Genomic DNA, 144179 nt, shown 5'->3' with positions numbered 1-144179 from the left:
AAACAGCTTCCGGAAACAAGCTCTTATTATTAATTTAAAAATGTTTTCTGCATTTCAAATTTGATTATTACACTGTATATATATTTTTTACTTTTAGTTTTATTTAAAATATTTTGCCTGCTTTATTTTATATCATGCTTTTAGTTATGAAGAGAGAAAAAATATTTAGTTACTCACCATAGATTCTTGCATGGAAGTTTATTTTCTCCACTTTTCTTCACTACTTTATCTCTTTATTTTTTTGATATTCATCATACTTACTATCATATAATATTGTGTGTTTAGGGATGAGAAAAAGGCTTTTTTTTTTTTTTTGTAGTACTGTACAAGTGTAACAGACAAACAGCTTCCGGAAACAAGCCGTTTGTTCTTCTGGCTGGGTGTCTGACATCGGATGCTCTGGAGCCTCCTGCCTGATGTTGATGATGACAATGACGATGGCAGGTATTCATCACTGTATCGGCGCGATACCCGCTGCCGTGATGATGATGAGCCGAATAGAAAAAGACCATCTTGTGAGGAATTAGTCACGCCCCCCCCCCACTAATGCGGTCGGTCATCTGCTCGGCTAATTAGCCGAGCGCAATGGCGACCGATCACGGGGTCGACCCCGTGACCCAATGCTCACGTCTCAATCTCGTCACCGCGCTCACTGAGTTTGGACATTTTTTTTTTTTTTTTAAATAATACTGCAAATAGCAAAGCGACATATAGAACAGGCAGAGAGGCCCGCTGTCAGACGGGCGTCGTGTTACTCATGCGCTACGGCGCCGGTCGGGGGCTGCAGGGATCCTCGTTAGTGACAAAAAGCAGAATGACACTCATTTGTCTGCACGGCCGCCGTGTTTCAGACACGCATCACTGACGGGGGCAGTCTCGGGGAGAGGGATGTATAACCCCCCCACCCCCACCCAACCCACACACACTAACAACAAACCACTGATTTCAGTATTATAATAAGAATTCTGCAGTTTCATTTTTTTATATGAGCACTGTATCCATGCTGTATTGTATACATATTTCATCGCATATTGATTGCATGTTGGCTGTCTGGCCCAATTGAACCAATAATTAAGGTGAGTGAAGATCAAATAAATAATATTCTTCTTTCAATCAGTTTTTTTTTTTACAACAACGAATACATGCATTTGTTATTGTATCCATTTTCTTTTTGGCTGTATTGATAAATCTTGTGAAGCCAGAAGACTTATCTTTTTAGTTGTAGTCTGGCGCCCCCTGTAGACTCAAAGGAGCAACATATTGTGTACTGTATTTATGTATTTTTCTTCATTGACTGAAAAAATATTTTCTTTTACATCAGAAATTGTCAATTTTGATTAACTTCATACATTTTGTTTACCCATTTATGTTTATTTTTTTCCTTAGCTTATCCATTTATCATTAGTAGTATATTAGATTTTTTTGGTAAAAAAATATTTACTTAATGTTTATTTTTCTATATAATAGTTTGTAATAATTAAAGTATTATTTTATTTCCTTAAGATAAAGACATTACATTCCTTTTTATATGTTCGACTTTATTTTTAACTTTTAAATTAATTACTTGAACACATACAAGTAGTTCCCTTTTTCCTGTCTTTAGATTTTATTTTGTTGTTGTTTCATGATATTTTATCCACTTTGAATATTTTTCCGTATTGTTTGAATTCACAAATATTGACACTTAATTTCTTGTCATTGGATACTTTTTATTTAAAGTAATGTGTATTTTATTTTTTGTTTTCTTTCAGTTTATTTTAATTGATTTACTTAGTTTTATTTATTTATTCATCTTTTATCTTATTTTCTTTTAAATTATTTTTGGTCGAAATATTTTATATTGGGTGAATGCATTTGCTCTAATTTTATTTGACTTGAAATTGATTTGATTTACAGTATTTTCTTTCCCACGCAAATTTTTCTTTTACTGAAAATATATTTTTACTAACAAAGATGAATCAGATTGAATTTAAACTTGAAAAATATTTTACATACTCACATACAAATGTTTTATTCCTTCATCTTTTATCTTTTTCTTTGATCCTACTTAAAATATTTTTCTTCTCATGAAAATATTTGACTTGGAATACTAAACTTTTTAGTCTTCAAACGATTTTGTTGCATTCATTTTTCTTCAACTATCGCTCACCTACCTAAAATATTGCATTCATTTTATTTTATTTGCTTTTCTTTTGGTGGATTTGTTTACTCGCTTAACATTACATATATATATTTTTTAATATATTTAAACTATTGTTTCGCTATCATTGTTTTATTTATCGAAAAAAAAAAATCTTCAAAACATTTTCCTTTCCCGATTATATTTGCTTTACTTTCAAAACTCCATCCACCCCTCTTCTGAGCCGCTCATCCTCACAAGGGTCGCGGGAGCCTCTCCACGGTTAACTTCGGTGACACAATGCAGTTTTTGTAAAACAAACTCAGCGCGTTAGATCGATGTGTTACGTGTTCGCGCGTGTTTTGTCAAATTGTCAAATATTTTGAAAATCAAGCACGCAGCATGAAGTGTCATGCGGTTCACTTTTGCACGCCGTCACATGATTACCCCCACCCCCCCCACTCTTACTCCCCCCCGCTCGTCTGGACACACGTACTTTAAAAAGCGCTCTCCGCCGCGGGCGTTCCCACACAATACCCCGCCGCCACCGCACTCCGAGGACGACCGCCATTTTGTTCTGCCGCCATGTCCGCCAAAGCCAAGTTCGCCGCTCTGGTCCTGGTTTCGGGTCTGTGCGTTTTTGCGAGCGGCGCCTCCGCCGACACCACGCGCGCCTTCTGCAAGGTGGTCTGGTAAGACCGTTTGACCTTTGGCCTCTGTCACGGAGTCTCATTTCAGAATCCGCCGAATACTTGAACGCAGATTTTTCTCTCCAGGTTGCTGGGTTTGCCGTGCAGTCAGGCCAAACTCGCCATCGTGACCCAAATCAAAGCCATGGGCTCGTACAAGGTGACAAACGCGCCATTATTGCTTCACGCGGGTGTGTTTGAAAGTCTGAAGTATTTGCCGCGCCGTGTCGTTGACCCAGCTGGGCCCGGTGACGCCGGCGCTGATCCAGGCCAACCACACCTCAGCCCTGGGTCAGGTGGAGAGCGTTAACTTCACCGTGTCGTCCACCGCCGTCAGCTTGGGGTGCCGCGTGGATGTAAGGCAGATAGATGACTTTGAAAAAATGCATTCGTTGCATTCATAATAATATCGAAAGGAAAATTTGGAAAATTTTGCCACCGAAGCCATTTATACATTTACAATCAGTAGAACCACACACACACACACGCACTCACACAGTCTTGTGGTAAACACACAATAAGTCGGCCATTTTGGTACTGGAAAAGTACTGCAACCCCGACTAGAAACTTTTTGCTATGTGTACAACCTTTTTTTCCAAATCCGGTACTTTACGGTATTCTCTAATCCATATACCGGACCGTTTTCTTTTTTTAAATTGAAAAAAAAAATGTTTTTGATGAACACCTGAGCTAATTAGTGTATTTTAATACTAGTAATTTTGGTATGTTGGCATAAAAAGTTTGCATTGGACACATGGACAAAGCGCAATTAGCGTATACTTTGCATACATTACATACATGCAATTATTTTACTTAAAATATTATTTTATGAACCCAAATCATCATCACATATGTATATAATATTCTTATTTATCAATAATTAAATGTAAGTATTACAGTATTCCGTAATCAATAGAGAGTCCATTTTTCTTTTTTTGAATTGAAAAATTTCATTTTTGATTAATACCTGAGCTAATCAGTGTATTTTAATACCTGTAATTTTGGTCGTAAGTATTGGGTTGGTGTAAAGATTTTGCAAAACACTGCGTTAGACACATGGACAAAGCGCAATTGTGAAACAATACCGTAAACTTTGCATACTTCACATTTATTTTACTGAAAATATTCATTTATGAACCAAAATCATCATCACATTTATATAATATTGTTATCCATAATTACAGCATTCCCTCATCCACGTACAGTTAATTTTTCTGTTTTGAATTTGAAAAATTTCATTTTTGATCAACATCCTGGCTAATTACTATATTTTAATTCCAGTAATTTTGGTCATAAGTAATAGCGCAATTGTGAAACATTACATTCACGTTTATTTTACTTAAAATATTCTATCATGAACCCTAATCATCATCACATATATACAACACTCTTATTTATTAATAATTAAATGTGTTTATTAAACAGTTGAAAAATATATACATACAAACGAAACTGTACTTAATTATACTACATAATTTAAAACAGTATAAGCCGCATACATATTCGACATAATACAAACTTATTTATCGTTTGGACATTCACTGTAATTTAATGATTGCGGTGGGCCACTAGACGGATGCCAGGTACCACTCGTGGTCCTCGGCCCACACGTTGCGACTCCCTGGTCCAACAGAGTTTTCCTTTCAGGGTGCGTCGGCGTCCTCCTTCTGGTCCAGCCTCTTCGACAACGGCACCAACTACTGCAATCTCCGCAACGTCATACAAGGTACATTTCCCTCGCCTCCATTTTTTATTTCCCTTTCCCCTCCTCTAAATTTCCTCACCATTTCCTGTCGGCGCAGGAAGTGGCCTCGCCAAGGCGCCGGGCTTCGCCGAGTACACCAACGAGTGGCTCTGCCTGGGATACGGACTCAACGCCTGCATGAGCAAATGAGTTGAAATATGTCGTTATTTGTTTTGCATTTGCTAATTGTAATAATCATGACAATATAAGATGCAAGCAATGTGCCAATGACGTATATTGACGGGCAAAACTATTCCACGCGCTTCCACTAGATGGCAGTAAGTACAATTAATCCGTGTATCCAGCGCTTACTTTTCACACAACTAAAAGGTCAATAGGTCATTTCTTCCCGTGTGCCGAGATTTCACACGGAATAACACCATTCGTCAGTTAATTAAGGCGGTGTCATAACTATTTTGTTACATATATGCTTCTTGTGATATTTTTGTTTGCGCTACTGTGGTATTTTTCTCATTTTAAACGCGTCTCAGTTAAATAAAGACTGAAAAGTGGCAAAGACCTTGTAAAATATGGAGTTTACGCAAGGAAAAGTTGAATTGCTTCCATTTTCTAAATCAAAGCATTGGACACGTGGCTCATTTTGTGAACGTTGCGATCATTAAAATCATCCTTTCATCATCTCTCCTTTGTCGTGTGATGATTTATGAACCGATGAAGAATATTGTTCGTTTTTATTTGCTTCAAAGCGTCGCCTGCATCTGTGATGTTGATAAAACCTGATGAATAAAAGTAATATCGGTCAAAGTTAGAGGATTATTCGCGTCACAACATCTTTGCGTCACATGATGAGCCACATGAGCAAAATCGACCAATCAAGCAATGGATCTTTCCGATGGCGATCTTAAACTCCGCCCCCTGAGCCATGTCCCGCAAGCTTCCAAAATGGCGACTAAACAGCACGTTTGAAGTCGTTTCTCTATCGCGTTTTTCAGATAATATTGGAGTATATTTTTTTCCAAATGCGTCAGACTTGTCCAAGAGAGTTCTACAGAGAGGTCTCAAATATTTCCCGCAAGGATATGTACACGGAATTAAGATTTTTGGACAGAGCGGGACGCAATGTCAGAGTCACAGCGAAATGTCGGCGATCGATGTGAAAAAGTTCGATGCCTCACAAAGTTCATATTGAAATCCAACTGGATAAAAGGGTGGAATCGTACTGCGCATGGGAAGTAGGGTGAGTGGTTTTTTACTTGGAAAGATCAGAAGTATTATTGTAGTCTTTAGAAGTCAGTGAATGTATTCATTTGACTTGGCCCGTAATCGAACCCAGTGCTCTGTGAAAGTTGTTCTCCTGCAATGTGATAATAATTCAATCAAATTCAGAGAAGATACTTCCCCCTCACTTACTTTTGAATATAAAGATATATGTGTTTATTGATATTGTTCACATTTAGTTGTACGTGCGCTCTTCCGTAAGCCATAATCCATTGTAGGCACTTCCTCAACTGTGTTTTAGGCTTTGGAAAATGAATCAAGCGGGCCCCTTGTAACCTAGCAGGATATCTTTCATCCGAATTGCACGATGAGGACCATTTTCTTCGTAACATTAACTTTTCCAAGCGCACGCTACTGGCAACCGACATTGCTTGTAGGACAACATGGCGAGAGGGGCGTGTCAAGCCAGGGGTTAAGACAATGCGGCTATCTGATTGGCTATTATCGTACAAGCTATTGACAGGTCGGAACGGTCCATATTTCTCCCGTCACAACTGTGGTGCGCAACCTACAACCCGGGGGCCACCTGCAGCCTGCAAAGGCCTTTTATCCGGACCGCCACGTGACTCTACAAACAACCAAAACCAAAAGGAAACATTTCATGCACATCATATGTCATAACACATATTTTTGCATGATATTTACACTGCTGGCGCCACGGTGGATCAGCTGGTTAAGCGTTGGCCCCGCCTGTGTGGAGTTTGCATGTTCTCCCCGTGCCTGTGTGGGTTTTCTCCGGGGACTCCGGTTTCCTCCAACATCCCAAAAACATGCAACATTAATTGGACAATCTAAATTGGCCATAGGTGTGGCTCTTTCCTGTCTCCGTGTGGCGTGTGATTGGCTGGCAAGCAGTTCCGGGTGTGCCCTGCCTCCTGGCCCGTTGACAGCTAGGATAGGCTCCAGCACTCCCTGCGACCCTCGTGAGGATAAGCGGTGAAGAAAATGGATGGATGGATTCACACTGCCTCGGTGGTGCCTTGATATGAAATTAATTTGTTCTGTGGCTGCACTCCGAACCCCAAACGCTTGTATCGGATGTTATCTTTCCCCATTTAAATCAATTCAAATTCATCAATTCCAGCACCCCCCCCAAAAAAAAAAAATAACAAAAGCAACAAATGACAAGAAAAAAAAATAACTTTCAATAAGGGAAATGATACTAAATAATGTTGCATGGGGTAATAACACAATTATACAAAAACATAACGAATTAAACAGTTTGTACATCACCATTAACTGGTTTGCTTTTTATGGCCACCAGGGAGTAGTATAATACAGTCATCCAAAGTGTGGCTCAAGAAGCTGAAGTAATATGTGCAGTTTTCCTAGAGGATGAGAAATACATCCATCCATTTTCTTAACCGCTTATCCTCACGAGGGTGGCGAGCGTGCTGGAGCCTATCCCAGCTGTCAACGGGCAGGAGGCGGGGTACACCCTGAACTGGTTGCCAGCCAATCACAGGGCACAAAGAGACAACAAACCAACTCCACACAGGCGGGTCCGGGATTGACCCCCGGGACCTCAGAACTGTGAGGCCAACACTTTCCAGCTGATCCACCGTTCCACTATGAGAAATACATACCTGCGAATATTGTACATTGTTTGTTTACAGGTCCTGCTGCATGGTTTGTGCTCAAACCAGATATCTGTTGCTTGTAGGATTATACCGCCAAATGCTATTTGTTAGCCCGTCTATGGCATTTTGTTTTAAATATAGAAAGTTTCTACATAGCCCCCAAAACACATGTGTCATTCATCTGTCATTTAATGTGTGCGTGTGTATCGTTTCAATTCCAAACACAGTGGGATATAAAATAGGCGATCATGCGAGTGGCCTTTCGCGGGTGTTGCAAATTTTCCGCCCCAAATACCGGTTAAGAAAAATAAGGCATCATCCAAACGAGATCACGCCAGTCACATGTTGCGGCCAATTTGGTGTAACCTCTGCTGTTCTCGTTCGCTCGTCATGTGCTCATTGTGTATAGTAGTGACCTTCATTAAGCCCATCGCCCCCCCCCCCACCCCTCCCCACCGCCCCCACCCCCACCAGGTCGCCCCGGTCCATCTTTTTCCGGAACGATTGGACACGCCGGGAGTCTGTCAGGTCGCCCGAGTCGGGGGGGGGGGGACGAAGGCCACATTCGACCTACTTTAGGGGCCCCCGTGTAGAGAACAGATGCAAAATGGGGAAAATCATGTTTGCCAAGATTGGGGGGGGGGGGGTCCTGAAGCTATCAATAAATTCATACAATAACAATAAGAATGTTATCAATCAAATGAAATAATATTCTCTTGCAAAATGATCCCACTAAACAAATTTCGCAGAAGGAAAAAAAAAATCTCGACAAAAAAAATGGTACTAAAATAGGTTGAGTCGAAAATTATGAATTAATACATACAACACATAATTATCTAAATATAGAATGCACCCTCAACAGAAATAATTAATATTTTCTCACAAAATTATTCTAAAGAAGCACAATGAGTTGAACCCCCCACTAAAACAAGCTTATAATGCTCATAAAATAAGCAGTAAATTAAATGTAAATTAGTACACATTATATGATTAATTATTGGACCGAAAACAGATGCATAGAGCTGTTTATTAATACAATAAATATATATTTTGTCACTTTATGTTGGTATAGAAACAGAAAAGAAAAGTTAAATAAAATCATACTTAAAACAAAAATAAAATCAACAGTAAATTATGATGATGAAATAAATACAACGTATAAAATATATGAATATGACAGAAATGCACAACAAAAAAATAATGAAATACATTTTCTCACAAAATGATTCCACAAACTTGCATCTTGTGAGGAAGAGGTCATAAAAATCACAATTAAATGTTTGTCAAATAAAAAGTAAACTCTGTACAAGCAAATAAATGTAAGAAAACTAACTATATCAAATAATATATTAATACTTATTCCACAAAATGATTCTACACATTTTTCTAAAAAAGCGTTAAATAATTGGTCTGATCAAATTTTGCTCAAAAAAATTTAAATCTGTGATCAGTAAAAGTAAAAGTGATCAGAAACTGCAAATGGTCTATGTTTTAATAAATACAATAAAAATAATCAGTAAGCACATCCTGTAACATATCATTCATGCAATGATTTCATATTTTCTTTGCAAAATAGAAAATAAAAATAAAATAAATCACCGCTCCGGACAGTTGAATGGAAGAGAGAAAAACAAACGAAAATTAAAAAAAAAAGAAATAAAATAAACATAATCAATTCGCTGAGCACTATTACGAAAAGTATGAAACTATGTGTGAAAGCCCCCATCATGTGTTCACAATTAATATGCTCATTAATGCAGCTCCACAGTCATGGCCACAAATCGTTGGCAAATTAGTAACAACAAATTAATAAATAAAATGTCTCCCAGAAACCGACCAAAACGACAACGTAAACAAACTTGCCTGTGCGCCATGTTTGTTTTTTTATTTCTTTTATTTGGTCTTTAGTGTCTTGCTCTTTGGGTACAAAATATGTCTTCAAATTAATAACAAAAAAATATATAATAGAAAATAAATAAATTTAAATGCAATAAATGAAAATAATGCAATAAATAATTATTTAAAATAATAAAATAAATATACTCTTCTAGAAATTATTGTTGATTGAAATAAAAGTCAATTGTATTATTTAAATATTATTTTCATTAATTAAGTTATTTACCGTATTTGTTGCAGTTGTTGTATATTATTTTATTCAAGGCAAATGAATAAATAAAAATTTTAAAAATAGGACTTTATCCCGAAAGACAAGAACATTGATAATATCATCAAGTCAGAGACGCACAAATGTAAGATGCAGGCATGTGGAAGCTTTATTATTTAAAAAGCCAGAATACAGTGGGGGGGGGGGGTCATTCTTCGTGATTAATATTTTGAAGCAGGTAATGAATGATATTGTTGCTTCATTTTTCTTCACGGATTTGTTCAGATGTTGCAAGTGGCGAGTCCGAATCCCAGGCAAGCCCACTCGTTGGTCATCTCCAAGAAGCCCGGACCGCTGTTCAGTCCGCTTGCTGGGTGGGAATGACACACACACATAAAAAAAAAAATATATATATATATATCAAATCAAAATATTTGCATCACATTTTCCGTCGCGCGGTGAGCTGACCTGAGAGCACATCGTAGAGGTTGCAGTAGTTGAGGCCGTTGTCCAGAAGGCTGGTGAAACCCAAAGACGTGGACTGGCCCTGGAAGTCACCCCCGACACCCCCCCCCCCCCCAAAAAAAAAAAAAAAATCAACTTTTTCCTCTTCATTTTACTTAGTCGAATGGGATTTTTACAGCATACAAAATCATTCAAAAAGATCAATTTTACAAGATATTTTTTGGGGGGGAAAATTTCCCACAGCTTTTATGACATGTAAAATTGTAATAAATCTTGATTGTGCAGAGGAGGAATTATTGTGATATTTTTTAATTTAAGAAATAAAATGACATGTAAAACTGCAATAAATCTTGATTGTACATGGGAGAAATTAATGTGATTTTTTTTAAATTTAAGAAATAAAAATCAAATAAAAAGTTGAACGTCATATTTTTTAAAAAAATGAATTTCATCAGATTTATACTAATAATTTTTGCTTTGTCGTACTCTTTTTTTTTTTTTTTTTTTTTTTTCTTCAAATACATGCCACCATTAAATTTCATAATCGTCATTTTCAAAAATATCTTAGAAAATGAGGGAAAAAAATTAAACAAAATAGAAGATTCGCGTTTCCTCGATTCAGCATCTTCCGGGTTATTGCAACCATGCCTGAAAATAATTTCAATTATGCTTTTCATCCATTGACCATGTTCTGCCCTCCTTACTGTGCGTGAGAGCCTTTTTTAAATCTGTTCCCTAAACACATTTCCATATTTGTGCGTACGTGGTAGAAAAAGATTTGATCAGCGGCGCCGTGGCGAGATTCGGCTGACTTACGGACACGCGGCAGCCGACGGTCATCACGGTGGAGCTGAAGGTCAAGGTGATGTTCTCCGCCGTCAGGCCGTCCGCCGACGTGTGGTTGGCGCTGATGCCCAGGGGAGTGCCGGCCACCAACTGGGGGAGGAAAGTGGGGGGGGGGGGGGGGGGGGCATTTGTCCGTCAGAAAACGTACCTCGATTTGAATTATTTATCCGACTGACAAAGGCCACGTTACCATGTAACGACACTTTGCGCAGCCGAACATGGGGTTGAAGGCTTGGATCTGCTGGACCAGTTTGGCGCTGACCTCGGCACAGGGCGAAGGGAAAAGCCTCGCGGAGCAAAGTTGTCAGTTGGACAAAGTCCGAAACGAGCTCTGGCATACTCGGCCTCACCTGGGCCCCCCCCCCCGGGTCTAAAAATGTCACTCACCAGAGAGTTCTGCAGAAGGCGTGATAGGTGGGCCCGGGAAAGGGCGCAGCCGACACCAACAGGATCATTCCGGCCAGGGCGACGAGAGTCTTCATGACGGCGGCCGCTGGGGATCGTCTCTGGGCCGGCTCTCGGCCGCTCGGCCTCTTATGCGGGCCGGGTCGGGTCACGCGATCGGGCGCGGAAATCGATTGACGACCCCCTGATGATACGTGAGTTCCTCGGAATGATGACGGACCGACAAAATGAAGCCACGAGTTTCCTCGGCCACGCAATTAAAAGGCTCATAGCGATATGTTGCGGGAAACGTATTAAAACAAAGAGTTGTGGGAAAATTGGATCATCAAACGTGTCTAATCGTTATAAGAGATTTGAAAAAAAGATGGAAATTTGAATTAAACAATCATTTATTATTGTTTTATTATGTATTTTTTTTCATTATTATCTATAATTTATTATTATTATTATGGTTTGATAATTCATTATGTATTATTATTTATTGTTTATTATTATGGTTTAATAACTCATTATTTATTAGTATTATTATTTATAAGTTATTGTTTATTATTATTATTATGGTTTATAAACACATGAAGATCTTATTTTCTAAATTGGGCAAAATGTGCTTTTTTATTGTGTAAATCAGGAGTAAAATATGAACGTGTATACTTAATAAGATTAAAAAATATTCATTTAAACGCATTCCACATAGACATCACAGGAAAGGAGTGGTACCATGTGATCCCCACCCGTGACCTATAACCTTTACAACTCGATTTGGGGGGGGGGGATATTTGAAAGATAAGAGAAAAAATAGACAACCAAGATCACGTGGTTGCATAAGTGTGCACACCCTCTTATAACGAGGGGATGTGGCTCCGTTGGACATTAATGTGACCTATAACCTTTGTAACTCGATTTTTGGGGGGGAGGGAATATTTGAAGGATGGCGAAAAATCAACAATCAAGATCGTTGTGGTTGCACAAGTGTGCACACCCTCTTATAACTAGGGGTGCGGCTCCATTGGACATCAACCAGTGACATTCAAACTCGTTAAATGGAAGTCAACACACACCTGAAACAATTAAAGTGCCTCTGATCGGCCCAAATAAATCCCAACATTTAGATATTCTTTTTAAAAATGAAAACTACATCAAATGAGAATTATTATTCGTTATGACATCAGGCAGTATTCATTCATTTCTTATTATTTTTTCCTCCATAGGTTTGGGTGGGCTTTAATGACACCGGTCGACAAACACCGGACAAAACTGCGTCTTCGTTAGTCCGAATGTTGATTATTTAATCAAGAATTCATCATTTCCATCCATTTGTACACATTCCGGCTGGAACCACTTCTGAAACAAGAAGGCGCCAAAGTGTTGGACGCGTCGCCAAATTTCACAACATAGGATGCAAAGGAAGGATTATTTTAATGCTTGAAAGTCAGAGTTAAAAGAAAAGTTGATCGTTTCTTTGTTTTTCTTGATTTCTTTCAGGCTTTGCAGCTGGCAAGGCCGTAGCCCAGGCAAGCCCACTCGTTAGTCATCTCCATGAAGCTGGATCCTTTTGCCAGTCCGCTTGCTGGAACGACAACAAAACACTAGTACTGTACTTCGTTGCTTAAAACGCGGGTCCTTTTGCGTGTGTGGAGCGGACCTGAGAGCAGATCGTAGAGGTTGCAGTAGTTGAGGCCGTTGTCCAGAACTTCGGTGAAACCCAAAGACATGGACACTCCCTGGGTACAATTACAGTACACCCGTTCGTATTATTTCAGCCTACACTAATTCCGCTCCATTCGCGCGGGAAATTCACGGCAAATGCTTTAGTCCGGGCGGCACGGTTTGCCTCAGCTGGTAATGCGTTGGCCTCACAGTTCTGAGGACCCTGGTTCGATCCCGTTCGATCACCTGTGTGAAGTTTGCATGTTCTCCCCGTGCCTGTGTGGGTTTCCTCCGGGCATTCTGGTTTCCTCCCACATCCCAAAAACATGCGACATTAATTGGACACTCGAAATTGCCCCGAGGTGTGATTGTGAGTGTGGCTGTTTGTCTCGATGTGCCCTGCGATTGGCCGGCGACCGGTTCCCATTGACAGCTGGCATAGGGTCCAGCACTCCCCGTGACCTTCGTGAGGATAAGCGGCAAAGAAAATTAATGGATGGATAAATACTTTAGTCCTAAAAGTGTGAAAAGCTGGGAACAAACAAGGTTACACGCAAACGAATAAACAAAAGGATTTTGACACAAGTGCGCTTGAGAGCTCCGACGCTAGATGGCGGCAGTGAACTCCACATCCATCGATTCATATTGCAGCGGAAGCCGCGATTGGATGCATGCCGGAGGTCACATGACCAACGCGGAAAAAGGGGACCGCTAACTTCCTGTTTAGCTGTTAAGTGCAAAATTTGCCGAGATTCGTTTTAGATTTGTAAACATGAACAAAGTGTAAAGATGGAATATTGTCATCTTTGGTACCTCTGTGGTGATAAAGTATTGTAAAAGTTCCTCCCGGTGCCTTCAATTTTACCTTAGTAAGTTGCGCATGTAGCGAATTGGTGGAAGTAATATACAATGATGCTAGTTTGCTAACTGCTAATAAACCCCCGACAGAAGAACAACATTTGCCAGTTTTTGGTAACTATCCTGGTATGCACTGAGAAAACTCACAAATTTATTCTTGTTTTGAGCTCAGTATAGTTTTGGCACCATTTTTTGGCATCTCGATACCAAATAAAAGTGAAGTGAGCTGTGTAATTTTATGACGCCATCTTGTGGCACCTAAAGGTTATAACAAACCCTTTTGGAGCGGTTTGAGTTCATTCTTTTTTTTTTTTTTTTTTTTTTTAAATCGCACACGATTTCCCGCAATCTTTTAAATTTGCCGGACTTACGGACACGCGGCATCCCGGGGGCATCAGGGTGGGGCTGAAGTCGAAGGTGATGTTCTCGGCTGCCAGGCCGTCGGCGGACATGTGGGTGGCGCTGATGTTCAGAGGAGTTCTGGCCACCAGCTGGAGGAACAGAAAATCACTTTCGGGTTGAGTGGATTTTGTTTGGCGTCTGATTTTCTAATGCTAAAGCTGTGGCGGACCCAAATGAGCAGTGGTATCTTGGAACGTTCAAAATGTTTTGTTTTTCAGTCAAAAAATGAAAAATTTAAAAGAACAAAACAGACAATTTGAACATTCAATATTAAATGTGTTTAAAAAAGAAGTGATAACTGCTTTTTTTAAAATTTAAAATGTTAAAAAAAAATCCCTTTTACATTTTCAAATAATATAAATAAAATAGAACGTCTTGTAGCATTCACAAGTCATCTTTTTTAATTGCTGATATCTACTAACATTTAACTTTTCAGAATTTTATTTACGTTTCCTAAAAATAGTCTTGCAACACAACTTTAAAATATTGTAAGTTAAAAAGCAGTCTTGTGACAATCCTCTCATTCATTAATCTCTTCAATTAGAAAAATGTTTTGAATGTTCTAACAATTTTTTTAAAAAGTGGAAGATCTTGGAATGTTATTTTTTTTATAGTTTGGGGGGGGGGAGTAGCCAATATTATGTAACATTAAACTCCAAAACAATATCCCAGAAACAAAACTTTTATTTTCCAATTTTAAGTCATGCTAAAAATGTCAATAATAAAATTCAATAATTTTTGACCAATCAACATTTAAACATATACCCCCCCCCCAAAAAAAAAAGTATCTTGTTTATTATAAGAATACGTAGGGGTGCAAGGAAAAACGCACGGTGGGCCGCCAATTGTACCCGGGCCACACGTTGGCCACCCATTGTGCTAATTACCATGTAGTGACACATCTCGCAACCAAACATGGGGTTGTAGGCTTGGATCTGCTGGGCCAGTTTGGCGTTCACCTCCGCGCAGGGTGAAGTAAAGAGCCTAAAGAAAAACAAACAAAAAATCGGATTCAGATAGATAGATAGATAGATAGAGAGATAAGGTCCTACCACAGAGTTCTGCAGAAGGCGTGGTAGGGTATCGGAATTGGAAAGGTGACCCCGACGGCAAGAAGTGCGGCGAGGAGAACAAGAGTCTTCATTGCGGCGGCTGGAGGTTCTGGCGGACCTTCGTCTTTGGTTTGAGCTCGGAGAATGACTGGACTTGGTCGTGGCAGCGCCTTATAAAACCCGTCGAAGCCGATCATGCGCTGGGCTGAACAGCGGCCTGACAATTGATTGAGCGGGCAGCCATTGATGGCGTTCTCATTAATAAATTACATGACACGGATGTTTTTGGCCCGCGTGACGTCTGTTCTGGGGCCTTCAATGGCACTGGACAAATGTTAACAATTAGCACTTGTGTGCGCTAAAACAGCGGTCCTTAACCACCGATCCGCAGACCGGTACCGGACTGTGAGGCATTTGTTACCGGGCCACAGATATAGAATGACCAATTTATATAATTTGTGTTGTATTTGACTGCGATTGGCTAGCAACCAGTTCATGGTGTACCCCGCCTCCTGCCCGTCGACAGATGGGATAGGCACTCCCATGACTCTTGTGAGGATAAGCGGCTAAGAAAATGAATGGATTTTGTACTCCAACTCGCGTGTCAATGTCTTTTATTTTGAAAATTGACCAGATCTTCTCTACTGCAACCACTGATCGAAAAAAAAAAAAAAAAAAAAAGACTGGCTGGCTCATTGGCCACCAAAACTGAAATCGCCATCCGCCATTTTGATACTCCCAAAACAACCATGTCCACCTGTGCAGCGACAGCAATTAACTGCGCTAATTGCCAGTTTCGTGGCTGTGAGAAAACATTCCACAGGTAAATTAGAAAGATCTACTTTGACACTGTTAAAGTTTGTTTTTAAAGGGTTTTTTTTTCTATCTACTGATGAGCTTAATTCACTTGAACAAAGTTTTGTTGACAGTTGTTGTTGTTCACCGTTCACTCTCTGGTTCACCTTTATAGGTTGACGGTTTTCACAAAAAAGCAATGTCAATATTTTCCCCAAGTTCCTCAGTGGATAAGCAAGAAAACACATTTTCTGTGAAATTTTTGATGAATTTCATAATACAGAACTCTGCAAATTAGCATGTATTTTCCCATTGCCAGTCCTTATTTCCAAAAATATATCTAACTGATTGACTTTAAATTTTACGTTTTTATGACAAAAAAAAATACTTGTTTTTTTTGCTATGTTATGATGATAGTGCTTCACAGCATATTTTGGGAAAGTTAACATATCACGGAAATTGGGCTCCAGGTAATATGCAAGGTTTCTTGGCAGTCACGGTGTTTATTTGACTTTCCTTTGCATTTAGCCTTTTTTTGGCTTACCAAGTCGAATTAAAAATCCTTCATGTTACCAGAACTGAAAAATGTCAAGGTCACACGACCAGTTTTAATTCCGCATGCCAAATTATGAGGAAAAACCCCGCCATAATCCAACCTGTAAACCATGTCCTCCGCATGTTTTGGGAGCACCAAGATGGCGGCCAACTGGCTTTAACCAATCGACATACCGCTCGATGTGTATGCGCTTTCCAATCTATTTTATTATTTTTTTTTTAGATCAGTGATCTGAATTGACACGTCATGACCGCACAGAACGCTTCCGTTTCCGGTCCCGGCCGACACGAAAGGTTCAGATTTCGTTCCCAGCGGGCTGGCTCATGGCGTCAGAGCTCAACGAACGAATCATCATCACTTCCAGCCGCAGGTGACCCGAAGGAAATCCACATCCATTTGTTTCACCCGTGCAAGGGGGACGTCCAGGTAATTTCTGTTTTGTTCTATGTTCTCTCCTCTGGCATGACTGTATCTGAAATGGATTTTATCTAATTTTATTTTGTAACTTTTGCTATTCCCCGCCCCAAAAAGTTCCCGAAATGGTTAAGTAAAGAATATCTTAATTTTAAGAACATGTTTTATAATATCTTGTAAAGGTTAAAAAAAGATTTACTACCGTTGCAAACTGTCCTCATTATTATTTTCTTGTTGTTTTTGCGAGCTTGATACAGCTCGTGGGTATTTTATCATATTCGCTGCTGTAGAAAATGCGACTTTATATGTTTATGAGACACAATGATGACATCTTCAATGAATGTATTGTACAGCTCAAGTGCCATCTCGTCCCCATAAATTTATGATACGCCTTCAATGCTTGTTAAATTTATGCTTTGCTGGATGTTGTTTGTTCATTCGAGATTAGGCACAAACCACCATAACAATGCGTGAATAAACCGATGATGGCGGGATGAAAAGCAAGCGAACATCAAAATTTGGTGGCTGTCCAGATGTTTCATTTCTGATTTTGTTTGGGATGTTGTTGATTTTTGTCTTGACCTTATTGTTTTTTTTTTATCTATCACGTAACTTGAAAGAGATGTGAATGTATTTAAATGGCATTAAATCACTGCGCAAAAATAATAAATTAGGTGAGAAAGCTAGCATTTACAATGGAGTCATACAGTAATCCCTCTTTACTACGTAATTCACTTTTGGCAAATTCAGTGTGTGTGTGTGTGTGGGGGGGGGGGTCCGACTTTGCGGGTTTTCACATTTTGTGGGGGGTTCTGGTCCCCCTTAACTGCAAAAAATGACGAATTACTGTATTGTAAAGGAGACATTTTTGCTAATTTGGAATGTAGTTATGTATTAAAGGTCTACTGACACGAAAAGCATGATTTTTAGTATGTTTTTACTTAAAAAAAAAAAAAACACCCGGAATGGACCCATCAGTATTTTCACCACACCACATGATTTTGACGTATATGGCTTTTTGTAGGCCCCGCCATGAAAATCCTCTCGAGGGATTTCTTTTGGAGAAGAAACAGGAAGTGACATTTTTAGCAGACGCCCATACAGACAGGTGCTTGTTTTTGTACCAGTTTTACCTGCGGGACGGGAGCTGTTTGTTCCTTCGTGTTAGCAAAAAATGCCGGCCCGTTGTATTGCTGGATATTGCTCAAACACTCGGGAGGATGGATTCACGTATCATACTTTTCCAAAACCCCGGTTCGTCGTGAAAAATGGATTGCAATAGTGCAAAGGACGAGAACTTTGTGGGTTCCAAATGACAGGTAGGTGTGTATGCAGCTACTAAAAAAAAAAAAAAAATAGTTTGGGGGGGGCATAATACTCTCAAAACGTAACAAAAGATCCGCGTACGTAAGTCATGGGTGGTAAATGTGTCTGTGGGTGTCTGCGCCGTGGCCGCGCCGATCACGGCTTCAGCGGTGTGGCTCATTACGGTGCCGAGCCGGGCCGCGTTACGGCGTTGTCGTCGCTAGCGGCTCAGTACGCGACATACTGCCATACTGTCTGGGAGTCTGTTGTTCGTTAGAAGTGATTTGCAAATCATCTAAATATGGCTGGAAAGGATATGGTAATATCGCCCCGGTCACTTAACTCGATTGTGAAATGTTCTCTTCTTTGAAAAGAGCTTCCGTGTCCCTTAGTAGGTGGCACAGCGTGTTTTCAATGGCGAACGTCGCAGTGTGACATAATGAACAGACGATGCAGGCAACATGGCTGCCACTTGGATGTCGAGACTTCCACAACTTTGCGCATGGATGACGCGCTTCCCGTTCATATTTATTTTTTCGTATGGCCATTGAAGTGAATAGTTATATGTATTTTTCATTGGCTATTGAAGTGAATAGTTATATGTATTTTTCATTGCAGTATCTATTTTAGAATGTTTATAGGCATGACACCTGCCCTTTAATGTCATGTACGTATGTACAATGGCACCAGAAAGTATTCATACCCCTTCACATTTTCTATATTTTGCTATGTTAGACTTGTTCTAAACTTGATTTTGTATTCATACTTTTAATGAATGCATTTGTTTTTTATTTTTTAATGTCATTATTTTGAAAATACATATTTTTATCCTTTATTTAACTCACGGTGAGCTTATTAAAGCGATAAATGAATGTATAAATAAATAATACACGACACCACAAGCGGTTAAATATACTTTTGTTTTGGCTCGGCCAATAAAGATCATAATCGGTCAAATTAGGGAATCTCACGCCGGCACAAAGACACACGAGGAGTCGTCGTGACAAAAGTTAGCGCGGTCATAAGTTAGCACGTGTGGGTCACGGTCAGCATGCGGACGGCGACTGGGGAAATTCTCTTTTTAAGTCTGGCCGTCTCGCCTCTTTGATCCATTTCCTCCCAACTTGTTTTTCGGCGGCCCAAACTTGCATCGCTCGCTCGAAAAGTTCCTTGACCCGAAACTCTGATAAAATATTAATATTGACTTTTACATGACCCCCCCCCCCCGCCTTCCCCCCACTCTTGGTTCCTCGGAAATGACCATCGAATGGGCTTGCATGGGCAAAGGTTGAAACATGTTTAAATGTTGCTTTCAAAGATTTTCATAAAAAATAAAAGTAATAAAAAAAATAATAAATATATAAAAACATAAACCTAATAAATAATGAAAACTAAATAAGTAGATACAAAATAATAAATAAATTATAGATAAATGAAAAGTAAATAAATGGATAATTTTGTTATAAAATAAATAATGAAAAATAGCTAAATTAATTAAAGATAAACAAATAGATAAAAATGTAAATAAATAGGTAAGCTGATAGATGAATAAATGAAAAGTAAATAAATGGCTAAAAAATATCTAAATAATGAAAAATAAATAAATAAATCAATAAAGAGATAAATAATAAAAATGCAATTCATGAAAGTGCCTGCTGTGGTGGATTACTTGTAATTATAGTAGTTCTCCTTCCAAAAAAATATAAATTCAAATTAGTGCTGGCAATTCCTTGCACCCTAACATGAATTGTGACACAATGAGGGGGCTCGCTCACTCGTTCATTTTGCACTTATCGTTGTTATTTTTTTTATTTATAACACACAGCATATCTTTAACCATGGAGTAGTAGATGGATTTAAAAAAAAAAATCTTTCAAGCAGACAGCATCCTCCACTTTATGTACATTATATATGCAATAGTAGAAGTTTAGTTCTATTACACGAGGCCTCAGATGTGTCGGGAGTAAAAAAAGAACATTTTTTTTTTAAACTTCCTTAGTTGCATCAGCTACTTCCTGTCTTAGCCCTAATGCTTAGCAGCACAAAGTTGAATGAAAGGCAGATCCCCCCTCCCCCCAAAAAATTAAAAAGCAAAGGTGGCGTTTAGTCCACTCGGAAAAGTCCCAGAATAGTTTGAAAAGCGGGTAACTTGGCTCTCTATTAAAAAAAAAAAAAGAAAGAAAGATGAATGCAACTGGAAGTCCAAGAGATAAAATACCAGCTTCAAATGCACTTCTCCGCCTGTCTCTAAGGATAAATTGGGTACTCGGTACGGTGCCGCCTGGCCTTATCGTAGCCACAAATCCACCGTTCATCACGCACACGTTCACTTCAGACGACTTTTAAATGTGGCAACTGACAAAAGCGAGAACCTGACCGCCGTCACGGAAGCTTGTCGTTTCCGCTTTCTTAAATAAAACGGAAAAAAAATATACAAAAACACCCTGTACAGCAATTAGGACCTTTTGACCGAAGCTGCCTCCGACTTCTTTTCCCCCAAAAATGATGATGCCAAAGCGCCGCCAAATCCAGATGAAAGATCGGAACGCTTCGGTTGAATTTCGAGTCGAACAAGCGCACACGGAAAAGCGCCGTCAAAGTTCCGCAAAGCTGCAAAATCTGCATTGATGAGAAACGTTAGTCAGAAGCTGCTCAAATGCGCTTAGATATCATTTCGTTGTTTTTTGGTTAGAGTCTAGCGCGTAAATATTTGCCTGTAGATATGGATTGGCACCGGATATATGTAATATTTGTTTGAGGCGCTTTATTTCTAGAAATATACTCATTAATTCAAGCAGCGGTAGTAGTTACATAACATTTGTTTCTTACTATTGTTAGCAATGTTTTTTTTTTTTTTTCTAAATTCATCTCAGCAGTTTTGTTTTCAATAAAACTACGTCCTAATTTGCATTTCTCGACACGCTCGCTAGACACCCTCGTCGCATCTTGAGGCGCCCGTGATATAATTTTTCACAAAAACATCCTTCTTGCGCTGGCTTTTTGTCCTCTTTTGACCCCCCCCCTCCCCACCCCCACCCCAGTTCCCGTGTAACGCATCAAAACCGAAAAAAGGACGAGCAAAGCCGCAGTAAAAAAAACAGCAATAAACGGAACCGAATTGATGGACCCAACAGAACAAAAGTCCTAAAATCATTTCAACAAATATTTATAAATGGTTAAGATTAGGCTTGGGGTCTTTTCCTCCCAAACAAACTTTGACAAAGACAGCTGCGTTTGTGTTTTGCCAAAAAGATTTTGTGATTATGATTGCAGCTGCACTGATCAACGCTGAGTCTTTTTGTTTTTTGTAATGCTAACGGTGGTTTTAAGTTGAAGAAGATGAGAGAGAAATGAAAGCTGGAGACAATTGGCGGTGATTGAATCTATAGCAGAGGTCGGACAGAGCAATCAACTAGTTATGGAAGTAAATATGTGCCACCAGGATTTGAATTTGATCACATTTTCAAGAGTTGTGTTTCAGTGTAACTTTTCTATGTTAACAATTCAACCTGCCACAATTCGCTGTCTAAAATTCAACCGTCTGTGCCACCTGGCAGGGTTACTTCAGGTCAGAACCGAAGACCCGGCAAATTGTAGTTAGGCTTTCTTAGTCACGTGACGTCCCATACTAACAAAACGTAACTGGATTGGCTGGCTGTTCGGTTCTGACCTGAAGTAACCCTGCCTGGTGGCACATACTGTGAATTTCAGGCAACGAATTGTAGCAACTATTGAAAATGTGATCACTTTACATTTCAAATTTAAATCCTGGTGTCACGTATTTACCTCCATACGAGTCGACTCCTCCGTGTCGACATTTACCACTTGACGTCGACTTTGTCCAGTGTGACGATCTGAGCGCTCCCGGTGCTGAAAAGTCTCCTTGTGATTAATGCGCATGTGTTTATATTTTGTAAACTTCCGGCCATTCTGAAACATCCCCATCCATGCTTCAACGTGTGCCATTCGACAACTTGTCGCCGAGTGGCCGTGTTCACTATGGACGTCTCAGAACGATGAACACAGCGAACGTACATATATGAGTATATCTTTTTTTTTTTTTTAAATCAACTTTTGATTTAAGGTTAGGGTTGGGATATAACATATGTTAGCTCCCTCTATGTAGAAGAAGGGGAACTACGAGACCGGGATATTTACCAGTAAGCGTCTGCTACGTGCCTGGAGTTCCCCTGTTAGTAACGCATGCGCATTCATCACAAGGAGACTTTTCAGCACGGGGGAGCGCTCAGACCGTCACACCGGTCGCCTCCTTAAAGTGAAAGAAACGCATGGCTTTTATTGGTTCCCGTGGCACTCCATTAGAATATATTTTGAAAACCCCAAAATGCTGCGCTAGACAAAAAAAAAATTTGCAATGACGTCATCGACCAGTCGACTTGGACTCGACTTTCATCGGGTTAGCGTCAACCGCTAAAAATCCCTTGTCGCGCAAGCGCAAATCTATGCCACGACGTTTGTTTGTGTCCTTGTGGAGTTATTTGACAGTTTTATGGGGAACAATTAAAAAATAAAAACCCTAAAAGAACCACACTTTTTTTTTTTTAAAACCAATTTTGCAGTCCAACAGCACGTTTAAAATTTGGTAGCAATTGGATAAAACCTCAAGAACACGAACAGCCACTTCAAAACCAAAATGGCGGACTTTTTGTGTGTTTTGGGGCACTTTTGTGTGTGTCCATTCAGGAAAAAACATGTCTACACAATACCACGTTACTTAGTGAACCGGGTTTTTGGGGGCGGAAATTTTCCAAGGACTCCACTTTGCAGCTATGAGATGATTTCTTTGAGTCTTTGCTTATGAAAAAAAAATAAGCAAAAATGTCTCAAGCTGGCTGAGTTCATGGTTGTTTTTTTTGTTTTTGTTTTTTTCGCATAAGCTTTCTTTATACACTGCCTGCTATCTTCACAAATTATGAGACAAAAAAATAAAAAAACATTGAACGTGTGACCAAAAAAAGTGAGGAAAGAAAATGAGCCGACATCCTCTTTGGAAGAAAAGGTCCACACCATTTTTGTGTGTGTGTGTGTGTGTGTGTGTGTGTGTGTTGTGTGTGTGTGTGTACCATATTGTCTGTCACACAATTTCATGTTTTTGTTTTTGTTTTTTTCGCATAAGCTTTCTTTATACACTGCCTGCTATCTTCACAAATTATGAGACAAAAAAATAAAAAAACATTGAACGTGTGACCAAAAAAAGTGAGGAAAGAAAATGAGCCGACATCCTCTTTGGAAGAAAAGGTCCACACCATTTTTGTGTGTGTGTGTGTGTGTGTACCATATTGTCTGTCACACAATTTCATGTTTTTTGTTTTTGTTTGTTTTTTGTTTTTTAAAAAAGAAAGCACAGCTCAGGGTGATTTCATTGAGAACAAAAGCTTAAATCTAATTGGTCGGTGCTCGGGGGGGGGAGGGGGGTTTCTTCAAGCAAGTGTGCAGACGAGAGGAAGGCCAAAAAAAAAAAAAAACCTCAAAAAAAACAAAACAAACAAAAAGGTCCACTTACATACAGGAGCTCGAGTCGCACTCGCTCCATTTGAGTTTGTTAGAGAAAAGAGTCCAAGTGGATAAATACACAGGACTTATGCGATATGGCCTCCGGACCGCCTCCAGTCTCCCTCTTTGAGCGCAGTTCTCGATGTCCTTCCTCACACCCACTCCTGCATGGAGCGCTTGCAGTACAGTATGTGGCGCTGCGTGCTCTTCCTGCGAAACTGGAACACGGTGTACAGCAGGACCATCATGCACAGCGCCAGCACGCAGGGGATGGCGATGGCCACCGCCTTCTCCGTGCCGCCCGCGCTGTCCAGTTTGATGACCACGTCTGCGTCGCCGCCGCCGCCCCCGCCGTCGTAGTGGCGCTCCTCGGCCGCCGGCGGGCTCCAGTCCCAATCCGGGTCCGGGGGGAGGCCGTCGCAGCCCATGAAGTCGCGCAGGATGGAGCGCGGGTAGCCCGGCTCCACGCGGAGCAGCTGGTTGTTGAACTTCCAGTACTCTTTACCCTTGTAAAAGTATGTGAAGCCTGCACGGACAGAGGGAGGGATCATTTCAAAACCATTTATCAAATTTCAGGCAGAATTTGACAGCAGCACGCAATTTCCTCGCGTTTGCTAACTGCTAACACGTGTAAAGTTGGGCCTTCTCTTGATTTTTGTGTTTTCCTCATATACAATGTTTTATTTTTTTTTTTCATTTATTATTCTAAAATGGTGAGCGCTGGTGGATCAGCTGGTAAAGCGTTGGCCTCACAGTTCTGAGGTCCCGGGTTCAATCCCGGACCCGCATGTGTGGAGTTTGCATGTTCTCCCCGTGCCTGCGTGGGTTTCTTCCCACAGCAATGTTTTTTTTAAAAAATGTAATTCCCTCTAAATTGTCCCTAGGTGTGATTGTGAGTCCGGCTGTTTGTCTCCCTGTGCCCTGTGATTGGCTGGCAACCGGTTCAGGGTGTACCCCGCCTCCTGCCCGTTGACAGCCGGGATAGGCTCCAGCACTCCCCGTGACCCTCGTGAGGATAAGCGGCAAAGATTATGGATGGATGGATGGATTATTGTAAATTGCATTCGATGCACAAGATCTGACATAAAACAGTTTTTTTTTTCACAGTTTTTTTACTAACGTCTTACTGTCAAGTCATAATGGCTACTTTAAGAAATTTGGAAAAAATAATGCAGTCTGGGTAGAAATGAAAAGATAAAAAAAATTCAAAGTAAATTGAATTCGAAATCCAATCCACTTATTAAAAATGGGACATCATATATGTTGATTTTGGCTGATTGGTTCCAGAGGATCACATTGCTGCCTCACGGTGAGACGTTCAGGGTCCATTTCAAAATGTACGTTTCCAGTACAGTTACGCCGTCGCAACTAGTTGCCGTTGACGGCACACGTCAGGTCAAAGCTCACACGACGCTCAATCACCGCGCGCCGAAACCGCGGCTTCTATGGCGGGCGGTTGCCGTCACGCTCTCAAAGCGGATTTGAAACCACGGCGGCGACCGTGCGCCACGCCGATCCCTCCCTAATGGGGTTTAGTCGAGCCGGCCACGGTACCGTTGGCTTTGTCCACGAAGGCCCCCTGGGGAGAGTCGGGGATGCCCTTCCAGATGGTGATGGGCTTGGGATAACCCGGATCCATGGTTCTCATGTCTTCATTGTACCGCCAGTACCTGGGAGACGACACACAAACGCAACGCTCAACGCGAGCAAAAAGTTTTATCTCCTGACACTCTAGGCCATATTTATCGAGATCCTGTGAATTCGGTAAATTTTAGAGGCTTTACTCGCCCAAGCGACGTGGCCTAAAACAATGGCACTGTCACGGGGGTTCGGTTAAACAGTTTTGCCACGATTTACAAAACTGGAATTTCCGGTACACGCCGTCACAACATCGCAGACGTAACAGCCGATCAAAAATGCAAACGAGCTTTCATTCAACGATATTGAACAAAACAAAGAGCAACAAAACACATTTCTGGGTTCGGAACAGAAGTGAGACCTTAGCAGTCGGTGGCCGTGGCGACAACCCTCACCCAACCACTAGAGTAGGTGAACATTTGCGTGGAAATCTACAAGAATCTTTCCTGTTTCCCATTCTTTGCAGCTATCGTCGTCTTACATTGACAAGCGTGCCATGTTTTTGCGGTTTAAAAAAAAATGCAGTATAGCAGAGGTTTGAGTCACATATCAGGAGTCGATTTTTGGCAAGCTTGGTTTTAGACTTGGTTTGGTCGAAACTCGTCAAATCAAAAAATTACATGTGATTGGAAGTAGCACCAAACACCAAGGAAAATATGATGCGATCAGATAAAGAACATTTCCACGCAACGCACCCGTTGCAACAGTAATGGTGACAAAGCAAGTCGTCGGCGCCGCTCTCCCCTCTTGTTGACCCCCGCCGGAGATGATTAACGGTGACAGCTGCACAAATATGTCACAGCGCCGCGCTGGCAAGTTGTGAGGTTTACATTTTGGGAGGCAACTGGTGCCCGTTCATGTTCGGCTGCGGGGAAGACGCGAGCTCAGAGAGAACCCCACGCACACGAGTACCGAAAATCAGCCCAAATTTGAGCATTTTCCGTCCTTTGTGATCCCATTCAGAAAAGGGCCGACTGTCCTGTTCCTGTCCTGTTCCTGTTCCTGTCCTGTCCTGTTCTGTTCTGTTGGAACGATTTTTTTATTTCTTCCTGATCGTTTGGAAAATGGTTGACAATCGTAAATGTTAAACATGTTAAGTGATTACAATGACAAGTTTTTATGTGTGTGGACGGTCAGTATCGATTTGGGCTCAGCCGTCCTGTGAAATGAATTTATGGCAATTAAGCAGGGTATATACACACGCACACACAACGATAATTGGGCCAAAACAGTTTTCCTTTCTTCCAAAGACCGCCAAGGCCTGATTAACGGATTACCAATTAACCTTTGGTGTTGGATGTGTGAAGTTTTTTTTTTTTTTTTTTTTTTTTTTTTTTTTTAACTTAATCTGCTTTGAAAATGAACAACATACTATCGTAAAAGTTAAACCCATCCAATATTCATATTGACAAATTCTTCAGCCGAGCCAGGGACTGAAGGTGACGTGAAAGGCAACAATTAAGCAGGGTGCACACGTACCGATAATCGGGCCTAATTTGATCATTTTTCATCACTCGGCTCTGGTCTTATCAGTTGTTTATCTACAGGGATTTCTGAAAAAAATATTTTCCCTCATTGATGACTTTCACAAAAAAAAAAAAAAATATCCAACAGCGCCCAACAGTCCTCACATCTGCCTTTGGAAATGTGTGAAAAATTTGATTGGATGTGTTTTGCAGACATGTGGTTTTCACGGAAAATATAGACGATAATAAATTATGCGTGACTAATTCCCGACAGTTGTGAGGGTTACGCAAGCTTAGCTTTGAATTCATTACATGCGTGGCAATCATGGGATGACATGACAAAGATGGATGAATATATATATATATTTTTTTTTTCAAGATTACACTTTTAAGTCAAATTTAAAAACTTAACTGTTATTTGTCATTTTCTTACTTCATTGCTTTTTGGAGTAAATCATACTAAAACTGTATTTTAATGTATACATATAATTTGTATATGGGCCATACGAAAAAAAATAAAATAAAAAAAATCTCCCAAATCAATTACAGTGCATTACGTTTATATATATATATATATATATTATAATTTCCGGCCTACAAGACGTGATTTTTTTTTTCCACACGCTTTCAACCCTGCGGTTTATGCGGTGATGCGGATAATTTGTGCATTTTTTTTTTCTAACGGCACTCGAGCGGTAAGGGTAAGAGTGAGACCGGTGGAATATATGTGCCGAGGAAGTGACTTTTGCCAGCCATGTTAGTGCTGCACTAGCGTTAGCACTGTGCTAGCGTCTTGCTGCTGTGTTACTGCCGTGTCTTAGTAATTTTTTTTTCTGGTACATTTTTTTTGTTTTTTTGAACCGGCACTGTCAGCATCGCGCTGGCGTTAGCGTTAGCGCCATGCTGGTGTTAGCGCCGCGCTAGCGTTAAACTCTTTCTGTGTACCGTCTTTCTTTGTAGAGAGCTCGTATGTATGTACCAAATGGTATTTCCTTTAGAAATGTACCTGGTGGGGCTTATAACCAGGTGGGCTCTGTAGGCCGGGAATTACGGTATATATATTTGTATATTTTTTTCATCGTGTCATAAATACGTGGATTGTATTTTATTTCAGAAGGAGCCAAAGCATCACTCTTGTTGTTTATTGTTTTGTCCCAAATTTAGTGGGACACGGCGTACAACAGTCGATCATGGCTTTTCGTTGGATTTTTTTTTTTTTTCCTACTTGATTTAAAGTCACTGCGTGCTTAAGCTGCAAAAATGTTATTGTTTGATACCGTTCATGAACTTTAGTGGCTCTTTTAACATAAAAATTGGACAGATAGCAAATGTTCATTCCCGCCTCCAAAAGCCAGGGGGGGGGGGGGGTTCCTGAGAATTTCCTATAAAATTGAAGAAAGGCTCAACTTTGAATTTGCAAAATGAGTCATGTCCGGCAAATGGGAGAAATGCCCCCCACCCCCTCACCTGTCTCCTTTGAAGAAGTAAGTCTTGGCCACGTCCTCCCACCACACGGCCGTCTCGATGTTCTGCGTGGGCATGCCGCTGCCGAACAGCGAGATGTCTTGAGGGTAGGACGGCTGCAGGGTGGTGTCCTTGAACACCCAGAAGCGGTTACCTGAGGGCGAGCACGGCGAGCGTGAGGCGACCCTCCCCCGTCGTCGTTGAACTCGTTCCGGCGGAGGCGAAGACGACGGAATAAAAACGCAGGCCGGCCCGAGTGGGCGACAGCTGTCATGTTAATCCGCCCGACGGATGTGCGACTGCGCGAGACGTGCAAGTCTTATGTTCGGTAAATCTTATCCATTTTTTTTTTTTTTTTTTAGCACATCTATGGAACATTAGTACGCGTTCTCAGCAATTACACATAGGTGTAAGAGTAGTGTAAAATGTCTCAAATCTGCCTCAAACTCCACCAGATGGTGCTGAGATACCAGCGAGCCGATTTGCGAGTTTCTCCAGCCGTGAGTCTTCACTGGGCCGATTACTATTATTAATATTTTTTGCTGGTACTGGTGAGCGAAAATTGAAGAATGCTGCGTGCTGGCCGTTAACTTCAATTCCACTCCCAGCGGATGTTTACTGTCAAACTATACATAAAACAAAGAGAATTGCGCAGTGTGCAGTTTAGCAAAATACTTCCCGGACAGGGTTTGCAAATTTGCAGGTTTAATATCATCCAAAATTTTTCAGTCCAGTGTATCATTTTCTGAAAGTAGCAGATTTTTCTCTCTGCAAAATTTTATTTGGTCCAGAGAGGGTTAATGCTATCCCCAAAATGCCATAGACGGACTACTTGCTCAAGACACCGCCGTAGCTAATATTTAGTTGTAGTCTTTATTGTTTTTTTTTTTATAGGTTTTGCGACTACTATTTGTCAACCGTTGCTTAAAATCAACCAGTAGTCTTTTGTTACCTTTGAAGAATACAAATTTTCCTTCGCTGTTTTCGTAGACGGCGTCGATTTTGGCAGGCAGGCCTTTCCAGAAGTAATTGATCTGCATGGGGTATCCAGGGACCACAGAGTTGTCCCGCACCCTCCAAAACCATTGGTCCTAGGGATAACACATTCGGATAATCAACATCGTCGCCATTCTGATCGCTCGTCGCTGTGCCGCTTTTACCTTGAAGACAAAAAGTTCCTGGCGCAGGATGGCCAGCGTGTTGAAGCCGCCGTCGCAGATGTTGGGCTTGGAGTTGGGGTTGGACGGCTTGGCCCCCTGCGGCGGGCGATGCGGCCTGGCGTGGCGGTCGTGCTTGCGGGGGTCCGAGGGGAGGTGGAAGCGAGGAGGCGGGGCCGTGGGCGGCGGCCTGGTCGGCTGCGGGGCTCTGTCGGGTGGACCTAAAGAAAAAAAAAACGGTCAAAAGGAATGGTTTTGCGCTCCTCTATTGGCTCTAAATACGATTGAGAAAATGAAACCTATTAAAATGTTTTGAATATTTAAAAATAATGAATACAGTCATACCTCTACTTATGAACATCTCTTGTCATGTAAAATTCACGTTATGAAACACCTCGCTGGAAAAACATTGTGTCTTGTTACAAAGGAAAATTCAGGATATGAAACGGAACCGATTGGGCTGCTTCTGCTTACGAAAAATTCACATTACAAAACAACATTAATTTTGTAAGTAGAGGTACCACTGTATAAGTGTACAAATGTAAACTTAATTTTTAACATTTCATTATAACGTTTTACAATTAGATATTTAAATATATTTTTTTATCGACTTAGTTATTGCTTCACAGATTCATCTAAGAAATTTTGTCGTACTGCTTTGTCGATAAAAATAATCATTTATAGTGTCAGAAATAAAGAAAACAACTCTAGATTAAAAACAGAAACAATTGGAAAATTAAACATTTAGATAATAATAGTTGAGAATTCAAAAAAACAAAAGGATTGAAAAACAAATCAAAATATAATAGTCTAAATTTCTTTAAAATAAATTATCTTAAATTAAATACCATTATCAATGTAAAATTACATTAATGAGAAACCATGTGGAAAAAAAGTCTTGTCATTTATTAATATGTGAAATAAAATTGAAAATAATATTTGCCACACATGAATTTATTTTCTCCCGATATGCGGACGACATCCTGCTATACATATTTTTCCCGTCCTGCAACGTTTTCACCCGAACAAAGTAGTTACCGTAGATCTTCTGGATGCCCTGCAGGTCGTCGTGAGGTAGTTTGAAGTTCTCGGTGTCCATGTACTGGTAGAACGGCGCCATGATGGCGGTGGGGTCGTTGGAGTGTTCCAGGCCCAGGGCGTGGCCCAGCTCGTGCACGGCGACCAAGAACAGGTCATTCCCTAACAAAAAACGGACCAATGATGATTAAGAAGGACGGAAAGGTTCTATTGGACGATTCGGGTCTTCCTGATTGGCCGTGCAAGCTTGCAGCGACCCGAATTGTCCTCAGGAAGCCTCAGTTGCGGTTTTCTTTGTCCCATTTAAACAATTTCATTATTATTTTTTTTCTTTTAATGACTTCCTCAGCTGTATGCTATCAAAGCCGCCCTCTATTTTATGCATTATGGAAAGGCCTCCAGCCGGCTCGCGTCCGCCCGGATAAACGCAGACGTGTTCACGGCTCGGGTCGAGCTGATTTTTTTTTTTTTTTTTTTTCCCCACAACACAGGGAGAAAAAAAAAAAGTGTGGTGGGAAGGCGCGAAAATGACGAGAGACGGAGCGACTGTGCACGCGTAATGACCCGAATTGGGTCAGTGTGTTCCTCCTGTCGCTGAGAATGACGATTTGTGATCATATTTCACACGCACACAAACGCGTGTGAATGCGCTGGAAAAACTGCACTTTGCACATAAACGCGCGGCGATTTGACGGCTCGTTCGCAGGATGACGCGAGAACGCTTGCGCTGCACCGAGCTTTTATTTTTAAGGCTAATGTTGTAAAATGGGTGAGAAATGATACAGAAAGTGTCTTTGGGGTCGTAATTTGTGCTATTTTTATGTTTTAAACTTAATATTGGGGGGGGGGGGTCAATTAGTTGCGGATGGGCCCTGTCCCTTTTTTGTGTTTTCACTCGTGGACGCAGCATCAAGTCGTCAAAATCTTGGAAAATGGCGGATCTTCACCCAGCCTATAAAGCTCGTGGAAATTTCGTCACCGTTTTCACGGCACCATTTTGCCGGTCAAAAAAGAAACTCGAAAGTGTGAGGGACATCGAACCGGAGCATTGGACTCGTTTGAGAACAACGCATATTTAAAAAAAACAAAAAATCTGTCACGGAGATGTTTAACATGTGGCCGCAACACGCTTCCGTGTACGTTGGAGACGACGCCGTCTTACTTCATTTTTTTTCCCAATCATAGGTAATGAATGCGAGTTTGTGTCATTTATTTGAATATTGGTATTTGTATTGAATACGAGCCGAAAAGATCGTTGGATTTCGGCAAACGTTAACGTGTTGCCGAGCACGCTTCCGCATTCACAAGCCGTCTCCCCGTTGAGAACAGATCCAGCAAGGAAGTATTCGTATGCGTTCAGACTTTTCTACGCTGTCAAACTCTTTCGTGTAAGTCTCGCCGACTTACTCACCAGAGCCATGTGTAGATCCAGTTGTCCAAGACAAGCGCAAGCGGTTTAACAGTCCAATTTCTTATCGGTGAAAACATCGATTTTCGGCATTAACGATGGGTCCCCTATGCCAAGTGTCTCTCATTTTTCCACGTATCTACCTTTATTATCACCTTCCAAATGTTTAACGGTATCGGACAAAATTCTGGGCGTCGTGCTGTAAGACATATTTTCGTGTCGAGCTCAATTTTCCAGGTCATGTGTGGAGAAACTCCACACATCCAACAAAATTTAGAACCATCATTTATGTTTCACTGACACGTTATTGAAAATGTAGTCCGCAAAACATTTTCAATTTTATTTTTGATGCAGGAAGTCCCAAAAATGTGATTAGAAATGTCAATTTTGCATAACATGCGCACTTGAACAACAACAAAAAAAAAATTGCTGCGTGCACGATGTGAATGGGCGGCACGGTGGTTAAGGTGTAAAGCGTTGGCCTCACAGTTCTGAGGTCCCGGGTTCAATTCCGAACCCGCCTGTGTGGCGTTTGCACGTTCTCCCCGTGCCTGCGTGAGTTTTCTCCGGTGGTTTCCTCCCACATCCCAAAAACATGCAACGTTAATTGGACACTCTAAATTGCCCGTAGGTGTGATTGTGAGTTTGATTGGCTGTCTGTCTCTATGTGCCCTGTGATTGGCTGGCGACAAGTTCAGGTTGTACCCCGCCTCCTGCCCGTTGACAGCCGGGATAGGCTCCAGCGCTCCCCGCCACCCTTGTGAGGATAAGCAGCTAAGAAAATGGATGGGTGATGTGAACGTCATGTGGAATGCAGAATGAGGGATTCCCAGCTGCTGTGTCGGGCAACAATGTGTAAGAAAAGTTATTGCAAAACATAAAGCATCTGAAATTGAAGATGATGTGAGATTTTTAAAAATTCGGTGTGTTTGATGTCGACCCGCAAGCTTGCAGCGCCAAACCCAATTTCGACAGACACGCGACATCGACATATCGCGTCTGACTGGACGCTTCCTTGGGAGATCGTTGCCCTTTTCGAACGTGTCTTCCCAGACTCGGGGGGGGGGGGGGGGGGGGGGGGGGCGTCAGCTAAAAGGTTACACCCCACCCCATTATTCATGCATGTGGTACAACTACCGGGCCCCTGCGCCACAATCCCACCAGAACTCCCGAACCAGGGGGGGTCTCCCATTAGCACTCATGTCAACATGCATTTACAATTGTGCTGCTGTTTAAAGGCCATGAAAAAGCTACGTTGGGTCCGAGGCACGTCAGCGGGAAGCGTTTCCCAAATGCGAAGCGATGGGGAGGACCCGAAATACGCCCCCACCCATGATGACGACAAACATTTCTGCATACATTTTGTTTTTATGCTCTTTTTATCCTGCTGGAACATCTCACGCTGTCATACTGTCTTTGTCTTCCCGACAAGCTCACTTTTGTTCCCTTTTTTTTTCCTTCTCGCCGCTTGTCAACGTAAAATTCTGCATCCCACACTCGGCGTTTTTTTTGCTTTTATTCAATAATGAAATCCGTTCTCTTGGTTCCGGTTGACAAAAAAAAAAGGCAGAACAGCAATTACCCTGAATGGCGGACCCGATACCGGGAAAACTGCAAGTGATGGCTGCCATCGTTTGCGTTATTTCCCATCAAATGTCAATGTTACAAAAAAAAAAGCATCTTTTGTGATTCTGCGAAAAAGAAAAGAAAACTGGACTGGTCGCCCACGCCACAGCGACATTCGAAACCCGAACCTCAGAATTGTGAGTCACAACTAACCACCTGTTCACCATGCTGTTCAGTTAAAAAATTAAAATTAAAAAACAGAAATATAAAACAAACGTTAGCTGGATGGCTACTTGCTGAACACTAAAATCACAGCACAAATGTTTCATATTTCCTCTTTCAATCGTGCAAACTGTAAATACACCACAAATAAGGACCCCAAAACACTTAAATATTATTTCAAAATCATCTTATATTATGACCCTTAAAAATAATGTTATGGCCCTTAAAAAAATACATAAACATATGATCTCCACCAATTACCCGGGCTAAACTTAACTCCTCCAAGACACACAACCACGAGAACGTACTTCCTTGACACCAATGATGACTACCAGGGCTTTAGTGCTGTCTTGTGAACACACACACACACAAAATATTGAATACATTAATTGGTGGCGGCACGGTGCCTCAGCTGGTAAAGGGTTGGTCTCACAGTTCTGAGGACCTGGGTTCGATCCCAGCCCCTGTGTGGCGTTTGCGTGTTCTCCCCGTGCCTGTGTGGGTTTTCTCCGGGCACTCTGGTTTCCTCCCACATCCCAAAAACATTAATTGGACACTCTAAATCGCCCGTAGGTGTGATTCCGAGTGCGACTGTTGTGTGTCTCTATGTGCCCTGCGATTGGCTGGCAACCAGTTCAGGGCGTACGCCGCCTCCTCCCTGTTGACAGCCGGGATAGGCTCCAGCACTCCCCGCGACCCTCGTGAGGATAAGCGGCAAAGAAAATGGATGGATTGAGGTGGGTTGTATTTTAAAGTCGCCAAGCAGCTCGTGGGCTCACCGTCATGGTTGGGGTTCCCCAGGGTCCAAGGCTCGTCCGAGTCAAAGTGGGTGTCGCCACCTATGCCGGGCCCCGGGAAGTAGGCGTGGGCGAGGAAGCCGCCCTCCCCGTCGAAGGGCGAGCTGTCGCCGTGGAAACCCGAGGCGAAGATGATGGTGATGTCCACGTCGCGCCGGCCCGTCTCCAGGGCGCTGTAGGGCACGGCCTCGAAGCGCAGCGGCGTCACGCCCTGCCACACGTCGAACGCCCGGCGGATGGCGTCGTGGGTCTCGCGGGCGCCCACCTTCGGCGTGACATTTTTGATGCTGTGGGGAGGGGGGAAAACACAGATGTCCATGGATAGCCACAAACCAAATGCAAATATTTGTATGGTGACTACTACAAATATGACTACTCATACTACAATACATTTTACACGCAACTATTTGGGGCAGAGGCACTGATCTTGTAATGTTGTCATTTATGAAGTAATCTATTTGCTATGAATCATATTAGCACAAGTAATATATTTCACATGGGAAAAATAGTGCAATAGTTTCAGTACAGTGATGATATATATATATACCAATTTTCGTGTTTTGATACCTCAAGCGTGACACTGTAGACCAGCAGCGAGCAGCTACTCCAATTCCTAACAGCAAGGATTGTTCAAACAGCGCTATTAGCAGGAAATGCCATAAATATAATCGTCAAATCTAACTACTATGACAAATTGTTTCAATATTGTCTTCGTCTGGCACGCATATGCGGCTGCTATCTCCGGTCGTGGGTTTTGACTGACGGTTGTTTTCACATGCTCAGCCAACAAAAACCCGCAGCCGCTTGAGAGCGGAGACAACGGCTTGATTTTTCACGATTAGCCTCATTTTATATACTTGTGGATTTCTTTTTTTAATCATTCAAATTTGTTATTGTGGTTAACGACACTACTGTTCTCTATGTATTCACTTAAGATTTATGTGTTTTTTTTTTTTTTTTTTTTTTTTTTAAACTAACTCGTCCCAGGCCCGGTGGATCAGCTGGTAAAGCGTTGGCCTCACAGTTCTGAGGTCCCGGGTTCGATCCCGGCCCCGCCTGTGTGGAGTTTGAATTTTCTCCCTGAGACTGCGTGGGTTTCTTCTGGGTGGGCACTCCGGTTTCCTCCCACATCCCAAAAACATGCAACGTTCATTGGATACTCTAAATTGCCCGTAGGTGTGATTGTGAGTGCGAGTGTTGTTTGTCTCCGTGTGCCCTATGATTGGCTGGCAACCATTTCAGAGTGTACCCCGCCTCCTGCCTGTTGACAGCTGGGATAGGCTCAGGCGCTCCCCGCGACCCTTGTGAGGATAAGCGGCTAAGAAAATGGATGGATAACTCGTCCCAATCACGGCATCTGTGGCTTGACCAAATGCGCAAGAATTTGCCATCGTAAATCTCGAATCGGTGTTTATGATCGTCGGCCGCCGAGCAGATCGGGGAAGACAAATTGTCGTTTTAACGCCCCTTCTGCAACGCATGATAACGACGCAAGATAATATTCTAGAACACGGGTGTCAAACTCGAGCCCCGGGGTCCCGATCCGGCCCGCTACATGATTTTATCTGGCCCGTGGAGGCGAATCACGTGTCTCAACTCCCATGATTCTTGTTAAAATCTGTCCAAAAATTTCAAAGTGTCACATCATAAATGATAACATGGAGGTATTGCTAGCATTTTTGGCTTAGTACTCGTTCATAAATTTCACGTGTAAATATGATGAGATGATAAAAGGTTTTTATGGTTTCGGTCATAACGGCCCTCGGAGGGAAATCGTAACTACAATGTGGCCCACGACAAGAATCATCAAGCATGGGGGGGTCGGGCACTTGCTGATGTCGCTGGAAAGGGACGGCGTAGCCGCTGCATTGCTACGACGTCACGTTGCCACGATGAACCGAGCTGAAGTGAAGCCCGCGTGTCGATGGAAACCGAACGCACCGACGAATCCCATCGCACCCGCCGCAGGTCAGCGCGCGGAGACATTTTGACTTCGCCAGCGAGAAAAGAAGTCGACGCAAGTATTTCAAGGCTGGCAGCGCTGGCTGAACTTTTACACGCCGCTCTTTTATCAGCGCCTGGCAGGCAGCGAGGAATTGGGAATCTTCTCTCTCGCCTCCCGTCGTGGTGAATAACACGCAGTCACCGGCTCAGCGCTGATTGACATTCTATTTGAAGAGTGCGCTCATCAGTTCAAATTAGGGGAGGGAAGGATTTGAATAAATTGGCGGCGTTATCGGCGACGACGGCGCAAACCTGTCAATTTTCGCCGCCGCCGTCCCGTTTATCGCCCCCTTCTCAGAAGCCATTTTAAAAAAAAAAAAAAAAAGAGGAGGCCGGAGCGTCATCGGGAGACGAGATAAGATGAGAGTGGGAATATTTTCTGCTGAAATGAGGGATTGTGCAGTCAGGAACCGGAGTGGAAATTGTTTGTTGCCGGGTATGAAAAGGAGGAAGAAAAAAAAGAAAAAAGAAAAGGGGGGGGGGGGGGGGGGGGGGGAGAGAGCCGCTAGCTATTTTCTACGCTCCAAATAGAACAGAACGGCTGCACACTCACACATAAAGGTTCCGAAAGTACGCACACTCTTTAAGTCGAAGTACAGCGCATACTGTATCTACAGTACATGATAGTTATGATATAAAAAAATACTAAAAGTGGAGGGAGCGATTACTTTATTCACAGTAGGAGGAGAAAGCGATTGTGAATCCTCTGGAATTTCCTCAATTTCATCAGAAATTGGCCACAAAATGGAGTCTGATCTCCATCTTCATCGCAAGTCTGAACAAACGTACGCTAGTATCACGTGACTAATTTCCTGTTTTTCGTGTTTTTAAAGAGCATAGTACTGTATATCAGCATTCACAGGAGAGGAAGGAGAAAGTAAGTGAACCCTTGGATTTAACAACTGCTTGAGCCTCCCGTTGCCGCAATAATCTCGACCAAACATTTCCTGCAGTTGCAGATCAGATGTGCGCAAAGACCTGAGAGAATTTTTGGACTTACTGTACACCTCCTCCGTACACATTTGTTGCCCTTCTGTAACATTACTATGTCTCATATAAATGGCGTTCTTTATGTCATGCCACTGCGCCTCAATCGTGTTGAGCTCAGGACTCGGACTGGGCCAATCCAGAACACATATTTTTGGGTCTTCGGAACCCATTCAGTTGTTGGTTTGCCTCTCTGTTTTGGGGAATTGTCCTGTAGAACTGTTGAACAGATGGCCTCGAGTCCTTTTGCAAAATCCGCATTCATTTTTCCATTGATGTTCGCAAGCTGTCCAGGCCCTGAGGTTGCAAAGCATGCCCATCCCATGATGCTCGGTGCTTCACAGGTGGGAGAAGGTTTTTATGGTGGTGTGTTCCAAACAATTTAACTTTGGTTTCATTTGCCCGCAGAACATTTTGTGAACTTCAAACATTTTCTTTTTATGAGACAGCAACAGCTTCCTCCTTGATGTACTCCCACAAACCCCATTCTTGTTTGATGTTTGACATAGGGTGGATTTATCACGAGAGCTGTTGGCCTGTGCCAGTGATTTACGTCAGACTCAAGCTGACACGCTAGGTTTTTTTTTTTTTTTTTTGTTTGTTTTTTTTTTTACCTGATTGAGCCTTATGCGCTCTGCTCTTGCGCTTATCTTTACAGGACAGTCGCTCCTTGGAAGAAAAGCGACAGTGGTGAACTTCCTTCAGTTACACACAATTCCTCTAATTGTGGACTGATGAATGAATAGGCAGCACGGTGGGTCAGCTGGTAAAGCGTTGGCCTCACGGGTTCGATCCCAGACCCACCTGTGTGGAGTTTGCGCGTTCCCCCCGTGCCTGCGTGGGCCCCTAGGTGTGATCATGAGTGCGGCTGTTTGTCTCGATGTGCCCTGCGATTGACTGGCGACCAGTTTAGGGTGTCCCCCGCCTCCTGCCCCGTTGACAGCTGGGATAGGCTCCACCACTCCCCGCGACCCTCGTGGGGATAAGCGGCAAAGAAAATGTACATTTCGGCGATGAATCTGAATGTCGTCATCCGGATGGATTTGAAAAATGTAACAAACCTATTTTGACAATGTAAGGAGTGGAGAACGCCAGCAGGTTTTCAAGCAGGTCGTTCAGCAAAACGTCGCGAGAATAATAAGTCGTACACGCGCACACAAACATCTTTGTTAACTGCTTTGTCAGTGCGAGTGTGACGCTGACTATATTTGTGACATTTTGAAGTCGTCGCCATGGCAACACAGAGCATGTGATCACCATTGGTGCTGATGATAAAAAAAAGCCATCACTGGCACACATGACTCCTCCTCCTCCTCCTTGTAGACAGTGCGGCGAAACCTGAATGGTCACCACGGCAACTGTCCCCCCTTCCTCCGCCCCGCCGCCGCCAACTCATCCCGCCTCTCCTCACCTGTAGGTGATGTGCGTACGCTGCCACTTCTGTCCCGTCAGCGCGTATCTCCGCCTCCGTGACCTGGAAGCACTTTTGAGCGTGTCGGGGACGCCGCAGCGGGGCTTCTGCATCCAACTGGAAACAGACGAGAGAAAGGAGACGGGAAGATGATGCTCGAGCCTTTCGTGCCACAGATCTCCGCCTTTTGTGCGAGGCGGACGCGACAGTCGCTCCGTCGCCGATGAATGTCCAATCGATTTCACCTCCCGGTGTTATCGCGGCAGTGTAATCACGATAGTTTCGCGGTGCGGTGATGCTGCGAAGAGTTTAAAAAAAAAAAAAATGTTAGAAAACAAAAGAGGCTGCACGGTGACGCAGCTGTAGCGTGTTGGCCTCGCAGTTATGAGGACAAGGGTTCAAATCCCAGCTTCGCCTGTGTGCAGTTTGCATGTTCTCCCCGTACCTGCGTGGGTTTTCTCCGGGCACTCCGGTTTCCTCCCACATCCCAAAAACATGCAACATTAATTGGGCACTCCAAATTGCCCATAGGTGTGACCGTGAGGGCAACTGGTTGTTTGTGTCTATGTCCCCTACGATTGGCTGGCAACCAGTTCAAGGTGTACCCCGCCTCCTGCCCGATGACACCTGGGATTAGCTCCAGCGCTCCCACGACCCACGTGAGGATAAGCGACTCAGAAAATGGATGGCTGGATGGCATCGACATGAATCAATGTAAGACACAACAACCAATAGCGTAACTCCCAGTATGATATTGTCAGGATAACAATACTTTTCCGCATGTGCATATTTAGTGACTATCAATACTATATTGTCAAAATATCATAATTGTTCAACTATACAATAACTGCGCCATGACTAAAGAATTCAAAAAGAAAAACTTGTAGTATAAGTGCATATGGCATTAAAATTCATTCGGTTTGCCTGGGAATGTAATATATTTATGAATTTTTGATGGGTGTATCAATATTGTACCCGCAAGAGATTATTCATTAGGAGTAAAAATGTGATACCGATGCAATATTATCACGATATCATAACAATAGTATTCCGATACAATGACAGTGCCATGATCAAAACAATTGCCAAAACAAAATTGGGTACATGTTGACATGTATCAAAGCCTCCATCCATCCATTATCTTAGCCGTTTATCCTCACAAGGGTCGCGGGGATTGCTGGAGCCTATCCCGACTGTCAACGGGCAGGAGGCGGGGTACGCCCTGAACTGGTTGCCAGACAATCGCAGATCATTTATTTAAAAAAATGGAGAGAAAAAAAAAGTAGCACGTTAAATTGACAACAACACTCATTTAGTGTAGCGCGAGTAGTGTGATTGTAAGTTTTCAATAGTGATTGTGACGTGACAAAAACATCGCAGGGGGGGGAGGGCTAGACCTGGATATGGCAATAAAACTCACACGGTGCTCTCACATATTTAATATAAATTGCGATCTATCAACAGTATCACGGAATAATGACGCCGCACGTCGCCAACCGCCCGGCGACGGCGGCTTTTGTGCAAACTCCGCTGCCACCCGTGATTGACAAACACAAGACGGAGGCAATAAAATTAGCGTCGAGTCTCACCTCAGCGTGATAACGGTGCATCGTCATGCAAAATGAGAAGAAGGAGCGTCACCTGCACGGTGAGGGGGCGGGTGAGGACAACATGTCGTCCATTTTTCTCACTCACACACACACACACACAAACAGACATTTGCACGTAGGGTACACAACTGGTGGGTCTACTCACTCCTTGGTCCTCTCATCCAGCGTCCCGGTGACATTGAGGCCGTAGGCTTGCTGCATGGCGGCGATGGCCGAGTGCATGGTTTGGGCCGAGCGCTGGACCGACATTTTGGGTTCTGTGCGTGGGAGGTAGCCGTACCTTTGCAGCCATCCCTGACAAGAGGCAAATAACGTACGGATTTGTGCGGTATAGGAGAGGCGCGATTGCGCTCGGGTCAGCTGCTAACAACGGCTTTGTTGTTTTCAGATGAAGCGGGCGGCTGACGCCGGATACGCAAAAACAATCATTCTGTTTCACGGCGATAAATTCTTAAATACCCAATTGATTAGGAGTCGATTCGATTTAGCATTTAGCTATCTAGCTCACTAGATGGATAGATAGATAGATAGATATAGATAGATAGATAGATGGATAGATGGATAGATGGATGGATAGATGGATAGATAGATAGATAGATAGATAGATAGATAGATAGATAGATAGATAGATAGATAGATAGATAGATAGATAGATAGATAGATAGATAGAGATAGATAGATAGATAGATAGATAGATAGATAGATAGATAGATAGATAGATAGATAGATAGATAGATAGATATAGATAGATAGATAGATATAGATAGATAGATAGATAGATAGATAGATGATAGATAGATAGATGAGTTGGGGACAAATTCAAAAAGTAAATCAAATAGATGGATCGATATATAGATGGGACAAATTCAAAAGTACATCAAAATGGACCCCCAGGACCTTGGAGCAAGCGGAATACGGAGAAGGACGCGTCTTCATTTTGGATGCGAGCTCGATACCGTATATGTATCTTATTGATGTATGCTCCATCCATCCATCCCTCCCTCCATCCATCCATCCATCCTTCCACCCATCCTCGCATCCATTCACACGGCAACCGGCTGCCTCCCTGCTCGGGGCGGCCAATCAGAATAATGACCACCCCCCCCCCCAAATTCCACGTACAATCTGTCCGTCCCCTTGCCTTGTTTATGATCCCCTTTCACTGCCAGTGTGCGCGCGTGCGCGTGTGCTGTCCCCCACCACAACCCCCACCCCGTGTCTATTCCGAGGCACACGTCTCCCACATGTATAGCAGTGAGGCGTAAAATTGATTTGAGGAGGGGCGGGGGGGGGGGGGGGGGTGGGGATAGATGCTGGAATCCGGGAAGAGGGAAGGATTACGGATCCGGCCTGAAATGATATTTATGATGAAAAACAAATAATAATGGGGCGGAATAAACAAATCCCATTATGCAACTGGCATGTGTGAAGGGGCTAATCCGCTCCATCAGCTCCGACGCTGAGGCCCGTCACCTTTTCATCATCAAGGAATTCGTTGCAGGCCCCGGCAAAGATTGCAACCATATCTGGGTTACGTGCACGCGCGCAAATAAGCCTTGAGTGGCCATGTTTTGCAATCGGTGCTCCAGATCGGGTTGTTTCATTTTCACCATTTTTGTGATTCTTATTTTTATTATTCCCGCCGGAGGAGATTGGAGGATGACGGAAGGGTCGCGTATGAATGAGCTGTTATATTTATGTGCACCCTACCTCGACGCTGAAGTGCTGGTGCTCCTCTCCGGACACTGCACACGCAATCCATAGCAAGAGATGCAAGCACAACGCCGCCGCCTGAACGCAATCCGATGGTTTCCTTGCGCTGGAGGCGACTAAGGTCATAATGACCCGCTTTAATCCCGAGTCTCTATTTTGTTGCTGTTGTTGTTGTCGTCGTCTTGCTTTTCAGGGACAAGCCTCTTCTCTCGCGTCTTTTAGCATCAAGTCAAAGGCATGGAGGCGTGAAGGCGTTCCGTCCGCGAGACGCGTCGACGTCGAGAAGAAACGATCCGATGTCAAGCGCGCACGAGGCGGCGTGTTCCGTCCGCTGCCCTCGCCATCCTTGTATTTACATCACGGGCTCCATTTAGGGGGCGGCGGCGGCGGCAGCAGCAGCAGCAGCAGCGGCGGCGGCAGCATCACTGGGGCTGCAGGCAGGCAGTCTGCGCAAGATTGGCTGCCCCCCACCCCACCCCCACCGCCACCCCCCAAATCCCCCACCGCCACCCCCAAGCCCCTTGGCTCCTCGCCCGCCTGCGCTTTGATTTCTTGCATGGCAGAATGTGCATGGCGTCTGGAAATACATCACAAAAAAAAAATAATTTTCACTGCATGTTTGGTCTTCCTCATAGATAAAAAAATAATAATAATAATCAAATTCCAATCCGCATGTAAACAATGAAACACCCATGTTGTTATGAACCACTTGCAATTTCATCAGCCACTAAAATAAGTACAAAGTGTAGCTTTTCTGTGTTTTTAAATTAGTTTCATTTTTAGTAATTTATTCATTTTTGCTTATTGAAAACGCGGCCCCGACGTACAGTAACCAGATCAACACAAACCCTCGCGTGACGTCACAAGTCTACCCCGCCTCTCGTTGCCAAGCAGAATTGGTGAAGTAGTACACACACAGGTAACTTTAAGCCTTTGAATGAAAACAACTACTGGAGCGTGCGTAGCTGCGTTACATATGGCAAAAAAAAAAAAAAAAAAAGCGTTGTATTCGTTTTCCGATTACTCTGTATTAAATATGAAGATGCATAGTGGAGAAAAGCTCTATGATTGTACAATTATTATTTTTTAATTCTGGTAAGTGAAACCTCCAACACCGGAAAAATGTGTGAGCTGTGAAATTATGTGGGGAAACATCTTTAAACAAAAAACAACTATCGTATAAATTTTGGAAAATTCTCTTGACGAAACAATTCTGAAAATTCCATACATCGAATTATTTCAACCAAAATTTTCAGGACATGCCTCAAAGTCAAACAGTTTTATCAGAAGTCAAACAATTGCATTTGGATTTTTTTGGGGGGGGATATGTCTCAAAAGTACAATAAATTGAATTCTATTCGTTTTAACCAGAATGTTCTTTAAAAATATGAAATCCCAAACAATTTAAAGCCAAATATGTAGCTTTAAAAAGACAAATAATTCAGTTACATACCATTTTTTTCAAGGAACAATATATAACTAAAACATTATTCAACTTTATAATACATTAACTTTTTTTTAAATTTTGATTATGTTGAGAATTTGCATGACTTAACGGAACAGTGTTTAATTGTTGATTTTTTGTCAGGCACGCAATTGAGTTAACTTTGATTTATTCTTATCTATAATAATTTAGCATTAAAAATGTAAAAACACGATTCAAGGACGATAATGCTGGGGGCGGAAAAGATCACAGCATATCACAGCAATCCTTACAAACCGCGCAACTGTGCCCCCTAGCGTCTGCGGCGAACATGGCCATAATCATTGCTGGCCACCTCGAGGGCATATTTGCATGATATTCACAGATTGCTCAAATACTTTGCGGTGAGAGATGCAGTACACGATTCGCATTGGAGCAATCTGATTGGCCGCTCGGGGAGCTTTACGTTCTTCGGGCAATGCCCGGCCATCTTGTTTGTGGATAACAGCCTGCAACCATCAAAGTGGCCACGCGATGGCGGTGTTTCCCGAAGCATTTCGCCTGCAAGCCATTGCCTGTTTGTGAGCCCCCAAAGGGCCCCCGGGCACACTGGAACCTGATCTCAAAGCCTATTGGGTGGAACACACACACACACACGCACGTATACAGACCCACACACGCACGCACGCACACACGTGCACACACACACACACACACACACAGTAGAAAGAAGTTGGATTGTTTCGCACCATAAAGATGTCAGGATGTGTTCACGGTCCACTTGACAGTCCGACGTTTGAATGTCATTTCATGCGGTTGTGGGAGACAGGGAGAGGACAGGCCGCTTACTGGAAGAGGCTGGCACGAATCTTGGGAACTCGGAAGCTACAAGCGCCAGACTGCTGCGCGTTCGTGGTTGGATTTTGGGCAGCTTGAATTTTATTCATTTATTTGATTATTATTTGTTTTTGCTTTTAATTTTCCTTTCCTCTTACATAACATTCCCACAAATCCGTCAGCGAAATGAAACATATTTTGATCCAAACGCCCCTAAAAAAATGAAACAATCTCAATCAAAATTTAAACTTGTCCGTCAATGACGTCACGAATGTGACCTCAACTGAGTTAAAAAATTGCAACCAAAAATGTCAAACAATTTCAACCCCAAAAAAGAAATTATGAATAAAAAGTCAAATAATTACAACAGCATGTATTTATTTTTTATATTTGTGGGGGGTTCAAGACTGAACTAATTTCAATCCAAAACTTTTGGTGGGGGGGAAATAAATCAAATAATTTCATTGAAAAAATGTGGAAAAAAAGATTTAATTTGCCTCAAAAGTTAAATAATTTCAATAAATATTAAGGAGAAATATTTCCCACATTCCAAAAATATAACCTCAAAGATGTAAAAAAAAACAAAAACAAAAAAAAACCATTGAAAGTTATATACAGTATTTACAGCCAAAAGATGTTGGGAAAATATTCCACAAAAATGACTACAATCTCTTTTTTTTTTAGAGGTCAGATACTTAAAATGAAAACAATTTCAACTCCAAACTCCAGCGACAAATTCCTTTCCTGGGCCACGAACGATGACGCAAAAATATGACGTGGTAAACGAATTACTCAGCGGTTGCAGTCAACAATTTGCCAACAGGACGGGACAGGAATGAGAACCTCGACGTGAAATTCCCACAGCGTGAACGCAGCGCGTCCCATTCAGCAACTTGGAAGTGTTAGTAGTGTGGCGGCCCGGTCGCCATGGCAACCGGCTCAGGCGAGAAATGCGTATAATGTAACACAATAAGTATCATTAAGAGATTGGAGAGTTCACAAAGAGTGTGTGCGTGTGTGTGTGTGTGTGTACTCTGAATTAATACCCATCCAAATATTTGCCAAGAGCAGGATATGGCGGTGGGGGTGGGGGGTCAGATAGAGACGTACAAAGTGGTGTTCTCTAATTAAAACTCACTAATCGCAACTTTGACAGCAATAGTAATGATGATGATGATGATGATGATGATGTCGGCAGCACGGTGGGAAAGTGTTGGCACAGTTCTGAGGACCTGGGTTGAATCCCGGACCCCAACGTGTGGAGTTTTGCATCTTCTCCCCATCCCTGCGTGGGTTTCCTCCCACATTCCAAAACGTGCAACATTAATTGGACACTCTAAATTGCTCCTAGGTGTGACTGTGAGTGGGGCTGCTTGGCGACCAGTTCAGGGTGTACCCCGTTACCCTTGTGAGGATAAGTGGCTAAGAAAATGGATGAATTTAATTTTACAAAAACAAAATTGGACACTTTAAATCGCCCCAAGGTGTGACTGTGAGTGCTGCTGTTTATCCCGATGTGCCCTGCGATTGGCTGGCGACCAGTTCAGGGTGTACCCCGCCTCCTGCCTGTCGACAGTTGGGATAGACTCCAAGCACTCCCCGTGACCCTTGTGAGGATAAGTGGCTAAGAAAATTGATGAATGGTGGATCAGCTGGTTAAAGCGTTGGCCTCAGGGTTCTGAAGTCATCGGGTTCAATCCCGGACCCGCCTGTGTGGAGTTTGCATGTTCTCCCCGTGCCTGGGTGGTTTTTCTCCAGGCACTCCAATTTCCTCCCACATTCCAAAAACATGCAACATTAATTGAACACTCTAAATTGCCCCTAGGTGTGATTGTGAGTGCGGCTGTTTGCGATTGGCTGGCGACCGGTTCAGGGTGCACCCCGCCTCCTGCCTGTCGAATCCTCGTGACCCTTGTGAGGATAAGCAGCGGAGAAAATGGATGGATGATGATGATGATGTCAACCTTGTGTGAATGTTTGTAAAAACACAAAAAGTTTGCTGGGACAGCTTAGCGATCTTTTCATATTTTTGTCTTTGATTGACAAACTGGTCAAGGTGTGTACCTAATGAAGTGTCCCGATTTGGGGGGGGGGGGCGGCGCATATGCGCGTGAACACCTGCGGCTCGCGCGTCCCTGCCTCTTGTGACGTCATCGCGAGTCGTCCTCCTTTCTGCTTAGAGGAGGAGCTGTCAAAAAAAAAAAAAAAGTTGTCCGAGAGGTTCACTCACTTCCCACCCGAGAGAAGCGAAAGAAGTCGGGAAGGACTGAGCGGAGTTACTGGCGTCGTGTCCGGAGCATGGAATGGCAGCTTCCCGCTAGCGAAAGGACGATGGCTCGCCGCCTGCTTCGGTGGCTCACCGTCACCTCGCTGCTGTGCTGCTCGCTCGCGGCCGCCGAAAAGAAAGGTACGTCTGTACTGGGGGGGGGAGGGAATTTGGGCCGGGAAGTCTCAGCCTGAGAAAGTCCATGTTCGTGGCGGTGCCGGGAAAGTTTCTCACAGTCTCGTTGTTGCTGCTGAGTCTGGACAAGCTCGGTTCCGGGAAAGCATGTTTGGGGAAAATGCTCGTTCTTGGCGTCGGACGGCGGTCCAACATCTGGCTCAAGTCGTTTTTTTAAAAAAAAAAAAACACACGCTCATACAAAAAAACCCTCAATAGCAACAAATCCTAAAAACAAATTCTAGCTGCAATGAAGCATTGTGCAATTGTGTATTGTTTTGCTTTGAGTGCCTTTTTAAATCAGTTTTCATGCTTGCCCAGATTGCAAACACAACTGGGATGAACATTTTTTTTTTTTGTAATGCAACATTCTCACGCTGTCACGTACAATTATGTCAACTTTTACCGTACTTTTACGATACATAAATGAATATTTATGCTGACTGACTACTGCATTGGAGTTACACCTGTACAGTCTAATGAGGTCATGCAATAAGTAGCAGTATTTTAATTTTCCCCTTCACAAGCAATTTCACATTTCCTATAAATTGTACAAAAACTGCTCCATTCAAAGCCGTACGGTTGTTTTCATGGCGGCGACTCGAAATGATTTGAACTTTGACACCAAGCTTCGCACGCGCAGAACGGCGTAAGCTAAGATGACTTCGCGAGCTTGCGTCGGCCATCTTTCTGCGATTCCTTCTTCATCTCGTTTTGCTCATTTTGGACCAAATTTTCTTGTAGACGTTTGTTGAAGTACAAACGCCGGAGTTGACCCAAAATGGCATCTTTAACCCAAAATGGCTGACTTCCTTTTTGAATTTCAGGCATGGGTCCCTGGGAGTTTCTTGTTCATTCAGTTGTCTTATTTATTTTTTTTTGTAATTGCCGCTTTAAAGAAATATTGGCACGAAGGCATTTCATATTCCTTGTCCAGTACCTGATACGGTAATGTCCCATCCATCCAGACTTCCCTTTCCCCAACCACTTCTTCCAGCTCTTCCGGAGGGATCCCGAGGCGTTCCCAAGCCAGCCGAGAGACATAGTCTCTCCGGCGTGTCCTGGGTCGTCCTCGGGGTCTCTTTTCGGTGGGACGTGCCCAGAACACCTCACCAGAGAGGCGTCCCGGAGGCATCCGGATCGGATGCCCCAACCACCTCATCTGGCTCCTCTCAATGCGGAGGAGCAACGGCTCGACATTGAGCCCCTCCCTGATGACCGAGCTTCTCGCCCGTTCTCTAAGGGAGAGCCCGGACACCCTGCGGAGGAAACTCATTTTGGGGGCTTGTATCCAGGATTTTGTTCTTTTGGTTGCGACCCACAACTCTTGCCCATAGGTGAGGGTAGGAACGTAGATCCACTGGAAAATTGAGAGCTTCGCCTTCCGACTTAGCTCCCTCTTCACCACAACGGACCGATACAAAGTCCACATCACTCTGCGCCGATCCGTCTGTCGATCTCTCGCTCCGTTCTTCCCTCACTCGTGAACAAGACCCCGAAATACTTGAACTCCTCCACTTGGAGCAGGATCTCTTCCCCGACCCGGAGAGGGCACGCCACCCTTTTCTGACTGAGGACCATGGTCTCATAAAGTCCCCCCCCTCCAGATTATTATTATTTTTTTTTGTGTGTGTTACCTTGCGGGGCAAACACATCTTTGCTGAGCCGATCCATCCATCTGTTTTCTTAGCCGCTTATCCTCACGAGTGCCGGAGCCTATCTCAGCTGTACACCCTGAACTGGTTGCCTGGCAATCTCAAAATCGATTTCAATGCTAATCGTGTCTTCGCTAATCCGCACATTTCCCAACGTGGCTGTGTTTGAACTTGAACGCTTAAGTTTTTCCGTTATGATTCCTGGTCGGATTAAACAAATGAATGCCCCCCCCCCCTCCCCACTTTTTAAGGGGGGTGTGGGGGGAAGTAGAGAATAATCTTCAGTGGGTGACTCAGATGCCAGATGTCTTTAGAGAAAGTGACCAGAACTGTTACGGTACTTCCTAATGACAAGTTCCGATTAGCCTGAATCATGCGGCGCGTGTCGTTCTGCGTGCACGCGCGCATGAACCCGACGGTCGGCGCTCCTAAATATATCTGCGCTTCTAAACAGAACGGCTGGCCAGAACCGGCGTTTGGCGTGCGCGGAGGCACAATCGGGCCTAATTTCCATTTGCAAAGAAACGCTCTTTTTTTTTTTTTTTTTTTGCTTGCGGTGAATTTTTAGCACCGAGCAGATGTTTTAATGTGCTTTGTCAAGGTTCCCCCCCACCCCCCCACCCCGAAGACGTTATTGCAACAAGATGTCAGACTGAACCATATTTGGCATCCAAATTTCACTTACAGCCGAACTAGAAAAATGATTTTGTGGGAAAAGACTTTATTCTTTCCAGTTCGGTGTGGGAAAAACACGAAAGCGATGCCCTTGTAACCCATCGGGCTCTTTTCGCCAACACGTGCCCGTTTATTTCCACGAACCGCCATTGTTTGAGGTAAGCCTGTAAGTGACCCGTCGCTTTGCCACACGTTAGAACTCCATCCGTCCATTTTATTAGCCGCTTATCCTCACAGGGGTCTCGGGGAGCGCTGGAGCTCATCCCAGCTCTCAACGGGCGGGGCACACCCTGAACTGGTTGCCAACCGATCGCAGAGCACATGGAGACAAACAGTTGCACTCAAAATCACACCTCGGGGCAATTTAGAGTGTCCAATTAATGTTGCATGTTGTTGGGAGGCGGCACGGTGGCTCAGCTAAAGCGTTGGCCTCACAGTTATGAGGTCCCGGGTTCAATCCTGCATGTTCTCCCCATGCCTGCGTGTGTTTTCTCTGCGCACTCCGGTTTCTTCTCACATCCCCAAAACACGCAACATCAGATTAACACTCTAAATTGCCCAAAGGTGTAATTGAGAGTGCAGCTGTTTGTCTCAATGTGCCCTGCGATTGGCCGGCGACCAGTTCAGCGTGTACCCCGCCTCCTGCCCATTCACAGCTGGGATAGGCTCCAGCACTCCCCGCGACCCTTGTGAGGATAAGCAGCAAAGAAGTTGGACGGATGTTGGGATGTGGGAGGAAACCGGAGTGCCCGGAGGAAACCCAGGCAGGTACGCAGAGAACATGCAAACTCCACAAAGGCGGGTCCGGGATTGAACCCGGGACCTCAGAACTGTGAGGCCAACGCTTCCCAGCTGATCCACCGTGCCGCCCAGGTCAGAACTCCAGCAGTTATTTCGCCAGACGACTCGAACAATTATTTATTGCGTCAACTGGATAATCTGAAAAAGATGAAACTAATCTGAGGGTCACGTCGTTGGCTAAATCCTTAATCTCTCCAAGCGAGGATCCCCTGATCAGTTGAGTGCAGGATAATCGGTGGGTTTAATTTCACGATATCAGGTGATACTGGAGTTCAAAAGAATATCATAAAAATGAGGCAGATTGCGTGGAAGGAAGAAATTGCAAAGGTCGCGGCCGCCCAGCGTCGTAGACGAGCTTTTCCTCTCATTGAGGATTTCCGGGCTAAATTAAGGTCACATAAAAATCAAATCAAATCTCATTTCATCCTCTGAACTTGAATTCAACTGATCGACAGATGCACACAGTAATAATTCATAACCGACAAAAAGCAGAACAGCAGACTGCTGTGAGTGCCAATTAGCAAAGGAACTGTGTTGGAATGAGTTGAGGAACTCGGACAGAAGCAGTGGCCTTTTAATGACAGTATTCTAAGTTGAAGGGAGTTGAGGAGCTTCATTTAGTCCACAGGTGTCAAACCCAAGGCCCGTGGGCCAGCTCCGGCCCGCCGCAGGATTTTATGTGGCCCGCGAAGCTAAATCTTCTGTGATTTTTGTTCAGATCTTTACCAAAATTACAAATTGTCATATCATAAATGATAACACTGTGGTATTGTAAGCATTTTTGGTTTCCCAAACTACAATAGTTTGAAAAACACATCCCATTGATGTATGATTCCAAAAGTAGTTTACAAATTCCATGTGGAAAGATGATCAAAGATTTTTACGGTTTCACAGTCATCACGCCCCGATGAGGGGAAACTGGAACTCCACCGTGGCCCGCGACAAAAACCAGTTTGACGCCCCCGATTTAGACAAAAGTAGTGTTTTGCCGCCACCCGGCGGGATTGATAGGATGTGTGTCGGTTACTCGCCCCGGGGCTCGGCCTTTCGTTGGGCTCCCCCGTGCGAATTCCAAATTTCACACATTTTGAAGTCTGGGAGATGAAAATGCAACGTCCCTTCGGAATTTCACTGCAAACCTTTCATGACGAAAGTTCACCCCGCAGTCAGTTGACTTCAACGACTCCCTCACTTACCCGCAACCCCCCCCCCCCCCCCCCAAAAAAAGAAAAAAACGATTCCTCCTCACTCTTAAATCCCTCCGTGATGAAAAACCGCGCCTTCGCTTATCGTGAAAGCAGCCTCTCCCGGGAGAAAAGATGGATGTCCGTCGCGAAACGAAGGCCGCCACCCCGCGTAACCGGAGAAGCTGCCGACGGCGTTGCGCCGCGGTCGCTCCTCCTGATGGACTCGCCAGACGGCCTCATGCCGCAGACGTAGAAAACGCGGCATTGTGCTCGGGGGGGGGGGGGGGGGTGATCATTTTTCGCCTCCCCCGAGCTTCAAAAACACTGCAGGTTCGGAATCGTTACCGAGTCTCAGGTTTAGATGATGGACTCCGCTGTCACCCAGCGACGATGGCGGCCCCGTACCGGGTTCAGGTACTTTTTAAAATTTTTTTTATTTTTGTAGCGTGGCCGCCCGATAGCCGACGCGCTCGTGTGTGGTCCGAATGGAAGTGAAGCTTTTCATCTTTATTTGGACGGCGCTATTTTTAGAATCATTTGGAACAAGTGCTCAGTAAAAGTGACTTAAAAAGAAAAAGAGAAAGACTTGTGGGAAGAAATTCATCATGTTGATGGGAGTCGGCACACACCTGCCGCCATTTAAAGTCCTTCTGACTAACCCAAATAAAGTGAAGATGTTGTCGAAGGCTTTTCTTATTCATATTATTTTTTTTTTAACTCCCCCTCCATCTTGAATGAGGCTTCAGTTCCAGCCGAAGGGGAACAAAAGCAAAAACTATAACTCGACGCTGCTGTTATTTTTGCACCAAGCAAATCTTTCGGGACTCAGTCTTGGTTTCGTCAGAACGGAACGCATTTTCCTCGCTTTTTTGTCGTCATTTCTTCAAAATATTACATAACCCAGAGATGTGAAGTCGACGGGGATTGCTGTCTCGCGTGCTAAACCCGGACACTACTTGCCAGAAATTCCTGCAGTTCCTTCAATGTTGCAGTCAACCTTTTGCCATCCTCCCTGACCATTTTTTTAAAAATCCAATTTCGAATGTGCAATTCTTAATAAAGTCACTGTTGTGCCACGATTTCTCCGCTCGATAATGAAAGTCTTCACCGCGTTTATGGTATATTTGTTGTACCGTAATTTCCGTCCGACGGAGCGCACCTGATTATAAGCCTCACCCGTAGTGTTGTGAAGGAAATACCATTTGGTACATGCATAAACCGCACCTGTGTAAAAGTCGCAAGTGCCCACATTGAAGAGAGAGAGTTTAATGCTAGCGCCGCGCTAATGCTAACGCCAGTGCCATGCTAAGAGGGCCGGTTAAAAAAAACATACCGGTAAAAATCACTGAGACACGGCAGTAACAGTGTTTAAAAGCCACAAGTGCCCCCATTGAAACACGACATATTCACAAAGAAAGGCGGTTCGCAGAGTTTTCAAAGTTTTAATACCGTAGCTTAGCTTAGCTGAACATAGCAACAACACAGTAGCACAAAAAGTGCTGATTAAAAAAAAAAAAAAAACATACCAGTATAAAAAAAAATCTGCTGCGGCAGCTACACACTAGCAACACGGTAGCAAAGCACTAACATGGCCAGTAGAAAAAAAAAAAAAAACGACGACGTGGCAGCAACATGCTAATGCTAGCGCGGCACTACTACCAGATCCGGTTAAAAAAAACATACCGGTAAAAATCACTGTGACCTGGCAGTAACAGTGTTTAAAAGCCGCAAGTGCCCACATCGAAACCCACATTGGAACATGACATATTTACAAAGAAAGACGGTACACAGAGTTTTCAAAGTTTTAATAACTTAGCTTAGCTTAACATAGCAACAACACGGTAGCACAAAAAGGGCTGATTTGAAAACAAAAACAAACAAAAAAAAAAAACAGCCGCGGCAGCTACACAGTAGTCACATGGTAGCACAGCACTAATAGGGCCGGTTTAAAAACAAAAAACAAAAAAAACATACCTAACTCACTGAGACGCGGCAGCAACATGCTAACGCTAGCGCAGTGCTAACTGGGCCGGTTAAAAAAAAAACCATACCGGTAAAAATGACTGAGACATGGCAGTAACACAGCAGCAACACGCTAACACAGCGCTAACGCTTGGAAAAAAATACTGGTAAAAGTCACTTCCTCTGCACATATATTCCACCGTTCTCACTTTTAACTTTTCTGCTCGACTGCCCCCTGGCGACCATCAGAAAAAATGCACGAAATGCACAAAAAAGTCGCGGCTTATGGGCCGGAACTGACGGTACTGGGAATCCTTTTGTACCCTTCTCCTGACTCATACCTTTTTTGATGCGTCGACTCACTTTGATTTTATTTTTCTTGTCCTGATGGGGAAATGTGAGCCTCCTGTTTGAGGGACATCAATTGGGACACTTGCAGCTATTTTCGAGCCAGCCGCTATTTGCGGAAAAACGACCGCGGGAGATAGCGAAGTGTCATTTGCATAGATAAAGCACTTCCAGTGTGTTACGCTCGAGCGTATCTGCAAACGCCGACCCTCTCCGGTTTGTGTTTACATCGAGTAAGTCGTGGTTACTCATTGATTGAACGGACTGGTTTGTTTTGTGTACATGCGGTCGTAACGAAGCCCATTTTTATGGCCTTTCCGCCATCCCCAGCTTTGGTCTGGGTGGAAAGACTATTGGCCAAAAGTGCCAGCAATCATCTTATCTCATCAGGTGTAGTGCGGCACAACGAAAATCAGAACAAAGGCCTTCATTGTTTGCCTCGAAGTGTGGTTGGAATGGAGTTACATTAATTTTCATTTCATTAATTTCTTCTCTGCATAGGCTTTTTCACCTTTTAAGATACTCGACCGCTCGGATATGATCTGCACGGATCGTCAATCTCTGTCGAATTTAACCGCCGCGCTGGAAGTTAATCTCGGCTGTGTCGGAATGAGGAACCAAAAGGTGTACAAGTTGGTTCCACAATGGCTATTTGTGGTCCTCCCGTCTGTGCGACTACTTCCCTTTCGGGTCTGGGACGGTATCTCTTCCCGACTGCCGGTTCTGAAGAGGAATCTCCTGCAGCTAGGGGAACAATAGCTCAGCAAAACATCTCAGGAGCTTTTTCAAGGTAGAGCAGCTGATCTCCGAAACTTCGCACCTCTTCCTCTGTGGTCCACGGACTTGCAAACGAAACAGTCTTTTTCACATCTCGTATTGTTTTTTATTTTTAACCAATCTAAAGTTTGAGTAGGAACTCCCACCTGTGCGAGTTCCGTCTTGAAGCTCCGTCCTGACACCTTGACTAGAGCTTTAAAATCACAGTTTTTACGGTCTCGTCTTGTAAATCTAGACTGATCCAGCCTGACCCCGGCTTGACTTCGCAACAAGTGAGTGTTTAATCACGGCGAGGGCGTAAAAACCAATCTAAAGTTTCGACGTGAACTCCCACCTGTGCGAGTTCCATCTTGAAGCTCCGTCCTACACCTTGACTCTGCTCTAGAGCTTTAAAATCACAGTTTTTACGGTCTCGTCTTGTAAATCTAGACTGAGCCAGCCTGACCCCGGCTTGACTTCGCAACAAGTGAGTGTTTAATCACGGCGAGGGCGTAAAGCGTTGCCTTAAATACTTAATCACGCCTTGCCTGATCAGACCTGTCTCGGCTTCAATCGCGAGACTGGCTTTGAAAGAGTGTTGTGATGGTGGGATATCAGTCAAGATTTGCTTGGTTGCCGTTCTGAGACGGAAGATAAGTCCTCAAAAACCCTTTGGGTGCACATTTCTTACTTAGAGAGACTTGTTAAAGAGGACTAACTTTTGAATTGTATCCTGGTCCTTGGGCGTCTGGAGCGCCTGCCCACCCATCTAGTGGAGGCTGTTCAAGGTAGCTAGAAATCTGCTTCATTTCTTGATCCTTGGGTTATTTTTCACAAAATAATGAAATGTGCAGACATTCAGAATTGCATTCCTGTTCTTTTGAGAAGACACTGACAATGTAAACAAAGCGTTAATTCTTGGACTTTTTTTTTGGGTGGGGGGAGGTTGGCCTTCAAATTGTGATGAAGAGACGTTGTGAATAGGTAAAAAAATGTCCTGAAATTCCTTCAATATGGGAGACAAAACGTGGCCCTGCCGAGCTCCCCCCCCCCCCCCGGCCCCAATTCAACACGGACAAAAGGTTTATTCAAGACTTTGTTGCGTTTTTTTTTAAACAAAGACTTTATCTGTCTTCTGGGTGACCTTAACTTGCCGTGTAGACATGACTTTACAACCCCGGTGTCAACAGTGAGGAGAAAGGCATCCCGGTCGACTCGACAGCCTTCATGCCGCCGAAGAGCGTTTTGCACCCTTTTTGGAGCTTCACCCAAAAACCGCCAGCGCATGAAAAGCTGCGAACAGTCGCTATTGTGATATTGCCAACGGTGACGATGAGTCATCCAACGCTATGTACTCCAGTTCCTTTCAAAATTCCAAAATGTGGAATTTGACGATAATATCGGAAGAAAATTGCTCAGTGTACCTCGCTGGATCTCAATTAAAAAAACGTTTTTTAATTTCACCTCCTTTGCCTCACCCTCTCGAAAAATGTTAACTTCTTTCCTTCTCGGTTGTTATGGCAGTTCAGATTGAAATCACGATCTCTTGTGTAGTTAATAATAATGCTTAAGAATGTTGACGGGTTGACCACGAAACCGATCATTTCCATTGGCTCCGACGGGAACGCAACCAAATCGGTGGTTCACCAGAATCCCGCGGTCGAGCACGCCGGCATCCATCTGCAGGTGCTGCGGACTGGAAAGAGATCAGCTCGGCCCGCTCATAAAATAATCCACAGTTCTGGCGTGTATCGAAAGACCCGGCCAGCTGGCGAAAGCCTTGTTAATGTCCTTACCGCTGCGGCCAGTGACTTCACGGCTCTTATTGGACCGCATCTCAAAACGCGGTCTTGGGACTCGCGGCTGGATGTCTGGGGATGCCATCAACAGTATCCCACGCTAGCCTTGCGCGAGTGGAGCTGCGGAATCCTTCCCGCGGATCCCGCCGGGAGACCCTGCTGAGCTCGTTGTCACCTTGATAAGCCCTGCGGTACGTGAGCCGTAAACTTTATGATAAAGTGCTGTTGGATGTGGTCAGCAATCATAATTTGTCTTATCTGCGGCGGTTAGATTATGGTTCGTTGATGAACGCAGAGTTCGCAACGGGAGCAAGACAATAACCCCCTGTGCTCCTGCGAGGGCTTTGGAAAAGACTTAATTGGGTAGTTCTGTGTACGCCTAAAGCTTTGTCTCGGTCTGCCGCGGTACGAAAATACACCAACAAATTATCTTGTCAGGCGCTTGTAAAGTATAATTTCTGGAGTTCTGAATTACAGTGATGGGGGGCTGGTGGCGGTATAATTTGTCGCGGGGGAAGAAAACAAGATGTCATCTCGTCTCTCGGCACGTTAAGAGCGCCGCATCACCTCCTGGGTCTTTCATCGGCATTGTGATTCCCCCCGCCCCCCCCCCCCTTTTTTTTTTTTTCTTCCTTCCCTGCTATTCTAAGACAAACTGATGGAAAATGTCACTTAGTATTTGTTGAGATTCATAAATTCCCACAGCGCTAAAATCTATTGTTCTCTAAAGACATAATTTTTTTTTTTTTTAATCCCCCCCATGGGCTGAAACACCGACGGTTCATTGCACTCCAAATTAATTTCCTGGCGATGCAACATCTCCATTACGACATGCTTTCATGATTAAATCCAACGACCTGGGGAGGCGGAGCGAGGGGGCGATTGGGGGGGGGTGCAGTGTTTCGCTCCATAAAAAAAATCTTGGGCCAACTCTCGCATAATATGCACGCGGCCTCCATTTATCTTGCAGCCGCGTGACTCTCGAAGCAAACTCCGACGTATGAGCGATGTCGCTACTCTGCGTCCTTTCACGACTGCGACAAACCGCTTCATGTTAATCGCTTAGTGGGGAGATAAAAAAAAAAAAAAAATGTCCCCCCCGTCCCCGCGCAAAATACCCTGGAGTGCATAAATGGAGCGGTGCCAATCAGGAAGGATTAGGCCTCTTGACCTGGAGTACATTCACTACATCAACTGAGCTCATTAAGTTATTATTATTATTTGTTTTAAATGTGTCAATCCCCCTTTGAAGTACCGATCTGAATATTATTGGTAACTGGCACCCAGACAGTCGAATTGCCCGATTGGATCAATAGCCCGCTATATTAATTTATTCTTTGATATTTGCAGACTGTGCGTTGACTTTTCATCTGCATGATCTCATCTAGAATTGAATCTTCTTCTTTTCCTTTCGGCTTGTCCCGATTTAGGGGTCACCACAGCGTGTCATCTTTTTCCATCGAAGCCTATCTCGTGCATGTTTCTCGCTAAACCCGTCTTCATGTCCTGGCAGCTCCATCCTCAGCACACTTCTACCAATATGTGTCTACTCTCTCGCCTCTGGACATGTCCAAACCATTGAAGTCTGCTCTCTCTAACTTAGTCTTGTCTTGCCTGGTAAAAAAAAAAAGGTGGGAATTGTCATGTGGACAATATACTAATATTATAATAATGGCCATGACAAAAAATGCAGAATACGTTTAGAAGGGTCAACACTATTGGTTTTGATACTTAGCCAGATCCCTGACGTTCAGTTATGTCGCAGATAAGGCAAAAAATCAAACGTCTCATCTGGCATGTCTGATACCTGCGAAGACTGATATGCCTTCGCAGAGCAAAAAGACCCTCTGTGTGTTCCCGTAAAGGGGGGGGGGGGCGGCCTTGAAACAACCTCCCTCCTCAGTCATCTTAAACAAGCTTCGTTGTTGCTTTGGTGGGCTACGTCAACCGTGATGTGCTTTTGTTTTGGCGGGTCACGGGCAGGCTAACACCCCCCCCCCCCCCGCCGCTCAGTTTTAGTCAAACGAGCCGGGGCATGCGTCGAAGCAATAATGGCGATACTGTAATTGCTTGACTTTGCTAACTCCTCCCAACTCGGATTGTCCGTCCGCCATTGATGTTCTTCACACGGCCGTGACGGAAAATGCTTATTGAGCAGAGAGTGCCCCCACCTCCCACCCCAACGACCCCCCCCACCCCCCACCCCTGGGCCCCCGAGCCTTGGCAGTGGCACGCTGCTGCATTTCAAACATATCAATTCGATGTGTCATGACGAGGACGCTTGTGAGAGAGTCTCTCCTTTGCTTGTTCTTGCGAATGAAATCAGTCACACCTTTGGTGAGGACAACAAAAGTGTTTTTTTTTTTGGGGGGGGGGGTAAAGAATCCCCCCCCCCCCCCCCGGGCGCGTAGAGACACTGTCCCGAAAGCGACGAATCATCAGCGGATTTAACTTGCCCGCTGATGCGTAAAGCAGAGGTTGCGACGGTGAGTAAGGACTGAGTAAATGTCGCTCCCGTCAACCTTCCCGGGGGCTTTTTTTGCGGAATATTCCTTTTATGGTGGGGGGGGGGGTCCTCTCACGATGAGGATGAGTCGCCGAAGCACCGCTCAGAAATGAGCCCATCAGCGCTCGCTCTAAAAATAAGAAACCTCTTCAGTCCGAAAGGCCGATTATCTCTTTTTGTTAAGTCTGAGTGAGGACTTCGTTGTGTGTGTGTCGTTGTCGTCGTCTGTCCCCCCCCCCATGCCCCCCTCCCCCATTGTGTTGATGTGCACCAACCTGGGCCTCCGACCAGGAATGCTTGAAGCAAACCAAGCGGGGATTCCCAAAATCGCAGCTGCCGGAATTATGTGCGTGAAATAAAGCCGTTCTGTTTTTTGTTTTTTTTTATTTTATTTTTTTTTTTTTTTGCCTGTGGTTGTTGTTTTTGCGTTCCCCGCTCATGGTTGCTGTGACAGTTTAAGGCAAGTCTTTTTTGGGGGGGGGGTTTAGGGGGGGGGGCAGTGTTGAGGAGTGAGTTAGCAGAAGCGTGCTGGCCGCCCACTCCCTCTCCCGGCCTTCCTCTCTTGCTTCCTGTGGGAATGAAGAGGAGTATGACTTTAACAGGGAAAGGTGGATTGGGGAGGGGGCGCGCGGGGGGGGGGGATTCTTGGCCGGGAGAATGTGTGGATGTTGGGGAGGAAGCTGGCTGTTTTTTTTTTTTGTTTTGTTTTAAAGAATGGCGGTGGGCGCATTATTGGAATTTTAAAATGGCAGGGGGTGGGGTGGAGTGGGGGGGTCTTAGTTTTGAATAACACAGGGGTGGGATCACTTATGGGGGGGGGGGTGGCCTCCGTGCCCGACTAATGGACTTGTGGGAAATTTATCTGACTGATATACTACACTGATGAGTTGAGCCGAGCCCGAGCCCAGCTGTGTGTACATAATCCCAATAAATGAATTTGGGGGCCCGGTCCACTCACAATGAGGGGGTGTTTGTCCCCCCATTCCCCCCCCCCCACTTTCTACCATTGAAGCAGCGAATCCATAGTTACATATTGTGTTGATAAGTCACCTCAGCAGCTCAAATGGTAACCACCAAAAGAGCATCCGGTGAGTCAATAACTGTGGAATTAATCATCTAAACCCCCCCCCCCCTCGCCCCCCCACGCACGTGCTCACTTGCCTTGCAGTGTTTTGTTTTTTTTCCCCCCAACACTGTTGCTAGAACTCCTGTCAAACATATCTGGCCGTAAAACTCCTAAATGATCTCGCAGTCGATATTTTTTCGTATATCTGCTCTTGCGTTTTCCAGTTCTTGTTGTTTTGATTAACGGAGCAGATGTTTCGTTGGAGAAAAAACTTGACAATGTTACAATAATTATCTCATCGAGCTGCTGAGGAAAAATAATTCATTATAAATCCAGTTCAAGGTCCGTGGAACTCCGAGGCTGAAGAATAATGTCAACTTGATAGATTTCCTAAAAGCCGGCCAATGTGTTCCAACTTACAAAATCCAGGATGTTATAATGATATAATATTATTCAATTTATTAGTAATGCTTTATGACTCCATGCTTTTGTAACCTTTAGACTGGATGGTTGTCTCTTAGGAGGCTGCTTCAGCAGGTCTCTCAAGACTAATCCGATGGCGATTTTAAGGTCCGCCCCCTTAGCCGTGTCCCACAAGCTTCTAAAATGGCGATTGAACAGCACATGTTTGAATTAGATTCTCTATCGCGTATTCCGGATAATATTGGAGTATATTTAGTTGTACGTGCGCTCTTCCGCAAGCCTTAATCCATCGTAGACACTTTGTCAACTGTGTTTTAGGCTTTGGGAAATGAATCAAGCGGGCCCCTTGTTAGCTAGCAGGATATCTTTCATCAGAATTGCACGATGAGGACCATTTTCTTCGTAACATTAACTTTTCCAAGCGCACACTACTGGCAACCAGCATTGCTTGTGGGACAACATGGCGGCAGGGGCGTGTCAAGCCAGGGGTTAAGACAATGCGGCTATCTGATTGGCTATTACTGTACGAGTGATTGACAGGTCGGAAAGGTCCGTAATGTCCAATTGGTCAGATTCGAAAAGGCCCACTGAGGGATCGACAATTTCACTTGACCTGATACTGAGATTTGTAACAGGTACTTAATGACCACTTCTGGTTTTGGGACCGCTGTGCTCGATTATTAGACCTCTCTATTAGCAGTTCTGCAGTCTCGAAAGACTCTCCAGTTGTCGTAAAATGCCTTTGTCCGAGGACCTCCCGGAAATGGGAGAAAATACTTATATTTTCTTTGCCTAAAAGTCCCAAACCTATTTCAAATCGGAACCGTAATACCAGATTAGTACGGTCCCTCCACCAAATCCAAGTTGCAGTTGAGGCTGCAGGGGGCAGTCATGCAAATTCCAGATAAGCTTTCATGCCGTCTTCGCAGGAAATTCACGATCATATTCCGAAATCAAAAAATATTTAATCGTGACGCTCTCCAACTCCATCTCGCAACGGTGCAGGGAGAACGCTTACTCCTTTGGCAGTCATATGATAAATCAAAGTTGCTAAAATTATTAATAAAGCACTTAGATGTTATCTTGTGCATTTGTAGCTTTTCCATTGTGCGTATACCTTTTGAAATGCAGTTCCCTCAGGCGAGAGTACGTCTCACGTCGTCTTTAGCGGTTAGCGGACTAATCTCGACAGATTCGTGTACGACCTCCAGATGCGTTGAGCCGTTGTCGGTCTCCGGGGGGGGGGGGGGGTGTTCATAGGGTTACGTGTCATTTCCACAGTTTGACCCCACAACCGACAGCTTCAGCCCACGTTTTGGCCGTCATCACGGTTAGCTTGACCACAAACCGCTCGTGACCCCCACCCGCGCCACCTCCCCCCACTTTTATTCTATTCCGTGAGGGCAACCAGGAAGAGACTTACTGGACTTGTAGTCGTAAATATGCAGAACAGAACAGAACGGAACGCACAGTACTTGAGGTGTCAACATCATTCCAAAATGGTTGGATGATTGTTGGAGTGCTTTGGACGTTAGGTAACATTGTTTCAAAATTAATTCAATGCTGGAATGAGATTTTTCGGCTTTCGTTGTCAATCCCCCCCCCCCCCCCCTCAAAGATTCACGTTATTATTCAATAATTGATTTTTTTTTTATCCTACACGTACAATAACATAAGCAATAGGCTGTCATTCTCTTTTCACGACCTTGGTGAGTGCGGCGCCACACGATAGCCAATAAACAATTGGAGGATGCCAGGCGGGAGACATGGTGGCCATCTTCGACCCCCCCCGCTTTTCTAGTTTTGAGTTCTCCCCCCAAGAAACGACTCCCTTTCCAGCACTTCCTGTCCTCAGTCGTACATTATGTTATATTCCGTCCATCCTCCTCTTCCCCCGGAGACGGGAATCAGCTACCATCTGGTCCAGCATCACAGGGTAGCTGCCTGGAGCGGATCCAGTGCAAAGAGCAACTTCCTGACGTGTCAGAGGAGGCTTGTGTTTCTTTTCTTCTTCTTTTAAATCTTCCAGTCCCCCGCCGCCACCCAGGACCCCCCCCCTCCCCACATACATACACACACCCCCCCCCCTTCCCTGAGACGTTTGCTGTCGGGGGTCCGAGGCATCTCCCGCATAAAGGAAGAATGAATTTCCCTTTTTTAAGCGGAAGAGGATATCGATACCTTTTGAAATCATGCTCATAAAAATAAAAAGCCAGTGAAATGCAGATCCCATATTTCAGGCTGTCGTCTGCATTTTTTGGGGGAGAGAGATTTGTTCAAATTTCCCACAAATAATGCTGCATACAGCTCCAATTTCCCTTTAAACCCCAGATGGAGCCGATGCGACCGATGGGAGTTTTTTTTTTTTTTTTTTTTTTCCGGAGACTCCACATGGTAAATGTGCCCTTGTTTTCATTTCTGTCATTTTATTTTGTTTTTTTTTCATTTTATAAACTTGTATTCCCCGCTGCCAAGAGGCGACAGCGAGACGTCGCCTTCCTGGGAAACGTGTCAAACCCGACGTTCGCTTCTCCCCGCCCTGCTGTGTCGAAACTTCATTGTGTAAGACGAGTACGTGTCAAACCAGGTGCCGGCGCTGAGCTCATCAAAGCACGGCGGGCCCTCTAATTATGGACGTCTCTACTCATAAAAAAAATTCAGGTTAAGAAAAATGTCTCCAGTTACAAAGAAAATTCTGGACACGAAAGGCAAAAATAGGTGCTGGATTCGCAGCACCCAAATTGCACCAAACGTAAACAACGTGTATCTTGGTTTGTGTGGCGCTATAGAGCTTCTCTCCCATTGGCTGTCGCCGTAATATCTTCCTTACATCCCATTGGCTAGGATGGACGTCAGTCTTTATCAGCGATGCTTTTGGATTTCCTCGGACATTCGATAGTGACCGAATCGCGCTGTCACGTGCTAATGCACATTGGAAAAGTACAACTTTTTCATTTATTCATCTTTCTAACCCAAGAAGCGTTAGCGGAATCAAGTTTTGTGTGCGTGCGTACGCTCATACGTATGTTTTTCGCTCGGCTGTCAAAGTTTGCCTCCTCCTTCGTCCCCCACGATGCCTTTTTCTTGTCACTCAGCCTTCTCTTCGCATAGTCGCCCAACCCCAAAGGTAAATGAACATCCATCCATCCGTCCATTTTCCTTGCCGCTTATCCTCACTAGGGTCGCGGGGGAGTGCTGGAGCCTATCTCGGCTGTCAACGGGCAGGAGGTGGGGTACACCCTGAACTGGTTGCCAGCCAATCGCTGGACACATCGAGACAAACAGCCGCACTCACAATCGCACCTAGGGGCAGTTTAGAGTGTCCTATCAATGTTGCATGTTTTGGGGATGTGGGAGGAAACCGGAGTGCCCACCCGGAGAAAACCCACACAGGCACAGGGAGAACATGCAAACTCCACACAGGCGGGGCTAGGATTGAACCCGGGTCCTCAGAACTGTGAGGCCAGCACTTTACCAGCTGTTCCACCGTGCCGCCTAAATGAACATAGTTTTTATTATTATTCTTTACATTATGTATTTTGAATGCTTATTTGTGGTGGGGCTTGGAACGGATTAGGCTATTTACATGTAACATGCGCTTCCACTTATGAACAAATGGCGGATTTTTGTTGGCAACTCCGCAATGATTTTTTTTTCTTTTTCCCTCGGACTTGAAGGCACGGGTTACATAAGCGGCTTCACCCTAATGCTGTTGACCGGGAAATCACCAAGAATGGCAGTTAGCATCTTCCTTTGATTATGTTTGTTTTCCCGTAATTGAATGAGCAGCCTCTGCACGCCGCGTAATTCAATTGCAGCGAGCGGACGAGAGGAAGCGGCTCGCTCGTCAAACACGCCTTTAAAGTGTGGATTGGATGTCCGAAAGAAACCATTAGATGGCTCCAGGGCGGGTTTATTTTATTTTATTGTTTAGCGGGTTATTTTTTTTCAACCCGAAAATATTTACATTTAATTCAGAAGAAATGATTGTGTGACACTGGTTGACAAGTTTTTTTGTTTTATGAAATTTAGCAATTAGAGCATAATTCTTTAACGTTTTGCAGGAAAATATGTTTGGGTAACATTTACATTTTTGATACTAGTACTTTATTCAGTAAATTCTCATGACGTACGGAAACCACAAAGGGACATGGGGGTGGGGGGGGGGGACTAACTTCTTTCTCATGGCTCCATAATAACGTTGTCAATCAAAAATATTTGTGGTATACTTTACATAACATAATGTTAATTTAAAAACTTTTTAGTTGCATAATTACCAAGTTTTCCTTGTAACCTGGCGTTTATCTTCATTTTCATCCATTACATAATAGTTTAACTATTTTCATACAATCATGAATTTATTATCAAAAAATAGCCACTTAGGGTTTTTTATTGTAATACTTTGAGTACAAGACAACTCTTGCTTCATAAGATTCATTTAAAAAAAAATCATTTTCCTATTGAAATTTTATTCACTTTAAAATTATTTCATCACTAAGATTTTATTTCTTACAAATTGAACTTTTTTTACATGATTTTATTCTTGACTTATCGTAGACAACATTGTCTAGAAATGTTTTTTCATGTCTTTATGTAATAAAAAAAAGTAAGTTACTTCATCCCTGTAAAACTATTCTCATATAATTATAAAATATATATTTTGTACTATTGCTGTGTTATCGTAAATTGTTTTCTTTGCCATGAGAACATTTTACCATTTGTAATGTCAACTACTGTATTTTGTTGTAGTATTATAACTTTAAAAAATATGTAAACTTTTAAGACTGTGACTTCAGCTCCTAAAATTCTGTATTTCATCAGAAAATAATTTTTTTATGTCCGTTTTGCAATATTACAGCTTCATTCCCGTAAAATTGACATTCTCTTTTTTTTTTTAAATACAGACTGTTTATATTTTTGAGTATCTTTATAAAGGCCCCATGTTTGTTACACTGGACTGAGCATATTTAAAAAAAATAAATAAATAAATCTTGTGTATATACACACAAATCTTGAAGCCTCAGAAACAAAAATCTTAACTTCCAATGTTTGTACGCGAGCAGACCTGTGACGAGGAGATTAAACCAAAGGTGAGATATGATACCGCGTGCTGATTGGGTCAGGCCGTAATGCAAGTACACACACGTACTGCACCCAGAACCGCTCCTTGCTTCAGCAGCAGGAAGTGAGGCGACGGCTAATTGGTTTTCATTCCAGTGACACTGACGTCATCGCAAGCCCCGCCCATGAGCAGTCCCATACGTGAATCAGGTGGAATGGAACCCCCCCATCCCAAAAAAAACTACTCACCTGTAATTTGGTAAACTTCCATATGAACTGTACACTGACTCACCACATTATTAGGTACATCCTGCCCTGAATGATTTTTTTATTTTTTTTTGGTCGCGCGCCAAACCACTCAAGCATTGTGAAATAAAAGGCATTTACATAAATGCATATTTTTTAATAATGAAAATATAGAGTGGGTATTTTAGTTTTGTCAAATGATTGACAATTGTAATGAATACAAAAGCCGGGCAGTTGAAAATAGATTTATTAAAATAAAAAAAATATATATTTTTGTCATGGATTAAATCCTGGTGATTTATTAAAATTAAGATATTTTACAGATTTGTTAAGAATTTGTATCCATATTTTACTGGTCTTTTGGGTTCATGTTTTTTTTATTAATCACAAACCATAATTTTGTTTGTTTTTTCTTGTAACCATTTTTAAATTGAGCCTTTATTCTCATTTTTTTTGTTGTAATTTGTTTTCTCAAGATTACACCTATTTTTTTCTTGAAGAATCTGATATTCAGTACCATACAGTAAATCTTTTTTTGTAAAATTACAATTGTAAATATGATAGATATAGATGATTTATTTAAAAAAATATTTTGGTCATGGATTAAATCCTGGTGATTTATTTAAATTAAGATATTTCACAGATTCCTGAACAATTTAAGAATTTGTATCCATATTTTACTAGTCTTTTGGATTCATGTTTTTTATTAATTACAAGCCATAATTTTGTAGGTTTTTCTTGGAACCATTTTTAAATTGAGCCTTTATTCTCATTTTAATTTTTTTTTCCCCAAGATGACACCTATTTCTTCTTGAAGAATCAGGTATTCAGTACCATACAGTACATCTTTTTTTTTGTAAAATTACAATTGTAAATATCATAGAGACTATTTATTGAAAAAAATATTTTGGTCGCGGATTAAATCCTGGTGATTTATTAAAATTAAGATATTGCACAGATTCGTGGACAATTCAAGAATTTGTATCCATATTTTACTAGTCTTTTGGGTTCATGTTTTTTATTAATCACAAACTATAATTTTATAGATTTTTCTTGTAACCATTTTTAAATTGAGCCTTGATTCTCAGTTTTTTGTTATTTTTTTTTTCTCTCAAGATTAGACACCTATTATTTCTTGAAGAATCTGATATTCAGTACCAGTATTTTTTTTTGTAAAATTACAATTGTAAATATTTTGGACACTATTATAACTCTAGTTAAATTAAATCTAGGGTATCTAGTATACGATCCACAGGTCATACATTAACCCGTTACCTATGGTCTCTGAATGAGACACAATAAAATAACTATTAAAAACATATATCGTCCTTTACAGAAGTAATAAATGGTGCCTGCCTTAATCTAATCCAAAATTCGGATGATGCAGCTGTTGGGTTCATTTGGGAAAGTTCTAACTAGCCCCCGTGAGGCAAACTCGCCGCGGCTCGTGTGTTGCGTCAGCCTGACCTTGTTTTGTGCGTGGCGGCCTAATAAGGAAGTGACTTTATGGTCCCGGGCGATCGGGCCGTCTACCACCTGCGGGCCCCGTGAGGAAATCGGGCACTTCGAGCAGAAGCTGCTCTGCGCCTTTGCTCGTTTCTTGTCGGGTTTTTTTTTGTTTACCCCCCCCCCCCCCAAAAAAAAAAAAAAAAAAACCTTTCACACGTAGCTAACCTGCCCACGGCTGCGCCGTTGACGTCAACCGGAGGAAGAAACAGCTGTGCGCATGCGTTCATATTTACCACGCATGTCTTTTGCTTATTACGCTTTAGTTACAATGGTAATTGCATCCGGTGTGGGTCCTCTAATTAATTTCAAGCTCGCCAGCGGGCCTTCGTCGTCGCGGACGGTCGGACTGGATCATGTCAGCGGGAAACCTCGCAGGGGGAAAAACTAATGAGGTGCGAGAGCGACGACGACGGCAGGCAGATGTTTGCGTCATAATCATTCCGTGCAGTGGTTTGAATTATGCATTTTACATCTTCTAAAATGCGGTAAACGCATTCCCACTATTTGAGCAGTTTCCCTACTTATTGGATTTTACTTTTTTTTTTTTAAATAAATTACAGTGAAGAAAATAATAATATTTGAACACGCTTCTAATTGCAAGTACTCCCACTTAGAAATCATGGAGGGGTGTGAAATTTGCATCGTAGGTGCATGTCCACTGTGAGAGAGAAAAATCCAGAAATCACAATCTACGATTTTTTTTTTTTTTTTGAATGATTCATTTGCGTGTTACAGCTGCAAATACGTATTTGAACACCTGAGAAAAGCAATGTTAATATTTGGTGCAGTACCCTTTGTTTGCCATTACTGAGGTCAAACGTTTCCTGTCGTTGTTCACCAGGTTTGCACACACTGCAGGAGGGATTTTGGCCCACTCCTCCACACAGATCTTCTCGAGATCAGACAGGTTTCTGGGCTGTCGCTGAGAAACACGGAGTTTCAGCTCCCTCCAAAGATTTTGGGTTTAGGTCTGGAGACACACAAGAACCTTGATATGCTTCTCACGGAGCCACTCCTTGGTTTTCCCGGCCGTGTACTTCGGGTCAAAGACCCAGCCACGACCCATCTTCAATGCTCTGACTCAGGGAAAGAGATTGTTCCCCAAAATCTCACAATACATGGCCGCGGTCGTCCTCTCCTTAATACGGTGCATGACCAAAAAGCTCCATTTTGGTCTCATCCGCCCGCAAAACTTTCTCCCATGACTCCTCTGTATCATCCAACTGGTCATTGGCAAACTTAAGACGGGCCTTGACAGGTGCTGGTTTAAGCAGGGGAACCTTCCGTTCCATTTGTGTTTTCAAACCATGACGTCTTACCTTACGTATTACCTTGGAAACGGTGGTCCCAGCTCTTCTCCGGTCATTGACCAAGTCCTGTCGTGTAGTCCTGGGCTGATTCCTCACCTTTCTAAGGATCATTGAGACCCCACGAGGTGAAAACTTAAAATGGGTCTCCACTCCGATGTTTAGCTTCTTCCATTTTCTAATGACTGCTCCAACAGTGGACCTTTTTCCACCAAGCTTCTTGGCAATTTCTCCGTAGCCCTTTCCAGCCGTGTGGAGTTGTACAATTCTGTCTCTGGTGTCTTTGGACAGCTCTTTGGTCTTGGCCATGTTACAAATTTGAATTTTACTGATTGTACGGGGTGGACAGGTGTCTTTATGCAGCTAACTACCTCACACCGGTGCATCTGATTCAGGATAATACTTCTAAAGGCCGACTAACCGGTCTTTGAGGGTCAGAATTCTAGCTGATAGACAGGTGTTCAAATACTTATTTGCAGCTGTACCACAAAAATCATTAAAAAAATCATTCATTGTGATTACTGGATTTGTCTTTTTAGTCTCACAGCGGACAAGCACCTACGATGAAAATTTCACACCCCTCCATGATTTCAAAGTGGGAGAACTTGCAATATAGCAGGGGTGTTCAAATACTTATTTTCTTCACTGTAATCTAATAGTGTACTTTGCTTTGCATAAAAATCTCTTTGGCAGTCAAGCGCTAACCTGTCGCGGAATGCAGCCGAGGGGCTTTGACAGGTTGACGGGATTTTTGGACTACACATCTGGAGGACTCTTTGCTCTTATTGCAAAGCCATAAATCCATTATGCAGTTAATAAATGTGCCCGTAACATGAGCGCATGTACGGCGGCGTGAGGGATTTACAGTACACAGCAGGGACCACTCCAGCTAGGGTGGCGGTCAGAACCCGTCGGACCTGCCCGAGCTTCAACGGAAGTCTGAAGTCCCCCGTTTATGTTTAGTCGGCGGTTATCGTGAACGCCGTCCTCATTCAAACACGTCCGTTTGCCCGGTGCTAAATTAATCGACATTTGCCGCCGCCCTCGCAGATTTAGCATTTAAAGGAGACGTCGTGCTTGTTTTTCTTTCCCTTTTTCAACATTCGAAAGAGTTTCCAGCCGTCGTGGCCGTCGCCAGCTCGCGTTATACGAACGACGTTAGAGTTTGAGTTCAATGGCGAACCGCCGCCTGCAAGGACGCGACAATATTTCCACACTAACTGTGATATTCTGCGTTCAGTAAATGAGCATTGATTGATCCACTGACCCGATGTCGGTAGATGTTGTACTCGAGTTCTGCTTCGCGGCGGTCGTCGCGAGACGATCCCAAACTTTGGACCTCGTCTTTTCCCGACTCTTCCCCACTTAATTCCGACACTGAGTGGTATGTACGTGCTTCTGCAGTAGGCTAATATTAGTCTGTGTGGAAAAACGATCCCCGCGAAGCTTCCAGCCGGGGCTTACGTTTGTACATTTTTTTGTAATTGAGTAATTTGATTAATCGTTTCTGTCTTACATGGCGCTGCGGGTATGTGACGCGCGGACACTTCGCCAAACATCCAGCTTTTACATGATGGGGTGGCAACTGATGTGTTTGTTTACAAACCGTTTAAAAATAAGTCACGATTCCAGGGGACTCAAACTCAATTTTAACTTGGGGCCGCAGCCTCAGCGCACATGGACTTATGTGGAATTCCTCCATCCATTTTCTTTGCCGCTTATCCTCACGTGGTTCACGGGGAGTGCCGGAGCCTATCCCGGTTGTCAGCGGGCAGGAGGCGGGGGACACCTCGAACTGGTTGCCAGCCAATCGCAGGGCACATACAGACAGACAATGGTCACACTCACAATCACACCTATGGTCAATTTAGAGGGTCCAATTAATGTTGAATGTTTTTGGGATGTGGGAGGAAACTGGAGTGCCCGGAGAAAACCCACGCAGGCACGGGGAGAGCATGCAAACTCCACACAGCCGGGAATGGGATCGAACCCGGGTTCTCAGAACTGTGAGGCCAACGCTTTACCAGCTGAGCCCACCGTGCCGCCCTTATGTGGATTTAAAGTTAGAAATTCAAAACGATCCTATCTTCGAAATAAGATGAAGGACGCTGGTGTTTACAACTTGTGTGTAAAACTTGTAAAGAAAATTAAAATAAATAAAAACACTCCTGGCGGCAGTTGGTAAAGCGTTGGCCTCACAGTTCTGAGGTCCCGGGTTCAATCCCGGACCCGCCTTGTGTGGAGTTTACATGTTCGTCGGGCACTCCGGTTTCCTCCCACATTCCAAAAACATGCAATATTAATTGGACACTCTAAATTGCCCCTAGGTGTGATTGTGAGTGCGTCTGTTTGTCTCAATGTGCCCTGTGATTGGCTGGCAACCAGTTCAAACCCCCCCCCAACCCTGTGATTGGTCTGCTCCGCACAACACTGTAAAAGTGCCACGCATATAAAACTCACGGAACGCACTACCATTATACTTTCATATTAAGGTGGGGGCTGCAAAATATCATCTTGTGGGCCGCAAATGGCCCGCGGGCCACATGTTTGAGACCACCCTGCACTATTCTTACGGGCCCTGAAAATCGGGACATTTCGTTCTTTTAACACGAGGAGCACAATGACACGACAGGCCCGGCGACGTTGAGGTTTTTTTTATTTTTTTTTTCGGGGGGGGGGGGTGCGGTTTGAGGCCGACTCGCGTAAGCGACGGGAAGTTTTCCGTCCGCTGCCCGCGCGAATGCGGCAGTCTCATTTTCACCCACCGGCAAGATTTTGCGCTTTGTTGTGGGGACGCGAGTCCAATTGTAGCAGCAGCCCACGTTGGCTATTTTTACATAAAAGCAGGCCCAGTTTGGACTCGACGGAGGGAAGAAATGCGCAAGCGTGTGTTGTGTAATGTGACTGATAGCACTGCAGGTCTTAATCATTTGCGACATTGCCCCGTAGTTACAGACGTTTGTTTGTGTTTTCCCGGCAGTGTGCCAAAGTATCACCAACCGCTTAAACCTGCTGGGCACCAAAGAGGACCATTACCAGAACATGGTGAACACCTACACCAACTGCACCGTGGTCCTGGAAAACCTGGAAATCACTTACATGGAGGAACATCGAGACTTGTCCTTCCTCAGGGTAAAAGCACATTACTCCCCTGCGTCAAATATCGCTTTTAACATCCCCAGCACTAAATTATGATTTCAAATCCAATCCCCCCCCCCTCCACAAATGAGCATGATTTTATTCTCATAAGACTGCAACAATTTTTTGGGGGCGAAGAGTAAAACCTTCTCTAAAAAAAAAAAAAAAACGAAAACTGTTCCCTATGCAAAGATTTTTTTTACTTTTTAAATTTCACAGTATTTTTAAATTTATAATGATTTTTTTAAACAGTATTTTTTCCCACATTTGCCCTTTTTTTCTTTTTAGTACAATTTACAACTTAATTTTAAAAAATGAATACTACTTTTTCCTCAAAGTATAAGTTTTTTTTTTTTTTTTTAATTTTATTAATTACTTTTCTGAAAATATCAGTTTACGGCTTTTTTCACAAGTTATTTTTTTAGTATCAACAAGAAAAGGTTGTCTCACTGCTTATTTTTTTGGAAGACATGGAACACATTTCTTATTTATAAAAACATTTTTGATTAAAAAAAAAAAAAAACTTCCATATGCAAAGAACTTTTTAACTTTTTAAATTTCACATTTTAATTTGTTTTTTAAACCGTTTAACTATTTTTTTCTACATTTCTGCACTTAAAATCTATTTATATATTTTTGTTTTTAGTACAATTTTTATTTTTTTAAAAACTTAATTTTCAAAAATTAAAAAAAAGGTTGTCTCAATGCTTATTTTTTTTGTAAAACTGCTGAAGTGACTTTTTTTGATTAAAAATAAAAAAAATAATAATCACTTAAATCCAACTTTAAGAGAAATATTTAGAAAATATTCTCCAGTTTCTCCAGTTAAGTACTCTTCCAAAAGCAATTCCCATAAGATTATTATTAATTTTTTTTTTTAGGTGAATTTTTAATTGAATAAAATCTCCTTTTCTGCCAACATTCCAGTACTTCAAAGAGACACCTTTACATTTTTTTTAAGCGTTGCTGTCCGCTCATCGCACATTTGCGCATTTTGCATTTTTCTAGACGATCGAAGAGGTGGGCGGCTACGTGCTCATCGCCCTCAACACGGCCCCCACCATCCCGCTGGACAACCTGCGCATCATTCGCGGTCACTCGCTGTACGAGGGCGACTTCGCCCTCACTGTGCTGGCCAATTACAACAAATCCACCGGTCGGGCCACCACCCAGATCCTTCTCACCGGCCTCACGGGTCCGTGCCGGCGTCCGGGCCCCTTCGTCTCACAGGATAGTTCATCCGGTCCGAGTCGTGACGCGTTTTTTTTTGTCCTTTTCCAGAAATCCTCAAAGGCGGCGTGAAGTTTGCCAACAACCAGCTGTGCAACGTGGACACGATCCAGTGGTACGACATCATTAACGAGGACAGCAAAGTCAAAATGGAGCTGCCGCCCCCGGCGAGCAACGCCACCCTTTGTGAGCCGAGCGCCGAGCGCTGAGCAATATTAGTCGTCGTTAATTGAACCATTAAACGCGTTTCTTCTTGCAGGTAAAAAATGTGACAAAAGCTGCTTCAACGGTTCCTGCTGGGCACCCGGACCCCAAAACTGTCAGACTTGTAAGATGACATTTGCCATTTATGACAAAATAGTTTATAACACTTGTACGTGACATCAAGAATTAAAGATTAGCTCATTTTCTAGGGCATGAATCTGTTTCTTGCCCCATATACTGCTGGGCCGATAGTGTGTCTGGCTATGTTGCCATGGCGACTGGGGGGGTGGAGCCTAAATGCTGTTATAGAAGGACTTCTAATTGGAGAAGTTTATCTTAGCATGTTTGTTGCGTTGGGAGTGAAAAGCAGCCATAAAGAAAATAAAAGCATTTTTAGTCAAGTGTGGGGGGTCAACTACATGTGCTACGCTGTGTGTATGTGGCAGATGTACACATCACCAAAGAGAAATATCCCAGGACCCCCAAAAAAATGACTTCTGACTTCTCATGACACTTTTTTTTTTTTTTTTTTTTGCCTTTTGCGCAGTAACCAAGCTGAACTGCGCACAGCAGTGCTCCAAGAGGTGCAAGGGACCCTCGCCCAGCGATTGTTGCAACGAACACTGCGCCGCGGGTTGCACGGGACCCCGGCCCACCGACTGTCTGGTGAGGAAAAGGGGCCCCCGGGGGGGTTCTTTAGGGGAGCGGGTTTCTAATTGAAATGTGAACCAAGAAACTTTTGGGGAAGCGTAAAAAAGAAGTTAACCATAAATCCGCTAAGCTAACTTTAGCTACAATGAACAGCAGTGGGGATAATTGCTTTATTTTGAATGTACACTGAAACATTTCAGCAAAATTTCACATTTTATTTTCAGGTATCTGAAATGACTTCATTCAACGTTAGCATTCTTCTTTGGGGGTTTTTCCAGGCTTTCATTTTTGTCCTGGTCCGTGGAGGTTGTTCTTGATCTCACAAAGTATTCATTTTGGCTTTCGTCCGAGCGATGATCATGTTATCTGTCATCAAGTGCTTTTGTTTGTCGAGATCTACCTGTTAGATGTCTGTTACTGAGTACACGAGTAGTTTTTCTTTTTTTTTCTTTCTCAAGACCTTCCAAACGCTTGCATCGGCTATGGCTAATGTTTGTGCAATGGCCCTGGTTGATAATTGATCCTATTTCAGGTCCCAGTTTTTACACTTTAACACAGCTCCATGTTTTTTTTTTTTTTCTGGTTGGGGACACTTTTAAGTCTTCATGGGGGTTAAAAAAAAACAACAACAACATCTGAAAGTCCACGAATATGACAACTGATTCATTTCTCGATTCATCGTTTCAGCTTTTGTGTGTATGTGGCACAAAGACATAACAATACCGTGCCCCCCCCCAAAAAAAAAAACAAACCAATTTTTCCCCTCAAAATGTTACTTGCTGGAGTTTTCTAATGGCAGCAGGTATTAAAACAAAATGACCGAATTCGTTTCGGCGAGGGACCAGATGGTTTTTATGTCCTCCGATGGGAGGCTAATTCTTTGCAAACTTTCATCTTGAAATATTGAAAGCGTTTGTTAGCTTGTGTATTTAGCAGCAGCCTCCGCAACCCAAGAGAGTGACCACGGAGGAATGCGATGTTTTCATTAAGCCTCTGCTCATGTTTGCGCCGCAGGCCTGTCGGGACTTCCAGGACGACGGGGTGTGCAAGGATTCCTGCCCGGGCCTCATGCGCTACGACCCCAACCAGCACCAGCTGGTACCAAACCCGCACGGGAAGTACAACTTCGGCGCCACTTGTGTCAAGACCTGCCCGCGTAAGTTTCATCTCCGGCGTCAACACGTTGCGGCTGTTGGACATTGTGTGCTTCCCTGCTTAATGATAAACTTTATAGACGTGCAAAGAAAATGATTTCTAGTTTCTGCGCGTGTTAATGTTACATCTGTTCTTTCTCTATTTAACTTCCTTGTCAGGGACGTATCAAAACTGTAAACAGTCAACATTGGATGATTTGAAAGTAAAAAAAAAATTTATATATATAAAAAAAAAAAATCTTTGAGAAATATATTTTCTCCCAAGAACTTTGGAAAATGTGATTTTCCTTGTCGAAACAGGATTTTTAATGATGGGATTTTTGGCTTCTTTTATCAGTTTTTATTGAAAGATTATCACTTGAACCATCTTTAAAAATTATTTTGATGAAAAAAGATTTTGTAAGAGTACAACGTTGTTTTTTTTTTTTTTTACACCTTTTTTATTATTGTTTTTAACTGTTCTTGTAGGAGCACATACTGTATGTTAAAAAATAAGTACTAATCAAATTTAAAAAAATAAAAAATATATAAATAATAACAATAATAATGGCCATTTAAAAACAAAACATACCAGTAATAATAATAAATTTGAAAAAATAATTACACAAACAAGTGACTTTTTAAACAAATGACTTATTGGTAATCCTCTAAAAAAAAAATCTTTTTTCAAGTGACTTTTCATATTTTTCTGAGTAATACAATTTTATTTTAAAAAATGGGGGGGGGGAGTATGACAAACAAAACAAAAACAAAAAAACAAATGGCTTTCCTAATAATTTGTCCATTCCCCACAGTTTTGTATAAGCGCATATTCATTGGTTTGTTTTCAGATAACTATGTGGTGACTGACCACGGCGCGTGCGTGCGTACGTGCAGCGGCAACACTTACGAGGTGGAGGAGGGCGGCGTCAGGAAGTGCGCCAAATGCGAGGGGCTGTGCCCCAAAGGTGAGGCCCCCCCGGCTGTCGCTGTGCCAGCCAGGCGTGGACGACCTGTCCTTTCATCCACAGCATTATCAATCATCGCGTCCTCCCTCGTGGGCGTCTGCTGCATTCCAGCGCGCTTCACGCGCAGCTATTCATTTAGGGTTTTTTTAATGCACATATTCCACTCTACAGAACAATTATTTTACCCATAGATGATTATTTTGCATTATTTTGTATAGATAATATATCAAACCTTCGAAAGATGTAGAGGCTCTTTAAATAAAGAAATAAAAAAAACATTTTAAAAAGCGTGAAAAACACTGAATTAAGTTTTACAGACAAACACCCTATTTGCATGATCATGAATGTAACTCGAGTGACGTAATTCCCGGCCTACAGAGCGCACCTGGTGATAAGCCTCGGTACACATAAAGATGCTAGCGTTAGCGCGAGGCTAGCGTTAGCGCAGTGCAAGCGTTACCGCACCTGGTTATAAGCCTCGGTACACAGAAAGAGTTTAATGCTAGCGGCGCGCTAACGCTAGCGTTAAACTCTGTGTACCGAGGCTTATAACCAGGTGCGCTAACGCTAGAGCCGCGGTAACACTAGCGCCACATCACCGCATAAACCAGAAGGTTGAAAGCATGTTGGGGGGGGGGGATTCGCGGCTTGTAGGCCGGAAATTACGTTATTGTTCAAGGTGGACGTTAGCATGAACACAGGTGTCAAACTCAAGGCCCGGCACATGATGTTATGTGGCCCGCAATTAAAATGATTTTGACACGCCTGAATGAGTCATTTTAAGGTGCATCTCGGTTCGGTAATCTGTAGAATTTATTATTTTATTTTTTTTACACCACTGCTTTATTTCTACTCATCCAAATTGGTGGTTATCACGTCGGATTCTTGCTAGAGAGATGCAGTCTGTTTCCGATTTGCTGTATTTTTTTTTTTTTTTTTTCCCGGACCGCTTAGTTGAGATTTGGCGCGCCGCGCGAGTTTATTTTCCTTGCTTTTAAGACTTCCTTTGTGTCGACAGCGTGTGACGGTCTGGGCACAGGCCACCTGTTGCACACGCTCTCCATCAACGCCACCAACATCGACTCGTTTAAAAACTGCACCAAAATCAACGGCAACATCCGTTTCATCCGCACATCCATTCACGGGTAAGTCCGGGGGGACCCGTCGACGGCATCCGTGCGCCCGAACGCGGGCGGCGTTAACGTGTCCGATGTTTGTTCCCAAGGGATCCATACACCAAAACGCCAAAGATGGATCCCGCCCAGCTTGAGGTGTTCAAGACCGTTAAAGAATTAACCGGTAAGAGATTTTCTGTGGTCGGATCCACTCGCTAAGTTCGGGAATTGATGATGACTGCGGCCGCTTCAGGATACTTGTGGATTCAAACGTGGCCCGAGAGCAGGAACGCCCTCAGCCCCTTCGAGAACCTGGAAATCATTCGAGGACGGACCAAGCAGTAAGGAAGACACAGTTAATCAATTCATTTCAAATGAATTTAGAAAAGGTTATTCATACAGTACACATTCCTTTGTTGCAGCCATTTATTATTTGTCATTTTTTTTGTTTTTTTTGGGCTCATGAATAGCCACACAACACCCCATATTCTTCTTTTCCTTTCGGCTTGTCCCGTTAGGGGTCGCCACAGCGTGCCATCTTTTGCCATCTTAGCCTATCTCCTGCATCTTCCTCTCGAACCCCAACTGCCCTCATGTCTTCCCTCACCACATCCATAAACCTTCTCTTTGGTCTTCCTCTCGCCCTTTTGCCTGGCAGCTCCATCCTCAGCATCCTTCTACCAATATGAGTATACTCTCTCGCCTCTGAACATGTCCAAACCATCGAAGTCTGCTCTCTCGAATCTTGTCTCCAAAACATCCAGCTTTGGCTGTCCCTCTAATGAGCTCATTTCTAATCCTATCCAACCTGCTCACTCCGAGCGAGAACCTCAACATCTTCATTTCTGCCACCTCCAGTTCAGATTCCTGTTGTTTCTTCAGTGCCATCGTCTCTAATCCGTACATCATGGCCGGCCTCACCACTGTTTTGTAAACTTTGCCCTTCATCCTAGCAGACACTCTTCTGTCACATAACACACCAGACACTTTTCGCCAGCTGTTCCAACCTGCTTGGACCCGTTTCTTCACTTCCTGACCACACTCTCCATTGCTCTGTATTGTTGACCCCAAGTATTTGAAGTCGTCCACCCTCGCTATCTCTTCTCCCTGTAGCCTCACTCTTCCCCCTCCACTTTTCTCATTCACGCACAGATATTCGGTTTTACTTCGGCTAATCTTCATTCCTCTCCTTTCCAGTGCATGTCTCCATCTTTCCAATTGTTCCTCTGCGTGCTCCCTGCTTTCACTGCATATGACAATATCATCTGCGAACATCATGGTCCAAGGGGATTCCAGTCTAACCTCATCTGTCAGCCTATCCATTACCACTGCAAACAGGAAGGGGCTCAGAGCTGATCCCTGATGCAGTCCCACCTCCACCTTAAATTCCTCCGTCACACCTAAGGCACACCTCACCATTGTTCTGCTGCCATCATACATGTCCTGTACTATTTTAACATACTTCTCTGCCACACCAGACTTACGCATGCAGTACCACAGTTCCTCTCTTGGTACTCTGTCATAGGCTTTCTCTAGATCCACAAAGACACAATGTAGCTCCTTCTGACCTTCTCTGTACTTTTCCACGAGCATCCTCAAGGCAAATAATGCATCTGTGGTACTCTTTCTAGGCATGAAACCATACTGTTGCTCGCAGATACTTACATCTGTCCTGAGTCTAGCCTCCACTACTCTTTCCCATAACTTCATTGTGTGGCTCATCAACTTTATTCCTCTATAGTTCCCACAGCTCTGAACATCCCCTTTGTTCTTAAAAATGGGAACTAGAACACTTTTCCTCCATTCTTCAGGCATCTTTTCGCCCGCTAGTATTCTGTTGAATAAGTTGGTCAAAAACTCCACAGCCATCTCTCCAAATTGCTTCCATACCTCTACCGGTATGTCATCAGGACCAACTGCCTTTCCATTTTTCATCCTTTGTAGTGCCTTTCTGACTTCCCCCTTAGTAATCATTTCCACTTCCTGGTCCTTCACTCTTGCCTCTTCAACTCTTCCTTCTCTGTCATTTTCTTCATTCATCAACTTCTCAAAGTATTCTTTCCATCTATTTAGCACACGACTGCCACCAGTCAACACATTTCCATCTCTATCCTTAATCACCCTTACCTGCTGCACATCCTTCCCATCTCTATCCCTCTGTCTGGCCAACCTGTAGAGATCCTTTTCTCCTTCTTTCGTGTCCAACCTGGTGTACATGTCTTCATATGCCTCTTGTTTAGCCTTTGCCACCTCTACCTTTGCCCTACGTCGCATCTCGATGTACTCCTTTCGCCTCTCCTCAGTCCTCTCAGTATCCCACTTCTTCTTCGCTAATCTCTTTCCTTGTATGACTCCCTGTATTATGGGGTTCCACCACCAAGTCTCCTTCTCCCCTTTCCTACCAGATGACACACCAAGTACTCTCCTGCCTGTCTCTCTGATCACCTTGGCTGTCGTCGTCCAGTCTTCCGGGAGCTTCGGTTGTCCATCGAGAGCCTGTCTCACCTCTTTCCGGAAGGCCGCACGACATTCTTCCTTTCTCAGCTTCCACCACATGGTTCTCTGCTCTGCCTTTGTCTTCTTAATCTTCCTACCCACCACCAGAATCATCCTACATACTACCATCCTATGCTGTCGAGCTACACTCTCCCCTACCACTACTTTACAGTCAGTAACCTCCTTCAGATTACATCGTCTGCACAAAATATAATCTACCTGCGTGGTTCTACCTCCGCTCTTGTAGGTCACTATATGTTCCTCCCTCTTCTGGAAATAAGTGTTCACTACAGCCATCTCCATCCTTTTTGCAAAGTCCACCACCATCTGCCCTTCAAAGTTCCTTTCCTGGATGCCGTACTTACCCATCACTTCTTCATCGCCCCTGTTTCCTTTACCAATATGTCCATTACAATCTGCACCAATCACAACTCTCTCGCTGTCTGGGATGCTCAGAACTACTTCATCTAGTTCCTTCCAGAATTTCTCTTTCAACTCTAGGTCACATCCTACCTGTGGTGCATAGCCGCTAACCACATTATACATAACACCCTCAATTTCAAATTTTAGTCTCATCACTCGATCTGATACTCTTTTTACCTCCAAGACATTCTTAGCCAGCTCTTCCTTTAAAATAACCCCTACTCCATTTCTCTTCCCATCTACTCCGTGGTAGAATAATTTAAACCCTGCTCCCAAACTTCTAGCCTTACTACCTTTCCACCTGCTCTCTTGGATGCACAGAATATCAACCTTTCTCCTAATCATCATGTCAACCAACTCCTGTGCTTTTCCTGTCATAGTCCCAACATTCAAAGTCCCTACACTCAGTTGTAGGCTCTGTGCATTCCTCTTTTTCTTCTGACGCTGGATCCGGTTTCCTCCTCTTCTTTGTCTTCGACACAACACCCCATATTGACAGGAAAAAAAAAAAACCCTAATTGTTGACTGAAACTGAAATACCGCTCAGCCATAAGTATTCAGACGCTTTGCTGTGACGCTCAAAAATTCTCGCACTACAGAGCGCACTTGGTTATAAGCCTCAGCCAATAGATTTGTTAAGGAAATACCATTTGCTACATGCATACGCCTCAGCTGTGTAAAAGCGAGAGAGAGTTTAACGCTAGCGCCGCGCTAACATGGCTGGTTTATAAAAAACATACTGGTAAAAATCACTGAGACATGGCAGTAACACGCTAGCGCAGCGCTAATAGGGCCGGACCAGTAAAAGTCACTTACTCGGTGCTTATATATTCCGCCGGTCTCACGCTTACCTTTTCCGGTCGAGTGCCCCCTTGCGGCCGTTAGGAAAAATGCACAAATTAGCCGCATCGCCGCATAAACCGCAGGATTGAAAGCGTGTGGAAAAAAGTCGCGGTTTATAGGCCGGGAATTACGGTATTTAATTCGGGTGTGCTGTCCATTTGTTCTGATCATCCTTAAGATGGTTCTACGGCTTCATTGGAGTCCAGTTGTTTGATGATACTGATCGGACTTGATAAGGAAAGCCACACCCAATCCTGAATCAGGAGCCCAAAGGAACTGCCTGAAGAGCTTCGAGACAGAATCTGGCCAAAGCTTCTGCAGTGCAGGTTTCTAACTACCAGAACAGTTGCCTCCATAATCCTGAAATGGAAAAATGGAAAAACCGGAACTCTTCCTACAGAAGAAGAGAAAGTGGGGTGTGGGGGGGCTTCAGCTGCAGGGACGGAGAGATTGGGTGCAATCAAAAGAAAGATAAAGGAGTAAAGTATCCTGGATGAAGACTTTCTCCAGAGTGCTCAGAACCTCGGACTGGGCCAAAGGTTGAGTTTCACCTACAAAAAAAAAAAAAAAAAAACAACAAAACAGTGACCCTCAGCTCACAGCTAAAATACAAAAGGAGTGGCTTAAGAACAACTTCGCCCCCCCTGACTTGAACCCAATTAAACATCTCTGAAAATGGCTGACCACCACCCAACCTGACAGAGCTTGGAGAGGAATGGAAAATGATCTCAAAATCCACCTGTGGGAAATTCCCCAAAAGACTCATGAATATTAGCGCAAAAAGGATGCATGAGCTAAGGGTCTGAATACTTAAGGCTGTGTGATATTTCAGGTTTTTTTTTTCATAAATTGCAAAAAATAAAACATTCTGTCAATATGGAGTGCTGCGTGTGCATGCATGTGAGAGGGGGAAAAAAGAAATTAATTAGTAAATGTTTAGCAATATTTGAGGGGGTCTGAATACTTTCTTAAATACTTTTAGTGTAACAAGGAGCCTGGTTGTGACCCAGCTGGACATCAGCTACCTGGGCCTGCGCTCCCTCAAAGAGATCAGCGACGGCGACGTGGTCGTCATCCAGAACCAGAACCTCTGCTACACCAACCACAGCCACTGGAAGGCGCTCTTCAAGTCCGCCAGCCAGACCACGACCATCTTCGACAACGCAGACGCAGCCAAATGCGGTAAGACGCCAAAAAAAGATAAAAATAAAAGTGGACCGTAATTCCCGGCCTACAGCGCTCAACCTGGGTACATTTGTAAAGGAAATACCATTTGGTACATACATTAGTCGCAACTGTGTAAAAGCCGCAAGTGCCCACATTAAAACACGAAATATTTACAAAGAAAGACGGTACACAGAGAGTTTAATGCTAGCGCCGCCATGCTAACGCTAGCGCCGTGCTACCACAGCTGTTAAAAAAAAAAACATACCGGTAAAAATCACTGAGACACGGCTGTAACAGGGCTAGCGCGGCACTAGCGTTAAACTCTGTGTACAGAGGCTTATAACCAGGCACGCTAATACTAACGCTAGTGCCGCGCTAACACCAGTGCCGCGTCGTCACATAAACAGCAGGGTTGAAATCCTGTGGGGGGGGGGGGGGGTAGTGGCTTGTAGGCCGGAAATTACGGTAATCATAATTTGCCAACATTGCCTTTTGTGTGTGATTTGACACATACTGGACATTTGCATTTTTTTAAAAACAATCTTTTCTTGTAATAAAATGCAATCTTCAAAGTTTTTTGGGTGGGAAATGTATTAAAAGAAGCTTTTACAAATGATGGACAGGACTCTTTTGTTTTGCTGTTTTTAATGTACAAAATGCAATACAGGGTATTTTTTTGTATTATTTTTTTAAAAGAATTTAGCAATAACATGTTCTTTTATAATTATTTAGCAATAATAGCAAATATTTTCTGTATTTACCTGTTTAACCGATAAAATGCAATCTTGTGTTTACAATCGTAACAATGAAATTCACCATTTTCTATTTTACCTTTTTTTTTTTAACAATAAAATCCACCTTTTGAAAAATAAAATCTCAGAAATAAAATCTGAGGTTTTAGATGGAAGTAAAGTCAATCTGGGGGTTTCTATCGGTTGGAGGTAGTTTCTAGTTTCCAGTCCTCCAAATGGGTGCAAAATTCAAATTGCTTTGATTAGGGTTTATTATAATAAGATCATATCTGTTTTGTTGATCGTATGAATGAACGAACAAATATCTGTATCAAGTTTGTTACCTCAAGGAAGCTGCGACATCATTTTTTTTTTTGTCTTTTGCGGTCGCAGCAATGAGAAACGATACGTGCGATCGGAAGTGCACGGCGGCCGGCTGCTGGGGTCCCGGCCCCGACATGTGCATCGCCTGCCGGGGCCACAGTCGCGACGGCAGCTGCGTGGACGCCTGCAACATCCTGGAGGGGTAACGAGGCCGACTTGACTCCCCTTCTCCCCTGCGTTTGTTAGTCCAAAGTGGGGCCGGTCGAACGTCCGGTCGAAATAGGACAAACGTGTCTCCCCCCCGCCCCGGTGGGGTTGTTGGTCAGACGCCAATCCGCTTTCTTTGCGCAGGGAGCCGCGGGAGACGGTGGTGAGGAAAACCTGCGTGGCCTGTCACCCGGAGTGCCGTCGTACGAACGGGACGGCCACTTGCAGCGCTCCGGTACGTGACGCCTTGGTACCAAAAATCACTCGTGGTTCTGGTTATTTCGATTTTTGAAAGGAGCCGTTCAAATTACGGGTGTCAAACTCGAGGCCCGGGGGCCATGAACGGCCCGCCGCATGAGTTCCTGCGGCCCATCAACTTCCGTGATTCTTGTGAAAATCTGTGCTAAAATTTCACTTTGTGAGATCATAACATTGAGATACTGCAAACATGATCAATACAGTAGTTGAAAAATCCTTTGCCCTTGATTTCTGATTCTAAAACTATTTCATGAATTTCACATGTAAATATGATCAGGGGATTTAAACAATTTTATGGTTTTCACAGTCTTAACGGCCCTCTGAGGGGAAACTTTAACTTCAATCTGGCCCAAGACGAGTACGAGTTTGACACCCCTGCATTTGCCCAACAATGCGTACATTAAATATACTGTACATTGTAGAGCAGGGGTGTCAAACTCATCTTTGTCACGGGCCACATTGCGGTTAGGATTTCCCTCAGAGGGCCGTCATGAATGTGAAGCCATGAAAATCTTTCACGTCATCATATTTACAGATGAAATTTATGAGCTAGTTTGGTAATAACAAATCAAGGGTGATGGGTTTTTGATCTACTGTTTTTGTTTGGGCACAGAATATTGTTGACAATGTCTCAATGTTATCATTTATGATGTGACAATATCAAATTTTTGTACAGATTTTTTGGGTAAAAATCATGGAAGTGAATACTCATAATTTGCCTTTGCGGGCCACATAAAATCATGCGCCGGGCCAGATTTGAGCCCCCAGGCCTTGAGTTTGACACTGGTGTTGTAGCGGACGAACCGATTTACACATTTTTGGTTTTCATGCGATAAAACGGGCGGCACGGTGGCCTCAGCTGGTAAAGCGTTGGCCTCACAGTTCTGAGGACCCGGGTTCGATCCCGGCCCCGCCTGTGTGGAGTTTGCACGTTCTCCGGGTTTTCCTCCCACATCCCCAAAAACATGCAACATGTATTGGACACTCTAAATTGCCCCTAGGTGTTATTGTCAGTATGGGTGTTTGTCTCAATATGCCCTGCGATTGGCTGGCGACCAGTTCAGGTTGTACCCCGCTACCTGCCCGATGACAGCTGGGATAGGCTCCGGCGCTCCCCGCAACCCTCGTGAGGATAAGCGGCTAAGAAAATGGATGGATGTGATAAAACGAGACAAATGACCGTTTAAAAAAAAAACAAAAAACCTCTTGAGCGTGACGCGCGGACGAGATGTTTCGGAACAAGAGGCGGAGCCGCGCTTGTTCCACTCGGCCGTTTTCCTTCTCGTCAACGGTCGTGAGGCCGCGAAGCCAACGTTGAGGCTGCTGCCCCTGCCGAGTGCTTGCGTGACAGAGCCGACGTGTTGAGAAACAAACGATTACACAAAGTGTTCCGACACCTGATTGCAAAAAAGAAACGCGCTCACACTTCCCATGCCCACTTCTTCCCACGAAAAGTGATTCTTGAGAGCAAAAACTCGTTCTGTCACGTTCACGTGGTCACATCGGAAACGCGACGGTTGCTGCCTGCGCGTGTCCGACAAAGTCTTGACATCTCGTTGACGCAAGATGGGACTAAATTGTGATGATGTTCCCTAAAACTGTAATATTGTGAAAATGGATTTCTAAATGTAACCAAATTTGTCATTTAAAATGTAATTATTATGTGAATTATCATGCAATAAAAAAAAATTATATAATATATATATATATATATATATATATATATATATAACCTGCCTTATAATCACACATTGAGTAACCTTGTGTATGAAATGCGCTATATAAATTCTTTGCTTTAGCTCTTCTAGTTTTATAAATGAACTTTTCATTTTTTAAACTAAGAATAAATAATTGTATTCATATGGTATTATTTTTTAATATCTAAAGCACCCTTGTTCCCCACTGACTATACAACTTGTTTTTTGGGTGGTTATTTTAATGTAACTATTCTCGTAATTAATAACAATGTTATTGCAACATTTATGACTTAAGTGTGTAAGTTGATTTCTATTAATAGTTTTATATTTCGCGTATTTTCATCTAATTGAAATTTTCTGCATTTTATTGCAATTTTTTTATGTAAAGTCGCCTTTATTATATCATGCAACTGAGCTCAGTTTATTTATTTTAATAGTCACTTATATGATCTAATTTTAATATTTTACTGTTATTATTGTTGACCTTCACACTGCTTAGTTTAGTTCAAGTTCCATTTCCCCATCTTCATATTTTTGACGATACAACTTGTTTTTTGGGTGACTATTTTAATGTAACTAATCTTGTAATTAATAACGGAATGTAATTGCAGCATTTGCAACTTAAATGTGTAAGTTAATTTCTATTAATAGTTTCATATTTCAAATTGTTTCATCTGATTGAAATTGTCTCCATTTTATTGCAATCATATATTTTTTTAAATGTAACGGCACCTTTATTATACCATGCAACCTAGCTCAATTTTAGTTTAATCGTCATTTAGTTGATCTAATTTTAATATTTTAGTGTGATTATTGTTGACTCCACTCCGCTTAGTTTAGTTCAAGTTCCTATTCCCATCTTCATATTTTTGACTATGCAACTTATTTTTCTGTGTGGTTATTTTAATGTAACTAATCTTGCAATTAATGTAATTGCGACATTTGCGACTTAAATGTACAGTATAAGTTCATTTCTATGGCATTGGAAGTCCAAAAAGGCCACGGTGGGCATTTGGGCTTTGAAATCCGTCCGCTGTGGGTCTTTTTGTGACCTCGCGTACGCCCTTCGCAGGGCCCCGGCAACTGCAGCGAGTGCGCCAGCTTCAAGGACGGCCTGTTCTGCGTGGCCCGCTGCCCCCAAGGCGTCCCCGGCGAGGACGACGCGCTCGTGTGGAAGTACGCCGACAAAACCAAAGTGTGCCGGCTGTGTCACCCCAACTGCACCCAAGGGTAACGGCGTCCTCGTTGTTTGGCGCTAGTAGCTTCCATTGACCTAATCATTGTCATTACGTTTGAAAATTATGACATGCTTTTCTTTCCTCATATTTAAGTATATGGATATTTTCATTTTAATCACCACCTTACTTTCCTGATTGGCCCGTGTGATTTCGTTTGGTTTTACTGCCTTATAATATTCGCGCGGCGACTGCTGTTATTTAGCGTTTGATGATGAATATGACTACTTTTTCTCATCGTTTTTCCGTTTTCCAAAAACGTTGTTTCTCATCCAGCCTCGCACTATTTTGATTTAGTGATGTCACTTGCCGTATCATGGGTAATGTTTTCTTTTGGGGAGGTATTATCAAAACTACTTATTGTGGAATGAATGGCGCTCAGTTTTAGGGTAGGTGCTTGACTGCGTCTGGCTCGCAGTTCTGAGGTTCTGGGTTCGAATCTCGGCTCAGGGCTTGGTATGTCGTCCCTGCACTTGTGTGGGTTTTCACGGGGGACTCCACATCTGAGAAGCAAACCATATTAGGCTCGTTGAAGAGTGAGAATTGTCCATAAGTGTGAATCTGACGAATACTTGTTTTCCAGGTGTATGGGGCCCGGTCGCGAAGGCTGCCATGGCAAAATGTGAGTAAACGACACATTTTTGCATTCTAGATTTGATCCTTAATCGTCCTTTCTGTATATGGTCAACTTGATGGGTGTCTACAGTGCAGGGATTTCTTGAGTACTAACCAATTTTCTAAATGGAGTGGCACATATTTACTTCCATACTAGTAATCGCGTAATCGCCATCGGGCTTCCTAACTCGCTATCGTTTTGTTTCATGTCACAATCACAAAGTCATTTGGCGACGCGCGAGGATTTCTGATCATTAATACCGAACGGGTTAAACATTCACAATTGTCAGACTGGAACATTTTGCAAAGAAAACGCAGCCTAAACCACAGGATAATCGCTCGAGATAATCTTTTAAAGCCATCCATCATTCTGGCCTTGGCTGACTTTGATTGGACGAGAGGAAAACTGCTTGAATGTGACACGATAATCAATAGGCATGACCCCCCCCCCCCCCCCAAACTTTTAGTCCGTCGGGTCTCTCCATGATCGCGGTGGGCGTGGTGGGCGGCCTTCTGGCGGTTCTGGTGGCCGGCCTGTCGGTCGTCGTGTTCCTGCGCCGGCGGCACATCAAGAGGAAAAGGACCATGCGGCGCCTCCTCCAGGAAAAAGAAGTAAGACGTGCTCGCGGCGCCAGCGCGATTTTTTTTTTTTTTTTGAAGATGTGCATTTTGTTTGGGTGGCTGCAACGTGTGCGCGTTATCATTCCAGTTGGTCGAACCGCTGACTCCGAGCGGCAAAGCGCCCAACCAAGCTCTGCTGCGGATCCTGAAGGAACCCGAATTCAGGAAAATCAAAGTTCTGGGCTCCGGGGCTTTTGGTACAGTCTACAAGGTAATAACGGGCCTCTTTTTTTTTTTTTTTTTTTTTTTTTTTTGCTGAAAACGGCAGCATTGGCAAGAATTGTTCCTCCGACCGCGTGTCGCATCTGTTGTCAATTTTTCAATTAAAAAGGCACATTTTTAACTCGCACGGTCACACACTCCGCCGACTCTCGAGTTGGCTTCCCGTGCAAATTAAGCACACACTCGGCGGTTTAGGAGGAGGTTTCGCTTTCAGTGCGTGACGCCACTCTCTTGCTATTTCTTTTCTGATTGGGCAGCATTTTATTGCTGCTGATCGTTAAATATTTGACTCCCGTATGTGGAATATTACTCAACGGATGAAATGGTTTTCGGGTCGGATTAACTAACAAGCGTACGTGTTGACAAACTTTTATTGGATCGCGTGTGGACGCAGGGCCTTTGGGTGCCGGAGGGAGAGGACGTGAAGATCCCAGTGGCCATCAAGGTTCTGCGAGAGGCCACATCGCCAAAAGCCAACAAAGAGATCTTAGACGTAAGTCGTCGACTCCTATTTTTAAAAAAAAAAAAAAAAAAAGTCACGGTGACGGCTTGTTTGGATTGTAAACGGAGAAACTGGAGGAGATCCACGATGAATCCAGACGGGGGCCGTGTGGGCGTCGGTGTGATTCAAGGCCTTCTGGAAAATGAATGGAACCTGTTCAAGATGTGCATGACTTGTTCCAATTTCAAATTTTTCCCATAGGAAATCATTTCGAGCTAATGAATTTGTTCCGGACTCAAACAGTCGACATCATAAAGCAGTTATTCATTCGACAGGCGATGTTTAGCGTGACGACGTCACGTTCTTAACTGTCATACAAATGTGAAGTGGATGAGAAAACTAAAATAAAGCAAAACTACTCGTTTGACGATGCCTGATGTGATCAGGATTGTATTTACGTGGTTTTACTTTCACTCCGGGGCATTTTATCTTTCTTGAAGTGATAATGATTTTAATGTACCCTGTGTTACCTTACCGGGCACAATGACCCATTTTTAAAAAATCTTTTTTTGTATTAAACTTGTGCTAGGCTGTAACATTTTCCATGAAAGTTGTCTGTTTTACACTTTTGTGCTTACCGTAATTCCCGGCATACAGAGCGCACCTGGTTATAAGCCTCGGTACACAGAAAGAGTTTAACGCTAGCGTCAGCGCCACGCCAGCGTGAAACTTCGTGTCGCGAGGCTTATAACCAGGTGCGCAAACGGTAACGCTAGCACCGAGCTAACGCTAATGCTAGCGCCACATCACCGCGTAAACCGCAGGGTTGAAAGCGTGTGAAAAAAGTTGCGGCTTGTAGGCCAGAAATTACGGTATTTGGATTGTGGGATTTTTAACCCTTGAACCGAATAAAGACGAGAGCCACAAAATAATGAAAGGATGAAGTAAAACTTGTACCAAGGCTTATAAACAAGTGTGCTAACGCTAGCACTGCGCTAACGCTAGTCCCATGCTAACACTAGCGCCGCATAAACAGCATGGTTGAAAGCGTGTGGAAAAGTCACCGGAAATTACGGTATTTGGATTGTGAGCTTTTTAAACCTTGACCCGAATAAAGACAAGAGCCATAAAAAAACGAAAGGACGAATGAAGTAAAACTTTAAAGTTTCTGTTGGCGGCGCAGGAGGCCTACGTGATGGCCAGCGTGGAGCACCCTCACGTGTGCCGCCTGCTGGGCATCTGCCTGACGTCCACCGTGCAGCTCGTCACCCAGTTGATGCCCTTCGGCTGCCTGCTGGACTACGTCAAGGAGAACAAGGACAACATCGGCTCGCAGTACTTGCTCAACTGGTGCGTGCAGATCGCGAAGGTGAGCCCCGACGAAATTTGCCACTTTTAGCGCCCCTGCCGAACACTCGTAGGCTGAAGTTGCCGAGAAATGCCGCAGAATAGCAGCAACGCATTTGAAAAGGGTGACGAAATGAAGATCCTCCACCGACTTCAACATAGTTCCTTGGCCTCTTTTTGGCTTTCGCACTGAAACGATGAATAGATGCAAATACCAGAGGACAGTTTTCCGCTGAAATATCTCACCAAAATTTTCCAAATGCCGAACCATAAATATACAAGGTTTCATTGCACATGCGTACATCAAAACTTGGCCCAATTGTCAGCATGCGAGTACCTCAGTTTAGAGACGTCAGCTAATCAATCCTTTGCTAACCGATCGGGAGCTAAAGAAACCCGTTGGACAGGTCGTTAGATTGTAAGTTTCAAGTTTTTTAACCACCTCGCCGTTCTGACTCAAGGGTATGAACTACCTGGAGGAGCGCCACTTGGTCCACCGGGACTTGGCTGCCAGGAACGTCCTTGTGAAGACCCCGCAGCACGTCAAGATCACCGACTTCGGCCTGGCCAAGCTGCTGAACGCCGACGAGAAGGAGTACCACGCCGAGGGTGGAAAGGTCCGTTACGAAACGCCGTTTTAGTCAGAATTTCATCGCGGTGACGGACAATTTTGCTGCTTTCCCGGGCAATCAGTCACGAGTCGTGAAAGGTGCTATTTCCGTGCCGTTCTTTTGTTTTCATCTTAAGTGTTGCATAAGGGATATAAATAGTCGCCGTCGCTCCGAGGAAAAACAACAAATCAGATGAGAATATTCTCTTATCAGATTCTCGGGACAATTAGAGGGAGATGAGTCGCTCCTGCGCTCTATCATGAAGTCTAATCGGGAAAACATGAAAATAAAAAATACACCCTCGGGCTGTTGTGCACTGCTGTATTAATATCGGCACTAATCAACTGTGAATTTCGTTCCGTCGTAACTTTCCAGGTGCCCATCAAGTGGATGGCTCTCGAGTCGATTCTCAATCGGACGTACACGCACCAGAGCGACGTGTGGAGCTACGGTGGGTCCCAGGCGCCCGCTTGTTTCACCTCCGATCGCAAAAACAGACATTTCGCCAATGGAATATTGTCTTTGGATGTTGTCAGCGTTCAAGAACACAACATGAAACGGGAGAACATTTTAAAAGTTTTTTTTTTTTTTTTTTTCTCTTCCTTTTCCGCACACACCAGCTCTCCCAGCTGGACAATATCGCCGTCGACCCACACAAACAGCTGGCAAACACTCGTGTACTCAACTTGCAGAGTCATGGAAACATAACACAACACCGCTTCCAGATCTTCCCTCTCGCCCCTCAGGGTTTGCTCATACCTTTCTGTCGAAGCCATCAGCGAGCCCTGGCACAAATGACAGGCTCTCTCTCAGATCCGCAGATACTTCCTGCTAACTCCCACATCCCATTTGTCAACATTTGGAAGCCGCGGGCCTGCCCCCCCCCCCCCCCCGCATTTCCACAGCTGTGTCGCACGCGAGGAGCCAACGGACTTCTCCTTTTGTCCCGCAGGCGTGACCGTGTGGGAGTTGATGACGTTCGGGACCAAGCCGTACGACGGCATTCCGGCCAGCGACATAGCCGGTGTGCTGGAGAAGGGCGAGCGTCTTCCTCAGCCGCCCATCTGCACCATCGACGTCTACATGATCATGGTGAAATGTGAGTGCCCGTCGGGGGAAATATGGCGAAATATACTTCGGTTTAGTAATCGTACAAATGCCAAATTCCGGTGAAGTTGGGACATTGTGTAAAATGTCAATAAAAGGCAAGAATAAATGTGGTGAAGCGCGTCCCATTCTTTCAGGGGTGCTCCTGTTCCTGTCTCCTGTTAACCTGCGGAATGTTCCAAGCAGGTGTTTTTTTCCAGCATTCCTCCATTTTTCCCAGTTTTTTTGTCCGCCCCCGGACGGACTTATTTTGAATGTGTTGCAGGATCAAATTCAAGTTGATGGAATGTTTGAGAAGAAAATAAAACGTTCATGGGTTTGAACATTCATGTATTGAATTGAATATACCGTAATTCCCGGCCTACAAAGCGCACCTGGTTATAAGCCTCGGTACACAGTTTAGCGTTAGCGTGATGCTAGGGTTAGCGCAGTGCTAGCGTTAGCGGGACGCTAGGGTTAGCGCGGTGCTAACGTTACCACGGCGCTAGCTTTAAACTCTGTGTACCGAGGCCTATAACCAGGTGCGCTAACGCCTGTGCTACGCAATCTCTGCGCTAACGCTCGCAGTCCTTCACTGGGGGCTTTTTAACCCTTGAGCCGAATAAAGACAAGAGCCACTAAAAATGAAAGGATGGATGAAGTAAAACTTGTACCAAGGCTTATAACCAGGTGCGCTAACGCTAGCGCTATACTAACGCTATCGGCCCATCACTGGGGGCTTTTTAACCCTTGAGCCAAATAAAGACAAGAGCCACAAAAAAAATGAAAGGATGGATGAAGTAAAACTTGTACCGAGGCTTATAACTAGGTGCGCTAATGCTAGCACTGTGCTAACTCTACGCTAATGCTAGCACTGCATCACCGCATAAACCACTGGGTTGAACGTGTGTGGGGAAAAAATTGTGACTTGGCCGGAAATTAAGGTAGGTTGAAAATGATTTGCAAATCATTGTATTCTGTTTTTATCAATTTTTATTTTATTTTATTTTTTTTTACACATCACAACTTCATCGGAATTGGGTTTTGTGGTCAAATTTCAACATAGAGGTTCCTTCTCCTTCCATGAATTATTTCTCCATGTAAAATAAAAACCCCTTCCTGAACGGTTGTTTCTCATGTATTTACAAAAATTCTTTAACCTTCTTGATTTTCATATTGTTAATATTGTCATGTGTACAGGTTGGATGATCGACGCAGATAGTCGACCACGTTTCCGAGAACTAATAGCAGAGTTCACCAAAATGGCACGGGATCCTCCCCGTTACCTCGTCATCCAGGTCTTTATTCACCTTTAATGATTGTCTACCTACTGTAGATCTAGCTGCAGTATGTGAACCTTGCTCTGTTCGCGCCGTCGTTGCAGGGCGACGATAGCTTGCATTTGCAGAATCCTCCCAGCAACAAGTTCTACCGCACCCTGGTGAGCGGCGAGGACATGGAGGACGCCGTGGACGCCGACGAGTACCTGGTACCGCAGCACGGCTTCTTCGCCAGCCCGAGCACGTCGCAGACGCCGCTGCTCCACTCCATCGTAAGCTTTCAAAAAACGTTTTGCTGTTCTGTTCGGAACGCTCGGGCAGATAAATGCTGGCTCTTCTGTCAAAGACGACGTGAGATGGACTTTTTTGATAGCTCGTATGCTAATAGTTGGGTGTCTGCAATGCCTGCCCAGACGTCAAGTGCGAATTGAAACAACCAAATGAAGTCTTTAATCTCCCTGTTTTGGAAAGTGGGCATGAGAGTGACCCTTGCGGAACATTGTAGCAGTGGTGCTCACCAACAGTTTCTCCGACTGTTGACAAGATCAGATCGGCTGGGCGAAGATTCAGAGCCACTTTCAAGCAATGGCCAGAGTCCTTTTTGGTTGGGGTTATAAGGGCGTTTGATCTTTGAAGTTTTTGACTTTTGGAGCATTGGACTTGTGAGGGGTTATGAAGTGTTTGACTTTTGAAGCAGTCGACTGTTGATGCGTCGTGAACTATTTGACTTTTGTTGTGTTTGACGTCAGGGGCATTTGACTTTTTTAAGAATATTACTTTTGGGGTGTCAAACCTTTGGATGTTTGACTTTTGAAGGCGTGAAGGTTTCTCAGTTTTCCAACATTTGACTGGTTTTTGACTTCTAGGGCGTTGGACTCTTGACTTTGGAAGTGTATGATCTTTGACATATTTTCAAATTGAAAAGTTATGCTGAAATACAACTATTGAAAATGTCAAATCTTGTTTTCTGTGGAATTTCAAATTTAAATCTTGGAGGCACATATTTACTTCCATACCCAAAATCTTTTAACTCATCTTTCAACATTGTCATCAAAAATAAATGGCTAACAAATTATATCACTTTGGAAAAATATTTTTAAAAATGTGCGTGTGGCAAAGACAAAAAAATGGAATTTGCCAATTTGTGAAGAGTGAGTTAGCAATCATGAGAGGATGTGGAATATGCACTATACACTAAGTGGGGTTGGTGGTGGGGTCGCCTCATTTTGAAAGTTGGTTAGTACTCGAGAAATCTGTGCACTGTAGACACCCAGCAAGTTGACCATATACAGAAAGGATGATTAAGGATCAAATTCAGAATGCAAAAAATGTGTCGTTTACTCACATTTTGCCATGGCAGCCTTCGCGACCGGGCCCCATACACCTGGAAAACAAGAATTGGTCAGATTCACACCTCTGGACAATTCTCAATCTTCAATGAGCCTAACATGGTTTGCTTCTCAGATGTGGAGTCCCCCGTGAAAACCCACAAGAAACATATAATCTTTGATGCATTTGAATTTTGGGGTTTTTTAACTCTTGAAGTGTTTGATTTTTGAGAGGCATTTGACTTGACATTTGAGAGTGTTTGATTTGAGCCGCCTGACTTTTGAGGCATTTAACTAGTGCTGTTTGATTTTAGGGCACTTTTGAGATATTTGACGACTAAGACATTTGAAAATCAAGGTATGGAAGTAAATTAGTGGCACCAGGGTTTGAATTTGAAATGTAAAGTGTTCACATTTTCAATAGTTGTATTTCAGTTTTCACTTTTCAATGTGAACAATTCAACCGGCTAAAATTCGCTGCCTGAAATTCACTTTCTGTGCTACCAGGCAGGGTTACTTCAGGTCAGAACCAAACAGCCAGCTAATCCAGTTACGCTTTCTTAATATGTGACGTCACGTGACTAAGAAAGCGGAACTGCGATTGGCCGAGTGTTCCCTTCTGACCTGAAGTAACCCTGCTCGGTCGCACAGAAAGTGAATTTCAGGCAGCGAATTTTAGCCAGTTGAATTGTTAACACTGAAAAGTTACAGTGAAATACAACGCTTGATAATGTGATCACTTTCCATTTCAAATTCAAATCCTATTTTCTGAGCTGGTGGGACATATTTACTTCCATATTAAGGCCATTAACCTTTAGGACGCTTTACTTTTAGGCTGTGGGTCTTTTGAGGTGTTTGACTTTTGAGATATTTGATGTTTGGGGTGTTTCAGGCATTTACTTTTGAAGTATGAGCCATATGCAGCATTTCAGTTTTGTGACATGTACCTTTTGGGTTGTTGAAATTTTGAGTTGGGCTGTCCAAAGTGTCTTTGGATTCCACTTCGCCGGGCATTCGATGGCTCCGTTCCACTCACAATTGATGAATCGATTCAAGAGTTTTGCCCCCGACTTTAATTTATAGTCTATGGACCAGTTGCCCTATTTCTACGATCGACATCAGCGTTCCCCGCCTCTGTCCAACCTCAACATCAACAGGTCGTCCTCCCCTCTCCCACGTTTCCTCCCAGGCGGCGCTCATCCTCCTCAGGTTCAGCGCTGGCCCCGTTTCAGTCTGCCTCTTCTACCTGGGAGCATCAAGTGTACTGTAATATCTTTTGCAGAAGCTGTCTGCTTTTTTTTGTAATACCATAGCAGGGTTTGGGGGGCGGGAGCGGGGGCGGGCTGGCCGCGGCCAGGCCCCGGCGTGGGTCGTGAAATGTTTTCCCAGGCGCTCGTTCCGTCGCCGTGTTTTAATTTGCTCTTCTTGTTAAAAGTAATTGGTTTCCCCAGGACGGCGACGACAGATGCGACAGAGCTCGGCTCAGCCGGCCGCTTCTAACGCCGCCCGTGACAGCCGTGCGGTTCCTTTCGGTTCCAAAACAAGACTCTGTCACATGGCTCAGATGGAAAATGTTGTCATTAACCGAGCCTTTTTCTTTTTGCGGCAGAGCCTGAACAGCAGCACTGGGACGTGCAATGGCAGAAATGGATTACTTGTGAGTGGAAAATGTCATATCTTGTTCCATCTTTTTGTCTTCTAAACAGACAAAATAAGCCTTTTTTTTTTTTTTTGTCGACAGAGCGGATTACCCAGCAGGGATGGAAGCATAGTTCTTCGCTATATTCCCGACCCCACAGATAAACTATTAGATGACGCTTTCCAGCCTGCTTCAGGTCCGTATGTGTCCTCCTTTTAGATCCACTTGACAGCGCCGCCTCTGTTCCATTCAGGGAAACCTAGTGACATCTGGCGGTCAAAAAGCACACTGCAGGTTACAGTTTTTTTTTTTTTTAATCAGAGCTCTGCAGCAGTCTGACGGAATTTTCCGGAAGTACCCTGCGCCTGTTGTTCACTCACACTACTTGTGCGTCTCATTTGTTTGTGTACCAACTTGCTGGTTTTGGCATTGTTTTCACATTCAATTGATTATGTTTGGACTAGAAAAATGTACACAAATGAGCCACAAATGGCCGTTGCTATACGGGCATTGTAAAGTCGAAATGTTGAAGGTCGAGTGCGTTGTAATTCGAGGACTTCCTGTATATAGAATGTGTTGGTAAGAGTAAGGTAGACGTTCATGGAAGTCTGGGAAAAATCAATAAGAATTTGGGCAAGTTTATAAAGCTTTAAAATGTGTTAATAATAATAATGAGGAAAAATAAATACTGTAAATGTGGTCGCTACTTCGCAGATTTCAACTATTGCATGAGTGTTCCGGAATTTAAACCCCACAGTAAATGAGGGACTAATATATATATATATATATATATATATATATATATATATCCATCCATTTTCTTTCCTGCTTATCCTAACGAGGGTCACAAGGAGTGCTGGAGCCTACCCCAGCTATCAACGGGCAGAAGGCGGGGTACACCCTGAATTCGTTGCCAGCCAATCGCAGGCCACATAGAGACAAACAGTCGCACTCACAATCACACCTAGGGGCAATTTGGATTATCCAATTAATGTTGCATGTTTTTGGGATGTGGGAGGAAACTCGAGAAACGGAGAAAACTCCACACAGGTTGGGCCAGGATTGAACCCGGGTTTTCAGAACTGTGAGGCCAATTCTTTACCAGCTGCGCCGCCGCCAGAGCACTAGCATTAAGTTATAGAGTGTATTGAACACAGTGCACACTGTTTGGCACCGTTGCTCTACGGGTGTCGAAATGTTGCTGGTCAAGTGCGTTGTAACTCTAGTACTTCCTGTATATGAAATGTGTTGGTAAGAGTAAGGTAGAGGTTCATGGAAGTCTGGGGAAGGTAAATGAGAATTTGGGTAAGTTTATAAAGCTTTAAAATGTATTAATAATAAAACTACTATAAATCTGTTCGCTACTTCACATATTTCAACTATTGCGTGAGTGTTCCAGACTCTATATATGTGTGTGTGTCTATATATATATATATATATATATATATATATTCAAATACAATAAAAGCAAGTAAATGATGAATATAAACTGCAGATTTCCATGAGATCTAGATCCAGGGTGCATCTGTAAAAATGATAAAACTACTGATGTGTACCCCCAAAAGTTGCACAAATCTGGACCTTATGCTTAATTGATTAATCTGCAATTAAATAAGAAGATATCCTCCACACTTATGTTTCATGACAGACTACATGAACCAGAACACGGCCTCGGACATGATGAATCCCGTGTACCAGCACCCCGGCCCTCCACGCTCCCTCCTACCCACCATCTCCTCGGACGACGCCGACGAGTCGGAGTACCTCAACTGCTTCAAGAACGGGCCCAACGGTCCCGAGTACCTCAACGAGTTCCCCGTCCGCCCTAATGGGACGATCGACAAGTACAAGCCGCAGAACAGCATAGACAACCCCGACTACCAGCAGAGCTTCACGCCCACCTTCAAGGCCCGCCTAAACGGAAATTTGTCCGCCGCGACCAACGCGGAGTACCTGGGCCCGGACTGATGGCTCCCAGAACTGGAACAATGCCATTTCTTAGCGGTACCATCAATGAATTATCTGTCACCTCTTTAAGACCCGACCCGAGAAGGCCGCGTGAGAAAGTGAAAACCTCTCGTGACGACAACGGGGAAGTGAACCGGCGGCGGCGCACACAAAAACGGGGAACTGAAATGAGCAGCCCAAGCCAAGAAGTCTTTTGTCGTGATGCCCTAAAACCACTCAAGATGTTACGTGGACCTCCTTGTAACGTGGGGGTGGGGGGGATTAGCTGCTTTTCTTGGGATCAGAATGCTGGACGGACTCTCTGACGTTCTTCCTCCCCGAAAGAGGAATCATAGGATGTGTGAATCTGGTCAAATGCTTACAACACAAACATGCGGTGCGTTATTATACTTCACACTCCCCCAGTTCGCTACAGCGCTACACTATTTTGTCATTTGTGTGTGTGTGTGTGGGGGGGGGGTGGAGGGTGCTGCATTCAATGTGCTGTGCTTTTCTGAGTTTCTGTATTTCGAAGTGGAAAAGCGACATACTTGCATCCGTCGATTTGTCATTTTATTGTTGTTGTTGTGTGCAGGACGCAGGACACATTTTTTTTTTTTTTTTTTACCGGCAACATTTTTGCGTGCACATGAGGGGTACTTGAGGACAAGAAATTGCAGCTTCAATTTTGATGAATGACGACTTTTTCTCACGGAAGGGGTTGAGGAAACTCAGCTGAGGACATCCGCCGTGGTCATCCGGGACCGTGCATTTCTTACAAACAAACAAAAAAAAAACATTTTATGAAAAATTAAACAACTTCCAAACACATTCCAGTTTCCCCTTTTGCGGAGAGAAAAAAACTCCAGGTCAGGTCCTGTATGTGTGTATGTTCTATTATTTCCCCACGGTCGCAGGGAAAAAAGAAATAAAATTGATATACAGTCTAGCAGTTCTTCCCAGACTTGTCGACACTGTAGCGCTCCAGTCTCGCCCCCCCCCTCCTCCCTGTGAGAGTGCTGACTATGAAATTCCCAGTTTTTAAAGGAGTGCAATTGATGTAGCAGCCTGTTCAGCCTACTTTTGCAGATGTGACACAGGTACACGTAAAGGTATAACAGCGTATCCGCGATGCTGAGATCGATATACACGATATGAATATAGTCCGCTGTAATATATACATAGCGCTATACTGTATGAAAAGCCTCACCTGAATTGTGATCATTTAAAAGTATATATGAATAAATCATTTTTTTAAAAACGTGGAAATGAATATTGTTTCTCTCTCCGCACACCAACTCCACTTAAAGGGGAAATCCAGTGGTTTGCATTAACAATGGATCCAACAGGTCATGTCATATGTACTCTATCTTGACAATGTGATGTTAAATCTCATTTAATAGTGTTTTGGGAAGATTTTTATCGACAATTACGAATTTTCAGGGGCGCTGCCATTTTCGCGAGTGACATGATCTACCTGGGTGTATGTGACGTGTTACGTGCCGTTCCAAACGCTCGATTACATGGGACACCATAATGCCGAGCGCTGATTTCTCTGATTTATCCTGATCTGATGAAGAAATAGCGGTATCGGTTGATCGGGAAGATGGAGGAATAGTTGGATACAGATTTAAACCTGTGGCCATAATTAATGTTGAATATTCGGATGGTTTTTTCAGGTGGAATGACGCTGAGTCTGACTACTCGGAGGCCTACACGCGACATAAGTGCGTAAACAAAGGCCCCCGGAGCTCCGGGATGGCAGCCGCGGATGGTTCTTCGGACGGGAATGACGCGGAGTCTGACGAGCGAGCTCCGGCAATGGGCCGCGAGCCGAGCTTCGGCGTCTGGGGAGGCTGGTAGCTGAGTTTCACTCCGTGTCATTCCGCCTGAAGAACCATCCAAATATTCAACATTTATAGCCACAGGTTCAAATCTGTATGGAAGTATTCCTCCGTCTTCCCGATCAACCGATACTACTATTTTTTCATCAGAAGAGGATAAATAGGAGAAATCAGGCCTGGGCGTAAATGGTCTCCCATGTAATCGAGCATTTGGAACGGCACGTAATACGCCACATACGTCCACGTGGGTCATGTGACTCACGAAAATGGCAGCGCCCCTGAAAATTTGTATTTGTCGATTAAAAAATCTTCTTAAATGAGAGAGGATTTTACATCACATGATCAAAATAGAGTACATATTACATGACCTATTTGATACATTGTTCTTGCAAAAAAATCACTGGATTTCCCCTTTAAAGTTTAGTTTTTTGTTTTTTTTCAAGCAATGATTCACTCACCTTATCAGGCACGGCCGCGGCCCTTCGAGTCAATGGCGACTCAATGCAGATTAGATCGGCATGCACGCTCACTCATGATGTCTCACTCAGTGTTTGGTGAGTGATTTAAATCCATCATTCACATGAGCTGTGATGAAGCAATATCTTGCCGCTGTGCGTGCGTAGAATGCATGAAACCGATCTCAAAGAAGAAAAGCAGCTGTAAAATGACTGATAGTTTTAAAGCCCTACTAGTCTATTTTTTTTAACAATTTTACTCATGAGAAGCACGTAACGTCATCAAATTCGTTAAGTAAATTTGCTTTGCTTACAAAACAGATTTTTGTTGTTGTAATAATTCTAGATCGTTCATCTTGTACTCCCAGCGTTTATGAACAAAAGAAATCCAAAAACCTTTTGTGTCCATTTCCGTAAATCAAATCATTGCGAATAAATAGTTGTATACTTTGAAAGAAATAATATGAGAAAGGTTTTTAGGATAAATTAGATGTGCAACTAATGGGGTTTAAGAATTGTTTATATCCAAATACCTTCATATTGTTGCAGTATCTCTTTTTTTTTTCAATACCGTTTAGTTAGTTTTATAGCGCGTATACATGATGATCACAGTAAATAAATACAGTACCGTACTTCATTGTTGGGCTACAGTTCCCAGTATGGCCTCTTGGGGGCAGCACCCACTTTCGCGCTTGACCCCGCCCCTGAGCAAAATCTGCGACCAGACGAAGAAGAAGAAGAGCTCAAGCTCCATAACAAAAAAAAAAAATATGTGAAAGTTTGTTCGTGGTGCCGCTGCTGTCGTCGCCTTCGTTTCTCTTCTCCGACGCCGACAATGGGCTTCCTCCCAGAAAGAGGCGCCTTCCGTCTACTCCTGCTTCTTATATTTCTCTCGGAGGCGCATTTTAAATGGGTATGTGGCGTTTGTGTCCTTCTTAATCTCTTTGACATTAAAACATGACTCAGCTCCCAAAGCTTCGACGTGAACATTCGTCCGGTCAGCGGGTAGACGAGAAACGTCCCGAAAAGTGAGCACATGCGAGCTGCTTTTAGTTATCCACGTCCCTCATAAATGTCTGTGTCGCCATTGACACTTGTCAATAAACAGGCCGCATAAAAGAAGTATCTTAATTCTCCAAATGGCTTCCAAATGTCGCGTTCTTGGATATTCACGTTCGTTAAATTGAATCTCGAGAGTTTGTCTGAATTTTGTCAGCTGCACTGACAAACGCTGAAGTAACTCTTGGAATGTATTCAATTTCAATTGGCAAACCCCCGCCTTACTGATATTATGATACAAATTTAGTATATTTAACAACGACCTTGAAGGAAGACAATGTTTCTTTTTGTTGCCACTGAAATAATTTTAAACTCATCCTGGGAAAAAAAAAAAAATCATACTGAAAGTAACCCTCGGGGTTAGTTGAACACCCCTGAAAGTGGGGGGCACTGTAATTTTGTAGTAATTTTTCACTTTTCCAGTATTCAAGGGCACTCATTGCACTATTAAAAAAAACAACAAAACAATGGAGGGGTGATTGTCGAATATTCTCTCCTCAAAAAAAATAGTCGTCGAACAGGGGGTGGGTACGGGGTGAAACTCAATCTTTTTATTTCTGTTTTATTTAATGGTGGCATTTAACAAAGTAAAATAATTTTGGTGATCATGAGTGATCTAAAACAGGATTAGATTTAGTCTGGTTTGACTTCACACAGTGAGACAAAAAAAAATTTAAACGTGTTTATTCACCAACACATGTGAACGTCCGGCCTCAAATTGAAACTGACAAAAACTGTAATAATGGAAAAAGATTACAAAAATTGAATGCATGCAAATCAGGCATTGTGCGATTTTCGTGCTCCAACAGGATTGTTAAAAAATAAAAAAATCATGGAGAATGCCTCGATTTCAATTACAATGTACGCGATGCTGTATGTAGAATAGCAACCCCAGAATAAAACTGTGCCCCCATGTTTCCCAGTTTAGGTTTAATATTATTTTCTTTTATTGAGAAACTCGGAGCTGATATGACGTCCTCCAGTTTTGTCATATTTGTTTAAAGGACAATCTCCCAGACACGTTGTCAATATGCATTTTGGCACATTCCAGTCTTGTCAATTTCATGTGATTTCAGTGACCTTTGTGTTTTTTTGTTAACACAAGGTGTCGATAATCCTAGGAGGGGTGGGGGGGAGGCCGCATTATCTTCTGGTGTTGTCCAGTACAGTATTTCTTAAATCCGTGCAGTGAAATATCACGACTTTCAAAGCATCATGGTGCGCTATGTGCTGCCCCGCTGTAAGAAATGTAGTAGCAGCTTTTGCAAACAGGATAAATGCCCCCGCAGGCCCAAAAAAATGGTATGTTCGTCACACATTTCAAAACAATGTGATTCAATCTGATCTTGATCAGCTTCATTGATGTGCTTTGTCATCTTCTACTCACTCATCCAATGCCTGGTCAATCAACAATACGACTAATTTTAAGCAAAACCGTTATTCTCTTCCTGCGTTTGAATGTGGGCGTAACATGTCCACGGCACGCTTCAAGAACACGAGGCCGGTGTGCATTGCGTATGGTTTGTTCTCCTTTAAAAATAAAGAAATCAAACTTTGTGGAGTAAGTGAATTTACTTCCCCCCACCTCCCCCGAGGTATTTCTTCCAACGGAGCACGTGATGCTGAATAGACAGGAAGGGTCAGACTTAGCAGCTGCAGAAAGCACAGCGCACACTTGACTCTTAAGTTTGGATTTACGCACCACGTGGGCAATTTCCATTAAATATATGCAGTCCCCCCACCATGTATTCCCATATTTTTATCCCGTTCAAATGATATTGTGTAACTAGACTCGCGTAGTGTAAATCCGGCCTCTGACACGCCGACTGACGTCTGTACTCTTTTCGGACTGCCTTTTGTTTGCCATTGTCGCTGGCAACTGCCGTTGAGTCAGTGTGACGAAACCAGAGCCGTGTCTTCATTCAGAATGTGCTACCCTTAAAATACCAAAGTAGAACCGCAAAACGTGTTTGCAGAAGTGAAATAAATTAGTAATATTTATGGAAATAAGTCGCATGACACCGCGAAAGCCAGAGTCATGTTTAAAGGTGTAGCATGTCGAAGATGTGTGGTGTCTTCGGAGTAGTAGTAGTAGTAATAGTAGTAGAAAAGACGAGCAGTTTCCGAGTCTAAAGGGCCACTGTCATGAAATGCAGGATTTTTAGTATATTAATGAAAAAACGGCAGCCGACATGGACCCATGCGTTTTTTCACCACAAAACATTATTTTGACATATACAGCTTTTTGTAACTCCCGCCATGAAAATCCTCTCGAGGGATTTGTTTTTCGAGAAGAAGCAGGAAGTGACTTACATTGCAGGACCGCCTAAAGTGGACTCGTTTGTTTCTATTAGTTTTACCTCCGGGAAGCTAGCTCGTTGTTCCTTCGTGTTAGCCAAAATGCCGGCTCGTTGCATTGCTGGACACTCGGGAGGATGGATTTACCCTTCATAAGTTTGCAAGAGAACCGGTTCATTGTGGAAAAAAAAGAGCTTTGTGGGTTCTAAATGACAGATAGGTGTGATTACAGCTACAAAAAAAAAACAATAGTTTGGGGCGGACCACGTAATCGGTCTCTCATAACGTAACAAAAGATCCACGTACGTATGACTGGCGTGCTAAATGTGTCGATGTGCGCGTCGGACGGCGTTCACATTTATTTTTTTGTATAGACATTGAAGTGAATGATGTTATGTATTTTTCATTACAATCTCTATTTTAGAATTTTTATAGGGACGTCACTTGACCTTTTAAGTTGTGTTGTATTAACAGGCGCAGGCCCAAAAATGCGTGTGGTACGGGGAGTGCGCAGAGTCCGAAATCGTCGGCGGAAAGAAATATAACTGTAACTACACCGGACCTCCAATTCCTCTGGATCCCAAAGGCTATAAACTCCTCAAGGTATTTTTCTTAACTATACGGAATGATCAAACCATTCTCTTAAGTGTATTTTTAAAAAGTAAAATCTATTTGATCATTTTTGTTTTGATATTGATTTCAATGCCATTACTTTAGTGTTTTTTTATTTTTTGGGAGGGGTTACCTTGTTTTATTTTAATACTTTTTTGGGATTGCATTTTATTTGTTTTTTTATTATGATTTCACCATTTTACATAATTTGTAATGTAATATTGAATATTATGTATTTATTTAAAGTTTTGTTTACAATTTAATCCTTTTTTTATATGGTATTTTTAATTGTGATTTAATTTTACTTCATTTCATTATAATGATTTCTGTATTTGTTTTTTTTTTTTTTTATTTTACCTGTTTGTTTTTCCTTTTAGTTTTATCGTTATAGTTTAATAATCTTTTTGAATTCCCTTGTGCATTTTCTTTTCATTGTAATAATTAGATTTTTATGTTTTGTTTTTGTTTTTTAATTGTATTTTCTCATTTTGTTTTACTTTTTATGAACTCCGTGTTTACATCCGACACAGGAACTGTGTCCCGGTTTTGACTATGGAAGTCGGGAACTATGCTGCAATGTGGATCAGTTGCTTACTCTGCAAGGGAGTCTCCAGCTGCCCTTCCAGTTCCTGTCCCGGTATGAGATTTTTGCCAACCACGTCGACTGACACGTCGTAGCACGTTTTATCGTCAATATCCTTCCATGTGGGCGTTTGCAGGTGTCCCTCGTGTTTCTTTAACTTGATGAACTTCTTCTGCGAGCTGACGTGCAGCCCTCACCAGAGTCAATTCTTGAATGCCACCAAGTTCAAAAGCTCAAATTCCACCGAGTTCAACAGCTCCAGCGTGGTGGAGGTTCAGTACTACATCGGGCAAACATTCTCCAACGGTGAGTTTGCACGGACGCGTGTGATTGTCAGCAGAGTGCGAAGCGCGCTTATCTGAGCAGCCTAGAACCAAATATTAAGTAACACGCCTCACACCAAACATTCTAATCATGACCTACGGAATTTGTGTTATATGTGAAGCTGCTCTTCATTTCTTGCACAAAGCTTTATGGAAGGAAAATCGTCCGTTTTCATGGAGCGTCTCCCTCTTTTGCAGCCATGTACAACGCCTGCCGGGACGTCCAAGTGCCATCCAGCAACCTGAAGGCCTTGTCGTTTCTGTGTGGCAAAGATGCCAAGGACTGCAACGCCACCAACTGGATCGAGTACATGTTTGACATACGAAATGAGCAGTCGCCCTTTCCTATCATACCCATATTCTCTGGTAAGCATTGCTTTGAATATACCGCATATTTATTTCGGTCGTCAATGTTAATTACTGTAATTTCCGGGCCCATAAGCCGCGACTTTTTTTCCCCAGACTCTTTCAACTCTGCGGTGATGCGGTTAATTTGTGCATTTTTTTTCTAACCGCCGCAAGGGGCACTCGAGCGGAAGAGATAAGTGTGAGACCGGTGGAATATACATGCCGAGGAAGTGACTTTTACCGGTCCGGCCATGTTAGCGCTGTGCTAGCGTGTTACTGCCGTGTCTCAGTGATTTTTACCGGTATGTTTTGTGTTTTTTTTTTTTTTAACCAGCACTGTTAGTTCAGCCCTAGCGGTGCTAGCATTAGCGTTAGTTCAGCGCTAGCGTTAAACTTTCCGTGTACGATCTTTCTTTGTAAATATCTCGTTTAAATGTGGATTTCAATGTGGGCACTTGTGGCTTTTACACAGCTGGGGCGGATGTATGTACCAATTGGTACCCTAATTTCTCAAAAATAATGCGCAAATTTTTCCAAAAATATTTTCAAAAAGTTAACAAAGCACATTATATTTAGGTATGGATTAAAAATAAAAAATACAATCACATTGTATAGTCGTATACAGGTACAAAGAGTTGTTAAAAAATGTGTACATATACATTTCAATATGATATTCCATGTCTTTTGTTCCACATTTATATATATTAGGGTAATGTGCGCGCCCAACCTGAACTCTATTACTTCCTCAGGGAGCTTGCATTTTATGATCGTTAGCGTAGCATGCTTGTTGCTACTGCACCAAAGATCAGAAATGACTGTCCATGAGTTTGTTTTAATTTAAAGACAAAAAAGGGATTTTAAAAAATGTTTCAAGTCATCAATGATGAGTTCTACAGCGATGCACCAAAGATAGCTGCTATGGATTCGGATTGGAGATGATTCAGATGCTTCTTTTGAAGGCTTGGCCAAGGATGTGTAATGCAGTGGATAAACTACTCTATGGACCAAAGTTTGTTGCACAAATATTTAACCCAGTGTTTAATAAATAGTGGTAAATAGTTTATATTTTTAAGACCGTAATATGTGTTATCAACACTGTTAAAATGTTGCGCCATCTTTGAGCAATTATTTTAGTTGGTTGAGGGATTCTCTTCTGACAATTACAGGGACCAGGACAAGCGTGTCCTGTGGCCTGTCCCGAGATTATATTACCGCTACATCAGGACATGCACAATGATTATTATGATTAATTATTGTTGTACGGACAGTTTTTTTTGAAAAACAATAAGTGCAAACTTAACAAAATATAAATACAGAGCATTTCTAATATTCTGAGCACATGGGTATCGGCAAATTGGTGGTGCGCATTGTACGTTGGTAGAAGGGTTTTCCAGATTTTTTTTTAGGTCAACTTTGGGGGTGCGCATTATACTTGAGAAATTTCGGTATTTCCTTTACAAATGTACTGGGTCAGGCTTATAACCAGCTGCGCTCTGTAGGCCGGGAATTACGATATTGTCTTTTATACTGTACATTAGATGCGCCAGTGTCTGGCTACACGCCCATGAACAACAAGACGTACGGCTGCTCTGAAGGCCTGGAGGACGGTTCCGGTCCTTGCTCCTGCCAGGATTGCTCCGCAACATGCGGGCCCAAACCCGTTCCGCCGTACATCCCGCCTCCTTGGACAATCATCGGTATTGACGCCATGACCGTCATCATGTGGATCTTTTACACGGCCTTCCTGTTCGTGTTTGTCGGCACAGTGGTCGCAGCGTGGTGCTACAGGTAAAAAGAAGAAGAAGTGGAAAAAAAATGCCGATCTTTAAACTCTCCTAATTGTCTTTTGACCACTCTGGATTCTTTCCTGGCCATTTGTCACCGTCTCGCTTCTTTATTTTTTTTAACAGTTTAGCTGTTTTAATGCAAATCTATTGAAACTTGCAATGCGTGGGATTTGGTATGATTTCCATCTTGAGCGCTTCAGATATATCAGATGATTTTGGTAAAATAGGTTTCATGCTACTAGACTAAGCACACATTCTATCTATCTATCTATCTATCTAGCTCTCTAGCTCTATCCATCCATAAATAGCTTTTCCACCAGATTGTCATTCATTCATTTTTTTGGACAAAGTCCCGTTCTTAGTTTTGGAACGATAAGTTCAATTTCTTACTTCGCTCAAATGAAGTAAATGAGTGTTGATTATTTTTAAAATGCGGCGTTACCCTTTGCCTGAGGATTCAACACTACATTTGGTGTACTTCTGTTTAGGAAAAGGACAATCATGTCGGAGTACGGCCCCATTTTGGATAGCAACAACCCGTTGTCTCTCAACAGCGACCGTTCTGAAGCAGGTAATTGGATTTGGGCTTAACAAAGTGCACTTTCAGTCGATGTGAGATGACTCATAAACAAAGTAACGTTCAATTTGTGCCCGTAGTGAACGCGACATGCTGCGAGACGCTGGGTGAGCGTTTCGAGAACACCCTGCGTGTGGTCTTCAGCTCGTGGGGTTCGTTCTGCGTGCGCTACCCGGGTCTGGTCATCCTGGGCAGCCTGCTCTTTGTGGTGGCCTCCTCCGGCGGTCTGGTCTACATGCGCATCACCACCGACCCGGTGGAGCTGTGGTCGTCGCCCGGCAGCCAGGCGCGCCGAGAGAAGGACTACTTCGACAGCCACTTTGGGCCTTTCTTCAGGACGGCTCAGCTCATCATCACGACGCCGCTCAACGAGACCTTCACCTACAACCCCTACTTTGGAGGCTCGCCCGTCCCCTTCGGAGCCATCTTGGATAAGGGCATCCTCCATCAGGTGAGTCGGACAATGGGATTTTAATATTGAATGACTGAATGCCACGTATCGTCATCGTATGATTAACAATACTCATTTCTCGCTGCTTCCCTCGAGCCAAATTTAGGTTTTTCTTTCACAAGTTGCTCAAAGTGAAACATCTATTTTTTTTCTTAACTGTTTGTGTTCCACCGACAGTGATCAAAGTTTAAAATGTTATTTTAGTTCTGGTTTAGTTTTCTTAGAACCTATTTTTTTGTGTGATTTAGATTATTTTATTTTTTTACTATTGTATTGTCTGTTGTTTTGCCTTTTTTCCCTTCTGTTTAATTTACCATTATTTCACAATGCTGAGGATTTAGTGGTCTTGACAACAGGTTGTCGGGAAAGTGGGTGTTTGACAAAGGAAGGATAGATTTAATTTGCTACCTTTGTTGAAGCTATTTAATTTTTCATTTACCATTGCATTTCATTTCACCAGGTGCTGGACCTGCAGCTCGCCATCGAGGCGCTCGTCGCCCCGTACGATGGCCAAAATGTCACGCTGAAGGACGTCTGCCTGGCCCCGCTGGCCCCGTACAACGACAACTGCACCATCTTGAGCATCCTCAACTACTTCCAGAATAGCCACGCCGTGCTCGATCACAGCCTCGGCGACGAGTACTTCACCTACGCCGATTTTCACAGCCATTTCCTCTACTGTGTCAGGTTTGCCTCCGCCGTCTTTTTCTTTCTTCTACATTGGCAGGGAGGTGAGAAGTAATGTCGTGGTGTAGTGTAAAAAAAAAAAAGGATGTGAACAAAAAAAAATTTTTGTATTACAGCGCCCCAGCATCCCTGAACGACACCACACTCCTCCATGATCCTTGTCTCGGCACCTTCGGAGGTCCCGTCTTCCCTTGGCTGGCTCTGGGTGGCTACGATTGTAAGCTTTATGTGCCGTAAATGAACTGCAGGGACAGTATATTTGACTGCACCTATAAAGTTGGATAATCGATATAGCCATTGTAGTTTTTATTTTTTTATTGCCTACGCAAATGCTGAGGGGGCACGGTGGATGAGCTGGAAAGCGTTGGCCTCACAGTTCTGAGGTCCAGGGTTCAATCCTGGGCCCGCCTGTGTGGAGTTTGCATGTTCTTCCTCTGCCTGCATGGCTTTTCTTCAGGCAGACCAGTTTCCTCCAACCCCCACCCCCAAAAAAAACATGCAAGATTAATTCGACACTCTTAATTCCTCGTAGGTGTGATTGTGAGTGGGACTGTTTGTCTGTTTGTGCCCTGCGATTGGCTGGCAACCAGTTCAGGGTGTACCAGCACTCCCCGCGATCCTTGTGAGGATAAGCAGCTAAGAAAATGGATAGATGGACTAAAATGTTGCGCTATGTTGGTCAACGAGCTGTTTGTGTAGTGTCATCTCACCTTACTACTTCGCCAATGTTGGGCAAACAGTTCTGATAAACTGGGTCATCTCATAGATGCATTATAAGAGCAACATCAAATGTTCTGTCTTTTCTTATAAGTCTGTTGGACCAACCCTCCCTTTCCTGAAGAAGGGCTTCTTCCATGTGTTTCCCGTATTAAGAGCTGCTTATGAGAAGCTTATTTGTCAAGGAAGCAGATAGCTTTTCATTTTGCTTTTTTAATCATTTTCTCATGCTTTGTTTCCACACGCCAGCCACCAACTACAACAATGCGAGCGCTCTTGTCATCACCTTCCCAATCAACAACTACCTCAACGACACGGTCAGGCTGGGCAAAGCTCTGGCATGGGAAAAGGAGTAAGAATTTTTGTTAATTTTAATGGGGATATGTAATGAAACGTGCCTTTTTAAAAATAAGACTAGCCTCTCAAAAGCAAAAGTATGTAGAGCAAATTAATATTAGCTAACTGCTAGCAGCACATATTTGAATATTAAGTCAAGTTGTTAACAGAGTCTAATTTCAGCGACTCTAGAAAAATAGTCATGTCTTGTAGTTTTTGTTCTTTGTTGTATTGTGAGAACTGTTCTAAATTGTGAAAAACGGCATATGTCATGTTGCCTTTAATCTGGTTTACTAACGTTTGTGCATGTGCGCACTCCAGATTCATCCGCTTCATGAAGGAGTTCCACAACCCCAACCTGACTATCGCCTTCAGCGCCGAGAGGAGCATTGAGGACGAAATTAACCGGGAGAGCAACAGCGACATCAGCACCGTCGTCCTCAGCTACGCCATCATGTTCGTCTACATCTCTCTGGCGCTGGGACACATAAACAGCTGCAGGAGACTGCTGGTAAGCGCCCGCTGTGTCACGAGTTCACATCAAGCGGCGCAGGTTCAATAAAATCGGCTCGACCAGGTGGCGCGTGACATGCGGCGAGGCTCGCAAAAAGGGAGCAGCAGAGGAAGGGAAATACGCGGTCCAGTTGCTTTTGAATAGCACCAATTCACTACTTTTGTCATCTCAAAGCACTTATCATATGAAGCAGGGAAATAAAATAAGCCAACACGAGGAGGTGGAGAAAAAATGGATCAGGACAAAGCATTTGGCAAAGCCAGGATTTGAGAGGCAAAAAAAAAAAAATCATGGGGATTTTGAGAATAAATACATTGTTAAAAACTCAACAGAAATGAAATCATTTTCATAAAGGGCAGCAAAATGTGGAGACTTATTTTGTCGAGGAAAAACATTTGAACAGAGTTCAACATTCAAGATAATTGTTCGACGATGTAACTTGATCAAAACCTTCAAAAATGTTTCTGAAAAACAATAAATACTAAATATTAAATGCGAGCATACTTGTCATTGTTATAATAAAGTTGATTGCATGCTTGCACTCACGTAGGTGGACTCCAAGATTTCTCTGGGCATCGCGGGCATCCTAATCGTGCTGAGCTCAGTGGCGTCCTCGCTGGGCATCTTCAGCTACGTCGGCATCCCGCTCACCCTCATCGTCATCGAGGTCATCCCCTTCCTGGTGCTGGCCGTCGGCGTGGACAACATATTCATCATCGTGCAGACGTACCAGGTATCTGCACGTGGTTGAATCCACCACCTGCTCATGTCCATCGTGGCCTTAAAAAAAAAAAAAACTTTTTGTGTGTGTGTCAGCGAGACGAGCGGATGCCTCAGGAGGAACTCCACCAGCAGATCGGTCGCATCCTCGGAGACGTCGCGCCCAGCATGTTCCTGTCCTCCTTCTCTGAGACGGTGGCCTTCTTCCTTGGTATACAAATACAACACATATGATAATGAATCCGATGTATAAGCGGGAATATGCGTCTTCTCATTCCATGCTGATGATATTGTTGTCCTGCAGGGGCGCTGTCCAACATGCCCGCGGTCAGGACCTTCTCCCTCTTTGCTGGCCTGGCTGTTTTCATTGATTTCCTGTTGCAGATCAGCTGCTTTGTGAGCCTTCTGGGCTTGGACCTGAAACGACAGGAGGTGAGCCCGAACGCGTTCTGAACGATTGGAGCAAAAAGTCCTCAATTTTGCCGTCCAAAAAAAAAAAAAAAGGCGAATCGGCTGGATATCATTTGCTGCGTGAAGCTGCCCGAAGATCAGGCACCAAAGACGGACAGCGTCCTCTTCCGCTTTTTCAAGAAGTTCTACGCGCCGTTCCTCCTCAAAGAGTGGGTGCGGCCCGTTGTTGTAAGTGCGCGCAACACGTGCCTTCCTTTTTGGTCACAAGCACAAGTTGTGATTTGAGCTGTCACTGTTTATAAATCATCTCTGTGCAGGTGGCTGTATTTGTGGGCGCACTCTCCTTCAGTATAGCTGTGGTCAATAAAGTTGAGGTCGGACTGGACCAGCAGCTCTCCATGCCTGATGTAAGTCACCCCCTGTTAATATCACAAAGTGGCACTTAGAAGAAGCTACCATGCAAGCACGACAAAAACAGTGTTCAAATTACAATGACGCTGAAAAAATATTCCATACTAATGCTGATATTATTCCACTCCAAGCCGGAAGACGGCAAAAACACGCACTACCTACCATACACATTTTTTCGGAACTATAATAAAGTAAAATTTGTAAAATGATGAGGAGAAAGTAGGGTTTTTTTTTTCCTTCAAGATAAACTTGTAACGTTATAAGAATAAAGACGTAATATTAAAGAATAATCAGAACAAATGTCTAATAATAATTACAAAACCCATGTGGAACTTTTGTAATTGTCAATATTCAATCAACATTTAAATGTGATAAGCGTTTCTTTTAGAAATTCATGTAGTATTTTTCCCCAAGAATGTGAATACAGTTGGAGTATAAATCAAGAATACCAGGTAGTTGTTTTATGATGAAAAAAATTTCAACAAATTTTTCACATCAGTGCCAAGGCTTACTCTGAGAATAAATTTGTAATATTGAGAATAAATCTTTAAATTAAATGAGTAAAAAGTAGTTGTAAATATAGCAAGAATAAATGAAGTGTTAAAAGGTTAGTGTTTAAAAATACTGTCGTCTTAATTTCCCAGGAATAAATTCAAAACAAAAAAAGTAACATTACTAGAAATAAGTGATTGCAAAATTAAAATTATGTGAATAAAGTCAGAGAAAAGTAAAGGATAAAAAAAAGTCATAAAAATAAAGCAGTGTTTTAAACTAATAAAAAGTTGGGTTTTTTTCCCAGAAAATCAATAATATATTTTGAATAAAGAAAATTATTTGAATAATGTTGAGAATCAAGCTTTAAATCTAATGTAAAAAAATTAGTACCAAAAAATGTAAGTTGTCTTAATTTTCCAGGAAACAAGTACCCAATTTGCATACAACGTATTATATTTTAAAATTATGAAAATGAAGTGGGTTTTTTTCCCCCCAAGTAAAATTCAATGACATAATTACTTGTACTTTCTATGTCTCTTGAATATCGTCTATTAGTCAGGGAGTATCTTGAGAATTTGTTACTTTGTCGTTGAGCGATTTTTAAAACCAACAAAAGAGGAGAATTGAGTTGACTCTTTCATCCACATCAAACTGTTGATTTTAAAATTATTATTATTATTATTATTACACCCCCCCACACACACACACACACACACTCCTATGACTCCTCCATTTCATCGCTGCGTCTGTCACCCCTGACGGTCCGTGTCCTCAACCAGGACTCGTACGTGCTGGAGTACTTCAAGAACCTGAGCCAGTATCTCCACACGGGAGCGCCGGTGTATTTTGTAGTGGAGGACGGTCTGAACTACAGCAGCCTGGAGGGTCAGAACTCGGTGTGTGGCGGCGTGGGCTGCAACAACAACTCCCTGGTGCAGCAGATCTACTCTGCGTCGCTCATCAGCAACTAGTACGTTTCACATAAAAATAAATAAATAAATAAATAAATGTAACCTATTCAAATATGTTAGCAACAGCAGTGAATGCCTTTTTATTTCTTGAAATCTTTCAGCTCCACAATCGCCTACACGCCTTCCTCTTGGCTGGACGACTACTTCGATTGGGTGAAGCCACGGTCCACCTGCTGCCGTTACTACAATACCACCGGCGACTTCTGTAATGCTTCGGGTAAATCTTTATCCAATGTCAACAACTCTCCGGCTGACTTTTCCCTCCACTTACTGTAATATGTAAAAGTCGCAAGTGGTCGCATTGAAACACGAGATTTTTACAAAGAAAGACACTACACAGAGAGTTTAACGCTAGCACCGCCACGCTAACGCTAGCCCCGCGCTAACAGGGCCGGTTAAAAAAAAAACATACCGGTAAAAATCACCGAGACATGGTAGTAACCCGCTAGCGCCGCGCTAACGGGGCCGGACCGGTAAAAGTCACCTCGTCGGCACATATATTCCACCTGTCTCACTCTTATCTTTTCCACTCGAGTGCCCCCTTGCGGGCGTTAGAGAGAAAAAAAAATGCACAGATTAGCCGCTTCACCGCATAAACCGCAGGGTTGAAAGCTTGTAGAAAAAAGTCGCGGATTATAGGCCAGAAATTACAGTACTTTTGTCTCTTCACACAAAAGATGTTGTCAAGGTAAAAACCACACAGTTACTTCGTACTGTACCATCGGGACATCTTGCTTAAGCCAATAAGTGTTTGCTTGACCTAGAAAACCAGAAGCACTGCGTCATGCGTGTGGAAAAACTGTACAAAAAAAAATCCCTTCTTAACAACTACACCATCCTATAACGTATCTGTAGAATGCAGTTTAATTGTATTCCCGCTGGCTTCTTACTTTGTAGTAGTGGACCCATCGTGCGTGCACTGTCGACCTATGACGGAAAGCGGGAAGCAGAGGCCCGTGGGTGATGACTTCATGCACTTTCTTCCCATGTTCCTGTCGGACAATCCCAATGTCAAGTGTGGAAAGGGGTAATTCCAGATGCTGCGTTTTTTGTGTGTGTGTGGGTTTTTTTTTTTTTGAGTTTCCTATCACCAACTTGACTGTGATTTGTTTTCTCTGCAGCGGCCACGCAGCGTACGCCACAGCAGTGGACCTCTATCCCAACAACACCCGAGTGGGAGCCAGCTACTTCATGACCTTTCACACCATCCTGAAGGAGTCGTCGGACTACATCGACGCTTTGAAAATGGCCCGCGTCTTGGCTGACAACATCAGTCAGACCGTGGACCACAAGATTTTTGCCTACAGGTGGGCCCTACTGTCACTTTACAGCAGGGCTGCTCAATGCGTCGATCGAAAAAAGAAAGACATCAGCCAATGTTCCCTCTAAACTGCGTGCGTGCGCAATTGTGCACTGCTGCTGAAGTCTCTTTGCAGATATTCTGCGTTGTGCGCAAAAAAATACTCCAATACAAATTGAAAGTATAACATCCAGCTATTCAGTTTATGGCATTTTGATTCAATGAGTGAGGGATGACTGGTTATTACATCCAATAGCACATTTCAGATACGTACTGTAAAAAAATGAAAAGAAAAAGACACTGGTTTCTTTTAGGCAGCACACGGAACTTTCTCTAACAATCACCGATGCTCTGCCACACTTTTTCCTAGTTTACCTTACACCCCCCGGTTTTTAAAGACGTACACTCATAATTACAAACGTTACAGTACTTACGCAGCCCATCAATGTCTTTTTGTCTTTTATACAACGTCCACCACCGCAGCTTTAGTCAGCAACACAGTCTGGGGAACATAGAGCAAAGACGAGCTAGACATGCTGATTATGTTTACTTTCGATATTAATGGAGAAAGTTAAAAAAAGAAATGCTGTTGTTTTAAGATGCAATGACTGTCGGTGTATGTGAATAATCGAAGAAAAAGTGGTTCAACTGGACGAGATTTTCTTTTTCCGAGCGGGGAAGGTCTCGTGTGAAGCCAAAGTAGAAAGTGCAGGATGAGATGGTGTGTCATTTTAAAATTCCACCTTGGCACAGCCTGATCCAGGATGAAAGCGCAGACAATACAGTGGACAAAAAGCTAATTATCTTTTTTTAAATATAGGAGGCAACATATCATTAACCTTAAAACTGTTTTGTGAGCATCTCACAGCCCCCTGTCGGTAGCTGGCGCGAGGCTAGCTGCTTGAAAAGTAGATCTTGGGGTAAAAAAAGAACACTGTCTCTTTGAATGTAACCCCCTGTGATTTAACACCCATCTGCTATCAATGTAAATCTGCACTATGGACTAAAAAAACATTATTGCAGGAGCCCAAATGATGAACTTTTATGTATTGGGTGTATATGTCGCGTAATCATGTACTAACCGCTAAGCAACACCTCCTCCGCAGCGTCTTCTACGTGTTCTACGAGCAGTACCTGACCATCGCGTACGACACGGCCTTCAACCTGAGCGTGTCGCTGGGCGCCATCTTCGTGGTGACGGCCGTGCTGCTGGGCTTCGAGCTGTGGTCGGCCGTGCTAGTGTCTGTCACCATCGCCATGATCCTGGTCAACATGTTCGGCGTCATGTGGCTGTGGAACATCAGCCTCAACGCTGTCTCGCTCGTCAATCTGGTCATGGTGAGTACGCCAGCGCGCGCGCACGTGACTGTCGCGGCAGTTTCCGAGTCGTTTTTGTCACACGACGTTTCCTTCTGCAGGCCTGCGGGATCTCCGTTGAGTTCTGCAGCCATCTGGTTCGAGCGTTTTCCATCAGCATGAAGAAGAGCAGAGTGGCACGAGCCGAGGAGGCGTTAGCTCACATGGGCAGCTCGGTAAGTTTAACGAAAACGTTGAATGCAAACTGTTGCTGGATGCTTTCTCTCCTCCGTTTTGACCTGATTTTAAAACAATTTATTTTCACCCGGAAGTACTGCTAAACAGAGTACAGACCGTAAAATGTTTAGAATAGCTAATCTCGGATGGTAAATATCCCACATATCCCTTTGATCCCGAAACATTTCAGTATTATTTTTAAGAAATCTTACATTAATTTCATCAATAGTTTGCAGTGAGTGGTTGTGTACGTCCCTTTTACTACCCCTGAAATAGTCAAGCAAATGAAATCCTCTGTAACTTCAAGCGTTTTAACATAAACGTGGCGAAGACCTTCCGTAACTTTCCGAACAACTTTTTCCTGACAAGAAAAAAAAGAAAATCTTCAACCAATCTATGCCCATCACTTTAACATACTTCCAATTTTGCAACAAGTACTACTTTCCTATTAGCCAAAACTCCAGCAGCATATTGTGGTATTGTTTTTCAGCAATAGCTCAGTATCGATAGTTTGTGAATACTAATCAAAAACACGCACATTCCAGGGTCCCGTTGTCACTATCATAACATTTTTGATTGAGGCAAGGTTTCAAGTAACATTTAACAGTCCTTAATGTCACAGTAAGTGTAAATAAATAGTTACCCACGTTTCGTATGAGGACATGAAAATACTAAAAATTCTAAACTTGAGGGTGAATATTTATTTATTTTCCCGCACATTTGATTTTTGACTATCAATTGTTCTCCAAGTTATAAAATTTTGTTTATATAACAATGTAAAATGTTATTTTTTTTTTTTTTGAAGTCCATTTCCAACACATTTTCTTTTGTTTTTATTTTTTTGCCAGGTTTAAAACCTAAAAAGACCTTGGACTTAGACTCACTTAGAAGTTCCTCTGCTGAGGCCAATAGCTTATTTGGAATGAAGTCATACTTCTTTTTATTTCGGCTTGTCCTGTTAGGGGTCACCACAGCGTGTCATTTTTTTCCATCGAAGCCTATCTCGCGCATCTTCCTCTCGAACACCCACTTTCCAAGTGTTAGCTCGTCGTTGATTATTTAATATCACTCTCAATGGTTGGTCAGTGTCCTTGCTGTCCAATGTAGGCCTCACTAACGTTAGCTCGTCACTAGCGTTAGCTTGTCAGTCGCCTTGGCTCGTCGCTAGCGTGAGCTCGTCGTCGTTGTTTTTTTTTTCTTTTTCCAAATTTCACTCTCCAATGGGTGGTAAATGTTACTGGCCTCAGAGATGGGCAAAGACGCTCCCCGGTTGCACAATTATAGGATAGTAGCGGTGAGGATATGGATTTTGGGGAGGTAAAACAAGCTCAGAGGGAGCACGTGCCTCCACCCTGCACCAGAGACATCAAAGAAATCAAACAATTTTATTTTTTAAGTCATATAAAAGTGCCAAATGTTTAACGTAACTGATTGGATGCCTATAGAGTTGTACTTTTCTCCAAAATGGAGAACTAATATTGATACTTCTTCATCGCAGGTGTTCAGCGGGATCACGCTGACAAAGTTCGGCGGCATCCTCATCCTGGCGCTGTCCAAGTCTCAGATCTTCCAGGTCTTCTATTTCCGCATGTACCTGGCCATCGTGCTCCTGGGTGCCGCGCACGGCCTCATCTTTCTGCCCGTGCTGCTCAGCTACGCAGGTCAGTCCCCGAGCCCTGATGCACGTGGGATGCCTTTAAAAAGTCTACACACCCCTGTCAAAACAAAAATAAGAGTGACTGCAGCTGCGACAAAGTACTGTAATTCCCGGTGTGACGGTCTGAGCGCTCCCGGTGCTGAAAGGTCTTCTTCAGGTTAATGCGCATGCATCTAGAATTTTTCTTTTTTAATTTTTCTACTTTTTCTACTTCTGTGCCAGTCTGAAACTTCCCCATCCATGCTTATTCCGCGTGTTCATTTTTGCTCCGCGTGCATTTCGCTACGGATGTCTCACAAGCGAGCGCTCAGACCGTCACACCGGCCAACAGAGCGCACCTGGTTATAAGTCTCACCCAGTACATTTGTATAGGAAATACCATTTGGTACATGCATACGGGGCAGCTGTGTAAAAGCCGCAAGTGCCCACGTTGAAACACGAGATATTTATAAAGAAAGACGGTACACAGAGAGTTTAACGCACGGGTCACCAATGCGGTGCCCGCGGGCGATTGGTAGCCGGCAAGGACCATATAAGGCGCCCGCGAGGTATGTTCTAAAAATGCCACAGGCCACAAAATGTTACTATTATTTGTGCTTTAAATTCTGAATCTGACTTGCTTACGTGAATTAAAATGTTAAAATACCTGTGATGCCATTTACTACAATAGATTAAAACAAAAATATTTTATGTACGTGTAATGAACTGAGTCTGAAATTTGCCGCAAACAGGTCACGTAGCCGTTCATATGATCGGTGCTCACGAATTAGCCCTCAGCCTCAAAAAGGTTGCTGAGCCCTGGTTTAACGCTAACGCTAGTGCCGCACTAATGCTAATGCTAGCGCAGCGCTAACAGGGCCGGATCGGTAAAAGTCACTTCCTCGGCACATATATTCCACCGGTCTCACTCTTAACTTTTCCGCTCGAGTGCCCCCTTGCGACTGTTGGGGGGGAAAAAATGCACAAATTAGCCGCATCACCGCATAAGATGCAGGGTTGAAAGCGTGTGGAAAAAGTCGCGGTTTATAGGCCGGAAATTACGTTCCGTGCAATTATAATAGAATATCTACTCTGTTGTTGAGCAAAAAAACTTGTTAAGGGACGCTGCAAAGACGCAGACAGCTGAAGGAATTTCTCACACTTACTGTCGTCTTGTGCATGTGACAACAATCTGCCGTATTCGTCATACTTCTGTGCTACGGGATACGGTGGCAAAACTTTTTCTATAAACAAGACGTTAACAAAGCACACGCAAGAATATTGGGCATCAAGCGTTCTCGTTAAAGGTGGGAAAAGGTGTGTACGGGTGCTTTCTTTTGAAATCTGCTGTTTATTGAGCGCGTGTCACTGCGGCAGGTCCCTCGGCAAACAAAGCGAAGGTGTTCGCGGCCAACAGGCGCCTCGTCGGGACCGAAAGGGAGCGGCTCCTCAACTACTAAGACGACAGACAGGCGGGAGGGGAGAGGCGGGCGGGACGACGCCAATTTTATCCAAACGGGAGTGAGTGCCACAGATTTTTTTTTTTTTTTTTTTTTTTTTCTCCCCCCCCCCCTCCTCAACGTCCTCGTCTTCTTCCAGCTGTTACTGTCACCTTTGTCATGGCCACCGCTGACTTTTTACATGGATTGGACCGAGGAATATTACTTGACGTTTTCTCGTCACACTACGGCTGCAGAATCGAGACCGGAAGGAATATCACGCACAAGTGTCAGTTGACAGACAGTGAGTGGCATGACCCGTTAGTGATTTGGAAATCTTTAAAGGGGAATCCTGTTCAGTTTTTAAATAGAAAAACAAATATAGATATATATATTTTTTAAATCCACAACTGTGCTTACGTCGGAGCTCAAGCTAACTTGTTCCAAATCCTCAAAGGTACCAAGTAACGATGCGGTTTGTAACTACTGTGTAATTGCTCAGGTTTTGCCCTCATTGTGTACGAGATGGGGATAATTACAACCCCCCCGCCCCATGCTCGGAGAAGCCTCAGCAAAGGTATACTTGGAAAAATTTGAACTCGGGCCAAATTTATGTTTAATAAGCTCTTTTTGCAGTTACTGATCATTTGTTATGCCTGTGTGTGAATACCTCTACTTTAAGGAATTAATTCAAATCTCATCCTCGGCGGTAAATGCTTGGTAAATTACTATTTTACGATATTACCTCTTAGTGTTAACTCTAATACTGGATTATGCTCTCAAAGGAACAGGACCACTTTTTTTGGTGGGGGGGTGATACAATTTTTAATTGGAATTGTTGTTTTTGGAATTATGAAGCTGTGTTGAAGTGACGCAAATATTACTTTTGGATACTAGTTTTTATAAACAATTTTACTACCTTATTAAAACGTTCTCACCTCAAAAATTAACGTTTGTGCGACCTTCTTGGCTGTTGTCTTCTCTTTGTGGTGAAGATCTGCAAAAGTAATATGTAATAAATTATGTTGTTGCGTGTTTAAAATGGGCAAACCTACATATGGGGATCGCGTGCCAATAAAACAATACATAGTGAGCTAGTTAGCGTTGGGATAATTTATAACTAAGATTGTGATATATAACATAAATCTGACGACATTGCATGAGTAAAGTCAGAGGATTGAGTTACAATTGACCCCTCCGTACAGGGCACTTAACCACGCCTCCTGAAGTGACGTCACACCACGTGCGCAGACGTAAGACAAACGGTAAAAATGGCAAATACAATACAATACATTCTGAACTGAGACAGACTCCATGCTTCTGATTTCAGTCAATCGTTCACACGGAGCAATGTTATGCTAGCGGAGAACGTCTCATTCATTTATACGAGACGTGTATTAAAAATCAAATTTATGGCATATCTTCGTGCAAACACCGTCTGGTTAAGCTTCGGCCGCAAGCCGGCAAGAAACCGACACATTTGTGCAGTCCGATCATCGCTAAATATCGCTCAACAAACAATAAGTGTGTCAATCGTTCACACGTAGTGGTGTTATGCTAGCGGAGAACGTCTCATTCATTTATACGAGACATGTATTGAAAATCAAATATAGGGCATACCTTCGTGCAAACATATGTGCTCCGGTTGATATTTGATGGATTTAGTTGATGATGCGGTCTTCCACAGAGTTTGATCCATCGAAGGCATTTTTCGTACTGGGTCTTCGGTTTTGGAAAGGGTACGAATCGAACTCCACCAACTAGCCTTTCAGGATACCTGTCGTCACTATTACAAAGTCCGTGACTACACCTCTTAACCATATTTTTTGTTAAATAACCCTAATACGCGATAAAACGCTAACTAAACCTATACTGGACCATTCAATGTTGTCAGAGAAAATGGCGGGAGCAAAAACGGGCTTTGGTCTATGCAGATCTCTGGCCTCTGATTGGTCAGTGACGCAGATTGCGCAATATCCACGGAGGGGAATTAGTGTTACAGGACTTTTTTTCTTAGGTGACCACTTGGGGGCGCTGCATCACATTGCACTGCCCTGAAAGAAGAGTGACCTCATTTTATTACAGTCCACACTACACACGTATTAATATATCTACGATAATTTAAAAAAAAATAAGACGGTACACGTAAATCTTTTATTTTTTTTTCCCACATGATTAACTGACTTGTGCATGTTCCACCCTCTTTGGTTGTGTAGCGCAGGTAGATTATGACTTATTGATGCAACGTGGGGGTCTGCTTTCCAAATCTGGCTAGCGTATTAAAATATTAACTTGATTATATCATTTATTCTCTTCATTCCATCTTTGCAGTATACCTCTGCTGCTCAGCAGGATATTTCCAAGCATAAAATCACCCGCCTGACTTTGGAACAGAATTGTTTAAGAAGCGCTACTTGTAACGGCGATGGTTGAATTTGATGGATAATGCAGTTATAAATCTCATAGGATTGTGCAATATTCGGGAATGAACATGTTATGAAGGAATGTTCTCGTTTTTCGATAATGACGAATATGAAAATTATGGAAAAGTTTTGTTGATTCAGTTCATATATTTTTTTTTTATATATATCATTTTTGGCCTTTGTGCTAATTGTTGCCCTCCTGCTTTATGTTAGCATACCAAGCAGTAGCATGGTAGCATTTTATCAGTTCTTAGAACTCGTAGCTCAATCTGTTTTACTACCAACATACTGTATCAAGTTTTGCTTGTTAGCATTTTCTAAAGGTTTATTGGTACTACTACTGACTTCCGGACAGGATATAAACTTTGTATCAATCTCCCTTTCAGCGACATTTGAGCCAGTCTCCTTCAAAATAGTACCTGACCACAAGACCCAATTAAATCCTTAATCGTTTGTGGTTTCTGAATGTTAAGTTGGTACATGTTAGCATTAAAACTGTTAGCACATTAGCATCGTATCCGTTCTCAGTACACATTCGGGCTACACTGCAGCGTTTATATGTCAGTTACATTGAGTCCGTGCAAATTGCAAGCATTCAGCATTGTTGGACTTGACATTTTCGTAAGTTTAAAATAAAAACTCTCAATGAAGCTTTCATAAATCAGATTTACACTCAGTAATCCCCTGGAGTCACTCTAAAAAACAGACCAACTCCGAAACCCCAATGTGCAGATAGATTCTGACCTTTATATAAAATCAGTCACTAAAACCGCCTTCTACCAGCTGCAGAAAAGATCCAGACAGAAAGCTTGCATGAGCCTGGCAGATTGAGAAAAGCCCATCCATCTTTTGTCTCACGTAAACTTGACGATTGTAATGGTCTTCTGACTGAACCCTGTCATGAATCAGCTAATTTCCCTCCACTCACTCCCCTGGCAGCTTTAGAATCAACTTTAAACTTCTGCTACCGGTCTATAGATGTGTAAAAAGTGTAGGTCCGTAATATAAAACTGATGGAATAGAAACCCAAGTCGGGCTCGGAGTTCCACAGACTTTGCTCAGCTAGTGGAGCACAGAGTCCAAAGTAAATAACAGAAGGCAGCTCAGGCCGAATAGTTTACAATTTGTGTGGGAAAGTTCTACTTATTATCCAGAGGCTTTGTACACATTGATGTGACCTTGCGACCCCCTGGCAGGTTTATGAATAAATAACACGGGAAGGTTTTCATGTTCCGCTTTGCGTCACCGGTTTTCCATTACAGTAGCTTCGCTTGTTTCTCACGTGGCTGAAACGAAAGGCATTCGGTGGCCGCTTTGATCACGAAGACGACGGTCCCGTGGGCGTCATGCGGTCGGGCAGCGGCTCTTCTTCTCTGTAAATAAATTCAAAACGAGAAGAAGCGTGACCAGACAACGGGTTAAACACGGAGCTGCGTGTTTACACCGGAAAAGTCCTGAGTCATAGCAGTACGCTAAAGGGGGGGGGCGGGGGGCGGAATGCCACCTCAGCCAAATGTTGGTATGTTCCAGGCAAAGATCGACGCCGTGCGCCACCCGCCGCGCCTTTCAATGTGGGCCTTTATGAGCCGCCCCGTGGGGGGGGATTAGGCCGTCAATGGGAGCGACTAAGCCGCGGGATGCCTTGCGTCCTCGCTGTTTGTTTTGACTCGGGGCCTCGTTTACGTTGGAGCGCCCGTGTGACGCCGTCATCTAGTCCCAACGCCGGATAGTGGAGAGAAACGGCAAAACTGCGTCGACTGCGCTTCTGCTTACGTTCCCTGCAGAAAGGCGCCACAAACAAAGCGTTTTTTGTACTCTGCCCCCGTTCGAGTCACTCGCACCCTAACATTACTTCCCCTATCCATTTTCTGAGCAGCTTATCCTCACACGGGTTGCAGGGGTGCTGGGAGACCTGAATTGATTGCCAGACAATGAGAGGGCGTGAAACTCTAACCAAATTTTGGAGGTCAACCTTATTTTATGCTGACTGCCATGTTAAATGTTAGCTTTTGCTCCATTTTCAGATAATCTTTAAAGACAGAACGGGCAGATCATAAAATCCTCAAAAAACACACCTGATACCATTTGCTAAATGTTAGCATAGTATGTGTTAGCATCTAAATATGATTGTGACAGTACCCTAAACAAATGTTCTTGTCAAGCTAGCTAGCTCTCAAAGGGTGGAAAAAGTAATTGATACGTCAGCAACATTACAGTAATGGAAAAAGTCAGTTGTTTGGACAAGATTGATTTATTTACAATCATAATCAAGCAGTAATAATTGTTGCCTTTTGTCAACTCCTGAACTCTTTGAGGCGCGCCAGGAACAATTCAAACCCTTCCCTCATGACATTTCAGTGTGTCATTTTCTTTTTTCAAATATCCAAAACAGGTCATTCAAGATCCATTTAGCAAAACCAATCAGCGTGGTTTAAAAAAAACGCTGAACGCGATAATACAACAAGGCAAAAGTCATAAACATGCCATATAAAGTAAATAGTCATTCGGACAGTATTAAGCATCCTGGTGAAGATTTTAACATTTTAGGTTGCGATCTCAACTTTTCTCCAAAACTGTAGGGCTCCCTGCAAAGGAAAAATAACAAAATAAAACATCCCCTGGCACCAGTTTCACCCAAAAAAAATGGAATTCAGTGTGCATGTTTATTGTAACAGGACACGTGAAAAAGTCTCAACGGCACATGCCATCAATGAAAAACAAAAGTTGGACATTTTGGTGTAAAGCGGCCATTTCGGGTGAATTCTAGAACTTATGTTTTTTTTTTTTTTCCCCCCCATTGATGAATGGCCAAACGAACCCCACGCAGAAGCAGGTATTTTTTTCTCCAGTTGACAAAAATGAGAAATATGACGCTTGTCACTCGCTGATTCTTTTTGTTGAGGATCTGCCATGAAAATGGTTGAAAAAAAAAAAAAAAAAAAAGAAATCACTTGGTCCTGACACCACTTTCACAAATTAAAAGTCAAAACCCGGCGGATGCGTCAATCGCAACAGGACGCGTGTGAAAGTTGCCCGCCAAATTGGATCAGAGTGCGTTTTTATCCGCCATCGCCGTCACCACATAGCGTACCCCCCCGACCCCCCGAAAACCACCAACGTGACGCTTATCCATAAAGCACCTTAAAGGTGCTAGCGATACACTCTAACATAGAGCACGAGAAAATTAGACACTGGTCTGGTCAGAGTGATCGGCGTAGCACAATCTAATTAAAGAGAAATAAACGAGTTCAAACGCGGATACGAGAAAAGGTTGGAACAAAACGAGGTCCAGAGCTGCAAAATAAGTCTTGTAATAGTCCCCAAAAAAGTGCACTTGTTAAGACCACCGATGAGCCACGAGCAAAGCAGGCTGATGATTAAAAAAAAAAAAAATAAGAGCAAAAATCTTCATTTCACACCCACAACAAAAGAAAAGTTAAAAAAAAAAAAGTCAAAAATGTACAAAATACTCAGGTGGGGTGGGGGGGGTGAAAACAGAGTTCTGCAGCAGAGTGGTACCAAGTAGTACCGTGGACAGAAGTTGACGGCACGGACGTCAATCGGCAGGCGGCGGCGGCCCGCCGGCGGACGCTAGGAGGTCTGCAGCAGTCGTCTGTAATGCGGCATGACCTCGTGTTCGGGGAGGTGCAGGTTGAACTCCAGCGCCACCAGCACCGGGAACTCGAAGGCGATCAGCTCGCGCCGGTTCACGCGGAACCTTTCTTCCAGTTTCTGTCATGTCGATGCGTTTGAAGGAAATAAAGACATATGGCAGGACACGTCATACTCGTTATGGATTTTCCACTTTAAAAAAAATGTGATATGCTAACATTTTATCGAAAACAGTAAATTTTAAGTGTCTAGATTAGGGGGCCACTCTGTAGTTATGTTTTCCCTTGGAGCAACTTTATGACTGTGTAACCATAAAAATCTTTAATCGTGTCATCATATTTACACACAAAATTTCTAAAATAGTTGTGGAATATGTTTGGTAACACAAAAATGTGTATATATCAACGTCATCCTTTCCGATACATGACAATTTGAACTTTTGGAACAGATTTGAAGTTGACACACTAAATTTGCCTTTGCGGGCCAGATAAAATCATGTGGCGGACTGGCTCCGGCCCCAGAGCCTCAGGTTTGACACCTGCAATCTAACCTGTCTTGTGTTTTCAATTTCAATGTATTTATTTGTTTTGTTTTGTTTTTTTAACCCCAAAACATTTACCAGAAACTTCAAAGGGAGTCCCTCCAAAAGTTACTCTACGGTCCCGGTCGAGCGAAAGGGCCCAAAATCACTAAAGTCAAAAGTTCCGGCAACGATGTATTTACGCTCAGCGCCGGCGCCACAAAACAAAGGTCCCCGGACCTCCGAGGCCCGACACGCGACGGCAGGCGAGGCCGCTTACGTCAATCAGGAGCTTGACTTCGTGCTTCTTGAGGTCGCCGCCAATCTTGGCCGCCAGCAGGACGCAAGCCCCCGTGCAGAGTTTTCGGTTCTGCTTGTTGAGCTTGCCCTGCAGCACCAGCTTCTCGAAGTAGACGAAGGCCATGGCCACGGTGGGCTCCTCGTAGCCGCACTCGTCCTGGGCCAGCTTCTTCATCTCCCGCTTCAGGCTGCGAGGAGCCCGGCCGGAAAGTTCAAAAACGGGCGAGCGGGCGGCGGGCGTTGATCGAGGCGGGCGTACCTTCTGATCTTGCTGAGCGTGAGACGGATGTGAGGGAACTTCTCCTTGAAGGTTTCGTTCATGTCCTTCTTCAGGTCGGAGGGTTTCACGTACTCGATGACCGTCGTCTGACAAACCAGAGAATGAGCCCCAAGATTATAAATATAATTATTAATACATTATATATTAATTTTATATTACATATTAATTATATATTAAAACGACAGCAGTTCCTAATATTTGGCTTTTTAAGTGGGTCACATCATTACTTTCCAATTTTTTTTTTAATTATTTCAATTGTTGACCATTGGAGATTTTTTCATTGTACATTTTTTTTTAAACAATATTGATGTAAAAACCTTTTTTAATCAATTATTCTGTCATATCTTTTTAGGGATTATTTTATTACATTACATTTTGTTGTTATTTTTCTTGATTCTTTTCAAAGATTAAGCAAACACTCATGTATGTATCAATTCATGAATATAATATACAAAATACATTATTTTTACATTTTTAACAATTAATTAGAAGAATGTATTGCCCAGTGCAAGAACAGCCACATTTTTTGCGCTTATCCTGCTTTGTCTATAATATTTAAAATAATCATTGTGAAAATATGTTTAGTAAATTAAATGTATGTAAAGTAATTAATAACGCTGATTTTTTTTTTCTTACTGTTGACTACATTTTATTATCACAATAAGCTAAAAAAATGAAAATAAAAGATATATTTTTAAGTATATAAAACAAAAAGTAAATTAATGACAAACCTTTTCTGTTTACTACTTTTATTCCTAAATACCATGCAGTAAAATGTAAAAAAATATTTTGGGGCAAAATCAAAGCAATTTCAAAATAAAGGAAACAAGACAATGGAAAAAGCATGACGTGATCTGTTGACATATTTAAATATTTAACATTTCCAGGTTATGGAATTTGATTAATAATAGACTGACGAGAGTCAACTGCAGGAAACGTTGGCGCAAAGCGAGGATTTTATAAAGGCTGCTTCGTGACAACACTTGTGAGATCATCAGCCCAAAAAAAAAAAAAAAAAACGTCCTCCAGACTTTCCTTTCACGTTGAAAGTGTTTGCGTGAACGTGGAGGAATGTCGCGCTGCCACAATGGCCATTCATGTAGAGCCCGGCCCTTTTGTCATTGGAGGAAGAGAGCAAAAACAAAAAAAAACAAACAAAAAAAAGATTTCCATCATAACTGATTAAAACGACATCCTGCCGGCACACAAAACGAGTTTTCGGACCTCGACCGACGACGAAATGCGACCCCTCGGAACGGACAAGTCGCTCGGTGCCGGCGTCGCGTTCACTGACTCACCATGTACGACGGGAAGATGAGCACTCGCTTGTGTTTCCCGCAAGGCCACTGGGGGTCGTCCAGGAGATTGGGGTCGTACTCGCGAAATTCGTTCTGCTCGTTACCTGACAACAAGATCAAACAAATCAGTACATTAATAAATAGATTATAAAAAAATTAATCTATTGAAAAACAAAATTGATCAACTAATTTTCTATCATTTCATATTAGGCTGGGATTAAAAATAAAAAAATCACAGGATAGCGTTTCATTGGTAAATTGCGTGTTTACGTGAATCCTTGTGATGAGCATTAGCTGCTGGCATTAGCACTAGCTTATTTTGGGGTTAAAGGGCCTCTCACAGGGGAGCCATTTTACAAAGGGTGTCTTCACAATCGCAAAGAAAACAAACTTAAAACATAACTACCATGAATGGGGAACAAAGAGATATTCAAACGAAAAGGATTCAAAAAGTCGTTGACTTCCACGGATAAACACTTGTTTTTCCCGGGAATGTCTGAATCGGTAACGGGCGCTAGCTAGCCAGAACGGCGACGGCGAGCGGTTGACCGACCGGTGTCCAGGCTGCTCTGGTTGCTGTTGGCGCGGGCGAGGCTGAGGCTGCGGTGGCTGGCGTTGCGGCACTGCGAAAAGGACGACGTGGAGTCGATGGTGTTCCTCCGCCCGCCCAGCGCGTTGGTGGGGTACAAGAACTGCGTGTACGACACCGTCTGCAAAACGCACACCGGCCGTCACTTCACGTCGCTTTCCATGAAACTTCCATCCATCCATTTTCTTAGCCGCTTATCCTCACGAGGGTCACGGGGAGTGCTGGAGCCTAACCCAGCCGTCAACAGGCAAGAGGCAGGGTACACCCTGAACTGGTCGCCAGCAGGGCACATGGAGACAAACAGCCGCACTCACAATCACACCGATGGGCAATTTAGAGAGTCTCCAATTAATGTTGCGTGTTTTTGGGGGAATGTGGGAGGAAACCGGAGCGCCCGGAGGAAACCCACGCAGGCACAGGGAGAACATGCAAACTCCACACAGGCGGGGTCTGGGATTGAACCCAGGACCTAAGAACTGTGAGGCCAACGCTTTGCCAGCTTAACTTGTTCTTGAAAAGATGAAGAAGATTGTTCGCTATCATTTTATTTTTACCTTTCCGTCAGCACCGAGTTCGACGCCCTCGAGGCCGACGACCATCTCCTTGGCGCTGACTCCCCCCGACGGGTGCCGCTGGCGCCCCGCCGCCTCCGTCTTCACGTCCCTGATGACGAGCGCAAAACCTTTAACACCCCCCTACTTTTGTTTGTTTTGTTTTTTTTTTTCCTTTTTAAAATCGGGGGCAGTCTTTGGCCTTATTTGGGTCGGGTGGCCGACGTGTCCCTTTCGAGAAGAAGCACAAAGAGTTAAAAGCCGTCGGCTGAAACGGTAAATGGAAAAAAACGTTTTAAAGCAGGCGACTGTGAGTGAGGGAGGGAGGGAGGGAGGGAGCGGCCATCTTACTGCAAGGTGAGAGGAAAACCGAGCTCTATTTTAGTCATTTCTATGTTAAAAGCAGGAAGGAATCGAGGGAAACTTCTGAGAAGAAAAGAAGGATTACATCCAATTTTGACATAGTGAGGATGAGCATTATTGCACTCAGCGCTTTTCTTGATTCGTCAGTGGGCCAACTCCCGTTTCCAAGATGGCCACGCCTGCGAAACCAGGCTTCCATCTTTTGCAAAAACATCCCAGAAACTGAACAAGACGAAAAATAAGTTGCACTTTCGGGTTAAGTCCATGTGAAGTATCCTCTTGCATAAAATACACAAAATTTGGCAGATGGTAGGAAAGCGTCCACAATAAGCAAGAATTGCCATACAAATCACAAAGATACGAATCCATCTGTAAAATTTTAAATCACACACACACAAAAAAAAAAAAAAAAAAAAAATGGAGCTAGCAACTCAAATTGTCAGTGGGGTCACGAGTTCACATCCACGAGCTGATTTTATGTCATGTCAACATGGTGTCAATTTTCAATGTTTGAAACTTGCGACTCATTACTGTCGATAATTTGTCATCCCCATCGGGGAGTCCGTCATGCCGCCACTTCAGAGCACATACCCCTCTGGTGTATTGCGACCAGCACTAATACATCCATCCATCCATTTTCTTTCCCGCTTATCCTCACAAGGGTCACGAGGAGTAGTGGAGCCCATCCCTGCTGTCAACGGGCAGGAGGCGGGGTTACACCCTGAACTGGTTTGCCAGCCAATCGCAGGGCACATTGAGACAAACAACCAATCCCACTCACAATCACACCTTGGGACAATTTAGAGTGTCCAATCAATGTTGCATGTTTTTGGGATGTGGGAGGAAACCGGAGTGCCTGGAGGAAACCCACGCAGGCGGGGCCGGGATCAAACACGTGTCCTCAGAACTGTGAGACCAGCGCTTTACCAGCTGATCCACCGTCCCGCCAGTACTAAATACATTTTTAATCAACAAGCGGCCATGAACTTGAATGTTTTTTTTTTTAAATGTACTATCATTTGACAGTACCTAAGCAAATACTTCACTATTGCTTCCTGGCTCAAATTCACGGCTACCGACAAAAAAACGTGTTAGCATTAAAACGATCATTTGTCTTAAAGAGCTGCGACGTAACGGCACGTTAACTGCCTGACCAATGAAGTTTATTGATTGCCGTCTTATTAAATTTGCCAGACAGCAAATGTCCATATTTCATCATGCGCGTGTAATTACATTCATTAAAAAAAAAACAAAAAAGAAAGAGCAGTTCCTGTAAATCCCCCGAAAAGCTCAAATATGGAAGTAAATATGTGCCACCAGGATTTGAATTAGAAATGTAAAGTGATCACATTTTCAATAGTTGCTACAATTCACTGTCTGAAATTCAACCGTCTGTGCCACCAGGCAGGGTTACTTCAGGTCAGAACCGAACAGCCATCCAATCGCAGTTATGCTTTCTTAAATCACGTGACGTCACGTACTAACAAAGCATAAGCGTGGATTGGCTGGCCCAAAATAAGCTAATGCTAGCAGCTAAAGCTCATTACAAGGATTCACGTTAACGCGCAATTTACCAATCAAACGCTATCCTGTGAATTACATATTTGTAATCCCAGCCCAATATGAAATGATAGAAAATCAGTCGATCAATTTTGTTTTTCAATAGATGAATTTATTTTTTATGACCTTAAATTTCAGACGGCGAACTGTAGCCGGTTGAATTGTTAGCGTTGAAAAGTTACACTGGAATGCAACTATTGAAAATATGATCACTTTACATTTCAAATTCAAATCCTGGTGGCACTTATTTACTTCCATACTCAAATCGTCAGCATGACATTGAGGAGTGGATGTGAACTTCTGACCACTGCACCGTTGGCGTGAAGCGTCCGGCTTATCTTACCCCCCCCCCCCTTTCGGCCCAACCCCACCCCAGTTTTTGGCCCGGCGTCGTTGTTTTAAAAAGATAACAAACGACCTCAAATGACACTTGACTGAGGAGGAGGAGGAGGAGGAGGAGGAGTTTGAATCAAAAGAGCGTTTGGAGGCAGGAAAGGCAGGCTAGCTAGGCTAGCTAGCGCTGGCTTAGGGAAACGCGACATGAGGCGTCGAGGAAGCGTCCGATAAAGTGACCATGCAGAGGGAATGGAGGAAAAAAAAAAAATGAAAATAAATAAATTACAAAACAATTTAAATTTAAAAAAAAAAAAAAGAAGCAGCTGAGTAGAGAGCAGGAGGAGTGAAAGCTGAACGTTGCTTTAGGAACATGCTCAACATGGCGCCCGCCCTGTGCAACATGCGCCGCGCATAAAACGTCGGGAACGCGTTCGCGGCGGCCGTCGTCGTCGACGCCGTTGTCGTCGTCGGCCGTCAACAGGAAAAAAAGCGGAAGCTCGAGCGGGGTCAACATTGTTTGTGGATTGCGGTCGTCAAGTCAAAAAAAAAAAAAAAAAAAAAAGCAATTAGGCTCAATGCAAACACGTCACATTGTAAAAATTATGAATTAGCTGACAGCTTGATTATTTACTACAAATTAAAATAATGAATCAATTCATTCACCCATGAGACTTTTTTTGTATTCCTAAAAAGTTATTTTTCCGATGTAGTGAAACCGTTTAATGAATTCATGAAATAATGTGGACTAACATTTATGTCAGCCCCATTTCACATTATATTTGATTCATTTTTTTAATTTTCCAAAGTTAAATTAGCTAATAAAACCCCATCATTATTTCACAGTTAAAATTTGATTTTAAAATAATTAAACCTGTGAAATTATTGGTCAGTTGAATGTAATTACTGGTAAAAAAAAAAAAAAAAGTAAAATTATAAATAATCATGGTTGTATGTAATATTTAATTCAAAATATATCAAAACAATCTGATTTTAGTTTGCATTTTAAAAAAATCTTTCAATTTTTAAAAGATGTAATACAACAATAAGTATATATTATTTCTTTAACAGGGTGAATACAATTTTTTAAACAAATAGATTTAATAAAATTACCTCAGATTTATTTGAACAATTTAATTAATTAATGCACACTTGCCTAAATGATTTTAAAAATCCTACAAACCTAGACTTATTAATTTAATTGAATCATGGTTGAGTTCTGTTTAAGTTTTGACTATTTTTTAAAAATAACATGCTACACCAGACTCCAAAAATACACAAGTCACAAAATCAATATGTTCCAATCATTTTAGATTGTATTTTAATTATTAATTTAACACTAAAGTAAGTTTCTTTCGGCTTGTCCCTTTCGGGGTCGCCACAGCGTGTCATCTCAGATGAACGCACATATGTTTGGCACAATTTTTACGCCGGATGCCCTTCCTGACGCAACTCATTTATAATAATTTACAAACAAATTTGTATGAAGAAAAATACGACGACTTCCCACAATTGTACCGATTGTTGACATTGGTTTCACATTCATTTCCATTTGCCGCATTTTCCGTTAATGGGACTTTTGTTGTCGAATCAAAGCGGGAACCGTCATCAGCGCTCATGACCCGTCAAAATAAAGCCTGCATTTAAAAAAAAAACTTTTTGGGGAAAAAAAAAAATATATATATCAGTCGTCTTTGAGTTCTTTCATCGGACTGACAATCGTCCCTTTTAAGTCTCCCCCCCCTTCTCCGAAGTTGCCGTTGAGCAGGACGTCCGCCAAACGGGTCCGACGGCGTCGCTCCGCGTCACGGACATGCTTTGAGTCGGGGGAAAAAAAAAAAAAAAAAAAAAAAAACGAGCGCACAATCCACAGAAGAGGAAGCCAGGATGAGGAGGAGGAGGAGGAGGAGGAGGAGGAGGAGGAGGATGAGGAGGAAGGTGCACCGGGATGGCGGAGGCATGCTGGAGGATACGTACCCCGCTTGGCTACAATCTCGATAGGGCAGCACTGAAAATACACTATAGAAGGATCTTCTGCCACTGATTAGGACTATCCTACAAAAACAGAACAAGCTCATCAGCGCCGTTTGGCTTCTTTTAAGCTGCCGCCGCCATTTGCACAATTGTTTCAACGCCGTGTGCCGTGTTAAAAAAAAAAAAAAGACAAAACGAGAGCCACTGCCCGTCGTCATTTCCGGCCAACGAGCCGCGACTTTTTTCCACACGCTTTCAACCCTTGGCTGGGGTTTATGCGGTGATGCGGCGCTAGCGTTAGCGCAGTATTAGCGCGGTGCTAGTGTTAGCACACCTGGCTATAAGCCTGGGTACACAGAACGCTTTGGGAATATGGGGGACCGAGCCCACTGATACGGGCTTTTCGGTCCCTGCGCGACAGCTGTCAGAGTTCGGTCCGCATTGCCGGCGATAAGTCGAGCTCGTTTCCGGTGAGAGTTGGGCTCCGCCAAGTTTATGGACAGAATTTCTAGGCGCAGCCCCGGTTTGGCGGCCTCAGCATCGCGCCTCTGCTCTTTGCAGACGACGGGGTCCTGTTGGCTTCATCTCGGTTCGCAGCAGAGTGTGAAGCGGCTAGGATGAGAATCAGCACCTCCAAATCCGAGACGATGGTCCTCGGTCGGAAAAGGGTGGCGTCCCCGCTTCGGGTCGGGGATGAGATCGTGCCCCAAGTGGAGGAGTTTAAGTATCTCGGGGTCTTGCTCACGAGTGAGGGAAGAACGGAGCGGGAGACGGATCGGTGCGGCGTCTGCAGTGATGCGGACTTTGCATCGGTCTGTTGTGGTGAAGAGGCTCTCAATTTACCAGTCGATCTACGTTGCTACCCTCACCTATAGGCATGAGCTGTGGGTCGTGACCGAAAGAACAAGATCCCGGATACAAGCGGCTGCTCCTCCGCTTCGAGAGGAGCCAGATGAGGTGGCTGGGGGCGTCCGATCCGCCTCCCTGTTGAGGTGTTCCGGGCACGTCCCACCGGAGAGAGACCCCGAGGACGACCCAGGACACGCCGGAGAGACCGTCTCTCGGCTGGCCCGGGAACGCCTCGGGATCCCTCCGAAAGAGCTGGAAGAAGTGGCTGGGGAAAGGGAAGTCTGGGTATCTCTGCTGAAGCTACTTCCCCCGCGACCTGACCCGGAGAAGCGGTAGAAAATGGATAGATGGATAAATAAACTCGCTCAACTCCGAACGGCTCCAAAAGACGATTAACCGCTTCCCAAAATAACCGCGGGGTGCAAAACAAATGTAGCTCAACTGTGCGCAAATGTGTGATTTTCAGTGATTTCGTGCCGTGATCACAAAGTCTGCATTCGGGCGTTGAAGTGAAAAAGCGGCAAATCAAAGAAAGTTCGCGTGTCGGCGGCGGCGCTTCGGTTCCGGCCCCTTCGTACCTTCCGTTGCGCATGTCGTGCTGACGCATGTTCTTGATGAAGTGAATCTTCTTGAAGCTCTTCGGGCGGGGGGAACCTGACAAGGTTCTGCACCTGAGATCAGAGAAAACAAACACAAAAAAAAAAGACGGCGTCTTGTTGATGGCGTGCTACTCAAAGGTCGCGGAGGGGTCGAACCTGCGGAGGGGCGCGTTCTCCTCGATGTCCTCTAACGTTTCCAGCGACGAGCGCTGAGAGATGAGCCGGCGCCTGCAGAGAAAAATACAAAATAAATCATCATTTAAAAATAAATAAAATAAGTACAAAAATTGTTTTTGTTTTTTTTTTTAAAGGACAAAATATTTGAACTTCTCAAAAAATATTTTAACATACTTGAAAAGAATAATACAAATATTTTAAATATTTCGAAATTTTAAAAAGTTTAAAAATACAAAAAATAATGACAATAATGAAAGTACTATCATTTAAATAATTTTAAATCAAATTTAAAATATAACTACACATACTACAAAATTACATTGATCAAAGGAAAATATTATGAATGAGAAAAAAAATATATATATATATAAAAAATACCTTTTGGAATATAAATAAACATAGAAAATGATCACACTCATGAGATAAATACAATAATTTTAAAATACAAGCAATACATTTTGAAACAAATAGATAAACAACTAAATAATAAACATATAAGAAACAGAGAAATATATATTGTTAGCAAGCAATACATTTTAAAACAATAGATGAACAACTATGTAATAGACGTCAGAAATATAGAGAAATATATGTTACTTGAATATAGAAAATTTAAATTTTAAAAAAGTATCAATAATTTGAATACAACTAGAATACAAACAGATGCAAGTGCCTTTTGCGGTTTAGCGGAATCCAGATTATTACAAATGATCAGATTCTGGGCCCACGCAGAACTTTCATTACTTTTCCGACCACCCGATCCCCTTTGAGCCCGTTTTGCAAACCAAGAAATGCCCAAAATGTCAAATATGAGTTGAGACCCGGGAAAGTAAAACCCCGAATGGGCTGAGGAGGAGAAAAAAAAAAAAAGGTGAAAAACTCACCTGAGAACTTGTCGTAAACCTCACGGGCCCGAAAACCGCATCCACCGGGCCGAGACCAAAATCGCGTTTAAAAGGGCAAAAGAGCTCAGCGGCGACCCAAACTGTCACTTAACAGCTAGCGCACATCAATCAGCTACAACAATAAGTCAGCACACGTTTAGAATTTTAGGTTAAGTGGTGATCAATGAACCGGCCCGGACCAAATCCTGTTGAAATCCGTTAAGCGCGGACCCCCCCCCCCCCCCACACACACACACCACCACCACCCACAAAACTTGCATTCGTGTATGTGAACAGTGAATATGGAGGCCGCTTTACCCGACCTTGAACCAGGCTAACGACAAAATCTTTCCGTCGGGCGTGCGGTTCATCAATGACAGAGATAAAAAAAAAATTAAATAACTAAAAATTAGACACGGCTCTGTCCTCGAGAAAATCACATTAGCAGAGCGATGGAGTCAGATAAGTGTTGACGCAAGAAGCTCGAGGGCCCAATTTTCCAGAGCAGACGGAAAGCACTCACAAGGCTTCGCTTTTTCCACATTTTGTAATGTGGAAGAAGTTCATTAAGTTCCCTCAAAATTCCATCCATTTTCTTTGCCGCTTATCCTCACGAGGGTCGCGGGGAGTGCTGGTGCCTATCCCAGCCGACAACGGGCAGGAGCCGGGGTACACCCTGATTTGGTCGCCAGCCAATCGCAGGGGAGATGGAGACAACCAACCAATCACACTCACAATCACACCTATGGGCAATTTAGAGTGTCCAATTAATGTTGCATGTTTTTGCCCCTGAGAAAACCCACGCAGCCACGGGGAGAACATGCAAACTCCACACAGGTGGGGCCGGGATTGAACTTGGGTCCTTAGACCTGAGAGGCTAACGCTTTACCAGCTGATAAACCGTGCTGCCCAGAAAATACTAGAGAATTTAAAAAAAGATGGGCATCAAAACACTATAGGAAAATACATAATTGCCCATTGGATTTGAAAGCTCTTTTGGAGAAAATTAATGGTCTCAGTTATTATATATTTCAAACAAAATGGCCTGCAGAAGAAACGCCACCATTTGTCATGCAACGCAAAAAAAAAGGCCCATGCTTGAGCACCAGAAAGGGTGTCTCCGTGCACGTGCCTGCATGACGGTTGAAAATGTTTTGATATTTTTAAAACAAAAACAATTCTGTTAATAAAGGAGGGAGGAAACCGGAGTGCCAGGAGAAAACCCACACGGGTCACGGGAAGAACATGTAAACGCCACAGAGGTGGGGCCGGGATCGAACCCGGGTCCTCAGAATTGTTCCCTAAAGCTAGAAAAAAAAACTTCAGGTAACTCACACTGAACATAAAAAGTGACGTTTCATGTCATTATCCAAGACGCTTATCCTCACAAGACTTGCGGGAAAGCTGAAGCCTATCCCAGCTAGTTTCGGGCGAAAGGCAGATGGACTACACCCTAAACTGGTCGCCACCCAGTCGCAGGGGCAGATACTGACACCATCATTGAGTGGGAATCGATCCCACGCTGCTCGCACCAAAGGCAGGCGTGTGTACCACTACACCAGTGACAAAAAAAAAACTCAAAATGACAACATGAAAAAAATATGGGTTTTTTTGTGACTTCTACAAACGGCAAAATACACGACGCCTTCCCGCCAAGCGACAACTAAAATGATTTTTTACAAATGGTCGACAGTCAGCAACTGGTCTTGCCGCCAAGTCGGATGCTTTGAGATCGGGACTCTTAAGATAAGGAATAGAAGAGTCGGACACAAGCGAGGTGGGGTGGGGAATTGAACCGGCAACTTTATCTGCCTGCTTGCATTTACATGAGTGTACTTTTTTGCGTTGCATTTCGGCCACAAATAAGATTGAATGGGAGCGAGTGAGCCGCTGACGCCGCGTGACCCCGTGAGGACTTTGCGCCCACCGACGGGGGCCGCGGGACGTGGTCTTCGCGCCGTGGAAACAAAAACACGGCAGCTGTGCATGCGCTCCTTCACTTAACTAGCCAGGCATTAACAACACTTCCTGCTAGCTTGCAACACGCTTTTTTTTTTTTTTAAAGAAAAATGAAATAATTACAAAAGTGGGTTTGATATCATAGGTGTCCAACTCAAAGCCCGGGGGCCAGATCCGGCCCGCCACATGCGTGTGCATGGCCCACGAAGGCAAATCATGTGCGCTAAACTCACAAGATTCTTGTTTAAATCTGTTACAAAATTTCAATTTCATTTGTCACATCACAAAAGATGACGTTGACATATTGCAAGCATTTTTTTGTTTCACCCAAAGCCCATTAACCTTGATTTCTGATGACAAAACTTGTTCATAAATTTCACGTGTACTTATGATGAGGCGATGAAAGATAGCAGGCGAGAAGGAAGGTCTGAAGTCAGACGTGACCCTCTTGCATTTCTTGCATCTCAGCGTTTGCATTTGGCAGGCGCGCCGCGACTTCCTGAATGGAAGCGAGGCCGAGCGCCAAAAACAAGTCTGAGGGGAGGGTGTGTCTGCAGCGCCCCCGGGGGAGGAAGTCAAGGCGAGACAGTGAGATGCAAGACAAAGCGGTACTGTGCAGACGTGTATGCGCAGTGTTGGAAGATTGTTGGAACTCCGCGGGATCGATGCCGCTTCACGCGCGACGTTGCCGAGCGTTCATTTGATCAAATCGCTTGAATCTGTTGCCGGGTGAAAATCCCGAGACACTTTCAAGCTACTACACTGTGGCTGGAACGCGGTCACGCCGAGACGCTCGCACCACGAGTGCAACGCACCTGACATTGTGTCGAAGCTAAAGGGTAAGCAGAGCTGCATTGGCTGTTGTCGGACGTACAAATAAAAACTTTTGGCTAATAGCGTTCGCTTTGGATAAGCGCTACACGCTTGATGACATTTTGGAGGGTCGGGAGTGACTTTTTGTTGTTGGCGAGGCGTCTCTGCTCCCGCTCGTCAAAATACGCAAATGCTAAAACCAGCTGTGGCCTCCAGGGGGCACCATAAGATCGGGAAAATGTCACTTCCACTATATCCTCATTCAAAATCACTGATCTAAAATTGGTCACCAAAACTGAAGTCGCCATCCGCCATCTTGATACTCCCTAAACAACCATGCCGACAATCGTTAATCGCCAGTTTCGTGGCTGTGAGAAAAAAAGCTTCATCACGGGATAAGCAATAAAACAAATTTTCAGTGAAATTTCTGATGAATTTCATAATACAGAAATCTGTAAATTGAGTTTGATTTCCAAATGGAAACAAGTTGAAATTTTCTGTCTGAAATAGGACGTCGCAGAGGCAACAAATGAACAAAACATTTAGCATGTATTTTAGTTCTTATTTCCAAAAATATATCGAACTAAATGACTTAAAATTTCATGTTTTTATGATAAAACATGCTTCGTTTTTTGCTATGTTATGATGATCGTGCTTCACAGCATATTTTGGGAAAAGTCACGAAAATTGGGCCCTAGGTAATATGCAAGCTTTCTTGCTAGTCACGGTGTTCTATGTCTTTCCTTAACTCTTAAGACATTTTTTGGAATTAAAAATCCTTCATGTTACCAGGACGTAAAAAAATGTCAAGCTCACACGACCAGTTTTAATTCGACATGCCAAACTTTGAGGAAAAACACTGCCATAATCCAACCTGTACACGGTGTCCTCCACACGTTTTGGGAGTACCAAGATGGCGGCCAGTGGCTTCAACCAATCAACATACTGCTTGATGTGTATGCGCTATCCAGTCTTTTTTTTTTTTTTTTTTAAAGATCAGTGATTAAAACACATTTGGAAAAGATGACGCTACATGCACCACATACACACAGTGTAGCAAATAAAGTGTTGCTCCCACAATTGAAAATCCGTTTCGCGTCGGCCTGTGCTTCCGCAAGTGTTAGCATGCCTTGCTCAATGTCCTCGCACCCTGCCTTGTCGTCATGGTAATAAATGCCTCAGCGTCTACAATAATAAAAAAATTACCTTTGGGTAAGCATGTCAGGATCATTATCAAGATACATAGGAACTGTTTTAAATGGGGGGGGGGGTATTATATGTGTCCTTTATGACTGGGGGGGGGGGGGGGCAATGTCAAGTGCATTATAAGGTCAGGGGGGAGAATTCCAGACTGGGAGGGGAGCGTTCGGACTTGAACAAGATGTGCCAGCAGAAGGTTCTGCCATCGAGAAGCAGCGCGCAACTGTTGCTGACAGCTGTCCGGTCACCGCTCAATAAAAAAAGGAGACCGAGGGAAAAAAAAAAAAGTCATTCATAAGATGGGAGGACGATTCTTACATCACGTGAACATGGAATAATTCAAAAAGGAGAAAAAAAAAAAAAAAAAAAACTCCAAAGTGGAACGCATCCAGACATGTTCTGAAAAGCTCCGGCTCGCTTAGTAGCGCAGAAAAACGGTTGCTCGGACTGGCTGGTCCAACGCCAGCGACGAATTACGTAGCGACCACGTGACTCAATTTTGACGCTAGGGGCTAAAAGCGCGCTAGCTTATTCCACAAGCGCCGAAAGGAGCGCAGAAGTTGCCAGTAAACAAAATACTGGGCTGCCGTTCTAGCGGCTCAGGGACACGTGGGGAGGGGGTCCGTATAAACGCAGCGGCGATCCAACGGGCCACTAGCGGGGCTTGTAACCGAAGACAGCGCTACAGTGGAGAGGAACCGTCGTTTTGGAACATTTGATCAGTATTTGTCGGTCACGTTGGCTCTTGAGATCGCGGGGATTTTCAAAAAGGCTTACTTTAACCAGGATCCCTCACTGCATCGTTAGCTTTGTCTTGTTTTGTGCCGGTCTCTGCTCCCGAACTTGCGTTCATTCACGTTAGCTGGCATCTTGTGTCCCTACTAAGTTGGCGAGTTCATTTTTTTTTTTTGCTAGTTAGGTCTTATTAATGATCTGCCAAGGTGGGTGAAATGAATCTTGCACATTTTTATCCGGTTCATCTGCCTCAGACGCTTCGGAGATTCAAGTTTCGTATATTTGTAGTAAGTCAAAACGGCGGATTTACTAACGTAAATGCGGAGTGGCACCATTGCAGCTCTTTTCACTATAAAATAAGTCACCTGTTATTTTTTGACTTGTTTTGATTTGGGTGCGGAACTTGTGACCCGTGACAGGGAGACGCGGTACGATTCAAATCATTCATTCGTTCCTGACTATGCTTAATAAGTACCGGAACAAAACACCTGTGGAAAAATATCAGCGCCAAATAATGTAACACCCAACAGTTGTTATTGTGACTTCGGCGAGACCTGATGTAGGGCAATTACGATGGATAATCCCAATTTATTTCTAAATATTTCTCTATACAGTGGTGCCCCGGTTCTCGACCACAATCCGTTCCAGAACTGATTTGTTCGAAAACCGAATCAACCGCCACGCAAGTTATGCTATTTCTGTTTTTTTTTTTTTTTTTTTTCGAGGGTTCGTTCGGATTGACAATAACAAAGAGCGTCATGAGTGGGTCAGCTGGTAGGGCAGCACGCGGTCTGTTATTTCCGGGTATTGTTCGAGTACCGATTTTCGTACGAAAACCGAAGCAAAAAAAAAAAAAAATCTCCACATTTTAATTCAAAAACGGATTTGTTCGAAACGAGACGTCCTCATTTCTATTTATTTTAAAAATGTAATTGTAGTATTTTTTTTAAATGTAACTTTATCTTTGCAGTTTGTTTATTTATTATTTGATGAATGCTATTTTAATTTATATGAAGTTTGCCACTCGAGCTACGAACAGCGTGATAGACATTACCGGGTTAAAAGTTGTTTACCTGGAGCGCTGCATCTCCACCGCAGAGTTGGCTACCTGTCCGCCCTCCAGGCAGTAGTTCTGGGGTCCCTGCCTGGCGAACACCGCGGCCGTGACCCCAGGGGTGTACGTCTGCAGCCTGCCCCGGGCCGAGGCGGGGAGAGCCGAGAGAGGCGAGCCGAACGGGGCCGGAGGGGCAGCGAACGGCGGCGCAAACGCGTCGCCCTCCCCGGGCTCCGCGGCCGAGGCGAACGAACTGGTCCGGCTGCTCGCCAGGAGAGCCTGGTTGGCCAAGGCGGTCGCTGCAGCGGCGAGAGCGGCAGCCGAGGAGGACGAGGAGGAGACGGCGGCCGTGGTGGTGGTGGTGGTGGCGGCGGCGGCGGCCGCTGGCTCCACCAGGCTACTCCGGGCTTCCGGGTCCCCGTCCTCGTCCACCACCCGACGCTCGTCCTGCACGGGTCGCCCATCCAGGGAGATGTTGCTGAGGAAGGAGAGCGCCGCCTGCCTCCGCCTCGAGTCGATGCGTTTCCGAGCCTGCGAGTTGCCGATGCGGTGGCCGTGCAGAAGCGTGGCCGTGGCGGCGGCCGCCGAGGAGCTGCTGCTGCTCGCGGCTGCCGCCATGCTTCTCCTCTCTCCTCCCTCCCTCCTTCCTTCTCCTTCCTCCTCCTCACCTACGATGCATCGAAACGTGCCTTTCAATTCTGTTCACTTGCGTGGGTGTACTAAATCCCCCCCAACGCGCATTGTTCGCTCTTTTAAGTGCACGCGTGGAAGTGGGTTGAAAACAGCCAGGTCACGTGGTCACACTTTTTGCAGCAACACGGGGGAGCGTTTGGACCAATCACACGCCGTCTTTTTTTCCCACCCTTTTCCTGACTTAAAAAAAAACATAATCCACAACTGAACGCACGAAAATCACGCGATTGTCATGTTGTGGCACTATCTCCACTAAAAAGTAAACAAGTTTTGAAAACGTGAACAGTTTTTGGCACACTTGTTGTCACGCAGTCCAACGGGCGCTGAGCGGAAGAGGAAAAAGTTCTGCATTGTGCAAAGTCGCCATCTGGTGGTTGGAATGAGAAATTGTTTATAAAGGCTCTTCAAAGCTGTTTAAGGGCTCCCTCTATTGGTCAAATGGAGAAGACCTCTCTCTTGACTTTTTCCATGTTTTTGCAGGTACAGTATTTGTATTTTTTGGGGATCGTGATTTAATTCCTCCAAATTGATGATAAATGAGAATAATAGTTTTGATTTTAGGACTTGTTATTATTTATCATTGTGAGTGTTTATGATTGTTTGTTTCGATTTGCCCTAGTCATGGTTGCATAGATATTATTTATCATTTATTTCCCTTTTCTGACATTTTTTGGCTCTGTTTCTCAACATTTTAAATAAATTATACTTTGTACATATTTGTAATATACAGTATATTACGATTGAATAAATAACAAGGAATATATTAGTAATAATGATCATATATTTTTTCTTATATACAGTATATTATGATTGAATAATTCACAATGAATACATTAGTAAAAATAATTATATTTATTTTTTCATTGATTCATTCAAACACAAAATAACAACTAAACTTTAACTAAAAAGACATTTTGTTTCGGTTCTTCTTTTTTAATGTTTTTATTTAAATGCATGTCATGTTTAAACTAAATATAATCATCTTATTGATTATGATTATAATTATCTTTCCATTTAACCCTTTTTTCCTGCTAAGAGAAAGCTGAGTTGGAAATTAGAAGTGCATAGTTTGACTTTAAACTGCAATAAAGTCAAGATATTTCCCCCCATATTTTTTAAAGTTAGGATTCTTGTTTGATTTGCATCGTCAATTATCTAATCCCAGAATTAAAATATAAATTATAATTACTATACAATACCTGTAATGTTAATACATAACTTTAATTTCAGTGCATTAGTATTTTTTTAATAATGTCAAAGTGGTAAAAAAAATTAAATTCTGTTGAGATAACAAGAATCTCAAAGATGGGTCATATTATTGCGGCAAACTGAAATACCACTTTTGACCACTAGATGCTGCTATTGCACAAGATTACAACAACAAAACAAAGTTTCGTTTTCGCAACGTGTCCTCTCGGGTTGTCACGATCCATAACGCGGTGTCCATCGTTCACTTCCTGTTCGCAGTGAACGCTTTTATACTGAAAAACAAGAATGTGTTTCAAAAAAAAATAAAGAAATAAGTTGGCATTACCCTCCCCAGCGGGAGCCCTTGCAGCAAGGACTCGCTCGCAGAAACGCTTCAGCTAGCTTCCTGTGTTTGTGCCGGGCTTCCGACTGTGCCGGCTCATTGTGAGGCTCGCTGTACGAGATACTACATACAGCAGTACTGCGCTGTACTCGCAGCAGCGTTAAAACACACCAAAGAGCCCGGGTGCGTATGACTCACTATTCCTTAATGGGCCCTCGGGAGCACATAGGAACCGGCGCCCACACCATCTACGCTGACATGATGCTAACTGAGGAGTTTATTAGCTTCATAAAAGAAAAAGGGCAAACAGTTTCAACAATTGAGTTGCTTTCTGGACACTAAAGTCGTCCTGGTCTCTTCGTTGAATAAAAGGAAGGAAAATAGAGGTTTTTCAAATGATTAATGGTGGACAAAGAAACGAGGTACGCCCGGTATGCAATTCATGAATACGAGGCCCGCGTCAAAAATGTGTAAAATGAGTAATTTCCGGCCTATAAGCCGCCGCTTTTTTCACACGCTTCCAACCAACCCTGCGGTTTATGCGGCTAATTTGTGCATTTTTTTCTATCAGGCGCAAGTAGGCACTCAAGCGGAAAAGGTAAGAGTGAGACCAGTGGAATATATGTGCCGAGGAAGTGACTTTTACCGGTATGTTTGCTTGTTTTTTTTTAACTGGCCCTGTTATCGCTGCGCTAGCGCGTTGCTCCTGTGTTACTGCCGTGTCTCAGTGATTTTTACGAGTATTTTTTTTTTTAACCAGCCCCCTTTAGTGCCGCGCTAGCGTTGCGGTAACGTGTTGCTGCTGTGTTACTCCCACATCAATGATTTAGGTATGTTTTTTTTTTAACCGTCCCTGTTAGGTAAGAGTGAGACCGGTGGAATACATGTGCCGAGGAAGTGGCTTTTACCAGTCTGGCCATGTTAGCGGTGCGCTCGCGTGTTACTGCCATCCATCTGTTTTCTTTGCGGGGAGTGCGGGAGCCAATCCCAGCTGTCAACAGGTGGGAGGTGGGGTACACCCTGAACTGGTTACCAGCCAATCGTAGCTCACATAGAGACAAATAGCCGCATTAACAATCACACCTTGGGGCAATTTAGAGTGTCTAATTAATGTCGTTTGTTTTTGGAATGTGGGAGGAAACCGGAGTGGCCGGAGGAGACCCACGCTGGCACGGGGAGCACATGCAAACTCCACACAGGT

At 43.4% G+C, this 144179-nt stretch overlaps 4 protein-coding genes across 5 annotated transcripts; 2 read left to right on the top strand and 2 right to left on the bottom strand.

The window, feature by feature from the left end:
• Nucleotides 1-23886: 23886 nt before the first annotated feature.
• On the bottom strand, nt 23887-42362 carry mmp16b (matrix metallopeptidase 16b (membrane-inserted)). The gene is made up of 10 exons (XM_061839776.1): nt 42213-42362; nt 40648-40796; nt 38893-39009; nt 34473-34777; nt 30498-30659; nt 29463-29680; nt 29255-29393; nt 28306-28456; nt 25289-25404; nt 23887-24260 (listed from the first exon to the last, which is right to left on the bottom strand). Exons 1-10 carry the CDS (start codon nt 42339-42341, stop codon nt 23887-23889), a joined length of 1860 nt encoding a protein of 619 aa, XP_061695760.1. The 5' UTR covers nt 42342-42362.
• A 4268-nt stretch (nt 42363-46630) lies between these two features.
• egfra (epidermal growth factor receptor a (erythroblastic leukemia viral (v-erb-b) oncogene homolog, avian)) lies at nt 46631-98436 on the top strand. Its single transcript, XM_061839142.1, has 28 exons — nt 46631-46882; nt 71197-71348; nt 72363-72549; nt 72636-72770; nt 72844-72912; nt 73336-73454; nt 74454-74595; nt 75424-75540; nt 76559-76685; nt 76766-76839; nt 76909-76996; nt 81400-81599; nt 82709-82841; nt 82991-83081; nt 85874-86031; nt 86620-86658; nt 87119-87263; nt 87361-87483; nt 87889-87987; nt 89120-89305; nt 89745-89900; nt 90270-90345; nt 90847-90993; nt 92181-92278; nt 92365-92532; nt 95198-95245; nt 95330-95423; nt 96876-98436. Exons 1-28 carry the CDS (start codon nt 46774-46776, stop codon nt 97193-97195), a joined length of 3600 nt encoding a protein of 1199 aa, XP_061695126.1. The 5' UTR covers nt 46631-46773; the 3' UTR covers nt 97196-98436.
• A 1784-nt stretch (nt 98437-100220) lies between these two features.
• npc1 (Niemann-Pick disease, type C1) lies at nt 100221-119478 on the top strand. The gene is made up of 26 exons (XM_061839750.1): nt 100221-100386; nt 103305-103433; nt 103973-104079; nt 104162-104331; nt 104547-104714; nt 106235-106484; nt 106972-107054; nt 107141-107511; nt 107972-108198; nt 108315-108415; nt 109165-109267; nt 109573-109762; nt 110316-110498; nt 110582-110696; nt 110790-110917; nt 110990-111124; nt 111214-111303; nt 112582-112772; nt 112875-112990; nt 113671-113800; nt 113895-114080; nt 115180-115411; nt 115492-115605; nt 117105-117267; nt 118620-118763; nt 118842-119478. Exons 1-25 carry the CDS (start codon nt 100309-100311, stop codon nt 118700-118702), a joined length of 3843 nt encoding a protein of 1280 aa, XP_061695734.1. The 5' UTR covers nt 100221-100308; the 3' UTR covers nt 118703-118763; nt 118842-119478.
• Nucleotides 119479-123142: 3664 nt separating this feature from the next.
• cables1 (Cdk5 and Abl enzyme substrate 1) lies at nt 123143-141822 on the bottom strand. Of its 2 annotated transcripts, XM_061839896.1 has the most exons (10): nt 140774-141822; nt 134089-134160; nt 133912-134004; nt 132488-132565; nt 128258-128366; nt 127668-127824; nt 127115-127218; nt 125796-125902; nt 125517-125724; nt 123143-124836 (listed from the first exon to the last, which is right to left on the bottom strand). In XM_061839896.1, exons 1-10 carry the CDS (start codon nt 141370-141372, stop codon nt 124696-124698), a joined length of 1668 nt encoding a protein of 555 aa, XP_061695880.1. In that variant the 5' UTR covers nt 141373-141822; the 3' UTR covers nt 123143-124695. The 2 variants fall into 2 exon arrangements, with proteins under 2 accessions (XP_061695880.1, XP_061695881.1); XM_061839897.1 differs by lacking the exon at nt 132488-132565.
• Between the last annotated feature and the right edge of the window lie 2357 nt (nt 141823-144179).

Source organism: Syngnathoides biaculeatus, chromosome 13 (assembly GCF_019802595.1).
Source record: "Syngnathoides biaculeatus isolate LvHL_M chromosome 13, ASM1980259v1, whole genome shotgun sequence".
Classification (NCBI taxonomy): Eukaryota; Metazoa; Chordata; class Actinopteri; order Syngnathiformes; family Syngnathidae; genus Syngnathoides; species Syngnathoides biaculeatus.
Note: the sequence above shows the minus strand (reverse complement) of the source record. Positions and strands in the feature narration are given on the sequence as shown.

Coding starts and splice junctions, on each gene's coding strand:
- mmp16b (XM_061839776.1), bottom strand. CDS start 42,341: ATGACCTTAGTCGCCTCCAGCGCAAGGAAACCATCGGATTGCGTTCAG. Junction 30,660..34,472: donor GGGGAACCCCAACCATGACG/GTGAGCCCACGA, acceptor GTTTTTTGTTAG/GGAATGACCTGTTCTTGGTC. Junction 24,261..25,288: donor CTTCGTGGACAAAGCCAACG/GTACCGTGGCCG, acceptor CTGTCCGTGCAG/GCTTCACATACTTTTACAAG.
- egfra (XM_061839142.1), top strand. CDS start 46,774: ATGGAATGGCAGCTTCCCGCTAGCGAAAGGACGATGGCTCGCCGCCTG. Junction 73,455..74,453: donor CCCGGCCCACCGACTGTCTG/GTGAGGAAAAGG, acceptor TTTGCGCCGCAG/GCCTGTCGGGACTTCCAGGA. Junction 89,901..90,269: donor ACCACGCCGAGGGTGGAAAG/GTCCGTTACGAA, acceptor GTAACTTTCCAG/GTGCCCATCAAGTGGATGGC.
- npc1 (XM_061839750.1), top strand. CDS start 100,309: ATGGGCTTCCTCCCAGAAAGAGGCGCCTTCCGTCTACTCCTGCTTCTT. Junction 100,387..103,304: donor CGGAGGCGCATTTTAAATGG/GTATGTGGCGTT, acceptor TTGTATTAACAG/GCGCAGGCCCAAAAATGCGT. Junction 109,268..109,572: donor GCTCTGGCATGGGAAAAGGA/GTAAGAATTTTT, acceptor TGCGCACTCCAG/ATTCATCCGCTTCATGAAGG.
- cables1 (XM_061839896.1), bottom strand. CDS start 141,372: ATGGCGGCAGCCGCGAGCAGCAGCAGCTCCTCGGCGGCCGCCGCCACG. Junction 127,825..128,257: donor AACTCGGTGCTGACGGAAAG/GTAAAAATAAAA, acceptor TGCGTTTTGCAG/ACGGTGTCGTACACGCAGTT. Junction 124,837..125,516: donor AAGTCAAGCTCCTGATTGAC/GTAAGCGGCCTC, acceptor TCGACATGACAG/AAACTGGAAGAAAGGTTCCG.